This window comes from Alternaria triticimaculans (assembly GCF_023758025.1).
Source record: "Alternaria triticimaculans strain BMP 0046 chromosome Unknown scaffold_42, whole genome shotgun sequence".
In the NCBI taxonomy this organism is placed as follows: domain Eukaryota; kingdom Fungi; phylum Ascomycota; class Dothideomycetes; order Pleosporales; family Pleosporaceae; genus Alternaria; species Alternaria triticimaculans.
The window spans coordinates 1-138,742 of record NW_026055999.1 but is presented as its reverse complement, the minus strand read 5'-3'; the positions used below and the strand labels follow the sequence as shown (position 1 = coordinate 138,742).

The 138,742-nt window shown below is 44.6% G+C and overlaps 30 protein-coding genes and 1 non-coding gene across 31 annotated transcripts; 20 read left to right on the top strand and 11 right to left on the bottom strand.

The window, feature by feature from the left end:
* Positions 1–36,739: 36,739 nt before the first annotated feature.
* On the top strand, positions 36,740–37,686 carry J4E78_010935 (uncharacterized protein; the record flags this gene model as incomplete). The annotated part of the gene is made up of 3 exons (XM_049371510.1): positions 36,740–37,097; positions 37,152–37,308; positions 37,362–37,686. 3 exons carry the CDS (start codon positions 36,740–36,742, stop codon positions 37,684–37,686), a joined length of 840 nt encoding a protein of 279 aa, XP_049216803.1.
* A 629-nt stretch (positions 37,687–38,315) lies between these two features.
* J4E78_010934 (uncharacterized protein) lies at positions 38,316–40,499 on the top strand (the record flags this gene model as incomplete). Its single annotated transcript, XM_049371509.1, has 2 exons — positions 38,316–38,368; positions 38,417–40,499. 2 exons carry the CDS (start codon positions 38,316–38,318, stop codon positions 40,497–40,499), a joined length of 2,136 nt encoding a protein of 711 aa, XP_049216802.1.
* Positions 40,500–42,657: 2,158 nt separating this feature from the next.
* On the bottom strand, positions 42,658–44,114 carry J4E78_010933 (uncharacterized protein; the record flags this gene model as incomplete). The annotated part of the gene is made up of 2 exons (XM_049371508.1): positions 42,658–42,783; positions 42,978–44,114. 2 exons carry the CDS (start codon positions 44,112–44,114, stop codon positions 42,658–42,660), a joined length of 1,263 nt encoding a protein of 420 aa, XP_049216801.1.
* Positions 44,115–44,527: 413 nt separating this feature from the next.
* Positions 44,528–46,263, top strand: J4E78_010932 (uncharacterized protein; the record flags this gene model as incomplete). The annotated part of the gene is made up of 3 exons (XM_049371507.1): positions 44,528–44,961; positions 45,014–45,322; positions 45,369–46,263. 3 exons carry the CDS (start codon positions 44,528–44,530, stop codon positions 46,261–46,263), a joined length of 1,638 nt encoding a protein of 545 aa, XP_049216800.1.
* Positions 46,264–47,166: 903 nt separating this feature from the next.
* Positions 47,167–49,740, top strand: J4E78_010931 (uncharacterized protein; the record flags this gene model as incomplete). The annotated part of the gene is made up of 1 exon (XM_049371506.1): positions 47,167–49,740. One exon carries the CDS (start codon positions 47,167–47,169, stop codon positions 49,738–49,740), a length of 2,574 nt encoding a protein of 857 aa, XP_049216799.1.
* Positions 49,741–49,782: 42 nt separating this feature from the next.
* Positions 49,783–53,938, bottom strand: J4E78_010930 (uncharacterized protein; the record flags this gene model as incomplete). The annotated part of the gene is made up of 6 exons (XM_049371505.1): positions 49,783–49,888; positions 50,105–50,421; positions 50,470–51,075; positions 51,124–51,234; positions 51,288–51,635; positions 51,965–53,938. The coding sequence occupies 6 exons, from the start codon at positions 53,936–53,938 to the stop codon at positions 49,783–49,785; spliced, it is 3,462 nt and encodes a 1,153-aa protein (XP_049216798.1).
* A 442-nt stretch (positions 53,939–54,380) lies between these two features.
* On the top strand, positions 54,381–55,008 carry J4E78_010929 (uncharacterized protein; the record flags this gene model as incomplete). Its single annotated transcript, XM_049371504.1, has 2 exons — positions 54,381–54,437; positions 54,487–55,008. 2 exons carry the CDS (start codon positions 54,381–54,383, stop codon positions 55,006–55,008), a joined length of 579 nt encoding a protein of 192 aa, XP_049216797.1.
* A 1,655-nt stretch (positions 55,009–56,663) lies between these two features.
* Positions 56,664–57,158, top strand: J4E78_010928 (uncharacterized protein; the record flags this gene model as incomplete). Its single annotated transcript, XM_049371503.1, has 1 exon — positions 56,664–57,158. One exon carries the CDS (start codon positions 56,664–56,666, stop codon positions 57,156–57,158), a length of 495 nt encoding a protein of 164 aa, XP_049216796.1.
* A 1,522-nt stretch (positions 57,159–58,680) lies between these two features.
* Positions 58,681–60,577, top strand: J4E78_010927 (uncharacterized protein; the record flags this gene model as incomplete). The annotated part of the gene is made up of 2 exons (XM_049371502.1): positions 58,681–58,973; positions 59,023–60,577. 2 exons carry the CDS (start codon positions 58,681–58,683, stop codon positions 60,575–60,577), a joined length of 1,848 nt encoding a protein of 615 aa, XP_049216795.1.
* A 325-nt stretch (positions 60,578–60,902) lies between these two features.
* Positions 60,903–61,983, bottom strand: J4E78_010926 (uncharacterized protein; the record flags this gene model as incomplete). The annotated part of the gene is made up of 2 exons (XM_049371501.1): positions 60,903–61,414; positions 61,476–61,983. 2 exons carry the CDS (start codon positions 61,981–61,983, stop codon positions 60,903–60,905), a joined length of 1,020 nt encoding a protein of 339 aa, XP_049216794.1.
* A 2,093-nt stretch (positions 61,984–64,076) lies between these two features.
* J4E78_010925 (uncharacterized protein) lies at positions 64,077–66,036 on the top strand (the record flags this gene model as incomplete). The annotated part of the gene is made up of 2 exons (XM_049371500.1): positions 64,077–64,202; positions 64,255–66,036. The coding sequence occupies 2 exons, from the start codon at positions 64,077–64,079 to the stop codon at positions 66,034–66,036; spliced, it is 1,908 nt and encodes a 635-aa protein (XP_049216793.1).
* Positions 66,037–67,404: 1,368 nt separating this feature from the next.
* J4E78_010924 (uncharacterized protein) lies at positions 67,405–69,493 on the top strand (the record flags this gene model as incomplete). Its single annotated transcript, XM_049371499.1, has 4 exons — positions 67,405–67,410; positions 67,432–68,301; positions 68,352–68,609; positions 68,783–69,493. The coding sequence occupies 4 exons, from the start codon at positions 67,405–67,407 to the stop codon at positions 69,491–69,493; spliced, it is 1,845 nt and encodes a 614-aa protein (XP_049216792.1).
* A 778-nt stretch (positions 69,494–70,271) lies between these two features.
* J4E78_010923 (uncharacterized protein) lies at positions 70,272–71,222 on the top strand (the record flags this gene model as incomplete). Its single annotated transcript, XM_049371498.1, has 2 exons — positions 70,272–70,294; positions 70,346–71,222. 2 exons carry the CDS (start codon positions 70,272–70,274, stop codon positions 71,220–71,222), a joined length of 900 nt encoding a protein of 299 aa, XP_049216791.1.
* A 224-nt stretch (positions 71,223–71,446) lies between these two features.
* J4E78_010922 (uncharacterized protein) lies at positions 71,447–73,658 on the bottom strand (the record flags this gene model as incomplete). The annotated part of the gene is made up of 4 exons (XM_049371497.1): positions 71,447–72,785; positions 72,841–73,280; positions 73,333–73,516; positions 73,567–73,658. The coding sequence occupies 4 exons, from the start codon at positions 73,656–73,658 to the stop codon at positions 71,447–71,449; spliced, it is 2,055 nt and encodes a 684-aa protein (XP_049216790.1).
* A 1,974-nt stretch (positions 73,659–75,632) lies between these two features.
* Positions 75,633–77,424, top strand: J4E78_010921 (uncharacterized protein; the record flags this gene model as incomplete). The annotated part of the gene is made up of 4 exons (XM_049371496.1): positions 75,633–76,912; positions 76,963–76,999; positions 77,120–77,181; positions 77,244–77,424. The coding sequence occupies 4 exons, from the start codon at positions 75,633–75,635 to the stop codon at positions 77,422–77,424; spliced, it is 1,560 nt and encodes a 519-aa protein (XP_049216789.1).
* Positions 77,425–78,345: 921 nt separating this feature from the next.
* J4E78_010920 (uncharacterized protein) lies at positions 78,346–79,858 on the top strand (the record flags this gene model as incomplete). Its single annotated transcript, XM_049371495.1, has 4 exons — positions 78,346–78,715; positions 78,843–79,371; positions 79,503–79,618; positions 79,830–79,858. 4 exons carry the CDS (start codon positions 78,346–78,348, stop codon positions 79,856–79,858), a joined length of 1,044 nt encoding a protein of 347 aa, XP_049216788.1.
* A 2,587-nt stretch (positions 79,859–82,445) lies between these two features.
* On the bottom strand, positions 82,446–83,319 carry J4E78_010919 (uncharacterized protein; the record flags this gene model as incomplete). The annotated part of the gene is made up of 3 exons (XM_049371494.1): positions 82,446–82,562; positions 82,617–82,930; positions 82,992–83,319. 3 exons carry the CDS (start codon positions 83,317–83,319, stop codon positions 82,446–82,448), a joined length of 759 nt encoding a protein of 252 aa, XP_049216787.1.
* Positions 83,320–84,176: 857 nt separating this feature from the next.
* Positions 84,177–85,368, bottom strand: J4E78_010918 (uncharacterized protein; the record flags this gene model as incomplete). The annotated part of the gene is made up of 2 exons (XM_049371493.1): positions 84,177–84,768; positions 85,109–85,368. The coding sequence occupies 2 exons, from the start codon at positions 85,366–85,368 to the stop codon at positions 84,177–84,179; spliced, it is 852 nt and encodes a 283-aa protein (XP_049216786.1).
* Positions 85,369–86,775: 1,407 nt separating this feature from the next.
* Positions 86,776–88,373, top strand: J4E78_010917 (uncharacterized protein; the record flags this gene model as incomplete). The annotated part of the gene is made up of 3 exons (XM_049371492.1): positions 86,776–87,018; positions 87,070–87,687; positions 87,735–88,373. The coding sequence occupies 3 exons, from the start codon at positions 86,776–86,778 to the stop codon at positions 88,371–88,373; spliced, it is 1,500 nt and encodes a 499-aa protein (XP_049216785.1).
* Positions 88,374–90,416: 2,043 nt separating this feature from the next.
* J4E78_010916 (uncharacterized protein) lies at positions 90,417–92,438 on the top strand (the record flags this gene model as incomplete). Its single annotated transcript, XM_049371491.1, has 1 exon — positions 90,417–92,438. The coding sequence occupies one exon, from the start codon at positions 90,417–90,419 to the stop codon at positions 92,436–92,438; it is 2,022 nt and encodes a 673-aa protein (XP_049216784.1).
* Positions 92,439–93,465: 1,027 nt separating this feature from the next.
* J4E78_010915 (uncharacterized protein) lies at positions 93,466–94,993 on the top strand (the record flags this gene model as incomplete). The annotated part of the gene is made up of 5 exons (XM_049371490.1): positions 93,466–93,633; positions 93,730–93,859; positions 93,972–94,095; positions 94,160–94,617; positions 94,674–94,993. The coding sequence occupies 5 exons, from the start codon at positions 93,466–93,468 to the stop codon at positions 94,991–94,993; spliced, it is 1,200 nt and encodes a 399-aa protein (XP_049216783.1).
* A 113-nt stretch (positions 94,994–95,106) lies between these two features.
* On the bottom strand, positions 95,107–95,865 carry J4E78_010914 (uncharacterized protein; the record flags this gene model as incomplete). The annotated part of the gene is made up of 1 exon (XM_049371489.1): positions 95,107–95,865. One exon carries the CDS (start codon positions 95,863–95,865, stop codon positions 95,107–95,109), a length of 759 nt encoding a protein of 252 aa, XP_049216782.1.
* Positions 95,866–98,571: 2,706 nt separating this feature from the next.
* J4E78_010913 (uncharacterized protein) lies at positions 98,572–99,546 on the bottom strand (the record flags this gene model as incomplete). Its single annotated transcript, XM_049371488.1, has 6 exons — positions 98,572–98,670; positions 98,721–99,069; positions 99,117–99,193; positions 99,244–99,283; positions 99,336–99,474; positions 99,540–99,546. The coding sequence occupies 6 exons, from the start codon at positions 99,544–99,546 to the stop codon at positions 98,572–98,574; spliced, it is 711 nt and encodes a 236-aa protein (XP_049216781.1).
* A 380-nt stretch (positions 99,547–99,926) lies between these two features.
* CCT5 (T-complex protein 1 subunit epsilon) lies at positions 99,927–102,573 on the top strand (the record flags this gene model as incomplete). The annotated part of the gene is made up of 8 exons (XM_049371487.1): positions 99,927–99,930; positions 100,008–100,025; positions 100,087–100,135; positions 100,201–100,294; positions 100,348–101,508; positions 101,555–101,735; positions 102,086–102,174; positions 102,529–102,573. 8 exons carry the CDS (start codon positions 99,927–99,929, stop codon positions 102,571–102,573), a joined length of 1,641 nt encoding a protein of 546 aa, XP_049216780.1.
* Positions 102,574–110,950: 8,377 nt separating this feature from the next.
* On the top strand, positions 110,951–112,727 carry J4E78_010911 (uncharacterized protein; the record flags this gene model as incomplete). Its single annotated transcript, XM_049371486.1, has 2 exons — positions 110,951–111,050; positions 111,136–112,727. 2 exons carry the CDS (start codon positions 110,951–110,953, stop codon positions 112,725–112,727), a joined length of 1,692 nt encoding a protein of 563 aa, XP_049216779.1.
* A 7,634-nt stretch (positions 112,728–120,361) lies between these two features.
* Positions 120,362–120,466, top strand: J4E78_010910. The gene has a single exon. It is a non-coding gene; the product is annotated as a tRNA-Lys (tRNA).
* A 2,003-nt stretch (positions 120,467–122,469) lies between these two features.
* Positions 122,470–126,518, bottom strand: J4E78_010909 (uncharacterized protein; the record flags this gene model as incomplete). Its single annotated transcript, XM_049371485.1, has 7 exons — positions 122,470–123,400; positions 123,447–123,548; positions 123,857–124,750; positions 124,801–124,854; positions 125,332–126,321; positions 126,372–126,461; positions 126,508–126,518. The coding sequence occupies 7 exons, from the start codon at positions 126,516–126,518 to the stop codon at positions 122,470–122,472; spliced, it is 3,072 nt and encodes a 1,023-aa protein (XP_049216778.1).
* Positions 126,519–126,951: 433 nt separating this feature from the next.
* On the bottom strand, positions 126,952–127,908 carry J4E78_010908 (uncharacterized protein; the record flags this gene model as incomplete). Its single annotated transcript, XM_049371484.1, has 2 exons — positions 126,952–127,510; positions 127,724–127,908. 2 exons carry the CDS (start codon positions 127,906–127,908, stop codon positions 126,952–126,954), a joined length of 744 nt encoding a protein of 247 aa, XP_049216777.1.
* Positions 127,909–128,721: 813 nt separating this feature from the next.
* On the bottom strand, positions 128,722–129,999 carry J4E78_010907 (uncharacterized protein; the record flags this gene model as incomplete). Its single annotated transcript, XM_049371483.1, has 1 exon — positions 128,722–129,999. The coding sequence occupies one exon, from the start codon at positions 129,997–129,999 to the stop codon at positions 128,722–128,724; it is 1,278 nt and encodes a 425-aa protein (XP_049216776.1).
* Positions 130,000–132,446: 2,447 nt separating this feature from the next.
* Positions 132,447–135,150, top strand: J4E78_010906 (uncharacterized protein; the record flags this gene model as incomplete). Its single annotated transcript, XM_049371482.1, has 4 exons — positions 132,447–132,885; positions 132,938–133,550; positions 133,598–134,832; positions 134,885–135,150. The coding sequence occupies 4 exons, from the start codon at positions 132,447–132,449 to the stop codon at positions 135,148–135,150; spliced, it is 2,553 nt and encodes an 850-aa protein (XP_049216775.1).
* A 1,104-nt stretch (positions 135,151–136,254) lies between these two features.
* On the top strand, positions 136,255–137,867 carry J4E78_010905 (uncharacterized protein; the record flags this gene model as incomplete). Its single annotated transcript, XM_049371481.1, has 4 exons — positions 136,255–136,353; positions 136,404–136,529; positions 136,577–136,669; positions 136,719–137,867. The coding sequence occupies 4 exons, from the start codon at positions 136,255–136,257 to the stop codon at positions 137,865–137,867; spliced, it is 1,467 nt and encodes a 488-aa protein (XP_049216774.1).
* Positions 137,868–138,742: the final 875 nt, after the last annotated feature.

Sequence of the window (138,742 nt, the reverse complement as noted above, 5' to 3'; positions counted from 1 at the left end):
TTATTATAAAATAATAATAAGTACTTTTCTTTTTATTATTAATTATAATAGAGGCTAATTAACTACTAAATAAAGATTATAAATCTTTAAATAGCTTAAAGCTAAAAAGGTACTATTATAATAATAGGTAAAAAGTATAAGTTAAACTATATAGTTCTAAAATAGATATTTTATTAATTCTAAAGAATAACTCTTTTAGAATAAATAAAAATCTTTTTCTTTTTAATATATTAATTACTTAGAATAAGTAATAATATAAATAAAATATGTTCTAACAAAGCTATAAGCGCCTAGCTAGGCTTATAACCTGTAAAGAATAGAGAGGTAATAATAACTATTCTCTAATAATAGAATATAGCTTTGTTAGAACAAAGTAGTTAAATACTATAATAAATAGTATAACTAATAAAGATTTGTAATAAATTAATTACAGAGTAGATAGTAAGTAAAAGGTAATAATATTATTGCTAGGTAAAGAATAACTATAGAGAATTGCTATTTCTTTTATAAAAAATAGCTACTAGAATAATTACGTAAATATCTGCCTATTTCTGCCTAGAGATAAGAATTTATAATTAAATCTACTTAATTTCTATTAATTTCTAGATTTATAATTTAAGTCTGCTAAATTCTTCTTATTTTCTAAATTTATAATTTAGACTAGCACTAATTATATTAGTCTATGCGTTATATTACATAGACTAATAATTAGTTTATTACTAGATTTTTTAGCAATTACAGAAAGAGAGATAAGAAGATAAGAGTTATTAAATTACGTAATAACTCTAATATTAACTAAGCTAAGATAAATAGAGGTGTTTTAGAATCTTCTAGTGTAGTAGATTAAAACTAGCTACTAAAATCTTAATTACGTAAGCAATTAGATTTACTAGGAATTTTTCTAATTTGTTAAGAAATAATAATAAGTGCAATCTTAACAAAGCTTAATAATAATAAAAAGATAATAATAACTAAGTTATTATAATCTTTACAGTTAGTACTTTACTAGAAAGTAAAGATTTTTAAGCTTTTAGAGATTAAAGAGCTTTTTATAATTACTAGCTTTTTTACTATAATTAAGAAGTTTAACTTTAAGTAGATTTACTAGTAGTAATTTTATTAATTATTTACTATAGCTTTTAGAAAAAATATATTAAGCTTTAGTAATCTTAGTAAAGTATTTAGTATTATTTTCTAAAAAATATTAATAACTTCTAAAAAGAGTAAAGCTAATATAATCTTTAATACTATTATAGATTAACTCTCTACTTCTACTAACTTAAGTAAGAAGTAGTTAGACTTACTACTAGAATTCTACTCTTATAAGCTTAATATAAAATATAAGTAGAAGCTAATTTTATACTTCTAACTTTAGATAGTAATTACTAGATCTAAGCTACTAAATATTTTACGTACTAAGCTCTATACTTAAAATAAGTAAAAAATCTAAAAGCGCTATTATAAAGAGAAGTAAAGTAGCTTATATTAAAAGATTAAGTAGTTTTACTAGAATATAAGTACTCTAGCTTCTAAGTACTTTAGTAATATAGTTCTTATAATTATTTATTTAAAAAAGCTAATTACTAAGTTTAGATTTTCTATTTCTAGTATAAGCTTTAAGCTTTATATACTTTTAGCTAGTATAATTCTTAATAGTAAAGTTATAGTCTACTTAGTTAATAATTAAGTTTTAATTAAGCTTAATTTCTTTATTAAAACTAATAAAGAAATAGTAGAGGCTAGTAGCTAGATTCTTTTAGTAATTAGTATTAGTAGCTATATACTTTATTTTATTCTTAGTACTTCTAAAAGACCTAAAAAAGCTAATCTTATACTTACTAGTATTAAGATTATCTCTAGATTCTATACTAATATTATTTTAGAAAAGCTTTTTAAAAATAGTAGTATATAGTATATAAGCTATAATTATATAATTAGAAAAAATACGCTAGAGGTATTTATTATTCTTATAACTCTTAAGTATAAATTTAATTTTTTTTTTATTAAATATAATACTTCTATCTATTCTTTTAACTCTATTATTATAAATACTACTATATTACTTAATTATAAGTTTTATAGTTTTATACTAGTAACACTAATCTTTAGTACTAAAGATTAGGCTATCTAAGTAATTAAGCTCTTAAAGCTCTTATTAAAGCTATCTAGAATATATAAATTACTAGTATAAGATATAGTAAGTATAATAATTATACTACTACTTATATATTTTTTAAGAATTTCTTATTAGCTTTATAAGCTATTACTATAACCTTTTTTTAAAGTATTATAAAACTTTCTTTAACTTCTCTATAAGCTATATACTTAATAAATAAGCTTTTATTATTAAGAAGATTATTTAGATAAGCTATATAATTATAACTTAAAGAACAAAGTACTAAGAAAAGAGTTATAAGCGCAATTATAGTAGCTATAAATAGAATAGAAAGCGTAGAAGTAGTAAGTACAATTTAGGTAGCTAGAATAAAGTAAAGATTCTAAGTTAATTTAAGTTATATATATTATTAGACCGTAGTAGCTAAAGAGCTAAAAACAGAAAAAAAAGCTTAAAGAAGAAAAGCTAAGAGAGTAGTTTAGTTATAAAAGAGTAGTAGTAAAAAAGTATATAGTATATTTATAAAAACTTTATTTTAAGAAAAGTATTTTTTATAAAATGTTCTCTAAGAATATTTAAAAATATTAAATAAGTTTAAATAAGTTTAAATAAAATATTACTTTTTTCTATTCTAGAACTAGTTATAACTAGTAAGTATTCTATAGTATATAAATATATATATAGTAGCTAATAATAGAAAGTATTAAAAGTATACCTAAATAGAATTATAAATAAAGTAAACTTTAAGTCTCTAAGCGTAGAGATAGTAGTACATAAAAAGGTAGCTAATATTAGTAAGAAAAATAAAAAGAATAAAGCTTTATTACTAGAGCTAGTACTAAAGCTTAAGTTATTTATATATCTCTTTAAGAATATAAAAGATTAAGTAGATATATAAAGTATATATAGCTATATAGCGTAAGCTTTTAGAAGATAAATAATTTAAATAGTATAAAAAAGACGTTTATAGTAAAGTAAAGTAAGCTACTAAAGTTATTAGTTTATAAAGTAAGTAATAAAAAAGCTCTAAAAGCTTATAGAACTAAGTTTATTATAGTAAAGTATTAATATAGAGTAGAGTAACAAAATATAGTTAGTAACTCTATATAGTAATCTTGTTATAAGTATATTTTTTAAATACTTTATACTTACTATATATAACTATAGAATTTAATAAACCTTTCTTTCTAACATTTACTATAAATATAGTACTTTAATAATAATAATAATATACTTATAAAGAGTAATAGTAATAATAGCGTTTCTAGTAGACTTAAAAGTAAACTTAGAGATAGTAATAAATAAGCTATAGAGCTATTAGGCTATAGAATTATTAAAATATTCTTAATTTTAGAATTTAACGTAGAAATAAGCTTTCTAAAGTATAGATACTAATAGTAATAATAGAAAGAGTAGAAAGTAAAGTAGAAGTTAGAGCATAGTATAATATAGTCTTTCTCTTAGCTATAGAGCTAAATAAGTAGAAGTACTACGTAAGTAAACTCTAGGTCTAGAGTAATATTAAATTATAGTATTATACTACTATAAAATACAATATAATATTTACGTAAGTAAACTATAGTATAAAGAATAATAGCTTAGAGAGAATTATAAAATACTTTATATATAGAGAATACTTCTCTTTTTCTTTTTTTTTTCTTTATCTAATAACTTTCTATCTTAAAGAATCTTTTTTATCTTTAAGCACTCTATATACTAAAGTACTACTCTAACTAAACTTAATACTAATACTAATATTCTTTTAAAGATATCTCTTTCTATAATAAATAATATTATAATTAGTACTTTTAATAACTTCTTAAAGAAGCGTCTTATTATTAAGTATATAATAGCTTTTACTATACTAATTATAGTAGTAAGTAACTATAAGAATAGTTAAAGTACTATTTTAAGTAAGACTCTTTTTCTTATTAAAAGTATAATAACGTTTACTATTAGAAATATATAAAAGAACTTAAATACTAAGTTTAACCTAAAAGTATAGAGTATACTAGAAATACTTAATACTACTTTTAGAGTATTAGTTATTCTCTTTATACTAAGTAAGCTATTTTTAAAGTAAAGACTAGACCTTTTATATACTAAATAAAAATTTATAAATATATAGTATATATAGCTCTAGTAGATAAAGACTAAGTTTTTTAAAGTACTACTAGTAGCTCTAATAGTAGAAGAATATAACTTTATTAAAGCTATATTATATAGCGTATATAATAAGTAGAAAGTAAAGATTTTTTATTATCTTTATTAGGTATATAATTATTAAGCTAAGGTATAAATAGTACGTCTTAAAAAAAACTATATTAAGTAGGTATAGTATACTATTATAAATAACCTAAGTATTATTATAAAGTTTAGACTATAGCTATAAGAGCTTAGAAGTTATTACTATAGATAGAGAATAAGTAAGTAAGTAGGTAGATAAGAGTAAATATAAATAGTAAGTAGTAGTTATATAATATAGCTAATATAGCTAGCTTATAAGTAATTATATATAAAATATAAGTTACTAGTATTTATATAAGTATTATATAGGTATTATATAGATATCTTAGGTTAGTTTAGAGACTTTATACTAGTAGTAGACTTACTTAGTTTCTTTTTAGTATTATATAATTATATAAAGCTAGTACTAGTACTAGTTAATAGTTTAAATAGCTATTAGTAATATATAATAAATATAAAGTAGTTAGCCTATTATAATTACGTACGTAGTAACTATTATATTAGTAGTAATAGTAGTAGTAGTAGTAGTAGTAGTAGTATAGGTATAAGTATTATAAGTTATAAATCTAGGCTTATATTAGAGATTTTTTAAGTTTACTTTTAGAGTCTAATATAGTAATATATTATTATGTAATTACATAATTACGTAATTACTTAATTTAAATAAGTACACTATAGGCTCTATCTCTTAGGTCTAGAAAGAAGAACTAAGTTTATAAAAGCGCTAAAAGTAAAAAATAGCTTAGTATTATACTAAAGTATCTAAGCGCTTATAAAGCGCGTAGTATAATATATTAGTTAAGTTTTATATTAGTATAGATATTTATATAGTAGAGTAGTAGGTAGTAATAGTAATAGTATTATAATATTACTAGTAATACTATTTCTATAAGAGTACTATATATTAGTTAGATATACTAGTTAGGTTAAGAAGCGCGCGTATAGTAGAGGTTAACTTATACTAAATATAAAGCTATATTTAGTATATTAGTATATATATATATATATATATATATATAATATAATATAATATAATATAATATATATAGTATAGAGTAATTATATAGTATATAAGGTAGAGCGTAAAGTAGGTATATAGTAGATAGATATAAGTATAAGTATAGATATATTATAAAGATACTAGCTAGATAGCTATTTAAGATAGTAGGCGCCTAAAGCGCTATATAGTACTAGTAGGCTTAAGAGCTATATTAAGTAGATATATATAGATAAGTTCTCTAACTTAGACTAGAGAGTCTAGGTTAAGAGCCTATATATATATATATATATATATATATATATAAGTTACTTAACTTTATAAGAAAAGTTTTTATAAGTTTTATAGCTATAGTTAAGTACTACTATTAGTAAAAGGTTATAAAAATCTATTAAAATAATAATACTACTATACTATCTTAGAGAGAGTACTAAAGATATAAAAAATAAACTAAAAAGAAAAGAATTATAATTATAATACTTTTACTATATACTTATAAGTCTAATAGCTTAGTAGAGAAAGCTAGCTAAAAGCTTATTACTAAGTTAATTAACATGTATATAAGTGCTAATTCTCTAGCTAAACTCTAGCTAGTAGTTATAAATATAGTAGCTTAACTTTATAAAATAAGTTTATTATAGCTTTATAGCTACTAATTCTTTTATTAGATATTATATAGGTAGTTTAGAAAGTACTTCTAATATTATTAGCTATCTAAGATTTAATACTAAGCTACTAATTTTTACTTAAAAAAAGTAAAATCTATACTTATAGCTATTATATATATTTACTTAATAGTAATTATATAGCTAAAAAGTACTATTAAAACTTTAAAGTTAAGCTTTATAGCTATATAAAATATCTTATTAGCTATTAAGCTTTTAATATATATTATATATAAGTACTAGTAATTAATTAGAAAATTATAACTTATAACATAACTTTTAATAATTAGAAGTTCTATTAAGGTAAGCGTAATAAGAAGCTATCTAGAGATTAAGTATTTAGGTAAGTTAGAATACTTAATAATAGTAAGCTAATTAATTTTATAAAAAAAATTAATATTTTATTTATTAATTAAATAGTACATATAGTAGAGCTATTAACTACTATATAAAATCTTAGAGATAATATAAACTATAATTAAAGTAATAAAGTTAGTTTATTTATTAAACTTAATTAAAGCTCTATAGATTTAATAGAAATAAAGTATAAAGCTAGTATTTTATTAAAAATCTTTAATAATTAATAGCTTTTTACTAAGCTTACTACTCTAGAATCTATATCTTAGCTAGAGCTTTTAGAGATAGATAATTAAAGTAATTATAAAGTTTGTAATAGTTAAGAAGTAGTATATATAGTTAAGAAAGCTAATTTATTAAAGTGTAAAGGTAAAAAGCCTTTTATATATAAATTAAAAGATTAAACTTTATTTATTAAGTTTACTATAATAGACTTTAGTTCTATAAAAATAAATAAAAGATCTACTTAACTAAAGTAAGCACTAAAAAAACTAAGAAGTAGACTATCTAGATTAGTAGCTTTCTTCTAATAATTAATATAGCTATAAAATTAGCTAATAGCTAAATTTTCTAAAGTACGCTATAGTAGAAAAGTTATAAGTAAAAAGTCTAAGCGTACTTTTTCTATAAATATCTACTAACTATTAAAATACTCTAAGAGTAGAGGTAAATAGTCTATATAGTCTAGTAATTAACTAGAAAGTAATAGTATAAGTAGCGTAAATATAGTAATTATAGACTTAGTTAATAAGTAAGCCTAGATTAACTTTTATAAGACTTATCTCTTTAGTTTTTTAAAGACTAGAATAATAAAGCTAGCTATAAACTTTATTATTATAATTACTACGCTTAGTAAGTATAAGCTAAAAGCTACTTACTAATACTATAATAATTTCTAGTAGCTATCTAAGTTCTAAAAATAACTTATCTAGTATTTAATATATATACTCTTTAAAGATACTTTTAAAACAAAGATTAATTAGCTAACTAAAAAGAGAATTTATATAGAAATTTATAAATTATAAGTCTAAAATTAGCTACTTTTATTAAAATAAGTATAAACTTATAAAGATAATTAAAATAGCTATCTTCTTAAATATAAAGCTTAAATTATAGTTTATAGTAATTTCTAGAAAAAAAACTTAATTAACCCTACTTATATTGTAACTCTTACTATAAAGTTCTTCTATACTATAATAGTAATTACTACCTAAGATAATCTAGAGATTAAATAGTTTAATATTATAAAAGTATTTCTTAATATAAAAATTATAGTAGAGAACTTAGTAATCTATAAAATACTAAATAGCTTTAGAAAGCTAAAATTATATATATAGCTTAACTAAGCGCTATATAGATTATAAAACCTTTTACTATTATAGTATAAGAAGTTCTTAGAAATACTAAAATATTTTAGTATAATAGCTTTTTAAAAAGAGCTATACCTTTTCTTTAATTAAGAATATAAGATTCTTTATCTTTTCTATATTAATAATATTTTATTACTCTATTATAAGAATATAGAGTAATAAGTAATAGCTATATAAGCTAAGATCTTTAATAAGTATAAGATCTAAAATTTAAAAAATATAAAGTAGTTTTTTTATATTTATATAATTAAAAACTAATATTTAAGAACTATTATACTTATTTATAATATATATATATCTAGAATACTTAAAAAGGTTAAGCTTAGAAATAATTTTTTTCTCTAATATTTTTACTATTAGAAAAGCTAATTAAGAATATAGAAGAAGTAACTAAGTCTAAATGTAATAGATACTAGAAGATAGTTAGCTTTATACTTTATATAGTAATTATACTTTAAATAAATATAGTATATATTATCTTAAAGCTCTTATACTTTTTTATAGATCTAAGTAATAAGTATAAAAAAGCTAAAATATAAGTAATTATATATTCTTACTATACTTACTATAATGTAATTTAGTATATAAACTATAATAAGCCTAATCTAATAATTACTAGAGATATATTTTTTACTAATAATCTAAAGACTTACTAATTAATTTATTAATATAGTACTATACTATATAGAAGTATAATCTTTTAGAAAGCTACTAAAAGAAGTATAGTTATTACTTTTACTATAGAAGTAGAGCTACTTACTTTTAAGTATACTTCTAAAAAGGCTATAGCACTTAGATACCTTTTTAAAAAGCTAGTACTTAATTTTAGAAAACTTTAAATAGTTTAGTATAATAATTAGTAGACTATTAAGCTAGTTATTAGAAAAAAATAAGTATATTACTACTTAGCTTAGATATATTAATATCTAAAATATATAGCTATAATAAAAATATACTAAAGAATTATTTTAAGTTAAGTATTTAGATACTATAATTATACTTATAGATAAATTAACTAAATTACTTATTTAGTAATAGTTTTAAAAGCTTAAATAGCTACTTAACTTATAAGATTTATAATATATAATATTTAAAAAGTAAATAAAGTAAAGAAATCTTTATTTACACTACTACTATAAAAGTTAATTATATCTAAGCTAGATTTTAGTTACTCTAAATAGCGCTTAGTTATAAAGAAGTAATTACTAATAATTAATATAAGTATAAAATAGCTAAATTACTAAACTATATCTCTAGATAAATCTATATAGCTACTAACTTACTAACTACTATAGTTATAATCTTTCTAATTTACCTTTTATAAGCGTATCGCTATTATTATTAAGATACTATATCTATAGTAAACGTTATAGAGAGAGTTTATTAATACCTACTACTATATTGTAGTAAGTGTAAGGTGTTTAGAAAATATACCTATATTAAGATTACTATATAGAGTTACTAGACTATATTTTATTACTCTACTTTGTATTAATATTCTACTATAATAATCTTTCTAATTATAACTTTTATAATTATACTTATTAAACTTATTTTTATTAGCTTAGCTATTTTTACAGTTCTTAACCTAAGCTTATAAATAAGTAGTTTTAGTAGTATAAGCTTATATATAAATCTTTAGCGCTAAATACTTAGACTTAGTTTATATTAGCTTCTTTTTATACTTAGTCTTAGCTAGCTAATACTATATATAGTAGTAGAATCTACTACTTATAATACTAGATATTAAGAAATTAAACTAGTAATTATAAAGCTAAAAATTATAATACTAAGTTTAGAAATTTTACTATTAAGACTAAAAGTCTTACTACTAAAAGTAATAATATTTATACTAATTACGCTACTAATTCTAAAGCTACTAATTTTTAGAATATAAAGTCTAAAAGTATAATACTAGTAGCTACTACTACTAGAATAAACTTTAATAATAATATTTTTAGTATTATAATAATAAATTAAAGTCTATAAGTAGATAACTTTAAGTAGAAATTATAAGTAGAAGTATCTAACTACTATCTATATTTATTTCTTATATTCTCTTACTTAATATTATAGACTTACTATAAGTGCTATATTAATTAGAGTTATTAGAATTTATAAGTAAAGTAGTTTTTAAGCTTTTCTTACTTAAGAACTTAGAAGTTCTATTTAATAGTTTAGATAAAGTTTTAAAACTACTTTTAGCTTTTTTTTTACTTTTTATAAGTATAAAGATTTTAATAAAGCTTCTTATAATATTTATAAGCTTTTTTTATACTTTAGTACTATTATTAAGTTAGTAAAGAATTAAAAAAAGATAAAAAAAAATTATAAACTTACTTTAGAACTATAGTAATCTACTATATCTTTATAGCGCTTTTATAAATTTTTATTCTATAAATAGTACTTATAAAAGTTATAGAAAAAGTAATTAACTTTATATAAACGCTTAAAGTAATTAGCTTCTAGAATATTATAAAAAGATTTTAATAAATATAATACTTATACTAAGAATATTAAAAAGTATTATAGTTAAGTATTACTCTAACTTACTTTTATAAATACTTAGTATATAATAAATACTATTAATTTTAAAAAATTATAAGCTTAAAAGTCTTACTCTTAAATTTCTTATTAAAGTAACTATAATAATAATTATAACTTTTACTTAGAGAATCTTACTACTCTTAATGTTATATATCTTACTTCTTAATATTATTAAATTACTAAAAGCTAGACTTTTAAGTCTAGAAAGTATTATTATTTATAAAAATACTACTCTAAAGATTATACTTAATAAATTTTTAGATATTTTTATTATTAAAGTTATTAAACTAAGAGTACTTATAACTTAAGTAGATACTATTAATATATAACTCTAAGTACTTATAATACGTAACTTAATCTTTATAAAAGTTATTATTAAAGTTATTAGTTATTATAAAGCTTTAAGTTAGTTAGGTATTAGAAGCCTAACTACTTTATTAGAAGCTACTAGTAAATAAATTATTAGCTACTAATATTCTAGAAGAAGATAGTAGATATTAATTAGTAGTATTAAGAAGTTATAAGTATAGTAGAGCTACACTAGCTTTCTATAAAGTATTAATAAGTAAATTACTATTACGCTAAGCGCTATTACGCTAAGTACTAGCTTATATATTATAATTACTACTACTAGAGATATTATAGTTAAATTATAAGATACTATTATAGTAAAAGCTAAAGCGCTAATACTTATAGCTATTATTTAAGTTAATAGTTAGATTATTAAACTAAATTATAATAGTCAGCTATTAATTTAAGTATAAAAGTAAAAACTTACTATAGTAATAAAAAAGATAAAAAAGTAAGTAGAGTAGAAAATTAAGTATAAAGCTTAAGAAAGCTAAAGCTTAAGAGTTAAGAATTTTAAGTAGATAGATTAATTAAATAAGTAGCTTATTATTTTAAAAGCTTAAATATCTTAATAAAATAAAGATATAAATAACTATAGTAAAGAAGAGAAAAATAGAAAAACTTATTATTATTACTAAAGTTTTTAATTTTAGTTTAAGTATATATCTATATAAGTAGCTAGCGTAGTCTATTAAGCTATTAATTATACTATAAATCTTATCTAGAAGAAATTAGAATTCTAGATCTTACTATTAGAATTATCTCTTACTAGTTAAATACCTAAATTCTTATAGCTATTAGCTTAATTCTTAGCTATTATAAAGTAATTTCTAATCTAATAGAGTTAATTTCTAGACTATTAAGCTATATTTAAATTTATATAAGCTTACTACTATTAGTATTAAGTATAATTAAAAGCTTATTTAAGCTATAACTTACTACTATACTTAAAGTTCTTAAGCCTAGACTTTACTAAAGTATACTAATTATAGTAAATTTAAAAGAATTAGTCTTAGTAAAGTAGTTTAATACTTTTACTACTCTAGAGAGTATATTAAAGTTAAAGAGTAGTTATAATTATATAATCTTAGATATATAATTACTTAGCTCTTAAGTATATAGCTAGAGATTTTATTCTAACTTTCTTTAGTAGTATATTAATTATAATATACTTAAATATCTCTAATTATTAATTATCTTTAGCTCTAATAAGAAGTAAATAGACTAAAGCTTAGAGCTCTAGTACTACTACTTCTAAATTAGTTAAAGCTTCTAAAGCTTTTAGACTAGCTAAAAAGCTATTTTAATACTAATTTCTAAAAGAATTATAATATAATTATATATATACTTATTAGCTTATAACTAATAGAGTAATATATTTTAAAGGTTTATAGTTAGAATATATATACTAAAATCTTAGAAGAAGCGCGCTTCTTCTATTCTTTAAATTTTTATAACTTTTAGAACTCTAAAAATATATTAAAAACGCTAATAGAAACCTAAAGCTAATACTAAAAGCTATACTATCTAAATAACTCTTTTAGAAGTTTCTAAGGTAATTATAAGTTAATCTAAAGCTAATCTTATTACTAGTTATATAACGCTTACTAATACTTAACTAAGTTATTCTATTATTAAGTTACTTTAATTATTTATCTTTAAATTATATTACTATTACTATATAAGTTCTTTTAAGAATATTATAAGAATTAGTATTCTAGTAAACTTTATAACTTTTTATATTATTTATACTTTTAAAGTGTACTTTACTAATAATGTAGTTTTTACTAACACTATAAAAAGCTACTATATTATATATATTTCTTATAAGTACTTAGAGTAAGTAGATTTTACTAGTATTTTTTACTAAAACTTTATATTTAAGTATATTATTAATAAAATAGAATAGTTCTTTTATAAGCTAAGTCTTAATACTATAGATTACTTAGTAGCTAAAGATTTATATATTACTAGAATTTTATAAAAGCTTATCTTAAATATACTAATAATAAAGAACTTTCTTTAAAGTATAGATACTATCTATATTTACTTTACTATATATATAATTAAAATAAAAGTAAAGCTATATTTAAGTTAAGTAATAAAAAGTTATACTTACTAGTAGTAAACTATTTTAGAAGAGATTTTTAGAAAAAGTAATAAAAAAAAAGTATTTATAAGTTATCTTTAGTACGTAGATACTATTACATAGATAGTAGTAGTATTAGTGCTCTACTAAAGCTAGTAAAAGTATAAAGAATAGTTTATATATTATAATCTATAGCTTATATACTACTATTCTTTAATTTTAAAAATACTTTTATTACTATTAGCTCTTATATATATACAAGAATAACTATTAAGAGAATATATCTATTATTATAAAGTAAAAGACTAATCTCTAGCTACTATAGCTAGAGTATATATATACTATAATATACTTTCTAGATTAGCTAGTAGTACTAGTCTAATCTACTTAGAGAGTATATATTTATCTTTAGTAATACTAAGTTTTTTTTTAAACTTTATACTATAATAGAAAATCTAATAGTAATAAGTAGATTAAAATTTTTACAAGTACTATATATATAAAAGTAAAATAAGTTAATATAGAATTATATAAATATAAACCTCTACTAGATAATCTAGATAAAGCTATTACTTATAAGAGATTTTTCTAAGTTTCTATACTAGTAAAGCTTATACTTATATAAGCTAGCGTACTCTAAAAAGATTTAAAAAGATCTAGAGTAGTCTATAGCTAAGTAGTTATAATAAAGTCTTTTTTCTCTCTAGAAGTATATTCTATATAAGATAGAGAATTAAAAAAATTTAGAAAATTATATAAGTGCTAAGCTTAAGCTAAAATATAGCCTATATATTAATATTAGAGAATTTCTTTTTAGGCTATCTATCTAGACTTCTTACTTCTACTTATTATTTAGTAAGTATTTCTAAAATCTCTATATATTAGAATTAGTCTAAACTACTCTAGATTAGAGTAGATCTAAGCTAGCCTAGCGTAGCTTAGCTTTACCTTTTTTTTTCTTTTACTAATAAATATAGAAGCTTATTAACTAACACTATTAACTATAATCTAGTATAATCTTATACTATCTATTTTTATCTTCTACTACTTAGAGTATTTTAGTAATAACTAGCTATTTTTAATTTTAATCTAGTTTTATCTATACTAATCTAGTTATAATACAAACGCTTAGAGCCTAGTAACTAAAAGATATAACTACTAAGGCTAAATATAACCTAAATAGTTATATATATTATAGTAATATCTTATATACTACTATTAAAGATAACTAGTAGACTAATTTAGTACTTTACTACTATCTACTAGATAAGAACTATAAAATATAGGTTAGTACTTCTTTTTAAAGCTATCTAGACTATTTTATACTAACTTAAACTTTATAAAGTAAAACTACTAAAATAGTATTTTATACTATTAGTAAGAAAAAAGCTCTAACTCTTCTTTACTATATTAATTATAATTTATTTAGCTAAAATTCTTTTTAGGTATATAATACTATTTTAGTATAATTTAAGCTAATTTAGACTAATCTAGCTACTTAAGTATACTATTTCTAGTATTATTATAATATAAGCTAAGATCTATAAAATATACTTTTAAGTGCTTTTAAATACTTAAGTTTATAATATCTTAAATACTTCTAATATAGATAAGTTATCTTTAAAGTAGAATATTATAGCTTAGACTATTACTTTTACTATATAAGTAATCTAAAGTTATTTATACTAATTTATACTAATTTAAGTAGAAATTCTATCTAATATATTAATAATAAAAATATACTTCTATACTCTAGTAAGTATATCTAGTTTAATACTAAGATTCTTAAAGTTACTTAAAAAGCTATATTTTATAGTAATACTAATAAAGCTTCTAAAACTTCTAGTAAGCGCGTAAGTATACTCTTCTCTATTCTAATCTAAACTTATCTAATCTAGTTTAGAAAAAGAAAAATATAAATTTTTTTAAGAAAAAAGTTTAGCTTCTAGAGGCTAAGATTAAAAATTTTATTAACTTACTATTCTTAATTAAGAGTAAGCTATTTAAAGCTACTTAAGATAGCTTTAAAGCTAATTACTCTACTTTACTCTAAGTTAATTTAGTATAGTTTAAGTCTATTTAAAGCTATTTCTAAATTAATTTAGATAGTTTTATTTTAGTTAGTATTTTCTAGTTATAGAGTTTTACGTCTAAGATACTCTAGTATAGATTAGTTTAGGTTAGGCTCTCTAGAGTTCTTTTTAGTTCTAATTTATCTATTATTATTCTTTATATAGTAGTAGAGTACTATCTAATTCTAATAAATCTAGATTAGTATAGATTAGCTTTAGCTCTAGAAATATAATTATTAATTTCTTTATACTTATAATTAAGATTTTAAGTAATTTTAAAGTCTATTATACTTAGAAAATTTATTAATTTATTTAATCTAATATATTCTTTAGTCTACTCTATTAAAATATTAGACTAAGCTAATCTAGATCTATTTAGCTTTTTCTAAATCTACTTTAGTATAATTATCTCTAGTTAGAGTATTCTTAAAACTTTTTAAATACTTTTATAGTACTAAAAGAAATTATTTTTAAAAGTAGCTACTAATTATTAAAGTCTAAGTAACTTATTTATTTAACTAAATATATCTAAGAATCTTTTACTATTTACTTTTTAAGTATTTTATTTACTTTATATACATTATTATCTACTTATAAAGTAATATAATAGAGTAAATCTTAGTTCTTCTAGACTAGACTAGTATTAGAAGTATCTTCTAGTAAGCTAATATAAAAAACTAGATAGATTCTACTATCTTCTAGAAAGTCTAGTTAGTAAACTTACTTACTAATCTATTCTATTACTTTAAGTAGGCTCTAGTACTTATAGTCTAGTTTCTTTTTAGGCTTAGTTATATAGATATTATATATATTTAGTATAACTTAATTACTAATCTTAAACTTCTTAAATATATAGCTTTTATTATATACTTTTTATTAGTACTCTTAGACTTTTACTAAGTTCTATTATACTATTTTATATACTTTCTTATATAGTTTCTAGTTCTAAAGTATATACTTAGATAGTCTAGTTAGATCTAAGCTAGTTAACTCTAGTATAAATAAAATTCTATAGCTATACACTAGCTTAAATAGAGTAATACTAGTTAAGTTATATTTAGAGTTATTATACGTAAACTTAGTATTAGCTAGTAAAGTTATTTAGTTATTTTACTTATAGTTTATATAAACTCTAAGGTATTACTCTAGAGCTTAATTTATATACTCTATCTAGCTATTAGTTTAAAAGTAAAAAGCTATTAATAGTAGTTATCTAGTCTTTAAATATTAAGTAAAAGTACTTTAGTATACTAATATAAATAGTACTTCTTTATTAGTAACTACTAACTTTAGTAAACTATAAAAGTATATAACTTTCTAATAAAAGGTTTTAGCTAGTTCTAGTATATCTAGATTACTTCTAGATAGTATAAGATATACTATTTTAGAAAAGTAGTATATAACTATAAGTATACTATTATACTTTTACCTTTCTAAAGTACTTAAAGATAACTTAGTAATAAAGTTTATTTTAATATTTTTCTAAATATTAGCTAGTATAAGTAGTAACTATAGTTTTCTATATCTAGTATATCTAGTAGATTTTATTCTTACATAAGTTATATAGAACTAGTATTAGTTCTTAACTATTTATTAGACCTTTAGCTACTAAAATTCTCTTAATATAAAATTTAAAGTTTAATTAAATCTAAAGTAATTTACTAAAAAGTTATTATAGTAAGCTTATAAAACTTTAATATAAGCTACTTCTAAAGTATAAAGTTTTCTTTTATAAAAAAGTATATTATCTAGTTCTATACTTTATTAGTTTATCTACTATAGTTAAGTATTATCTAGTATTAATAGTACTTCTCTAGTAAAGTCTATATACTTATTACTAAGTATATCTTCTCTAATAGAATTACGTATAAAGTATAGTAGTTTAGTTTAGTTAGTAAATAATATTAGTTAATCTAGAGTAATAGCTCTAGTTATATCTATAACTACTTTAATTTAAAGTTTTCTTATTATTTCTAGAGTAACTACGTATTCTTTAGAGCTATTTATATTAGTTAACTATAGCTTATACTAAAGCTTTACTAGTAACTTTTTATTACTATTAGCTAAACTTATTATATCTTTACTTAACTTATAATCTAGACGTTTAGATAGTTTATTAGTAAAGTTAGTTTATCTAAAGTAGTAGACTATAGTAAAGTAGAAAATAGCTAGCTATTTTACTTATCTAGTCTACTTATATATTTATACTTTAGTAGATATAAATTTTTATAGATTATAGTAGTTTATATAAAAAGTAATATTATAGACTATACTTTTAAAGTAATACTTTTAGTATTTAATAGTCTTTACTACTATAAGAAGTTCTCTATTATATATATTATAATTATACTTAGTAGAAGTTATCTTATATAAATAGTACGTAATTAGATACTATAAATTCTTACTATTAGATTCTAGCTTAAACTAGTTTAGAATTCTAGAAATTATAAAGCTTAAAGTATTAGTTTTTACTTTATAAAGTAGACTAAAGTTAAAATAGACTAGTATAGAGCTTATAGTAAATCTTTCTTTAAAAATCTTAAAAGCTTTAATAGTATTAGATTCTAGCTTAATTAGGCGTAATTTCTTTTATTATTATTAGTAGCTACTTTTACTTACCTTAGATAGTCTTTAAATAATTTAGTAAAAAAAAGTAGCTATTTTAAAAAACTTTTCTATAAAGCGCTAGTAGTAGTTAGTAAAGCTTAGAAAAATCTAAATATTTTTAACTAAGATAAGTATAGACTAGAATTAAATAGTATTAATATAGTTAGTTTTTATCTCTACTTTTTATAAAGTAACTATAAAACTTAAGTAGTCTACTCTTTAAGTATAGAAGTTATACTTAAAGAGTTTAGTATATAGTCTATACTAGATAGGTTTAAATAATACTTCTTAGATCTAGCTAATATATTTCTTTTTATTTTAGAAGTAGATAAGAATATTATTAAGATATATAATATAGTAGATATTTAGTAAGTCTAATAAAATTAAGTTAATATAATTCTAGAATACTATAGAAGTATTAGTAAAACTAAATAGTATTATAGTATATTTAAAATAGCTATACTTAGTATAGAAAACTATCTTTTACTTATTATCTTTTTTAATATAGATATAATAGTAAGTATTCTATAAGTCTAGTTTAGTGTAAATTAATATAGATCTAAGTTAATTAAAAAACTTTTCTATAAGTAGTAGTAAGTAGTAGTTTTTTATAGTAATTATATTAAGACTATAGTAGTTTATATATAACTAGAGAGAGCTATTCTTTTTTTTTATAAATAGAATTAGTACTTTTATTTTAGAAGTAGAGTATCTAATTTATTCTTTAGCTAGATTCTTATTAATATATTTATATAGTATCTTAGCTTCTATTACTAATAAGCTATAAAGTAGTTTATAAAGTAGATTCTTACTTTTTTTTAGATTAATTACTATTTTATATAGTTTATATTTAGCTAGAATAGTAGTATTTTTTTAGAAAAGGCTTTTACCTAAAAGCTATAGTACTAATAAAGTAGAGTACTATTATTTAGATCTACTTAGTCTACTACTAGTAGAAAGCTATTATTATTTTTATTAAAAACTATAGCTATAAATTATTTTAAAGTCTCTAAAGTAATTTTATAGTATCTAGTCTACTTTATAAATCTTATAGATTTTAAAATAAAGTTTAAAGTAAATTACTATTACTCTAGCTATAGTATACTTAGAATTATATTAAATCTCTTAAAGTCTCTTAGATAGAACTTTTTTTACTTTTCTTAAATAGTATTATAGCTATTAGTTATAGTATACTTTATATCTACTTAGTCTAATATAGCTAGTTCTTAGCTATTAAATATTAGGTTCTAGCTCTAAAAGGCCTAGGCTAACTTAGCATTAGCTATAAATACCTTAGAATTACTATTATAGCTTAGTAGCGATTTGTCTCTAGTCTTTTTAGAATAATATACCTAATAATAGTCTAATATTATATATCTAGTATTTAACTAACTCTATTATTTAATATTTAAATTACTTTACTCTATAATACTTTTATGTACGCTATTTAGACATAATAAGCTCTAAAATAGATCTCTTTAGTATAATATAACGTAGTAGTAAGTAAGCTACACTATTCTTGCGCGTAATAGATAATAACTAGAAGAAATTAGCTTCTATATCTCTAGAGGTAGTAATACTACTTACTAAAAAACTTATAAACTTATTAGAAGCCTTTTTAGGCGTTACTAACTTAGCTTTAATTATTAAAGATAGTAATGCGCTATTAAAGCTTATTTTAAAGCTAACTAGGCTTTTATAAGCTACTACTACTAAAGGCAAAGATAAATAAGCTATCTTAATCTATAAACTTAAGAAGTTATATAAGTAGAAATAATTAGAGCGTACTTATTAAGATATAGTCTATCTTAAAGAATTAAAGTGTAAAATACTTATAAGTAACTACTTAGCTCTTAAAAAGAATATTACTTACTATATTTTAGCTCTAAAAGGTAAGCTCTAGTTAAACTTAGAAGCTCTACGCTCTAAGAACTTAAAGATATTTACTATACGTAACTACTTATAGTATAACTACTAGGTACGTAATTATAAGGCTATTTTTAGAAAAGTACTCTCTACTTTTTCTATAAGTACCTAGAAAGTAGACTTTACTATAAGGTTTCTAGATAAAACTACTTACTCTACTTAGAATATCTACTTCTAGAACTATATAAAACTTAAGGCGTCTTAGATACTTACTTAGAAGAAACTTAAGATAGTTATACTTAATACGCTTAGTTCTAAGTTATTATAATACTTTATAGCTTATAATAGACTTAAATAGACTAAATAAAAGCTAAATTAGAATTTTAACTCTTTTTTAGCCTATCTTAATACGCTTTAGAGTAAACTAAGTAACTACGCTAAAAAGTAGCGCTATATAAACTTTATAAGTACTTTTCTTTCTAATATTTAAAAAGAACTCTTACTTTAAGACTTAGAAGACTATAATATAGTTTCTAAGCTTAATACCTTAGCTTACTACTATTAGAGTAAAATAAAGCGTACTACTACGCTTTCTAAGTATCTAGCTTATAAAAATAGATTTTATAGCTATTAGATTTAGAACTCTTTTTTAGAGCTTTCTTAGACCTAGAAAAAAGCTAAGAAGGCTAGTTTAGTAAAATCTAACTTATAACTAGCTAAATTAGACTAAAATAGTTTAAAAAATTCTAATATAACTTATTAAGAGTATAATAAGACTAGATACTTTTAAAAAAACTATCTAAAGTCTAAGAAGAACTCTAAGAGCCTATCTAGTTAGAAATTAGAAAAAGATAGTAGGTAGAGAAGCTAGAGTTCTTCTTAGCTACCTATATTACTCTAGACTTAGTATTCTAGAACTTAGAACTTTTTTATAACACGCTTTACTTTAAGCTAGTAAAGCTACTAATAGTAAAGGTATTACTTAGCTAATTAGAGTTTATTAAAGCTCTAGTAAATAAAGATTTTTAGTTAAACTTTATTTTAGCGTTACTTACTATAGAGTAAAGCTTACTAGTTTACTTTCTACTTAAGCTATTAGTAGATAAGATAAATAGTAAAGAATTAAAGATTTATAGCACTACTATAGTAACTATAAAGATAGTAAATTCTTATAAAAAATAAAAGACCTAGAACGTTCTATATATTATTATAGAAGTCTATAAGTATTAGATATACTTAGGTCTACTCTAGATAAACACGTATTATCTAAAAATTAGCTACTTTATATAAAGGCTACTCTTTTAGAGTACTAAGTTTAAGAAAAGAACTATTTATAAAAAGATTACGCTAGAAGAAGCTAAGAAGTTTAAGAAGACTATACGTAATTCTATAGTAAATGTATATAGCTATCTTATTACCTTAACACTCTAGTCTAGCCTAGAAAAGGCTAAAGAAAGTAGTTTACCTTTATAATATACTAAGTTTATATACCTTAGGTTAGAAGATAACTTAAGAGTTCTTACTAACTATAGTTTATAAGACTTAGCTATTAACTTACTACTTAGAACTATAGCGCTCTACTAGCTATTATATAACCTTTTTAAGATAAAGTTAAAGCTTTTATATAAGTATTTAAATAAATACTTAGCGTAAAAGTAGATTAGGTATAGTAAGTCTTTAGTAAAAGCGTTTATACTCTTTACTAAGAAGAAAAATAGTAGTATATATCTATACGTTAACTATAGAAGCTTTAATAAAGTTACTATTAAAAATTAGCACTTTTTACTACTTATTATAGAGTCTCTAGAAAGATTAGCTAGCGCTAAATTCTATACTAAACTTAATATAAAAGAGGCTTACTATAGAGTATATATTAAGAAGAGTAATAAGTAGAAAACTACTTTCTATATAAGATATAGTAGTTTTAAGTATACTATAATACCTTTTAGCCTTATAAACGCTCTTACGTAGTTTTAGACTTATATCTATTAAGTTCTTATAGAATTAATTAATATAACTTATATTATATACTTAAATAATATTTTTATTTTTTCTAATACTAAAGAGAAGTATAAAGGCTATATTAAAGAAGTCTTACGTAGATTATATAATATAAAGCTATTTTTAAAGCTTCTAAAGTGTAAGTAGTATATCTAGTATACTAAGTACCTTAAATACGTAGTTTTCTCTAAAAGAATATAAATTAATAAGAATAGAATTAAGATAATCTAAGAATAGCCTAAACTACGTATAGTGCGTAAGATTTAAGTATTTATTAGCTTTATAAACTACTATAAGTAGTTTATTACTAGATTCTTCTAACTTACTCTACTATTAACTAAACTAATCTAAAAGAAGCTAAAAGTAGCTAAAAGTAGCTGCGCCTAGTAAAGAGAGAAAAGTTAGGTCTTTAACCTTAATAAGAAAGCTAAAGAAGCCTTTTAAAAGCTAAAAGACTCTTTTCTAAGTATTTCTATCTTAACTTACTTTAAGTAAAATAAAAAGACTAAAGCTAAGGTAAACACTTTAGATAGCGTAATTATAGATATATTAAGCTAATATGTACTAAATAGAGCTAGAGAGTACTAATAGTATTTAGTTAACTTTTTTTTACGTAAGCTTATTATAGCAAAGTATAATTATAATATATATAACTAGAAGCTACTTATAATAGTTAAGAGCCTAAAGTATTAGCACTAATATCTAGAGAGTGTATACTTTAACCTCTAGACTAACTATTAAAACCTAAAATAGTTTATAAAAACTAAGACTCTTAACTATTAATAGGTTAAGTCTTATATTATACTATCTAGGTTTAATTTTAATATCTACTATAAGGCAGAGTTTACTAACTTTATAAATAGGCTTTTTTACTACTCTAACTATATAGTAGAAGCTTAGAAACTTATCTAGAAGTATAATAAAGCTTTTATCTAGCTTATAAGAGATCTTATAACTAATAGTAATAGAACCTCTCTTTTAGTAGCTATAGTATAAATACGCTCTACTAAGCGCACTAAGAAATAATAAGATTTTACTAAAGGTTTAGAGAGCTTTAACTAAGCTAGTAGATATACTATACTAGAGCTCTAGACTCTAGAAGAGCGTAATAAGATAGATTACGCCTTCTTAGATACTTTAGATAAGTCTAAGTCTAAAGTTAACTAGTTTAGTCTAGATAGAGCTAAAATACGCTATTACGTAGTAAGAACGCTAGTAACTACTAAAGAGAAGTTATAAGCTCTTTAAGAATATTATAATAACTCTTTAGTAAGTTACTTTAGAGTAAGGTATACTTTAGAGAAGCTATAAAAGTACTACTTTTAAAAAAGTATATATAAGAATATAAAGTAATACTATAAGAATTACCTTATATATAGAAAGTCTACTTTTATAAGGCATAGGCCTTATAGTCTACTATAGCTTCTTTTAATACTTAACTACTCTTAGAAGAAGGTAATAATAGACTTTATTATAGAACTACTACTTAGTATAGTTTCTAGAATAAAGTATAACGCTATACTAGTTATTATAGATAGATTAACTAAAATAGCTTATTACGTACTAGTATAGGCTAATTAGAATAGTACTAATCTAGTATAGGCCTAGATACGTAAAGTTATCTAGCTTTATAGCGTACTAAAGCGTATTATCTTAAATTAAGGCCTTTTAATAAACTCTAAGTATTAGAATTCTTTTCTTTACTACTTTAATGCTAAAAGAGTTTTTACTTCTACTTTTTATTCTTAGACTAATAACTAGACTAAAAAATAGAACTAGACTTTAAAGTAGTATCTTTACTACTATTACTCTTTAGAATAAAATAATTAAGTACGCTAGATATTTATTAAGAAGTTTACATATAATAATAGTATCTACTCTACTACTAGAATTACTTTTTTCTAGGCCTACTATAGAAGGTACTTTTATAGAGTAGATTAGCCTAATTTAGCTTTTAGTAAAAGAGAAAGCTTTATAAAAGCTAGTCTTACTAAATAAGTAATTAAATTATAGTAGAAGTACTATAGAAAGATTAAGGTAGTAAATACTTACTAGAAAGAGTACGCTAATAAGCACTACGCGCTAATACTCTTTAAGGTAGAAGACTAAGTTTTAGTTTCTAACTAATATATTAGAAGTACTTACCTAAAGAAAAAGCTAAATTAAAAGTTTTTTAGATCTAGAAAGATTATAGACTAGATTAGCCTCTTAGCCTTCTAAGTTAACTTTCTAGAACTTAATAGTGTTTATTTAGTATTTTATACGTTACTATTAGAGCTTTTTAACCTAAAAGGTACTATTCTATACTTTAAGGCGCCTAAATAAAATACTTTAAGAGAATTTAGTAATAATATATATAAAGTAGAATGTATTATTAAAAAACAGCGTAATAAAAATAACTAATAAAAGTACCTAATTAAATAGGTTAAGTACCTAAAGAAAGAAAACTTATAGAAACTAAGTTTAAATATCTTAGCTAATACACTATAGAAGTTTTAAAATAAGAAAGGTATTTAGTAGTATAGAAAGTTTTTAAAAGTATAGCCTATAAAGTAACACTATAGATAGCCTTATAAAAAAAGAGAATAAGTTATATTAAGCTATAATAGACTATTCTAGTATAAACTAAAGTATATCTTTACTTTTTTTCTCTATATAGAGTTTTTTAGAGTATTTTATAGTATCTTAGGCTAGAATAGCTTATAACTATCTAACTCTAACTTACTTTCTAGCGTAAGAATTAATAGTTTTTTAGACTTTATAATTAGTTTTAAAGAATTTAAATATTATACTTTAGATAAATTTATATAAATAAATAACTTTAATTATAGATATAAACCTTTTTACATTTATAAGAATAGATCTACTTATAGATATTAATCTAGACTAAACTAAGCTATAATAGTCTATATAAAGCTAAAAGAAGCTAGTTTTAGTTAATATCTCTTAACTCTAGTTAATTCTACGTAAACTCTATTAAACTCTATCTAAATATGCTAGAAGAGCTTATACTACTCTAGAATAGACTAAAATAGGCTATAAGAGACTATTAGAGATTATCTAAGAGTAACTTAGAGAACACTAGCTCTAAGACACTTAATCTTATTTTTCTTACCTTTAATCTACTTCTTAAGCTAGCTCTTCTTAGTAGTAGTTTTATTACTTTTTAGCTAGAAAGTAAGCTCTACTTAAAGTTTTTAAATAGTATTTTATAGATTTTTAACTATAGAAATAATAGCCTACTTAGTAGGCTTTAAAGTAGAATACTATAAAAAGAGTTAGTATAAGCTAAAATAAACTATAAAAGACTAAAAGAGAGTAAATAGAAGTAAAGTAGCTACTAGTAACTTATAAAAGGCTAATTAAAGCTATAAAGGCCTAGAAAAGAGTATTTTAGAACTTACTAATTACTTAAATAGTAATCTAGTGTTAAGCGCACTAGTAACCTTATTAGCTTTTTTTTTAGATACGTAGAGAGTACTATTAGTAAAGCTAGTAACTATAGCTTTAGCTTTAGTCTTATTATTAAAATACGCGCTAAATTTAGTAGTAGTATAGCTATAGAGTGCGCTAAAATAAAATTATAAGTACTTCTAATTAGAGAAGTAGTTACTACTAAAGTTAGTTAAAAGAGTTTAGAATAAACTATTATAAGCTAATCTAGCTCTTTTAAGTTCTATAAAAACTCTACTAACTCTAGAGAGAATAGAAAAGCTTATAAGATGCTAGATTAGGCTAAAATAAGCTAAAATAGATTAAAACTTACTTAATAATATTATTACAGACGCTTTTATACTCTTTTACTAAGTCTATCTTTAAGTAGCGTAAGTTACTACGCTTAAAGTTCTCTATAGCTAGTAGAGTAGGTATTAAAGTATTATTAGAGGCTTAAGAATATAGAATAATAGGCCTCTTACTAATAAGCTTCTAGTTAGATAATAATTAGTAAATAATTTTAAATATAGCTTTTAAGTTAATAAGATTCTCTAAAGGCTATATTAGTTAGTATTAGCGCAAAAGAGCCTAAAATAAGCTAAAATAAACTAAAACTATCTATTCTAGAGCTATTTACTATATATTAGCCTTATAAAGGCTAATAGAAGGTAATAGTAGCTAGAAGAGAGTAAAATAGGTACTTATAGTAAAGTACTACTTATTTATAGCCTAATACTAGCTATATAAAATAGTTTAAGTAATAGTATCTTTAAATAGTGCGCTAGTAACTTTTTTAATTATACTAGTAAAGATAACACGCTCTTTCTTAGTCTTAAAAACTAGAAAAGTATAGCTATAGTAGTTAAATATATAAGGCTTATTAAGCTTCTATAACTATAAGTAACTAGTATATAGCGCGTAACTAATTTTAAGAAGCCTAAGTATATAGAAGTAGCTTATAGTAATCTAATTATTACTAACTATAGTTAAGTTAAGATAAAAGAAGCTATTAAGGCTTAAAATAAAGTAATATAGAGTATAAAAAGTAGATATAAATAAAAAGAGAGTAAATTAGTGTAAAGTGCGTATTAATAGTTTTAGTTAGAATACTAAAGGCTAGTTAGTAGTAATTTAGTATAATTTATGCTAAAAACTTCTAATTTAGGCTAAACTACTTTATTATACTCTAAAATAGGCTATAATAGGTTGCTTTAGACTTTCTTAGAATTCTAGAAATAATAAGTAAAAAAAGCTAATACTTACTATTATAAAGTAATTAAAGAGTAAAGAATAGAAAAAAGAAATCTAACTAGCTAGAAATACCTAGAGCGTATAGGCCTACGCTAGCTCTACTAGTGTAGGTAGTAGCCTTACGCGCGCGTTTATGTATAATTTTTTAGAACTACTACTTTTTATAATAAATTTCTACTTTTTTATAGATATAATATACTTATACTAGCTTAGAATAGGCTATTATAGGCTAAAATAGCCTATTATAGGCTATAGTTGCCTTATCTAGCCTATTAAATAACCTTAGAAGTAGATTAAAAGTAATCTACTCTAAAAGAGAGAATAATATTAGGTTCTAGCTTTAAAGAGCCTAGGCTAACTTAGTATTAGCTATAAATACCTTAGAATTACTATTATAGCTTAGTAGCAATTTATCTCTAGTCTTTTTAGAATAATACACCTAATAATAGTCTAATATTATATATCTAGTATTTAACTAACTCTATTATTTAACATTAAAACTATAAAACTAAGGTATACTATTTTAGTATAATATATATCTAGCTTTATTAGCTATAGCTTAACTAATAAAGTTAGCTTTAGCGCTACTATTAAAAAGTACTTAAATATAAATAAGTTTAAATTTAGCTAAAATAGTACTTTTTATAGTAATTAGAAATAGGCTTACTATTTTTAGTTTAGTCTTACACTTACTACTTATAGTAATAATAAAACTTTTAAAGTATATAATAAGTTTCTTAAACTATAAAGTTAAGTAGTTTAAGAGTATACTTTTTTTTTCTAAGTACTAGTAGAGTTAAAATACTTTCTTTTATAGTACTTTTTATAGTAGTAGTTATAGTATTTAACTTAACTAATATTATTTATACTTATTTAGGCTACTAGAGTAGTTATAAATTTTCTCTTAAGTAGTGTATATAGTCTTACCTCTTAGCTAAGTAGACTATACTAGTTAGTATTATACTATATCTACTTAAAGAGTAACTAGTTCTTTCTAGTATTATTTATACTTATCTAGACTTATCTAATCTAAAGTATAGACTTTAGAGCTTTATACTACTAGTTAATTTAGTCTCTAGTACTATAAAGCTATACTACTTCTACTTAATATAATTTAGTTATTTATATATCTTTAAATTAAAAGTAGAGTAGAAGTTATATATATAATTTTTATTAGTATTATTAAGAGTAGCTTAAATATTAAGCTTTTTCTATTATATCTTAAAGTAGTTAAGAAGCTTAGTAGAAGTATAATAATACTATTTTATATTTTTAATTCTTTTTTTAGCTATCTACTTATATTTAAAAAGAAAGCTAAAAACCTTTAGTATAGCTAACTTTAAAGTAGCTTAAGTTAGAACTAGTACTTCTAAATTAGCTATAATAGCTTTAGCTATTTTTTTTTAATAGTTAAGTTAGTAGTTTTTAAGCTATCTAACTATAAAGTTAACTTATATAGTTAAGTTAGTTATAGAGAAAATTAAGCTAGAAATAATAGATTTAGATAATTAGAATTATAATTACTACTCTTATAAAATTAAATAAGAGTAGTATAATATATATAGGTAAGCGCGTAAAATACTAGTATAAAAGAGAGAAAGTACGTAATTAATCTAATAGGTACTTAAATATCTATTATAATATACTTTTTAAGTAAGCTATATTATAAGTAGATTATCTATTTTTAGCTATACGCTACTTACGTAAGTATTATATAATTAAGTAAAGCTATATATATCTAAGCGTACGTAATAATAATAAAGCTAGTACTTTTAATATTTTTAGTCTTAATAATTACTAAAATACTAACTATAAGTACTTTCTAAAAGCTTTTATTTTATTCTAAAGCGCCTACTAGTTACTATATAAAGCTTTAGTAGCTTATAAAATTATTTTTAAAGTACTTTAGATACTTATAGTACTAGTTACTACTTTTAGTAAGTAGTTTAACTATAAGCTAATAGCTTATTAGTTTATAAGCTATCTAATCTATTAGTAGGCGCTTACTATAGCTTATTTATATAGATTTTTTAGCTAATAAGTAGTAAAAATAAGTTTAATAGTATCTAGTAGCTTTAGCTACTAGCTAAGCTACCTATATTTACTATAATACTACTACTACTACTACTACTACTACTACTAAAAAGGCTTCTACTTCTTAGAATAAAAAGAAGTAAGCCTTAGGCGTAGTAGTATATAAAGAATAAAAAGAGAAAAAAAAGTAGCTTAGACTTTTTATTAGTACTTTCTCTTTATTATATTTACTAAAAGTAATACTTTATATTAAATATATCTAAAGCGCACTTACTAGTTATAGTAAAGAACTTTACTTTAACTAAGTAAGTAAAAAAAATATCTAGTATAAAAAGTACTTTTATAAATATTACTATAACTTTATATAAGTTTTTAAGCTTTTAGACTACTATTTATATATACTTACTAATTATAAGCTAGTCTTTATAGAGCTAATAGCTCTTAAGTTTATTTATTTTCTTAAGTTTAGAAGTAGACTTAAGTAGAATAAACTATATACTACTATTAAGTATCTTCTAAATAAAAAGAGAATTTATAAAATTAGTACTCTACTAATATAAGTTAAGTAGTATAGAGTAGCTTATAGTTATATAAAGACTAAGACTAAAGTAGATAATATAGCTTTAATAGCCTTTAGTAAAGTTAAAAGCTCTAGGTAAGTATCTTTACTATTTATACTTTCTAGTTTTAGCTAGTAAGGCTAAGTAGTTAGAGCTTATAGTAGCTTACTAAAAGCTTTTTTACGCTAGCTATATAAAGAGATAGTAAGTATTTAAAAAGAAAGTAAGATTTCTTTATTTAGTTATAGAGCGTCTAAAGTAGAGTCTAGTACTACTTTATAAATATATAATTAAACTTACTAACTTTTTTTATACTTATTACTTATTTATAAGCTTTAATTAGTATTTTTATAAGCTATCTATTTTAGATTTAGCTATTTTTTAAAAGCTTTAAACTTCTACTTAGATAAGTACTTAGTAAAACTATTTACTAATATATTAATAGTAGGCTTATAAAGTACTTTAAAAGAGCTTTTACTATACTTCTAGTAAAGCTATATATTCTAAATATTAATATAGTAGAGCTTAGTAGAGATTTTTTTATTACTCTTTACTATAAGCTTAATAGTCTATTAATTATTATAAAAGATTTACTAAGTACTAGTAATAAGTAGCTAAAGCTTAGTAAATAAGCGCTTTAAGGCTATAGTCTTTTTAGTAATAGTCTTAAGAGTAAAAAGCTCTATTTTAGTAGTTAAGATTATAATAGTTAACTAGTAAGTAGTCTACTATATAATTAGGCCTTTAAAAAGCGTTATAATAAATTTATAAAAAGAGTAGTACGTCTTAGTATTATCTATAAAGCTTATATCTTTATAAATCTAAAGCTTTTTATCTAACTTTATTTTTTTACTATATATAATACTTTTATATTATAAGTAGTATAAGTATATAATAAGGTACTCTACTACTTTAAAGTAAGCTAGAGAAAAATTAGTTAGAAACTAAGAAAGCTAGAAAACTATATATATAATATTAGAGCGTATTATAATAGTAAAGTATAATACTAAGCTAATATACTTTAAATAAGCTTTAATATTCTACTTAGAAGTATTCTCTTAGTACTTTAGAAGCTTACTAGCTAGTAAAGATATTTTTAAAAAGTGTTTACTTTTCTTAAAACTAAACTTTTTAGCTACTTTATTAAGATAAGTATTATAAAGTAGTAAAATAGTACTTATATAGTAGTTATATACTATATATATCTTTAAGAACTAGTTTACTACTTTTTTATTATTAATTTTATAAGTTTTCTTAATTTTATAAAGTAGCTTAGTTATCTCTATATTATATAACTTAGTAAATATAAGTAGAATATTATTAATATAGAAGAGTATAAAAATATAATAAGTAGTATTATAGTATAAATAAAGCTTTTCTTTACTAGCTTATAAGCTAAGCTTTAAAAGAGTATTTAAGAAGTTAGTATACTAGAGAAAAAAGCTCTTATATATACTATAAAAAGCTTTTTTAAGCTTAGTGTAGTAGCTTTTTCTCTAAAAGCTATCTAAAAGCTTATAGTATATAGGCCTATTACTACTAACTTTAGTATTTTAGAAAGCTACTATAATATTAAGCTACTAGATCTTTATATTAAACTTAGTAGTAATAGCTATTACTAAATAGAAGAATTATATAGTAAGGATTATAGTATAAATTAAGTAGAGTATATTCTTAGCTTATATATCTTTATATACTATAAAGTATATCTTATACTTTATAAAAAAACTATTCTTATCTACTTTATACGCAAAGACCTACTTAAGTAGTAAAAGATATCTTTTATTACTTATATACTCTACTTTCTTTTAGATATTAGCTATAAGTAGCGTATTAATCTTCTAATATACTACTACCTTAAACTTATTTTTATAAAAATAGTTATAGAAGTACTTTTAAAGCGTTAAAAGCACTAGAAGATTATTTTAATAAACTTAGTCTTTATTAAGCTTATTTATAATTATAGTAGTAATAATATAATATAGTATTACGTACGCGTAGTTTAATAACTAATTAGAAGTACTATATTAGGTCTCTAAGTTATTAAGCTACTTAGAGTTAAATAGTAAAGTATAAATATCTATACTTCTAAGATTATTATAATAATTATAATTACTTAGATAATACTTACTTTTATATATAGAAGGTCTATAAACCTTCTTTACATACTTATACTTAATAAGTAGATTTTATTAAGTAGATAAAAAGCTACTAGATACTTTTTCTTTCTAAAAGATATTTATTACTATAAGTAATAGAAGTCTATTACTTTAGAAGTTATCTCTCTATACACTTAATAAGCTTATTAATCTAGTTACTATAAACTAGTACTTACTAGAATTAATATATCTATTACTAAGCTACTTAGTAATACTTATTATATTAGAAGACTCTAGTATAGCCTCTAGTAATAGTAGTTTTATAGCGCGTTTAGTAAGCCTTATATATACTCTCTATATTTTTCTAGCTTAGAAATCTACTTATATAAAACTTAGCTTTTTTAAATAAGCTTCTAATAAGCTATTAAGTAGCTTATTTATTTAGTTAAATAGTAGCTTATAATTATCTATATTACTTTACTAAAAAAGTAATAGAAGCTTATTATAAGCTTTTACTATATTCTTCTACTTATTCTTATAAAGAATATTAACTATAATATAAGTATTCTTCTTAGAAAGCTTCTATTCTCTACTATTATAAAAGAGCTACTTATTAAATATTATATTACGCGTAGTAAATACTTCTCTTAGTAATAGAATTTATATATAGTATATATTAAAAGCTTAATAGTTTACTAAAGAACTAATATATTCTCTAAGTAGTATTTTAAAGCTCTTTAGCTTATGTTTAGCTACTCTATTCTTATTTAAGAGATAGACGTAATATCTATAAATATATATACTATTCTAATTAGATTATAAATTAGTAAAAGCTCTTTTTATAAGCTTAAGCTAATACTATTTAAAGTATTCTATAAACTACTACTTTAATTTTTTATTAGAAGAGCGTAGAGTATAAGTATATAAAAAGCTTATATTATAAAGCTAAGTAGTAGTAAGTACTACCTTTATCTAGAGGTACTTAAGTAGATTAGCTTTCTTTTTTATCTTAATTTATTTAGTAATAATTTTTTATCTAGCTCTTTTAGCTACTTTATTAAGCTTATAGATATATAAAAAAGTAAGCTCTAGTATAATACTATACTCTTTTATCTATACTTTATAGCGTAAGTTACTATACTATAAATTAGTTAAAGAGTTATTATTTAAGCTAATTCTTATAATAAGTAAGTAATAATAAATTTAGATAAGTACTTAAAACTTCTTAAAAGCTTTTATTATCTTTTTTATCTTCTTAGAAAAGAGTAAATAAAAGTAAAGTTTACTACTATACTTATTCTTAATAAGTAGAATTTACTCTTTTTTTAAGTACTTTTTAGATATATTAAAAAAGTTTTATATAATTCTCTAAAAGAGTTAGAGAGCTTACTTCTTTAGCTAATAAAAGATAACTTACTTTATATAAGTTAGAGTATAGAACTTATACTATATATATATAAGCTCTTTAATTCTTACTCTCTAAGTATTATATATAAGTATTTTAAGCACTTTAGAGCCTAAGTACTTAGTATAAGTATACTAAAGGTTTTTTAAATTACTATATAGCTAAAGAATAAAGCTAGATTTAGTTCTAAATATTATATTTATAATAAAAGTATTATAAATAGTAATTAGCTTATATTTTATAAATATAAAGTTTAGCTTATACTATAAAGTAGCTACTATAGTACTTCTTACTAGTAACTTAGTATAAAGAGTATTATTAAAACCTAGATACTAGATTCTAAATTAGTTAAAGTAAGCTTCTAAGACTATATTAATATAGAAGTACTCTATAACTATAATACTAGTAAGTATAAAATTAACGCGTTTACTACTTATAAGCTTAATAAAGCTTTTTAAAATATATATACTATAACTAAGAATAAAAAAAGCTTATATACTTATCTTAACTATCTTAAAGCTTCTAGCTAGTTTAAAGTCTAATAATAGAAAGAAGTAGTTAACTAAGTATATAGCTACTTTATTATTAAAAATAGTACTAGCTAAAAAAAAAAAAGTATTATAGTCTATAGTAGAGTAAACATCTAGTATTAGTTAGAGTATATCTAAGTTAAGAAGTATAGTAACTACGCTTATAAAGTACTTATTATTATTATATAAGCTACTTAAAAAGCTTAGAATAAAGTATCTTTTACTAATAAGCTTTATATATACTTTTTTAAAGTACTTTATACTTAAGTATTTAATAATTATATTTTTATTCTTTTATAAGAGCTATTAGAAGCACTTCTACTTAGCTCTAATAGTAGTAAGTATATTATAGTACTTTTTAATAAGCTAGTAGTAGATCTAAAATCTTAGAGTAGCGTAAGAGTAAATAGTAAACTTAGCTTAGTTTAGTAACTTAGACTTAGCGCTAGCTTTATTAGTAAGTAAAGCTTTTTTAATAAAAGTAAAAATTCTATATAATTTAGAGTAAACTACTTAATACTATATAAGCGCTAAAAAGAAAATTCTAAGCTAAGAAAGTATAAAGATTTTTATACTAAGCGCCTAAGTAGTAATTATATTATACTTTATCTAAATTACTTAGTCTATAGCTATTCTAAGTATTAGTATATTAAGAAAGTTATAAGTAGTAAGTATACTATTTACTTTAGAAAGCTTATAAGCCTTTATATATATATAGAGCGTATTCTACTTATAGTACTACTACTCTAAATTAGTCTTTACTAGTCTAGCTTTATTTAAGTAAGTATAGTAGTTTTTTTTAATTTACTTCTTAGTTATATTATTATAAAACTATAGTTATATTTTAAGAAACTTTATAATTATATAAAAAGACTAGTTATAGCTCTTAGCTAGCTTAATCTATACTAGAAATAGTAGAAGTAGATTAATAGTTATATTAACTTACCTCTTAAGCTTTCTAAGTCTACTTTAGATACTTACTAGAAGAGTAAATTTAAGCTTCTATACTACTAGTTTTTTATTCTAAAGTACTTTTTTATTATACTTACTAGTTTTCTCTTTTAAATAGATAGAATAATTAGAAGCTTTAAAAAAGCTATTTTTAGAAAAAAGTATTACTAAGTTAATTTTCTTTTATACTTTTAAAGAGTATATATTAAACTTAAGTTATATAAACTACTTAGACTAAGTAGAGTATTTCTTAAGAATTATACTACTTATTAGAATAAGTATTAAGCTTACTAAGAAGCTATAGTTACTTATAGCTACTTATAGAGAAAGTAGTAAGTAGCGTATATATTACTAATATACTTAGAGTTATTAAGAAAAAGTACTACTATAGATATAAATAGTTAATATATAAGTACTATAGTAAGTATATATAGTTAATGCGTAGAAAGCTAGTAATAGCTAGTTATCTTACTTATTATAAGAAGAAAGTTTAAATAAAGATTAGAGAAGTAACTAAATATATTATTTATAGCATTATTATTATATAAAAAGAATAATATCTATACTTTAAAGCGCTAAGCTTATAACTATAGAGAAAATTAAGCTAGAAATAATAGATTTAGGTAATTAGAATTATAATTACTACTCTTATAAAATTAGATAAAAGTAGTATAATATATATAAGTAAGCGCGTAAAATACTAGTATAAAAAAAAGAAAGTATATAATTAACCTAATAGGTACTTAAATACCTATTATAATATTAGTTAAAGTAGAGTTATTTTTAAAGAAGTATTTATAAGCTTTAGCCTAGCTATTAAGTTATACTTTATTTTTACTTTTAAAATATATTAAAGAGTTAGATTTTAGAAGTAGAATTTTAAAAAGTCTAGTCTAGTATAAAGTACTTTTAGTAAGCGTAGCTAAAGCTAGTATTAGTATAAATAGTAATAAAGCTTAAAGATTACTACTAGTAAGTATAGCTTTAAAAGCTTTATATTAAATATATAAAGTAGTAATCTTTATATACTATTTAGCTTCTAATAAAAGCTATCTTTTCTATTTAAGTTCTTACTAAAAAGTTAATAGTATTAGTTTATTAATAAGTATTTCTTTTTTAACTAGTAGTATTTCTATAGTAGATATTAAAGCTTATAGTTTCTTTTTAGTAGTAGTTAGAGCTAATAGAGTATTAGCTAGTCTAAGCTAAGTCTAAAAAGCTATATTTTCTACTATACTACGTAATTATAATAAAACTATATTTATAGTATTACTAATAATTATAAATAGAGATGTATATTATAAAAGTAAAATAGATTAATATAGAATTATATAAATATAAACCTTTACTAAATAATCTAGATAAAGCTATTACTTATAAGAGGTTTCTTTAGATTTCTATACTAGTAGAGCTTATACTTACGTAGGCTAGCGTAGTTTAGAAAGGTTTAGAGAAATCTAGAATAGTCTATAGCTAAGTAGTTATAATAATATATATCTAGACTTAAATCTTTCTTCTTTTTACTATTTTACTTAAGATTACTTATCTAAGTAAGTAATCTAAGAAATTTAGCTTAGGTAATTAAAGTAGCTAAAGAGCTTATAACTATTATAGAGTAAAGAACTAATCTCTAGCTACTATAGCTAGAGTATATATATACTATAATATCTATAGCTAATATAATTAATAAACTTATTAATTCTTACTACTATATTATTATAAATATAAAGTTTTAAAATAATTTATAAATATTAAATTACTATATTAAGTTACTAAACTATTTTTTTTCTTTCTCTAAAATAATATTCTACTATTATAACTCTTACTATCTTTTAGTACTTTAGTTTTAGATTAAAGAATCTTATTAATATAATAAATTAATTTTCTTTTAGACTAAATTATAATACTCTAAGTTATAAAAAATAGTAAAAAATATATATTACTAAGACTTTAAAATAGCTTGTATTTAATATACTTCTAGTAGTAACTTTTTTTTTAAGATAATATAATATTCTTCTATATACTACTACTTATTATTCTAGATTAAAACTAAAACTATATCTAAGTAAGATAATAAAAAATAGAATTAGTAGTAGAATATTTTTAAATAAATATTTTTAGAAAAGTTATTAAGTATTAAAATATATATACTAGTGTCTAAAAGTTATTTTTAGTAAGAAGATACTATATAAGAAACTAAAGTAGTATCTAAGTTTTACTAAAGCTAAAAATAAATAACTATAAAATTAATACTAAATTATAGTTTATAGTTAGAAAATATATTAAGTAAATCTATTAGTAATATTTTTATTACTATATAATATAATTTCTAACTTTTTTTTAGTTATAGTATAAACTTAAAAGCTATTTAAGTAACTATATAGTTAGCTTATACTATAAACTAGTAATACTTTAAATACTATTAGTAATATTTATAAAGCTAATATTAAAATACTTTTAGTAGCTCTAAAAAAGACTAGCTTAAAGTTCTTAATAAGTATATAATATTTTAATTATATTTTTACTATAAAGATAACTTTATACTCTATTTAAAATACTAAAGATTCTAACTTTATATTAAACTTTTATTTCTTTAAAATTTCTAGAGTTATATATAGCTAAAACATAGAGATATAAATATAAAGAGAAATATAATAGTCTACTTAGAAAAATAAGAAGCTGCATGCAACAACGCGGCCTTCAACTACCTCGGTGACACAGCGTTAAGCATGATGTCATGCGCGGTCCGTTACCTCTTCTCTGCCTAGCGCCCCGTTGCCGAGTCCGCGGAACGTAATGCTTCGCACCACTTGACAAGGCTTGGTCTGCCGCTCTGCCTACCGTCCACCAACCAGCGCGACCCAGGCTTTCGGATTGCGACGGAGATAGCCCTTCGACCCGTGTTCTGCTCAGCCGTTGCAGCAGGTGTGGAGACATATGCGGAGAAATCTGGGGATACGCTGCCTGAGACGGGCGACATGCCTCGGTTTGTTCGAGACATGACGACGACAGGGTGTGAGATCTGAGCCGTGTGCCGTCTCCTGTCAATCAGAGCCATCTCTGTGTCGCGATATAGCTATCATGCCGCGGCCCAGGAAGATCTTATCTCCTATTTGCTCTCACAGCCAACTTCCATCTCGTCCTGCGTCCGCAACCTAACGACATCTACACAAAGAGCCACCTTCCATCATGTCAGAGACGGCAAAGATAGATCACGAGATGACTGAGCATAACGGCGTGAACATCGCAAGCAATGGCGCACCATTGAGTCGCCAGGTCACTGTCGCTCTCTCGCCCGAGCAGTATGAGCGTCTCTTCTTCCAGCCATCCGCACCGCGTCGTGGAGATCTTGCAAAGCGGTTCGCCAATCCAACACTGCTTGGGCTCATTGGATTCTTGGTCCCATACACTTCAACTATCCTCATTTTGTGCGGGTTCCAAGGAGCCGTCGCTCCGCAGAGCTTGGTAGGCATCAGCGCCGACTACTACTTTTTTGGAGCGTTAGCCATGAATCTCGCTGGCATCGCCGAGTTCATTCTTGGTAACAGTACGGTTTGCCTTTGTCTATAGGTGCCCTTCTGTTGGTACTGACTTCTTGCAGCGTTTCCATTCGCGGTGTTCATCATCTATGGTAGCCATTGGGGCAGTTTGGCGTACCAGCAAGACCCCATACACCAGACAACCTCCGCCTTCGGTGAGCTCGGAGGCGCGGAAGGCGCAGCCTACAATGCGTCTCAAGGCTTCCATAACGTCTCTATGTGAGTAATGTCGGCTCTTGCATATTGAAATGCAGTGTCTGATGAGTGTGCAGGGTCCTCGCCAGCTTCGTCTTCTTGATCGGTACCCTTCGCGTCAACCTCTTCTTCACGTTCACGTTCTTCGGGCTTGTCATGCTGTTCGGGTTCATCGCTGCCGCAGACTTCTCCATTGCTTCCGCTACGACTGAAGCCGATCTTGAACATATCAACACGTTGTTGCGATGCGCAGGAGGATTCGGGTTTCTAGGCTTGATCTCCGGCTGGTACCTCGCTATTCTTACCGCTTGCGAAGCCGTGGGAATCCCATGCCCGCTGCCCGTCTTCGATTTGAGCACCAAGGTTTTCCCGGACAAGTCCAAGAACAGCCAAGCTAGTTAAAGCAATGGCTAAATGACTTACAGCCGTTCTGTATGGGACGCGGGAAGGAGCCACTCTGCTAGCTAGCTACCCGTGGACGCGTCGCGTTTTTTTACGTACCGCGAAATGACCAGTCGCTTAAACTTTACCGAGGTACTACCGCTGCTGCAAACCCATGCGAAGTGATGTGATGTGACATGTGCCTTATGTTCCGTTGAGCCCGGTGGCTGAATGTCGTTTATTATCGCGGGTCGATCGAGAGACAGCATCATGCAGATCCGGGGCTCGTGTACGCGGGCACGCGGGGTAGCACGGTCAACCCTCACTATGGCTTCACGGGAGAGTAGAATAGCGCGTCTTTGAGTTCCTGTCCGGATCAATTCGCATCCTTGGCTGCATGGTGGTCTTGGGATGACATGAGTCGTGGAAGTCATAAAGAGTCGGCTGCCTCTACGTGACAGGTAAGGGCAGTCTAGTAGCGGTAGTGTACACATCGCACCCGTTTAGTCATGATGCATTCCGCCTCATCTCTTCTCCTTCTTGGCGCCACTTTGTTATCGACCACCTACGCGATCGGTCCTGATTGTGTCAATGGTCCATTGAAAGACAACAAGATCTGCGATGTCAATGCCGCGCCCACGGAACGGGCAATGGCCCTCGTTGCGGCTATGGAAAACGAAGAGAAGCTCGACAACTTGATGAGGTAGGCATCCATCGCAATTTTCTCATTCCAGTCAACTGACTCTTGCAGTAAATCGAGGGGTGTAGCGCGACTGGGCCTTCCTGCCTACAACTGGTGGGGTGAGGCATTGCACGGTGTAGCAGGAGCCCCGGGAATCAACTTCACCGAACCATTCACGAACGCCACCTCTTTCCCCATGCCATTGCTCATGTCAGCTGCTTTTGACGACGATCTCATCTTCAAGATCGCCAACATCATCGGGAATGAGGCGCGTGCCTTTGGCAACGGGGGTGTGGCCCCTGTGGATTACTGGACTCCCGACATCAACCCATTCCGCGATCCTCGCTGGGGTCGGGGCTCGGAGACGCCAGGCGAAGACATTCTGCGCATCAAGGGCTACACAAAGAGTCTGCTCGCTGGACTAGAGGGCGATCAAGCTCAGAGGAAGATCATCGCGACATGCAAGCACTACGTTGGCTACGACATGGAGGCTTGGGGCGGCGTCGATCGCCACAACTTTGACGCCAAAATCACAATGCAGGATCTTGCGGAGTACTACATGCCGCCTTTCCAGCAATGCGCGCGAGACTCCAAAGTCGGCTCGTTCATGTGCTCGTACAACGCTGTCAACGGGGTCCCTACATGCGCCGATACGTACGTTCTACAAACCATCTTGCGCGACCACTGGAACTGGACAGAAAGCAACAACTACATCACTAGTGACTGCGAGGCCGTTGCTGATATTTCCGAGAACCACAACTACACGGATACACTCGCCGAAGGTACAGCAGTCGCCTTCATCGCCGGCATGGACAACAGCTGCGAGTACGAAGGGTCTTCCGATATCCCTGGAGCTTGGAGTCAAGGACTTTTGAACGTCACCGTTATCGACAGGGCGCTCACGCGACAGTACGAGGGCCTCGTTCGTGCTGGCTACTTTGACGGTGCTGGAGCCGTGTACGCAGACCTAGGTATCGATGATGTGAACACGCCGGAAGCACAGCAGCTTTCTCTCCAGGTCGCATCAGAGGGTCTCGTCATGCTGAAGAATGACCACACGCTCCCTCTAGCTCTCTCCAATGGATCCAATGTCGCTATGATCGGGTTCTGGGCCAACGACTCGTCGAAGTTGTCCGGTATCTACAGCGGCCCTGCTCCCTACCTGCGCACTCCCGTGTGGGCCGGTGAACAGCTCGGATTGAACATGTCCATTGCCACTGGCCCTGTTTTGCAGAACTCCAGTGCCCGCGATAACTGGACAACGAACGCGCTCAATGCGGCAGAAGGATCTGACTACATCATCTACTTTGGTGGTCTAGACACTTCAGCAGCGGCAGAAGGTTTCGACCGTACCGACATCAGCTGGCCTAGCGCGCAAGTCGAACTCATCACCAAGCTTGCTAAGCTTGGGAAGCCGCTTGTGGTTGTTGTATTAGGCGACATGGTCGACAACTCTCCCCTACTGTCGATGGAAGGCGTCAACTCCGTCATCTGGGCTAACTGGCCTGGTCAAGATGGTGGATTGGCCGTCATGGATGTCATCACTGGCGCGCATGCAGTTGCTGGTCGTCTACCAATCACGCAATACCCCGCAAGCTATACCAACCTCTCGATGCTGAACATGAATCTGCGCCCCGGTGCCGTTAGTCCAGGTCGCACCTATCGCTGGTACAACCAGTCGGTACAGCCTTTCGGCTTTGGCTTGCACTACACCACCTTCGCTACGAACTTCAGCAGCAGCGAAGGACTCACCTACGACATCCAAGATATCATGAGCGATTGTTCGCAGATGTATCCTGATCTGTGCGACGTTGCGCCAGTGGAGATTGGTGTGACGAACAAGGGTAATGTGACTTCCGATTTCGTCGCTCTAGCTTTCATCAAGGGCGAGGCTGGACCAAAGCCATACCCGCTCAAGACACTCGTCTCATACGCGCGATTAAGGGACATTGCTGGTAGCCAGACGAAGATGGCATCACTTTCTCTCACGCTTGGAACGCTTGCGCGGGTCGACCAAATGGGCAACACGGTCGTGTATCCGGGAGAGTACACGCTGCTTCTTGACGAGCCTACGCAGGCGGAGCTGAAGCTCACGATAACGGGTGAAGAGACCGTACTGGATAAGTGGCCTCAGCCGCCAGCATCTTCGTAGATGATCAGACTGATACCGCTATTGCGTCAGATGAATACCAAACACTTTGCAGCCCTCCGTATTGCCGCTTTCTTCTGTCTGTGATGTTTCTGATTCTGATTCACAGCGATCGAAGATCCTGTGCTTAAGATCTGTCCCCGATTGCGTTCATGCAGTAAGTGCGTAGCCGGAGAAGACGTTGCCTTAGGCTTAAGTTATTCCCTGGGTAATAAGTATAGAGTTGTTTACTAGGCACAAAGTACTTTTTACCTAAGCACAAAGTACTTTTTACCTAAGTAAAAAGTGTAAGAGTTTATACTTAGGTATAAAGGTTTTTCTCTAAGTAGTATACACACTAACGTTATAGTATTTTCTTAGGTAAAAACGTTATTATCTAAGCAGAAAGGTTTATGCCTAAGAATAAGAGTTTATACCTAAAGAAAAGAGTTTTTACTAAGGTAGAAGAGTTAATACCTAGGTAAGAAGTAGTTTTTACTTAGATCAAAACGATTGTACTGAGGCAGAAACTGCGACTGGGACGGCACTGGTCGTCTACTGCGCCGCTCATGCTTAGCAAACGGCGCGTGCGGTATGTGCCTCTTGAGTGCATGCAGTCACATAATTTGGTGGCGTAGCTTTCGTGACGCAGAACTATGCAAGGTCTCGCTGATGTTGTAATACCGTCCTCTCAAACACCTTTCTAATATCGCGATCCAAAATCGACGTCTCAGGGGCTTCGCAATACCAAACCATGATGCAGACACCCACACCACTTCAAGTGCCCATTAACAAGCCTCTCGTGGACACTCTAGACTACGAAGGAGACTTCAAAGTCGACAACAACGTTCTTCTCAAGTTTCCAAAGGGTACAAAGGTCATCTCTGCGCACCGCTTTAGTGTATCATCCTGGACTATCACCGCGCGGCTACAACTCCTATTGCCCGACGGTACCAATAAACGCTACTTTCTCAAGTCGGCCGCAGAGGCTCATGGTTATACCTTGATAAAAGGCGAATTTAACGCGATGTCTAAGCTGTACAAGTAGGCGCCGTATCTCGTGCCTAAGCCGCACTCGTAGGGACAATACCAAGATAAGAAACTAGAAGTATACTTCTTCCTTTTACAATACATTAACATAAGCGACAAAATGCCTAATCCCAATTAGCTGTGTAAGAAGCTGGCCCGTCTTCATCGCGAAAGCACTTTACCTACTAGTCAATACAGATTCTATGTAACGACATGCCAGGGTCGCGCGACGCAGTAGGTAGCATAGGAGAAGAACTAGACAGTATTCTTCACCAAACTCTTGCAACATGTCATCGATGTCGACTTCGAGTTGAACGGAGCTTAGGATGAGCTCGAGAAGGCCGAGAAGCGGCTTATTCACTTTGTGATTCCGAGACTGCTTGGAGCCCTAACAACGGAAGGTCGTAATATCAAGCCAAGCCTAATCCACGGTGATCTGTGGGAAGGCAACATCGGTACAGCCATTGATGGCAGTGATGTCCTTCTTTTCGACTCTGCTGCGTTCTACGCCCATAGTGAGCTCGAAGTGGCGGATTGGAGACCTTACTACAACAAGATCAGCAACAAGGTATACTTGAAAACCTATTTGAGGTACCAAGAGCCTAGCGAGCCGAAAGAGGAGTGGAACGATCGGAATCGTCTCTACAGTATCTACTGGAATGTCATCTACTCGGTCAACCACGTTGCCCAGGGTAAAGCAATTCGCCAAGTGTGAGTCGAGCAGGAAGTGACAAGGCATAGCTAACACACTAAAAGCGCCTACAACGATATGCTCTTTCTCATCGACAGATATGCGCCTTTTCCAGAAGGGGAGAGACCTTCGACACTACATAAGGCTGAGATGGCTTTGCTGTCATCTGAGCGGGATCATACTGTGTAGGGCGAACCGCTTGGGGTAAGTGCTTTGGATGCTAGCATATAGACATTGTATTATGATCTTCTCTCATACAAAATCATTTGGAAGCTTATCAGTGATGCTTCAGTTTCAGCCTTGGTCTCCATGGTTGCAATCGATCCAGAGACCAGTGATCACTTCTGATTTACGCGACTGTTCCGTATTTGTCTCCAATACATGCCCTTCCATTGTAGCAGGGCGACGCACCAGGCCGACAGTATGCCACTCCACAGGCCTAGAGCCGTAAAGTACCATCCTCTACCAGCTGCGTTCCGCAATGGTTCTAAGACCGCAACTCCTGTCGCGGCCATGGCGCAGCGTGTGATGCTCGTAGCAGCTGCGGCGGTGCTTGGACTTTGAGGGAAAGAATCCACTAGCAAGGTGCTGAACGTCGTGTAGCCGTAGCAACCCCAGAAACCTTGCAAGAACTGTAGGATCAATGGTATAGCCGGGTGAGCGTGATATTGGACAGTCCATCCATAGCCGATCATGGTCGCTGTCGATATCATTAGCATGGCGTAGCTGTATCTTGTCCTTGCACGCTCGATTGGAAACTTCAGGAGGTCATCACCAGATACCTTGTCGATGGTCCAGTCGATGCTGCGAGCAACGGCACAGTAGTTGTAGTCCATCATCTTTCCGGTAAAGTAGGCCCCGGCAATGGTGCCAATGCCACGTGGAAGGTACGATAAGCCAATGTAAAGCTCATTCCAAAGGTATATATCTTTGTAGATGTCTGGACCCGCTGCAACGAAGCAGTAGCCCACTGTGTAGAACGATCCGTGAACCCATAAGGTGAGGAACGTGTCCCTATAGAAGATGATGCGAAAGCAGGCGAGCAAGTTAGACAGTCCGTACTTCCGCTTAGTCGTCTGGCATGGAGCTGCCGCTGGAGACACTGGAGTCAAACCTCCTTCATTCAGTCTCTTTGCTGCTTTTACCTTGATCCGTCCTCGTAAAAGGCCTACCCAGCTGTATTGCCACCACTTGTATCCAGACTTGTCACTGCAATTGCCGACCATGTTGCGAGCTGTCTCGGGGAGGAGCGCGCCCACGCCGACGAGCAAGACTCCGCCGACAATGAACAGGGCCCAGAATACCCAATTGATGTTTCCACTTGTGTGTGCCACGACGCCTCCTACGACTGGACCTACACAAGTGCCCAGATTCATGGCCATGCTGATTGGGCCTAGCATCTGTCCTCGTTCGCTAGGCACGCAGACGTCTGCAACGACACCGAAACTAATGGCGTACGCTGCACTGGCCCCGAGACTCTGTATCGCACGCAGAACTAAGAGGACTGTATAGTTGCGCTTGTTGAGAGCTAGTCCCAAGTTGCCGATGACGTACAGGGCCAGAGTGGCCAGGAAGTAGGGTCGCCGGCCATGAACATCAGACAGTGGTCCGAATATGACGGGTGAAATGGCTTGGAAGATGATGTAGAGGGTTATTGTGAGATTGATAGCCTGCGCTGTGGTACTGAACTGTGTGCGCAGCAGAGGAAGAAGTGGGAAGTAGATGGTCGCGGTCAAGGGTGACGTGATAGCTGCCAACCCAAGAACCGGCCGTAGTCGCCGCCGCTGCGACTGCGTGAAGGATGTGTATTCGAGCGGGCTTGGTGCAGGCGCGTCGTCGCACCTGGACTCTTCAGCATCTTTACCCAGTTCCGCATCGCCGAGTCGCGTTGGGGGTGAGGCAGTAATCTCTCCGGACATGACGCCGAGCTAGTGCTTGGGCGAGGCTGGTCGCGCGAAGTCTGGCGGGGTAAGGCTTCCGACTGGCGCCTTCCGGCTCGCGGCCATCGCTCGTCACGCGTCCGCCGGCAAACCTCCACCTTCTCCTCACCCCAACCCCAGAATACAAACACACTATCCCTGTACGCGCATCTCGTACAGCTGTCGATCACTCCCTTGAGCTGGTGCGCTATGTCAAACGGTGCAGGCCAAGACGTGCAACATGATGCATCGCGACCAATTCCTCCGTCGCCCGCCCCCGTAGCCAGGAAACGCTGCCTGCTGTGAGGTCATCCAGTATGCAGCACAGCGACCACCGGATATTATGAGCTCGTGATGGGCGATTGAAAACGAGTGCGCAGACTGACAGTTCTCACCATCAAGCTCGCATCGCAATGGCTACCACAATCTTGCTCTCGGCATGCCTTGCCCTACAAGCAGCAGCCAAAACAGTCAGATCACCCACACCTCCTATGGGATGGAATTCGTACAACACCTGGAACTGCTTGCCTTCTGAGGAGAAGATTCACGAGAGCGCCCACGGCCTCATCGACCTTGGTCTTAGCAACGCTGGCTACAATTTCGTTACAGTCGACTGCGGCTGGAACGCCCATGATCGAGACGAAGAGGGGAGACTTCAATGGAACGAGACCCTGTTCCCATCTGGTGGCAAGGCGCTTGGAGATTATCTTCATGACCTGGGTCTGGACTTTGGTCTTTATTCTGGCGCTGGGTACCTACAGTGTGGATCCGAATCTCTGCCTGCGAGTCTGGGGTACGAACAACTAGATGCTGAGAGTTTCGCTCAGTGGGGAGGAGATAGCCTTAAGTATGATCACAAGCCTCCTCGATACGCTTTCGCCCTTGCTAATGATACGCAGATACGACAACTGCTACTCTACTTCCAACACAACGATGGTCGACTCCAGCTCCGCAGAAGCTCAATCGCCAGCACGTTTCCAACACATGGCGGCCGAACTAGACGCGGTAGACCGCGACATACACTACTACGTCTGCCAGTGGGGAATTGGCACTGACGTCGGTGACTGGGCTGCTGAGGTTGGCAACACCTGGCGAATCAGCAACGACATCTACAATGGCTGGCGCAGCATCTGGCGGATCACCAATCAGGTCGTCCCATACTTCAGGCATACCACTGCTGGTGCATTTGCAGACATGGACATGCTGACGTAAGTAGAATGAGCTGTATCTGGAGTCGTCAACTGACAAGTCTAGCGTGGGCCTGAATGCCCTTTCTGAAGAGGAAGAGCGCTTCCACTTTGGCATGTGGGCTATCAACAAGTCCCCTCTCATTATCGGCGCCGCCCTCGATCCCGAACGTATTAGTCAGAGCTCGTTAGACATCCTCTCGAACAAGGAAGTCATTGCCATCAATCAAGACCCACTTGCTCAGCAAGCCATGTTGGTCCGTCGCGATACTGAGAACGAGTGGGATATCTGGATGGGAAAACTCTCGGGATCTATGCAGGTGTTCGGAGTCGCGAATTGGAAGAACGACTCCCAAGCCGTGGACTTTGATTTGGCAACACTGGGCATAGCTTCGGCTGATGTGCGCGATGTCTGGGCTGCGAAGGATCTTGGTACCCTTTCTGGTGTCCAGACGGCTGACTTGGCCGGACATGAGCTGCGACTATGGGTTCTATCCAACATCGTCGCAGCCGCCCCTCTCACCTCCGGCTCGTACCATTCCGTTGCTAATGCGTCGCTTTCCGGACCAGCACACAACTTCTCCTGCGCGTCCGGCGCATGCCTTCCCACTGGCTCGAAGATTGAGTACATCGGCCGCGCCAGCAGCGTCATGTTTGCCAACGTCAGCTCTCAGTCCACTGGCAAGAAGCTCATGGGTATCGACTTCATCAACTACCACTATGCATTCACCACTGCGTGGGAATGGGGCGACAACACACGTAACATGACCATCGCAGTCAATGGTGCTGAGGCGAAGCGATGGGCCTTCCCTCTCTCTGGTGGCGATTGGGAGGAGAGTCTCCGACTTCAGATCGAACTTGACGGCTTTGTGGAAGGTACAGAGAACATGATAGAGTTCCGAGGGTACGGAGATAGTTTTGGGCCGGATCTTGTAGGCTTTGAGATTCTGAACAGCGCTTAGAGTTTCCGCTTGGGTAAATACCTTTTGCTTTGGTACAATCTATACGATTTTTACCTAGGTATAATCTACAGGCTTTTTACTTAGGTATAAACTATAACATCTACTTAGGTATAAAATATGCTTTGTACTTAGGTATAAATTACATGCTTTTTACTTAGGTATAAACTATGCTTTGTACTTAGGTATAAACTACATGCTTTTTACTTAGGTATAAACTATGCTTCGTACTTAGGTACAAGCTATGCTTTCTGCTTAGGTATAAACTATGCTTTCTACTTAACTAAAAACTGCGCGTTTTACCTAGGTATAAACTATTTAGGTGTGCTTTTTACTTAGGTATATACTATGCTCTCTTCCTAGGTATAAAGTGTGCTTTTTACCTATAGATTAACTACACTTTTTACCCAGCTCTGTAGTTTTTACCCAAGTCTGACGTTTTTACCCAACTCTGTAGTTCTTACCCAACTCTGTCGTTTTTACCCAACCCTTTACTTCTTACCTATCTCTGTTGTTTTTACCCAACCCTGTACTTTAAACCTAACTTCGTACTTTTTACCCAACTCTGTACTTTCCACCTAACGCTGCGAGTTTGCGGAAGAGGTGGATGCGAGAAAATGTGACGCAGGCGCATCGTCGCGGCCGGATACATCGGCCTCTGATGTACATCCGTAAGTATGGCCGTGCCTACGCTTGTGTTGAACGAAGGAAGCTCCGTAGTTGTTGATCAGCGTTCCACCCAAGCATCTTGAGGGGCAGGTACCCCGCATGTGTTTACCCGCGGGTGAACAACCACCGAACGTCCATCATTTAGCTGTCACATCGGTCAGGCTCATCGTTAGTCTACAACTAACGGACGACATGACGCCTGTTCCATACACCTCATCGCCGCTAACCACGGGTTGGATGTTCAAGCAGGGCGACCGTTCCTCGACTAACGAATACCTACCGGCCTGCGATGCACCAACTGAAGTCTATCGCGACTTACTCAAACACGACAAGATCCCAGACCCCTTTCATGACCTCAATGAGCTAGCAGTGCGTTGGGTTGGCGATGAGACATGGACATATCGCACGACCTTTGCTGCGCCTTCCGATTATGGGAAGGCGAACGCGGCGACCACCCTTCGATTCGAAGGTCTCGACACCTTTGCTTCCGTCTTTTTGAATGACGAGATGATTTTAGAGTCTGACAACATGTTCATCGAGCATCAGATCGACGTATCGGGCAAGCTTCAGGCTGAGGAAAACGTGCTGGAAATCGTGTTCGAGTCAGCGCGCACGAAGGGTCTCGAATTGGTGGAACAGCATCCAGAACATCGCTTTATCGTACACCAAACAGAGATCTCGCGAGGGCCTGTTCGAAAAGCGCAGTACCATTGGGGCTGGGATTGGGGTCCTATCCTCATGACATGTGGACCTTGGAAGCCAGTATCGATTGAGACGTGGGAATGCCGCCTATCAGCCCTGAATGTGCAGTATGAACTGTCACAGGACCTCAAATCTGCGAAGTTGAAGATGAGTGTCGAATGGGAGGGCAATACCACGGGTATATTGTTCATGGTCTCAAAGGACGGAGAAGACATTGACGGTATACGCACCACCATCGGTGTACGCAAGAGTCCCCTGGAGAGTACTATAACCATGGATGATATCGACCTCTGGTGGCCGCGACGCTATGGACAACAAAGTCTTTACACCATTAGAGCAGAAGCCATTGTGCAGGGTGTCCCGAATCCCATCCACCTCATATCTCAGCAGTTTGGCTTCCGCCGCACTGAGCTTATCAAAGAGCCAGACTCACACGGCACTTCTTTCTACTTCCGCATCAACGATGTCGACATCTTTTGCGGAGGCTCGTGTTGGATACCCGCTAACTCGTTTCTCACACGGCTCAAACCCAAGGACTACCGCGAGTGGGTGAAACTCGCAGCCGACGGCAATCAAACCATGCTGAGGATCTGGGGAGGCGGTATGTACGAAGCGGATGCGCTATACGATGCCGCGGATGAATTTGGCGTGTTGATATGGCAAGACTTCATGTTCGCATGTGCCAACTACCCAACCTACCCCGAGTACTTGCAAAGTGTGGAGATCGAAGCAAGGCAAAATGTTAGACGGCTGAGAAACCACCCTAGCCTAGTAGTGTGGGCGGGGAACAACGAGGACTACCAGATCGTCGAACGATACAAACTACAGTACAACCCTGACGACAAGGATCCGGAATCCTGGCTCAAGATCGACTTCCCAGCCCGCTACATCTACGAGCATCTTCTGCCAAAGGTACTTGCAGAAGAATGTCCAAACATACCCTACCATCCCAGCTCGCCTTTTGGTGATGGCAAGTCGACGGTCCTAGGAGTGGATCCTACAATTGGCGATGTCCACCAGTGGAACATGTGGCACGGTATCATGGAGCCTTACCAACGACTGCCAGATATGGGTGGCCGCTTCGTATCCGAGTTTGGCATGGAAGCATATCCCCATGTTTCCACTCTTGAGATGTGCATCAACGATCAGCACGACCTCCACCCTGGCTCAATGGCCATGGACTTCCGCAACAAAGCCATCGGCCATGAGCGACGTCTCATCAGCTACGTGTCTGAGAACTTCCGGGTGCAGTACCTGCTGAAAGGTTATACGCATCTAACCCAGGTCATGCAAGCAGATGCGATGTCCTGGGCTTACAAGTCCTGGCGCCGCCAATGGGGGTTAGCCGGTGATCGCAAATGTGGTGGTGCGTTGGTGTGGCAGCTGAACGACTGTTGGCCGACGATGTCATGGGCTGTGGTGGACTACTACAAGGTACCTAAGCCAGCGTACTATGCTATCAAGTGCGCCATGCAGCCCATCGCCATTGGTGTACAGCGCAAGTACAACAGTTGGACTCTGCGGCCGGCTGATCGACTGTGGCAGCGCGACACTGGGCATATCGATATGCACAAGCTGTGGCAGGACGTCGAATACGACCTCTGGGTCTCTAACAGTACACTGAAAGAGATGGAAGTCGATGTTTCGATCCGCTACATCTCGATTGCGACAGGAAATGACATCAGCACTGGAGAGCGCAACAAAATACGAATTGCGGCGAATGGGACTACCGAGATACTTACTGGCCAAGTCGTCAAAGTCAATGACCCGCAAGAGCCAGGCGGACCTTTTCGTACATCGAGGGCCGACCCTTTCGTCATTCATGCGTCGTTATACATGGACGGTCGGTATCTCGCTAGCGACGTGTCCTGGCCAGAGCCCATCAAGTATCTCACTTTTGACAACCCAGGCGTTCACGTGCGCTACTCGGAAGACAAGAAGACAGTGTTTGTCTCTTCTGCTAAGCCAGTCAAGGGCTTTGTGTTCGAGGAGGAAAGCGAACACCGTCTGAGTGACAATGGGTTTGACTTGGTACCGGGGGAGACGAAGGAGGTGGAAGTGGAGGGTCTGCCGGCGACGACGCTGAAATGGAGATATATTGAGATGTGAAAGCTAGTGTCTGCTCCTTTGTACTTCAGTTCATCTAGTACTTCATGACATATCCCAAAAGCTGTCTTCAGAATCGCTGTCCTCATCCGCAGAATCGACTGGCCTCTCGCTGACTTTCCAGAATGCTGTTGGTCCGGCAGGGCCATGACTAAAGTTTGGTATATGAAATTAGCATGCATCTCACGTCAGCTCAGATAGTGATGCCACTTACGCATCAAAGTCTTTGTCAAACCACGTTCCTACAACACCACGTGGGCAGCGTAGCCCTCCAACTTGAATGCCATCACTGCGCCATCGCTCCTCACCGCTGTCGCAAAGTCAGTAATACTCTGCCCAATACATCAGCACAGTTCTTTCTACTTACCCTTGGAATACCGAGATAGTCTGCCAGCGCACCTCTCCTTCCGGTGTCAGGCTAACAGTACCGCGAATGCCAGAGTTGGCGTTCGGATCCCAATGCGCATCCACGGATTTGGATTTGCCTCTGAAATGCACAATGGGTAGCTTTGAGTTGTCAAAAGGCCCCGGTGCTGTGACTTCTGTGATGCGCAAGTCCATGATGATGTGTCTAATGGCTTCGTCGGTGTTCAGTGCGTCCCTCGGCTCGTCGGAAGGAACTTTCATCGCCTCGGTGCTGAAGTTGTAGTGGTACAAGTCGTTGTAATCGAGGAAACATACGATCTAAATGTCGTTAGAGAGAGTTTGAGTGCCCGAGCGAACCAAACCTACACGTGACCAGATACCTTCCACTCCATATGGATCTTTCATGGTGAGAGAAATGTCCGGTTGCTGTACTAACGCCGCATAGTTTCGTCCGGTGCCCATATGATGTTCGTCTTCTGGGATCACACCATCAAGTGGAGCAAACCATGGTGGTCGCAGCTTGTTCGATACGGTATGAGTGCAGTAGCAGGAGTTATAGCCGATGACAATCATGATGCTTTCGATCATCTCCCAATCCACTCGCATGGTGCCATCGTCACGGAAAGGTCCCCACTCGTTGTTATCGGTGTAGTTCCGTAAATCGTATACACGCGATCTGGCATACGGGTTTGTTGAGAGATCTCTTCTTCCAGCGTTGGATGGCGGGAAGCCGAATAGACTGTGCAATTTTGCGCTTAGCTGTCGGCTTTCTTCATCGCCAGCTGGCCTCTGCTTTCCTGTACCGGCACGGTCGAACAGGGAAGATCGGCACATGAAGGCATCGTGATTCTGTGCGATACGCTGGAACTGGTCGGTCACTAATCGCTTGTTGTGAGTCACGCCATCTTCATCTAGTGACATCGTGGCGATAAGCTCGTCGACGCACGTTGCGACGAATGTGAACTCTTCTCTCTGCTACTGCTTAGCAACGTTGCCTATAGATCAAAACTTAAAACATACCTTGAGGTCATTGTTGGCAGAATCGAGGATCTTTTGACATCTCACCACCCTCTGCAACGCTCCAGTCCATTCTGGCTCAGGACCGGCCGGTCTTCGGCGTCGAGGGTCGTCCTGCCACATTATTAGACTCCATGATACATGGGCGAGCAAAGGATGTCTCATACGAAGTGCTTCAAGTACAGGGTTTTGTAAAGCCGCTTGTTCTCCTTGATGAATTGGTTGAAGCCCTTGGACGTTTGCGCACATGCCGCGAGATCATGGGGGTCAATCTCTTCCAGAATCCCGATCAGTACATCATAACACAGATCCAGTAGTTCTATCATGGCTGATTTCGAAGGGTTTGAACGCTCAAAGCAGTTGGTAGCGAAGGTGGAAAGCGGAGACAAATCAAGGGTCCAAGTGGTGACGATGTGGGGTCCGGAGATAACGCCTATCACCGTGTGGTTCGCAGCGGGCTGGCGCCACTCTAATAATCCCTCGGTCTCTGAGGATCGCGCGTTACTTGGTGCTTGCTGGAATTCTTGTGTAACATGAGAATGTCTGTGTAACAAAAGGAGACGCCACTGTCTGGAGCGACAGGCTGGACACCTGCAAACGTCACAACGGGCGCTAGCGCACCTTTTTAGTCAGCAGGTAGCCGGAACGCCGAAATCCATCAGTTTCTGCCGACTCTCCAACTGATATTACGCATCATGCAATTTGTCAGGACGCAGCTAAAGTTGCACAAGAGAGGTCACAACATCACCCGAGAGGAAGACATGTTGAACATGAAAGCAATGCAATTGGGGTATCTAGGTCAAGCAAACTACCACTCTAATCGATCATCACACGTCAACCGTACATCCCACCTATCGTCTCCCTTCCAAACTTCACCGCCCTTGTTGTTCTTCGCGACTATCCGCCTAAGATTGCTGATCATACCACCGGGTCCCGAAGCGAACACCTCGGTGCCTCCTCGTACAGTGCCAGCAACGAACTCTGACACTATAGTATCTAGGTCAGGCCTGGCTTGGATGTGGTTGAGGCCCAAGTCCGACTTTGCGACACCATGAACTGAGAGGGCAGAGGATGCGTCGGCAGATGAAGAGTCAGAGGCGGAGTTGATCTCCTTGGAGCAGTCGTTGGGCGCGGCCTTTTCTGAGACAGTGAGATCGAGGTTGGCTTCCTCGGCGGCGCGGGTGACGTAGATGTGAATACCGGTTCGTAGATTCCGGCACTTGCGCTTGAGGGTAGCGAGTTCCGGACCGACCCAGTCGATGTCGCTTCTCCGGCGTATGCTCCAGATGAGCGTCATGTGGCGGTCGGGCGACTGTGGGCTTGAAGCGAGGTCAAGGAGTACGGGGAGGACGTAAGCGATACCGGTGCCGCCAGCGATGCAGAGGATGTTTGAGTTGGCAGCGAGACCACGCATAGTACGCTCGCCGTATGGCCCGGTCATGACGACAGAGAGGCGGGCGTCAGCCATTAGGCTCTCGTGCGATTCTTGGTGGCTTGACATGTTCGCGATGCGCTTCATGGACAGGTCGGCAATCTTCTTCGTCTCTCCGCCCCTTGCGCGGAAAATGTACGAGTGGCGCTGGGAGTCAGCACCATAAACCGGACGGCTGATTGGTGTAAATGGGTGGGACTGCCAGATGGAGCTGTCCGGGAATGTGAGGTAGAAGTGCTGACCGACTGCCCAGGCATCTTGAGGGTGGTCGAAATCCAGACGCACGACATCGCCATTGACATCGTCCTTGAAAAGTGCAATGTTCGCAGAAGCAGCACGGAAGCCCATGTGTCCAGAGGGCAGGAAGTTGTAGTGAAGCAGAGCTGATCTAGCAAGTCGGATAGCGCGGTCGATGAACCAGACCAGGAGTCCGGGGAGGAGGAAGACCTTGAGCTGCGCCCAGTGTCCCCAGCAAGCTCCAATGTACACCATTGCGAGGACGTAGTGGGCCTTGCGGAAGAATTCGTAGCCGGTGAGACGAATGCCCCAGGGAGTCGAGAGCAGCACAAGAAGAGTCAGGAGAAGCATTGCGACTACTCCCCAGATCATGTACTCTTGTACGATCCATTCCGCGGCGACGGTTGGCTGGGGCTGATAGAGACGGATCTCGATGACGCACCAGCCGATGGTGTGAAGAGCTGACTGGGCGAAGATGATGTATCCCAACCAGCGATGGAGGAAGTTGAAGCTCTGGTATGGCAGGCCAGTGACGAGCGACAGGATGGACTCGCGTGTCGAGAGCATAACGGAGAGAGGCGTGAGGGCGTATGCGATGACACCGATACGGTCGGACCATGGTCCGAGACTGGTGCGTGTGTTGTAGACGCCGGGGAGCTTCTTGACGGGCGTAACCCACTTCTTGTAGACAATGCCGATGAATGAGAAGACGGTCAGGTAACCGGTCAAGACGATTAGGGTCAAGACCTGGGTGCGGGTCACCCGTCCGAAGATTGGTCGCGCGGCATCAGGAAGAAGATATCGTCGTGCGTATGATGGAATCGCCCGTTGGAGTCTTTCGAATGCGCTGCGTCTCTGCGGTACTCCTTCTCCTACTTCTTTTGGTAGTTGCACGCCGGACGGTTGCGAGCGTGCAAAGTGTCGGCCAACAGCCCACACCAGCAGGATGGCGCCAATGGTGGCCCAAATGATGCCGCTGTAGTACATGCCAAGGTCATGACTGCGATAGACAACGTCGAGGTACTCGCAGGAGCCGGGGTCGCTGGTGCAGGGGACGAGGCGATCTGCGTAGCCCCAATGCGGCTCGACAGCGCTCGCCTCGGAGTAGTTCTGGATGTGCGCACGCGCGACGAGCATGTCAGCGGCCATGGTCAAGGCAAGAATTGAAGATGCGATGCGTGCTGCATGTTTCGGGGTGGAGTGCGCCGCATATGTATATGACCTATCGCCGGCCGAGCATTGCACACCGGAGACGTGGTGAGCATGTTTCGCAAAAACGCGGGCCAAGGCTTCGAGAAGTGGGCGGCGACGCTTAGGCGGGTCTTTGGGCGGTTCCCGCTCTCTTGGGGCGATGGAAGCGGCTAGTGCGAGTGTGTTTGAGCAAGTTCCCCCATAATTCGCGGCGCGATTGCCGGCTTGCTTGCTCGGGCCAGACTGTCGTGAGACGGCATCTCGTTCCTACATATCATGGCGTCGCATCTGCAGTCGCAGGGTCTGGTCCGACGTCTGCTATATCATTTTGACAGTCCTCTTCCACGGTTCGCAATAACTGTCCAACCAAAATCCACATCCTAAGAACACCATCGCCATCATGCACGGAATGACAGGAATGGCGGGCATGGAGCCCAACAGCACTTGCGTGACAGAGGTCTGTAGTCCATTGTAATTGATATGATATCATGACTGACATTTTCTAGATGCTGTGGAATTGGCGTGTGGAAGACGCCTGCTTCCTCTCCGAATCATGGCACGTGACCAACAACGGCATGATGGCCGCAAGCTGTATCGGCGCCGCTCTCTTAGTCGTCTGCCTCGAATTCCTGCGACGAGTCAGTCACGAATACGATGCTTTACTTCTCCGCCAGTTCCAACGCCAACTCAACGCACAACGGGCTGCCCTTGCGGCTGCGACACCCACTAACTGCTGCGACGGCCCCACCTCGACTCTCGGTCTCCAACACGCTACCTTCCGCGCCACGGCTCTTCAACAACTTATTCGCGCTTCGATCCACGGCTTGACTCTTGGTCTTGCGTACATCATCATGTTGCTGGTCATGCACTTCAATGGATACATCTTCATCTCCATCATACTGGGCGCTGTGTTGGGCAAGTTCCTGTGCGACTGGATGGTGGTCAGAATACCGTACGGTCAGGTTGACGAGAAGGATACAAGACGCTCCTCTATCGAAGCGGCAGGACCGACTGGTTGCTGTGCGTAGAGGGGAGCATGAGCTGGTTGCGGCGAACTTTGACGATTAGATACCCTATGATTGCGACATTGCGAATGAATTCTTCTTACTTCTAAACCTTTTTCTTCCAAGAGCGTGAGCATTTTCTTCGAACTGAAGATTTGATGTTACATGTCCCAACTGCTCGTCGGAATTCGCTAGGGCACGTACATCGCTCTTGCCGCGGAGATGTGTAGAGCGCACCTGCCAGTGCAACAGCTGCAGGGCGACCATGTATAACAGATCCGACCAATCGGAGATCCTCCGTATAGATGATCCACGTGTGTGATTTCGTGGGATGGAGCGCCCGCATTTCCGGATGACAGCCATGGTGGCAATCAAGTACAAGGCCTTCTCGGCCCTACTATTGATACCGCAATAAACTACTTCCGCAGGTCTCGACCAGTGATCCTTTCCCTGAGCACTTTATGCGTCCCGCCCGCTGAGACCGTGTCACAGGGAAGGGTGGGGTTTAGCGGCCCAACTGTGCCCAGATACTCCAGAGTAGTGTGGGTAGAACAAAAGCGTTCTTTTGCGCAAGTTGTGGCTACAGGCCAAGTATCGATTGAGGGCTTGGTTCGGAGATAGTGTCAAGAAAGCGAACGCCCGGTGGCGAGTGACAAGCTGTCACTTTACAGGTGAGGTCTTTCTTGGATGAAGAAGTTTCGCGCACACTATGCTTAAGTGTCGAGGTCGTTCGCGAATCTCAACCGTCGATGGTGGCGAAGTCTTAAACAATCTAACTAGGTAGTGACGAGCCAACGAGCCGTTAGGCTGCTGAGACACGTATCGTCTTATAGCAATCTCTGAGGATGCCGCACAAAGAACAGCTTTGTGGAGTGAAGTGATGGTGAGACGCATGTACTGTGCGCGGCCCTGAGCCCATCAAGGTAATCGCTCGAATTTCAGAGTTGTCTACCACCACATTTACAGAGAAACGAATCAACTTGTAGGCTACCTTATGATGAAACAGATAACATTTGACTCTTGACGTGATGTAAAATTCTACGTTATTTACGTTATCTTTCTCTGTGGGTAGGTGTTTACTCTGCACATGGAAGGCGTGCTACAGCCGTACACGTCTGCCAACAACGGATCGTACTGCATTCTCAGCCTAAAAGTGTTCTGTTGAATTATGTTACAGCCGCTTTGAATCGTACGCAAGATTCGCTTTCCTTTATCATACGAACGTGTAGCCCGGACTGATCCTCTCCCTATCGTCATCTGAAGCTGAAGCTCTTAGGCGCGCTCTTGGTCGTATCGATGATTGGTAAACGAAGACTCCCTCGGTGAATGAGGAGGTGAGCGCGCGGCCCTCTCTCTCACCTCGCAACTCACCCTCTGCCTTGGCGCTGCCTCATAGCAGCAGGATGTCTCAACTGTTCTTCCGCTTCTTCTGAACCTCCCGCGATCGACATAATCCATCAGTGTCCCCAAAAGGATATGACGACTGGAGTCGAGGCTCCCGCGATGCAGGAGGATCGCGCTCACAGCGAGAGATTCGCAAGAAGGTAAGCTTTCGCCCGAGGAACGAAAGAAGCTCATAGCGACCGCTAACCTGTTCTAGTATGCGCGATGGAAGAATCTGTACTATCGGACACGGATGCTTCCATAAAGACATATCATGGTCAATTCACAAAACGTTGATGGAAACAGAGTGCGAGAGCATTCAGTGGGATGAAGGGCTGCTCTATGATTACTATGTCGGTCCTGAACATGGCTCCGAGGTATTCGACTTGTTCGTTCAGTGGTTGTACACTCAGGATTATCGCGAGGAACAAGGCCTGGTACAAGGCTTTGGTTTCCAGAGCTTGCAAATCGTTACTCTTCCACACCACGGCCTGGAACCTGAAGACCTACTGGATTGGGGCATCAAGGCAGCCATCGCATGCTGGGAACTAGGCGCCAGCTTACGCGCAAAGAATTTCCAGAACTACGCCATAAAGCGTCTGCTCGAAGCCTTCGGCCGACCGCTCTCCCAGCCACTGGCGTCAACGTTATTCACACACACGGTCTCCTTTCGCAAGGAGCACTTGTCGGACGCGATCTCGAAGCCACAGCAAATGATCCAAGATATTATCGTTCGCAATTGGGGTGACGACAGGATCATTGACCACAGTCCGAGTCAAGATTGGTCATAGACCATCGGCAATTGTCACGACTTCCGCGATGCTTTCTTTGAAGGAACGAGACAGACGCTGACCAAGAGGCGTGAGAAGGGGCTGAGTTTAGCAGACTACCTTATCCACTAGGGTGCAAGATGTGACGATCCAGGTGGAGGAAGGAATCGCGGAACGTTGGCGGAACGTAGGGCGCACTCGATCAGATTGGATAGACTTGGTGAGAGCTAGCTCTCGAGTAGTTCCTACGAACTCAGGGAACTCAGTACAAGCTTGATAAGAGCCTCTGGTGTAGGAAGTCAGAACCCAAGTGTATCTACGTATCAAATCCGGCATTAGATTCAGAAAGCGTGCGCAACAGAGGGGTGTACGCGAAGCATGCTGCATTGTGTGCAGGTCGACGTAGACATGTACGCAACCGATCGCAGCTGGCAGGTACGCGACGCGCACATGTCCGATTGTCGGCCGCTGACATGACTCGTGCGCATCGAAGTTGCAGTCGTACCTGCCCACAACTGACCTCGCCATTCCCATCCTCCACCTGCTTCCCGGCATCATACGGAAAGCATCACGTTCGGTTTCCAGGCTGGTGGATGGGTGGATCTGCGCTCAAGAAAGCCTGTCCTGCTGTCGGGACCCGAGGATGAAGGATTAGCCGCCGTTAGCACGTCTTTCGCACGAGCACCCCAACCGTCAACCCCACCTACGCCAACCTGCCAGACCCTTGATTCCGTTCACAGCAGTAGCGACGATGGGATGCGATTGGACGCAGGCGACCGTAGGAACGATATGCCTGCGCAGAAAAGCTTCTCGAACCCCATTTGTTCCGTTTGTACCTTTCCTCCCGCTCCTTCTATCCACTTCGATTCTATCCTATCTATAAGGCCGCCACCACGGTACGAGCAACAGAGCAAATTCTGCAGAAACCCCGAGCCAGCTCCACCGCATGCCCGGCGGCTATCGAGTATTGGGAGCACCATCGGCAGGTCCGTAGTCGCAGACTAAGTAGCATCATCTCCCTCGGTATCCCCGCTTTACGAAGGCATGACGGAGCAGAGGGCAAGCAGTGGAGTGGTACAGGCAGGCGTCGTGGCTTGCGGGTTTTGATCAGATAATGATTAGATCGAAAATTTTCATCTGATAACCCACGCGTCACGCCACCGCTCGCTCCTATTGGCCCGAGATGCCGGCTGATTATCGAGATAAGATTTCGAAGCTGTCTGGGCCGTGCTTGGGAAGGCTTAATTCCGGGGAACCAACTGCTTTCAGGAAAGTCAAGCTTCGGTGCATGATGCTAGCTAGGGGCGAGCGCGTGATGTTCACGACTATTTCCTTGTTCATGGTGGACGTGAACGGAATTCCCCACCCAGCGACGAGGAGCCGGTAACCGGGCGCGTCTCGGAAAGGTCCTGCGGTGGAACTGCGTGGATCTGCGTTTTCGGTATATGAACCTGAGGCGCGCGCGGTACCTTGTCTTATCAATCTCTTCGTCTCGTCTTCATCACAGCCTCTCTTTTGGTGTGCTTTCATACCTATCGCCAAGATGGGTTTCACTTTCAAGGGATTGACTACCAGCGCATTGGTCTCTGGCAACAGTAAAAATGCTGATGCCAATGAGAAAGATATTGCCGACGTGCCTGCGTCCTACCAGGGCCACACCAGTATGGATGCTGCTCGTCCTGACGAGAAGGTCGGCAGCCCGAGGGAGTCGGCCAGGAGTCGAGAATCGGATGAGGAACTGAACAAAGTCGACACAACCGCGGAGGCAGGTGTTCAGAATGTGCAAGCTGCATCGCTCCTGTGGAAGAAGCGTGACCTGATCCTCGCGTACATTGCGTAAGTCAACATCTCCCCACTGCTCCCAGAACTACACTGACGACAACAGCATGTGGTTCATCCAGTTCTTCACTGCCTACGCATCCAGCACCTCGAGCACCCTCGCGCCCTACGTCACCAGTGACTTCCAGCTGCACTCCTTGACCGCCCTGACCAGCGTCATCTCCTCCATCGTCGGCGGTATCTGGAAGCTCCCGTATGCTAAGATCCTCAACATCTGGGGCCGACCTTTCGGTCTCGGCCTGGGTGTGGCCATCTACGTCCTCGGCCTCATCTTAATGGCGAGCTGCAACAACGTCAAGGCCTACTGCGCGGCACAGACCTTCTTCTACGTTGGCTCTAACAGCATCGACTTCTTCATCACGGTCTTCATCGCCGATACTTCCAAGTTGAGGAACCGGGCCCTGTTCATCGGGTATGCGTCATCCCCATGGCTCATCACCACCTGGATCTACGGATACGGTATCAACAGCATCACTGCTCCTGGTGGCATCGGCTGGCGATGGACGTTCGGTATCTTTGCCATCATCGCGCCTATCGTCACCTCACCTCTCATGCTTCTGTTCATCATCTACGAGGGCAAGGCAAAGAAAGAGGGTCTCATCACGCCCCGCCCCAGCCGCGGTAACTTCGCTCAAACGCTCAAGTACTACCTCCGCGAATTCGATGCCGTTGGCCTCCTACTCCTCGCCGCTGGACTCTCCCTCTTCCTCCTCGCCTTCAACATCTACTCCTACCAAGCCAAGCAATGGGCCTCCCCCCTAATCATCTGCTTCCTCGTATTCGGCGCCCTCCTCGTCGTCGCATTCGGACTGTGGGAGAAGTACGGCGCACCCGTCACCTTCATCCCATGGCCGCTGCTCAAGAACCGAACTGTCATCTTCACCTACACCATGGCCGGTTCTTTGTACATCGGCTGGTACTGCTGGGACTCGTACTTCTACTCGCTTCTTGTGGTGCTGTTCGACCAGAGCCCTGTACACGCTACTTGGATCGCCAACATCTACACCATGGGCAGCTGCTTCTGCTCCATCGTTTACGGACTTGTGCTGCGATACTACGGAAAGCTCAAGATCTACTCTCTGTTCTTGGGTGTACCTCTTACTATGCTCGGTGTTGGTCTTATGATCAAGTTCCGCCAGCCCGACGAGAACATTGGTTATATCGTCATGTGCATGATCTTCATTGCCTTTGGTGGTGGTATCTTGGTCATCTCTGAGCAGACCACCTTGATGGCCGTGTCCAAGCAGCAAGACTTCCCTGCGCTCCTTGCCGTCGAGTCCATGATCATCTCCATCGGAAGCGCTATCGGCTCTACGGTTGCGGGCGCTATCTGGACCGGTGTTTTCCCTGCTCGTCTTATGGCGAACCTGCCTGAGAGCGCCATGGACAACTTCGCCTCCATCTACGGTGACTTCAATGTTCAGGACAGCTACCCTGTCGGCAGCCCGACTCGCGATGCCATCAACCTCAGCTACGGTCAGACACAGAGGTACATGCTTATCTCGGCTGTCTGCGTCTACTGCATCACGCTCTTCAGTGTTGGCTTCTGGCAGAATGTCGATGTCAGGACCATGAAGCAGAGGACTATTGGTCTTTTGTAGATGAGATGTTGTTTTTAAGAAAGTTCCGCATTGCATTGGTGGCGTCTTGTTATCTTGACGGTTGTTGTTGCATTTACTGGCCAAAGGCTTGAGAACGCAAGTACCTCTTGCATGTCATGATGATTATTGCTTCATAGTAATGAAAGAGTAATGTTCAAATTCCATCCGAGACTTGTGATGAACGCCATGTACGCCGTGTGTATATGCTTGTTGTATGCTTCCTCAACTCCTCAGTTCGTCTGCTGAATATCTAAACAATAATGCTTGTGACACAAGCTCCAAGAATGGAATGTAGGGTATGACGCTAAAAGATCACGCAAACGATCTACAAAAAGAAAGCCACACCCAAAGCCAACCCAGACATATAGCCAAGGGTAGCAGTCAGCGAGCTGGCAGCACCCGTAGCGCTAGCCGCTGCAACCTTCGTCGCATCGTCAGTTGTCGTTGCAACAGGTGAAGGGGTAGCGGATCCGGATGGGGTGGCGGCAGGCTTCGCGGGCACACTTGTCGAAGAGGGAGACTGGCTGATTACGGGCTTGCTGGGTTTCGCACTCACATCACCACCTGATTTGGCCATGCCGGACACCCACTTGATGACCTCTTCGTTGTGCATGAAGAAATAGTTCAGGTGCTCGTTTGTGTCTGGGGGCGAGGATCCAACGGCGCAGATTGGGTCACCGTAGTGGCAGTAATCGAGGAGGACGTCAGCGTAGGCGTTTAGTCCTTTGAGGTGTTCGGGGCTGCGCGCACTGGTTCCGTCGTAGTCTACGCCGCGGCCGACGGTGAAGTTCTGGTCACGGGAACGGACGACCGCGCCAAAGGTTACTGCTGCGACGACTAGAGCGAGAAAGTTAGTAAACCGGTGTAGAATGTGACTTCTTTACACGTGCGTACGTACCATTGGAACCAATTGAAGCATCCAGAGCTGGGTTCATGTCCTGCTCACATGCAAAGACTGGACCTCCTCCTCCGCCGAGCATGTCCTGTGCCACGGATGCACCCTGCGAGAAACCCAATACAATCAACTTGCTGTCTGGGCACTTTTCGCTGTACGCCTTCATCTGTTCCTGTCCGTTCTTGGCACCCTTGCTTGCTGATTCACACCACGCGGTTGCTCCCCATGCTGAGCTCTTTGCAGGATACTCGACATCCTCGTAACCACACTCTGATGACCCTCCAATTGCCGCGCAGATCTTCGAGGTAAGGTTACCTAGGCGGCCAGGGTAGGGTTCGTCGGAGCCTCGTGCGACAAAAACGTGGAAAGGTTTGCAGTCGTCCGCGTGGTAGGCGAGAATTTCCGTCGAGTTGCAGTATATGCCTGGCGAAGGCGCGTCGCAGCGTTCTTGAGCGAGCACGAGGCTGGCGCCGACGGTGATGGCGAGGAAGGGAAGTTGCGAGACCCTCATATTAGCGTAATTACAAAGTTCGGTATAACGAGTGACTAATGTAGGTAGCCGCGAAAAGAAAGGCAAACTGAGCGTCCTGTCCCCAAAAACGCGTGATTAGTAGTAAGCAGTGAAAACCCCGAAAGCAGCTTCGACAAAGGCAGGGCAGGCGGGAGATATACACGACACCAAGCGGGCACCTGGGGCAGCCCTGAGAAACCTGATACTACGAGGATCAAGAAGTCCCAGGCGATCGGCGCCCATGATGTGAGGGCACGGTCCCCACAGATGGCATGCATGGGCTACAGCCTGCTTTGGCATGTTTGCCTTGGGGCCATCAATGCTATTCGACAGAAAGACTGCGTTTCGACAGAAAACGTCGATTCCGCCCCGTCGGCTAGCCGCTTGCGGCAAGATCCCACGCGCCAACTCGGATTTCGGCATCCGGCCAAGCCGCCCTGTGCCACAGAAGCCACATCAAGCCGCCTGTCTGCAGGAACAAATCTCGCCCAAATCCTTGGGGCTTGCGCGTCCCGTCATCGAGGCGTCAAAAGGGGGGATTGTTATCGGGGGTTCTGTGGGTGTTGGGTTGGATTACTATTCAAAGCGCGTCGCGATGTACCTAGGTATGTAAGCAGCGCTATCCTGTCAGCCTCAGATGACTGGCTTTCTTCAGTCAGTGAACGCCACACTTGACGTGCAACACCGAGTACGAAGGACTGGACGTGCGATCGATCCGTACCGCAATACGATGCAAACGCCGGACGCCTGACGGCCCATGGAGTAGGGTTCGGTCGAGACTTCTGGTGCCTGAGTCGTGGGCACTATTTTCATTTTGGGGTCCCCACCTGCATTGGTCTGGCTTCTTCTGCATCCTTCATGGCTGCATCTTCACCTCAGTGTGTTGTTTTAGAGGCCCCTGGGCGTCTCGAACAGCTTGAGTGCCGCGGCTTCCATATCCGTTGACTTGAAGACGCGCGGCAGGTGAGCAAGGGGTCGTCGTCTGGAATCTCTCTTCCCTCTGCCTCCGTCCTTCTGGTGTTGAGATATACCATATTCACCTCGTCTTTCGAGGCTGTTGAGGGGGATGCAATGAGATGGAGGTAAGAGGGCAGTACGCGTTGTAGAAACGTGGCGGAAAGTCAATGGCGGCTTCCGCTTCGACACAAACGGCAAGTGCAGTTCCCGACGTCCTTGCCTCGACGTTTGCTGTATCGAACAACTCAGCCCTATCCTTTTCTACAACCATCCTCAACTTAACCCAAGGTTTTTAATGTCTTCCACTCCTTTTCAAGTGCCCACACCTCTCTTCATCCCCTTCACCATCCCATCTTCGCATATTGGCCTTTGCTTCGTTCCTACATGACCCTCACTCGGCATGCTCTCATGTTCATTTCTATTTTCTACCGTAGGGTGCGTAGTCGTTGAATCCAGGCGTCTCAGGGTCGACATGTCACTGCACCTCCATGAGTGTGGTGTAAAATGCCCTTGTGGAGACGACCTCGGTGTCACTCCACACTGTCTCGAACACCAACTCAGCATGCACTGTCTACCAACACTCCTACTCACTCCGATTTCACGATGGCGGGGCATTGTAGTCCGCCCAATCTTTCTTTGCCAGTAGGACTGTCACAAGGTGGCAATCCCGCCACAGTGAATGCTCGCGTGCAATAACGTCAATTGCGAATCACAAGACCCGTTCCCCAGCCTTCTTAACCCTCTCCTCCTCCATTTTTCCTGCCTGCCTGACGTGAATGGTCCTTCTCGCCGCGGTGACTGGCGTTTCGCAGATGTATTCACCAATCATTTCGTCATAACTCCCCCATTCACTAGTATTCACTTCCGTCAACGACGCCAAGAACCCTACATCGGTTAAGCGCGATTTCATTAGCGTATACCGACCTGGCTGCCTTCCAATACTCTAACCAAAGTTTCTCTCCTCGGTATCAACTCTCTTCAGTACGAACTGCCTCTGCTGTACATTGACTTCACATTTTGATCGACATCTCCACGATCTAGACAGCGTAGCAGTCACCCAATCGTCTAACAGCTTTTTCCCAATCACTTCCACCTACACTTCACTCAGCTCATCTACCCCCACCAACTTCGCCGCCATGGCTTCCATCCGCGAGACCATCCGGAACGGCGCAAGCTACCTGGTAGGCGTCATTAGAGAAAAGGCGCAGATCCAGTACGAAGAGGTATACCTGAAGCTCGAAACCCATGCTCGCGTATTCAAGGTTTGTATATCCCATCGGATGGCGTCCAGACTACGACTAACCATGGACATAGCTTCCTTTCCTAAGGGCAACCCCCTATATCGTTGCAGAAGGACTCAACAACGTCCGCGACGGCTCCACGCGTACAAAACTCCTGCCGCGGGTCAAGGTCAGAAAACCTGCTGTTAAGACTAAACACAACCCGACTGACACCCCGAAGAAGCAGCAGACCTACCACACCGTCGCCACAGGTCGCATTGCGAAGCCCAAGCGAGAACCCCATCCCCGTGAACTAGATCCTAAATGGTACGACATGGCCATGAAGCAGAAGTCCGCAGAAGAGTACCGCGAGCGCGAAATGCGTCTCCGAGAGAACGAGCGAAGGGAGTTGGCGGAGCGCAAGCGACGTCAACAACAAAAGCGTCATGTTCCGTACAAGCGGACCTCAATGGAACGCACAACCGGTATCAAGGACAAGCGTCCCCGGTGGACGTCGCAGCCAGCACTCCCGCCGCCAAAAGCTTTCAGCAACTTACAACATCCCGCCGAGTTCTACGAGAACCAGACCTCCGAGGAGCGTAGGGCGTATGTGCGTGAGAAGCTGACCAACGTTCTCGGTGAGGAAAAGATGAAAGAGCCCATCCTTCCTTCCGGTCACAACCCCATGGAGCCTGTGATCGCCGAGCACAACCAGCGCATGGCCACGATCAGCCTTCTCAGCCAGTTCGAGGCTCACAAGGTGGACGTACAGCGCCAGCACGACGAGCAGATTCGCCTGGCTCGCGAAGAAGAGGTCACTCGACTCAAAACACAGATTCTCCTTGGTCACTACAAGGACGTCTACAAGGGCCGCATCAACGTGCTAGCATGGCATACCGGCCACATGCTCGAAGGCATCGACCGACTGGAACATCTGCTCCAAACCGGAGAACAGTGGGAGGTGGCCAGGGTCGTGCAAGTCCTAATTCACCAAGTCTTTGAACCCGTCAAGCGTGTGCTTGAAGAGTTTGACGCTGATATCCCCCTGGATCCGGATGGCGCCCAGAAGCTCAAGGAAGCCTGGCCCATGGCTCGTCTACAGGCGCTCTATGACTTCCTTCTGGGCAGGTCCAACAATCTGGATCTACAGACTATGCGCATGGCTCAGTGTATTGAGGAGATCCTTCGACGTCTTAACAACCCGACGATATTCGTTGATCCTCTTGCGCCCAAGCCGCAGCCGTTCGGCGACCTCTATCAGAGCTCCAGCTCTACAAACGCCAACACAATGGCAAACACTACATCTCAGACCGCCTCTTCCCTCCCTGGCGCAGTCCCACCCCCCGCAGGAGGATGGTCCTTCCGTGGCCGCGCCTCCACCTCCGGCCTCGACCCCGACGCCCCCCAATCCTCCATTCCCAACAACACCACCACCACCACCTCCGCACCACCCGGAAGCGGCCTATCCAAGCTCTACGCCGCAACCGCCTCAAACGCCGCCTCCAAAGCCACCAACCCCCAAATCCCATCCATCACCATCGAGCCCGGCGACAGCGCCGCCCGCACCTCGGTCCTCCAGTACATCAGCACCGACAACATGGTCCTCCAAGCCGAAATGGACGACATGTTCCGGCACGCCGAGCCCAAGAACAGTCACCGCCGCGCTGTCACCGAGTGCATCAAGGGCCTTGTTGATGCTGCGGGTGGTGAGGATAAGGTGCTGGGGACGATGGATGCGTCGTATTATCGCGCGCAGATTGAGGAGTGTGTGAGGAAGATTGATGGGCTGGCGAAGAGGTATAAGGAGGTTAAGGAGACGAAGGCGCTTAGGAAGCTTTGTGGGCTGGCGTTGAAGGTTTGGGTGGTGCATGGGTGAATGGGGATTTGAAGAGAGGCCATTGAGGCTCAAGACCGTAAGATGGAGACCACCCGCTCAACCGTCAAGGAGCACAAGGATCTCATCAGGTTTGGATGGTGGGAGCGAGAGATGAAGAAAATAGTCTCTTCGCTGGACGCCTTTCCTGAGCTTGACTCTGATCTCTATTGCTATCATGAGACACCCGGAACGATGGCGAGAAGGGCCAGAAGTGCTCTTCCTCACGAATCCATGACTTCACGACACTATGGCTTACGGAGCCACGACTACCACATCTTCTTTTCTCTCACGCGGGTATCGGAGATATCCAGTCATGCATTTTCAGCGCGCAAGCGAGTTTTGCCTTTCTTGTCTTTTTGATGGTTCTTTTTCTCGATCACATTGTTTTCAATCCTTCGAGACCTACCGCGGTCCAGAGGTTGACAATTCATACGTCAACTACGGCTACGAGCGACGCAGAGGACGACGCCACTGTCAGTTGTGAGGTTGCAAAGCCATGAGGACATCTCAGCTCGCTGCCATTCCAGATTCCATAGCAATAATAGTCAATATCACTCAAGTTCAGATGATTCCTCAATCGCGAGCTGGTATCGAAGGTAGTCTGGGTACCGAGATATTTGACTGGAAGAAAGTGAACTTTGACCAATGCTGATTGGTTTTGTGAGCATGGAGGTAGACATGCGCAATAGAAACAGGCCTCAGGATGGTGCGATCACATGTCAGAAGCTGGGCGCGTCCCTACCGGACCTTTCACTTCGAAATGGCATTCTGCGAAACTTCCAATTGAGCAAGATTACTTCGTGTAGCTTGCAACTCATTGCTTCGATACAAATCTCTTTGACGACGTCTGTGATGGATGGAGGAATGAAAGTCATGCGGTTGGCTGCACCGAGACGGAAGCTGGAGACGCGCTAAAGGCCCGGATCCCGGTCGCGTTCCGAAGTAGCTTGAGGGAGCGCCATCCTTCTTCCAACAACTCCATCGCGCCATGAACAGCCACCCTTCGCCTATGGAGCACATGGACGTCGAGAGGAGGTCGTCGTCGCCCAAGCGCAAAAAGGTCCGCCAAAAGTACGCGCCCAAAGCATGTAAGTCGCGACACTCGCTCTAGTTTGGCTTCTTTGGAGCTTCCTATGCGGCATTCCGATGGTTCCGTAGTGGTTCGACGCAGCTCGCGCGACAGGACGACGAGGTTATGCCATCAGCCGGCTGACAGATTGTGCAGGTGTATCATGCAGGCGATCCAAGCTCAAGGTATGTACGCTCTTTTGTACATTGGCTGTCTCGGCCACTTCCCTCGCGACTGCATCGCGACTTCCTCATGCGACAGCGTCGCTTCCGCATCTACGAACTATCCCAGCAACAACCATGAGAGTCAACAACTGACGTCAACAGTGTTCCGGCGAAAACCCATGCCAACGGTGCATGGACAACGGCAAGCGATGCTTCTTCTCTGAAGACCAGACGGCCGCCGAAGCCCTGCAGAACCTCAGTCGACCCACGCCCGCCCTCCACACACAAGCCTCGACCACCAGCGGCAACGGCAACGGCCATAACATACCACGAAGGAGCTTAATGCCGTCGGAGAACGGTACCGAGCGGAGGGCGAGCGATGCCAGCACACGCGGCATGACCATGGAAGCGCGCATGGCCCGAATTGAGGCCATGATGGAAGCCCTCATGCGCGACCGAGGCCTGACCATGACGCCAATGGGCAGTGTCGAGCGCGAAGAGAATGGCAGTGATGCCTTTAGGGGTGAAGTCGCGTTATCTGTCCCGCCGCTGGATCCCATCAACCCAGCTCTCGCCTTCATGGGGCAGCCTTCGCTCTTTTCAGAGAATTCCCTAGAGCCAGCCAACCCCGTCGACCCAGGCGCTGGCTCCCCCATCAACGGCGAGCCATCGCATCTCGTACAAGTCGGCAACAGGAAGCTACCCTTTCCTAGTCCCGCCGATTACCAACAGTACCTAGCCTCCTTCTTCACCGACATTCACCTGTCTCATCCGTGCATAGATGAACCCGAGTTCCGCAACCGCAGCCAACACATGCTAGCAAGCACCACCATACCATCAGAAGATAGCGAGTTTCTCGCGCTGAACTACACCATCTTCGCATGCTGCGACGTACTCCTCAATGTCGCACCCATCGACACTGGCAAGCCTAAGGGCTGGCGCTGGCTTGAAATGGCTGACGAGCTCGTCGACAAGAGGTCGCTACTAAGCGGTTGCGGCGATTTGACGCTGCTACAGTGTGTCTTTTTCCAAGTACGTGTCCAAAGGCTCCAAAATAGATGCGCATAGACTAATAGTTGTAGGCTATCTACTACCAATACGCAGACATGCCCGGCCCAGCTTACAACACCATCGGCGCCGCTGCAACACTCGCTTTCCAGTCCTCCTTACATCAGCAATCCACGTGGACAAACATCACGACGGTTCAAGCATATGAGCGCATCTGCACCTTCTGGAATATATTCGTCCAAGACCGATTTATCTCATTGACGTGTGGAAGACCATACAGGATCCACGAAACCGACATTCAAGTCGAAGCACCTGTAGACCTCTCACAAAGGGTAAGTAAAGTACACGACTCCTATCCTTCCTCCCGCTGAACAGGTCTGGAGACTACATCAAGATGAACATGCAAAGTGGGTGTCTTGACGTCGATGTCGCCTCCAGGGTGTTCAGTTTCTTCCTAGATCAACGTGTCCTCCTCCTCCTGCTACCTCACGCTCACGTTCTATAGGCAAACCTCTACAAAGCCGAGGATAATGATGACCCCAGGCCTTTCATCGATCACTACATCCACTATGTCATACTCTGGGCGCGTTATGCCAGCAATGCTGTCGACGGTCGCAGTCTGGATAGCACAACCCAGGATATCATTGATCGGCAGATCTCCCACTACCTCGATCACGACTTACCATTACTGGGGATGCCATCATACGCCCTGCGGGATGATGAGGGAGATGTACCACTGACGATGTTCATCAAACAGAAGAAGACAGACTTCGTTCTTTGGGGGCTACGTTCCGTCATAATCTCCCTGCAATACGACGACAATCACGCTGAACACCTCAGCCAACTTGCCGGCTTCAGCCTCACCAATTCGACATTCTTTACACGGGAAGTTCGTCAGCCATTCAGCCTCCGGCATCGCATGATAACGTCCTTGTCGAATGCACTTCTGGTATTTTGCTCTCTTCTCGTCCGCAACTCTGCTGGAAGGGTACATCCCCACACCGAGGCCCACATCGAGGCCTTCCACCGCGCTAAGGGCATGCTACATGACTTGGCCGTTATTCAGCCATATGCGAAACGCGTCTTGTCTGAATTTGAGGGCATTGTGCGTGTGGTGGAGGATTGCCTGGATGGGAAAGATGCTCCAAAGAATGTCGCGGAGCTGTTTCCTTACCAGTCTTCGAGCGCTGAAATCCGTGGCGTATTGTGGCTGTAGTGCACAAGAATTAAGGGGGGGAAGTGGCGTTCTTATGGTTTCGAATGTATTTTACTCTGTGTACCAACGGCCTGCATAGATACCCATTGCCCTTGTACGGGCTAGGAGACGGCGTTTAGGGTTAATTTACTTTCTTCATCTTGCCTGTCGCTCATATCTCATTGACATTAGCTGCATACATCATCTTTATCGATTGGTGACCGGAAAGCAAAGATTACAGTCGCTGCATATGAGGGTAATATGCTCTGACAACACGCCCGTCAAAAGACAACGAGCAGCTCTTAGGTGTACTGTAGAAGAGACATCTGAGGAATATCAAGGCGCGATAGTCTCCCAAGAACATAAAAGCCATGGCGTGCAGTGTTCATCTTCTGCTCCCACGTGCAAATTGATGAGCTTCTTCAACGCGTTGACGACTAGGACTAGGGGCATCCTGTATTGAAGTCGAGAGAAGAAGCACTGGATCGGTGGCGCAGGAAGGAATTTGAGCGGCTGCTCAAAGGGATGACGACTGGGGATGTCTGTGAGAAGTTTCTTTGGGAAAGATACATGCAAGGCTCATGAATGTTACAAGCAGAGATGCTAGCTTGTTGTGGAACGTTTTCAGTGCGCCTACCCGGTCTATCACGTGCCAGTGCTGTTGCCTGGAGAGATCGAAACAATAACAAACGAGAGCTAGTGTCACGCTTTCCATTTTCTCAGTCGTACTGAGACTCTCCCACTTACGTACATTGCGACACCTTTGGAACCTTTGCGGTGCAGCCCGTCAAGCTTAACCATGGATAGGGATTTCGTCCACCGGTAAGTGAACATAATCGCGCCTGCCAGGCATCCTACTGACTGATTGAATAGCTCTTTGCGAAAAGTGGCACTGACGCGCCACGTTTCCACTCTACTCAAACGCCGCAATAGCCCCAACGAAGATACCCGCACCAGACAACTGGAATCATGGCGAATCGGTAAAGCAGCACAGAAGCTCGACGACGAACTCAACAAGTACATAGCAACCCACGCAAAGCCAGAATGCATGACACTGTCCGAGATGATGCAGAGCAAACTACCACGGGAACTACGAGATATGGTGTACGCTTATCTACTCCCGCGGGAGACTTACAGCCTGTGGCATTTCGCCCACGATCGTCAGTGGCTTCAGTTCCTCCGAAAGTCCAGTTGCGATCATGTCTTCATGGGAGGATACCTTTTATCCGACACCATGAAGGAAATCGGCGAATTGTGGTACGAGCGATCTACCTTCGTCGTTCTCGGCTTTCTCTTAGGGCGTGGTAGTGACCCCAAGCTTGCTTCCGAAGCCTTGGACTTCCTCGAAGACGACGGTTGGGGCCTGGACATCAATGTGTACCAGCACGTCAAGCATATCTATATCCGCCTCGACTACACGGGGAACGTGCATGATAAAGTTGACCAACTCAAGGCTAACCTCCGGAAACTGACGTCACTGGGAGCAAATGTGCGGGTGGTTCTACAACTCCAATGTACATACTCGCCCACCAAGACGCTGGGAAGGCAGCAAGTAGTAGAGCTTGTGAAGAAGCTTCGCATCGTGTTTCCTGTCCTGGAGGAGCTCGTGAAAGGAGGAAAGAGAGTTATGGTCAACGTGAAAGGCTATAATGTGTTCGACGTCAAGGTTGAAAAGCTGAACGCTCAGAGTTGGATCAGTCAGTTGACCAAAGTGCTCTCAGACAAAGATTTGCCTGTTCTACAGTTATAAGCTGAACAGAAGAGATCGCGTCACATATGAGCGGAGGTCTACCAGTCTACATTGGTACCAAGCTCGCTAGGGTTATTGCATTGTACTATATACGAGCACACAAAAGTATTGCAGTAGCTGTCTTGCAAATACAAAACAATCCAATTCACAGCATCCAATACCACTGTCCTCATCACATGTATACTATCCCGACGATGTGAAGTACACATCCAGGCCCCGTCATTCTACAACTTCGCCTCCCTTTTCAGGATCGGATCAACCCACTTCTTCCACCCCTGCTGTACCCCAGCATTCTGCCACGCCTTCTGATTGATAGGCAACTGCTCAACCCACCGCATAATGTTCTCGTATACATTGCCGTCGTACATACCCAGCGCACTGCAGAGACTAGCATCGGAGAAGTCCCACGCATCCGTCAGGGCTACTGCTTCGGGCAGTAGCTGATCGAGCAAGCCGTTGACAAGATGCCGGATAGTGTCGAGCTGTCCCGAAGTGAAGTAAGGAGAACGATCGTCAGCTGTCTCGATGAAAGATACTGCGTCGACGGCACGTGGGTTTATGATCGTTGATAGGGCGTAGAGGGAGCGCATACGGTTTAAGACGATGCGGAGGTAGTTGCACGTAGAGTCAGACAGGCTTGAGATGAAGTCGGTGAATGACTTCAGGATGAAGTACTCGATGTGGGCCCGCGATGCGGAGATGAGCAGCATCATGTGCTCGTTCCACGCATCTGCTGGCAACTTGCTTGATGCGCGGATTGCCGAATGCGCCTTTACCACCATACGATGTGCACGGTCGCGATAGATAGCGAGTTGTACTTTGGGGTCGAGAAACTGCGTTGCGGATGCGCAGCATGGAAGGTTGGGGTCTTCGACATCGGTCAGGTATTGTACGTGGGGCTCGATTGGCTCGCCATCTTGTAGGCGGTCGAGTTGCTTGAGGAGATGTCGCCCGAGTTGCTGCCACAGAACGTAGTTCTCTCCCTCGAACGTCGCGCCGCCGACCAAGGCACCGACGATGTCTGGCAGGCCTGAGATAGACATGTAGCCATGACCGCCACACAGCTTACGTGCGTCTTCAGCGCCATCAGCGGCCTCAGAAGTGACATACGCCTTCATCCCAGCAGTCAATGCGTGAACAGCCGGCAGAAGAGAATGATCGTTCTTGCTCTGCATCTCCCGTAGTTTGTTGTACTGTTCGTCGCAGACGCGAGATCCGAAGAACATGGCGTACGTCTTGGCAATCAAGCTCAGAAGACGGAAGTGCTGATGCTTGTAGTGCAAGATGCTTCCTTCGGTGGCGAAGGCGTCAGCAGGGCCGAGGCCTTGTTGTCGTACAACAGAGTATCGTGTCGCAATCGTCAAAGCTTGGGCTAGCTGAACGGTAAAGACACTGGGCATCCTGCCGCGGACGAGCAGCATGACAGAGTACGAGAGCTTAGCGCGGAGGGGGTCTTTGGTGAATGTGCCATCGGATGTGAGCTGGCTATGTGCCATGAGCATCTGCGATCGAGAGATGCGAACGTTGTCGAAGGAGGCGAAGCCATTGTCTGCTTCGTTATAGCTGGGTCTTGGTGAGTGACTGAACTCACGACGTCTTCTGCGATCTCCTGACTTACCCAAGCTTCAAGCCAACGTCGCCCATCTTCACACCTGGCATTGGGGTGCCGTCTTCGATTGATCGGAGTTGTACGAGAAATATATGTGGGCCATGGTCCTGGTCACCAACAATGAGTCTCGCCATGACTGTGCCATGTGTGGTCGAGAAGCCTAGCCCCGCAGGCCAGAACTTTGTCGATGAGATTGTTGGAGAGTGAACGACGAATTCATCGCGATCGGGATCGAAGGTGGCCGTCGTTTCGATACCTCGCACGAATGAACCATGACCAAGTTCGGTTTGTGCGTATGTACCAAGTATCTTTCCGGATCGCGCAAGCGGAAGCCACTTTGCCTTTTGTTCCTCAGTACCGTTGTGCTCCATGCCGGGCTCGAAGAGGATAGCTTTGTGGCCGAAGGGGCCGTTGGAAGTCAGTTTGTCAGTTGTAGAAGATTCTCCTGACTACCTCAACATACCTGGCGTTCATGAGGTTGTATCGCGGCGTGATCCACACAAAGTGCTCATGGTCGTGCTTGAGCATGTCATCGAGACACGCCTTTCCCATCTCAAGACCCTGTTCGAATAGATCCTCGCGTGAGGTCTCTGAGTAGCATCGAGGGAGCTTTGCATTGTCGTCAGTGCCGATTGCTTTCTCAACTCTATTAAAGGCGGCGCGTCGCTCCTTGACAACGTTCTCACTGCAGATGGATTAGCACCGATGTTACATAGGCTCACAGATTGTACTTACCTTCCCCAGAGTATGCACGTCAGCTGAAACGTGTCGAAAGAGGCGGAGTCTCTTGCTTTCTGCAACAGCGCGCTCTGGGCATTTGCTACCATATTGACCATTGTTACTCCAAAGGTATAAACAACAAAACGTGAAGATGAGAGGCGAAGACTAGGGTTGAGGGTGACCGACGAATATGACCATTTAGACGTGTTGAGCAAGCCGAGATGTAGCAGACTATTGCCGGGTGAACTGGGCTTCCCCCATCGATGATGGTGTGCCTCTCATAGTCTCTCTGGGCAGCCACGCAACCCGCGCTTGCCATCCTCCAAGCCATATGTCGCCGTATTCTTACCCAGTATGAACCATATCTGCATTTATGCGGCGTAGGAGTCCAGATCAAAAATTGCGATTGGCCAGATCGTCAAGATGTCCTCACGGAGATATGCATACATGGTCCTTCCGTTCGCCATATGCGAGTTGAGAATCTCCATCTAGAGTTTAGCTGATACGGCTCCTTCACTGTATTGGGCGATCCCTTGATCTCGTGTTTCATAGCTCTTACTCGTACAGGTGGGACTGAACACATTCCAGCAGTACGAGCCCATAGCCCTGGCTATGGTGTTCGTTCGACATCCGTCTAAATGTATTTGATGCTACTCCATATCGCGCGCTTTCCTAGAGGTTGCATGTGGGCCAGTCAATGATATCGAACTCTGGAACCGAAGGACGCGGGCCGTGTTTGCTTTGCAAGGGCGGCCCTTGATGGCGCCGCCACGTGGGGAAAGTCCTCATCTTCCGATGGCATATCGAATTGCGTTCGTTCGATGTTTGATCCTTCCTCGGAAGGGGCGTGAACTGCGATGCTATTCGATGAGATTTCTTCGATCAGATAGAAAGGACGTGGAGCGCGTGAGAAGGAGCAATAGATAGTCTGCTCCTCTGGCATGCAGGTGCTTGGCTTTGACCTAATTCGTGATGCGCATTGGTACAGACGGGTCTGAAGCCTATCCTTGGTTGGAATGAGGCGGCGTAATGCCTACAGCTGAGGTAGCAGCAATTCTATAGGGGGTGCACTCCATTGCGCTACTAGCACCGCGCCCGCCATTGCGAAAGCTGAGTAATGTCTTGGTGATCTACGCCGGAATTTCGAGTGATGTTGTTGCGGCTTCTTTGCTGATTAGCCATGTCGAATGCAGGCGTGCGGAGACTGACGGATGTTTAGATGCTGAGATCGTGGTGTTCTGCGGTGAGATGACGGCGGGCAGAAGCAGGCCAGGCCAGTTCGGGTTAGCACGCCATGCAACTTGCCGAGGCGACACGTGCAGAACCTGTGAAGCAACTGCCGCGCATTTCCATGCGTGCATGCCAACTCTGGCCATCCCTTGCTCTGCAACAACGATAGTCATCGCGCTGCTTTCCGGTTTTGTCTGCAGTATGCCTGACCCCTGGGATCAGGATGAAAATTCGCGCTGGCCCTCCCGAAAATCGTCGGCGACACAAGCGAGCCTCGTTGAACTTCTCGTATGCGGCCTGCATGTAATCAGCTCTACATCACCGACTAGAACTGGTCTGGTTCACAAGTACTACGCCAAGCATGTCTGTAAGCAATGACTACTAATAAGAAGCATTCTCAAGACTTTAGCATCCTTACTCATCAATCGTATGCGGGTCGCACCGTTTCCATCTTTTCTCCGGCATTTACCCTGCCCATGCTCGGATTTCGGACTTAATGATTATTGGTTCTAGGCGCGTTGTACCATTCCAGGATGTGTGGCAGCTCTTCAACGTTCATCATGATGACGCAGTGGTGTATCTTTTCCTAACGCTTTTGCGGAGCTTGCGGCATTTTCATTCGTGGATACAGGTAGACCACGTGCTGGCACGACGATGTACAGGGGTTGCCTGCAGTACACGTTATGGCAGATCAGTATAGCCCATGATTAAGTATCAGTCACCTTGAGGTCATGACATAACGCACATGGGCTGGCGCGTCCACTCCACAATGCGACAGTCGCGCGCATTTGTAAGGGGATGCATCCCGAGCCTCATGCTAGATCAGACTTCTCCAACTCCACACTCCAACCATGGCGCCTGCTGAACCCAACGCAAAGCCTTTCGAGCTCTTGACAGCCGAAGAGCCGAATTTCCCAGAAGAGCGAGAAGGATGGAAAGGATACATCGAGTGGGAGCGATACCCAGAAAAGAAGAAGCAGGCGGCGGAAATCCTGGCGAAATATGACTTCCCCGTACCTCCCGAATTCCAGCTGAAACCGCTCCCCGATACCAACCCGGTGCTTGAGGGTGTACGATGGAAACACTACCACTACGCGATGGGCAAGACGCTAAAGGATATGCCGGCCGACTCTTGGGAACACGTCAAGAAAGAGAAGAGCGAGGACATGGTCCATGTACTGCAATTCCCATACAACGGAGAGCCGGAGCGGAAGCGCCTGGTCGAAACGGAGATCACCAACAACAAAGACCACTTTGTGAGAAATCACGGTGGCATACCTGAGATCGACCCGGAGAAGTACTTCTTCGAAGTCGAGGGTCTCGTCGACAAGCCGAAGAAGATCACGTTGAAGGAGCTACAGGATGAGAGCATCTTCCCGCGTATGGAGACCTGTGTCACCCTGCAGTGCAGTGGTACGCGCCGTATTGAGCAGATCCACGACTACCCTGGAGACGGAGACGAACTCATCAACGCGCCGTGGGGAGAAGGCGCCATCGGTACGGCCCGTTACGTTGGCGTCAGTCTCAAGAAGGTGCTCAAGTACTGCGGACTGAAGCCGGAAGGAAAGCACGTCGAGTTCTTTGGCGCCGACACCTACTTCAAGAAGGGTCACGTATACAATTACGCTGTATCAGTACCAACTCGCAAGGTCAAGATCAACGAGGTCATGCTGGCGTGGGAGATGAACGGAGAGCCACTACCAGCAATCCATGGCTTCCCGCTCCGTACCGTCGTAATGGGCTACATCGGCGCCAGAAGCTGCAAATGGCTCACTCGCATCAACGTTATCGACCAGCCGTCTCTGGCTCCCGTTCAGATGAAGGAGTATCTCTACTATACTCCGCAGAATGGCAAGCAAAACGTCACATACAGCAACGGATTCAGTATCCAGACGATGCCTGTTGCGAGTGCCATCATGACGCCTGTCGACAAAGACGTCATTGTACACGATGGGAAGATCCGCATGACTGGCTGGGCGTATAGTGGAAGTGGCTGGCCGGAACGAGTTGAAGTCAGCAACGATGGTGGCGGTGTTTGGTACGAGGTGCCATACGAGAACTTGAGCAAGAAATACTACCATGCCTGGCGCACGTGGTGGGTCGATATTCCAGTCGATGCTGAGGGATGGCTGTAAGTCTATTGTCGTCGGTAATTCTGCGGCAAATGCTAACGTTGCTCAGTGAGTTCTGCGTGCGTTGCTGGGATGACGCTTTGAATGTAAGCAAACTTCGCCTCCCGTTGCAAAGGCCCCACACATCTTACATCGTGCTTGTCTCGATGTGGCGTGGCAAAGTCTTGCTGTGACTACCAGACGACATGTGCTGACTTTATTCGCAGACGCAACCTACCTTCGTGCGAAGTGCATGGAACTGGGATCTCCACGTAACATCCTCATGCCAGTAAGTATCTCTCGTCTGATTGATCTCGCATGTTCGATAGCGGAAGGCTAACGTTGTGGTAGCCGCGTCAAACTGTACAGCGTCAATCGCACCAAGCCCGCCACGGCGAAGCGTCTCAAGCAACTCGAAGACCACGGCGCTTCGATACACCCCATCACCAGACCCTTGCCATTTGACCTGGAGACCGAGGAGGAATATCTTGAGGAAATGAAGAAGCGTGGAGGTCGCGATCCGGAGGAGTAGATTGCTAGAAGAGAGTTGCTTGGCCAAAGTGGCTACGCGTGTCGGGCTCGAGCAAGCCTGACTTTACTGGATAGTAGGATCGTTTTAATAGCCGGTGTATATGATAATGCAATGAGTTATACCTCTTCCCCGAAGAGCAGCCGTGATTAGTGAGGTACCCGGCGGGTAGAGGTGGACGCAGGCGGCAGCATTTCGCCACGTCGTATCGCTAGACTACTGGAGCTTTCCCGGTCTCGGACTGCATGCAGTAAAATGTGTATGAGGCACAGTAGTTCCGGGGATTAAGTCTAGTCGGTGATGGACTGCGGCGCAGTTAAGACATTGCCCCACTACGGGCGGGGACGGGACCACGAAGCATTTGAAGCGGCTCCCTTGTCGTGTCACAGTCGACGACAATGCCCATTGTTGCTGTTGGTTTTGTTTTAGTCTTGCATCGCAATCTGTTGATGCGTTTTGACGAAGATCTGGAGTTCGCAAGACTGTAACAACAAAACATTCGCAGTCTGCCTCGCCACGCGCGTGCAGCGCAGGGCATTCGGCCCCTGCATCGCATCGCAGGACATCTGCATGAACTATCGGATCGCGCGAAGAAGAGGCAGGAGCGGGCAGATGGATCAGTTCTCAGTGGACTATGTGGAGTACATACGAGGATAGTCTCTGCGCACGTCAGCCGGGCGACATCCGCAAGCGCCTGGGGCCAGGCATCTTGCTTCTCACGAGGTCGTTATTGGATATGTTTGGGGGGTATATGGGCTTTCGGTTCTTCCGCCGGTAGTATGCTGGATCGAGGGTGTGCGATGGAGCAAGTCGAGCTTGATATCCTGGGTCGCTATAAGTATGCGAAAGCGTTGCGATAAGTCCTAAATTATCTCCATCAATCTCATCTTCCAGGCATTACTATCCCTCTTTCTGTCTTTCAAGATGCGGTTCTTTATCCGTGCTCTTTCTCTTGCTGCAGCTGCCGCATCGTTCCTTGCTCATGCGGCACCTCTTCCAACTCGCTCAACAGAGGATTCGATCGCGGGACGTTACATCGTTCAGCTCAAGCCGGACGTGAACGTTGCAACATTTACCGCTCATCGTGAGAAGGTCCGCAGTATAGTAGCTCGCCATCTCGGACGACGAGACGACGTCGACCTGAACGCAGGGATCGATCAGGAGTACAACTTCGGAGACTTCAAGGGCTATGCCGGGGCCTTCGATCCAGCCGTTGTTGCCGAATTGGAGGCGATGGATGACGTATTCCTCGTCGAGAAAGACTTCTTAATGTATCCTACGGCTCTCGTAACTCGTACGTATAACCACTCAAAGCTGTCATCGACGTTGGGTGTTCCGTTTTACATGCTTTCAACTTGATGTATTCTGCAGACCTGTTCGTTTTTCTCTAATATGAGTTGCGTGTCGCTAACTCTGAGTAGAGACCAACGCACCATGGGGCCTTGCAAGTGTATCCTCCAGGACCAGAGGGGCTACCAGTTATATATACGATGATACAGCTGGCAAGAATACCTACTCATATGTACTAGACAGTGGAATCCGAACGACCCATGACGAGTTCGAAGGCCGTGCTTCCTGGGGCTACAACGCAGCCAACACCAATAATGCCGATGTCACCGGCCATGGCACCCATGTAGCTGGTGTAATTGGTTCAAAAACCTACGGCGTCGCCAAAAAGACAAACCTCATTGCGGTCAAAGTAATAGGCGATGACAACGTCGCAGCTGGCTCCAGTGTGCTGGCCGGCTTGAACTGGGTAACAAACGATATCGTCACCAAGAGCCGCCTGGGTTCAGCCGTGGTGAACTTATCGCTCGGTGGACCAGCCTCCTCATCCATGGATAACGCTGTCAACGCATTGGCGAACCGAGGTATATTGCCTGTCGTCGCTGCAGGAAACGAAAACCAGCCGGCCGCAAATGTCTCGCCAGCTCGTGCTGCCAATGCACTGTGCGTAGGGAGCGTTCAATCGAATGATGCTCGATCTTCCACATCGAATTATGGGTCGGCCGTAGACATCTGGGCTCCAGGTGGTGATATCATATCTACTTGGCATACCTCAAATACGGCAACGATGACAGCGAGTGGTACCTCGGCGTCTGCACCTTTCGTGGCTGGTCTGGTGTCGTATCTGCGCGGTCTCGAAGGGCAATCGATCGGTCCGGCCGCGAGGGCAAGAGTTTTGTCATTGGCTACTGTAAGTGACTCTGTACCGACTGCATGTGAGACGTACACTGACATCGCAAACCTAAACTTAGCCAAATCGCCTTACAGATGTAGCAGGCGCACCAAACCTATTGGCTTACAATGGAAGAGCTTGAAGGCGATGGTCGCAATCGGCTCGTATTTCGTTGTTATATAGCAACACAGCCTCTATTCAGCTTGATCCATCTTTGACGTTATATCAGCGATGAAGGCTGTGTTCAATGGTGCCTAAGACGTGATACGACGGTCGGTGCGATGTGTATCCTGATCCACAGGTGTTGCGACACGCGTTACCCAGGTACTAACGGAACTTTGGAAGTGCTTGAGGTGTCTCAAACATGAGGAGTTAATCGCCAAGATCCATGGAAACAAAACAAGTATCTGCTCGGAGTAGTTGAAGTCGTAGTCGCGTCCGACGACGAAAAGTGTTTGCGGCTGACAGTGTTCTCACGGAAGGGACAAGCCATCCGGAATAGGCTAAGACTGAATTAGTCATCCGGTGAGTGGGGCCCATTAGGGTTCGCGATTTCGATGACGTAGGACACCCTCCTGTTCACCCCAACCTCACCACAGATACCACTAGCAGGCCATCTACACCTCTCCAAAATGCCGTTAATGCGCTCCGGAGTCCGAATTACAACTCTGGATATGATGAGGCGCTGGCAGTTTCATGCGTACCATGACTTCACTTGATCATCATTAACAAATCTTACAATGGCATCTTCCAACGCAGTTGCTTCACCAACGGCAGGCACCTTGATCTCTACGAAGCTGAGGTACCTGCTTTCCAGTAGCAACGCGACCTTAGCAGTCTGTTATAAATCTTCATTGCGACGGAAGCAACACCAAATTCTCAAGATGCATGGGCGGGTAAGAAAAAACCGTCTGAAGATGACAACGGTATACAGGAACCTACGAATATGACTTCACTTGCTGGAAGTGGCAGTCGCGTCTCATGCTTATCACCATTGCTCAGATAGATCCATTCGACAATCACTACCCAAGAGCTTCAAAGCAACTGCGACCCTACCGCCAACTCGGGACCTGTGGCACGCGATGTGTACACATTCGAGACCACATTCACGGCGATCGGCCCGCCATCAACCCTATCGTTACCCCTGGCCTACGGCCTATCGCAATGGTCAAAATTTTGCTTCCGAGTTGCGGATTAAGAGGGCTGGTCAAATCTTTGCTCTCACCTCAGGTCACGACAAGCGATCACGCCGAAACTTCGGCTCCACGATACGTCTGCGCGCGCAAGAAACACCAAAGTGGAAGAAAGGGACGAACATGCGTTTACCGAGTCAGCGGCGAGCGTACAGGCAACGGCGGACGCAAAGTCAGGCTATACACGAATGTGGAAGGTGTCGATCTCGACGACGACGAGCGGCGGAGTTTCGCTGGCATTCAGCGCACTATGCGCTACACCAAGAGCCGTAGCCCGAGACAGGAGACGCATCGATCTCCACCGATAGCAGATGCCGCGGGGAAAAGGCGACCGAAGGCTAAGAAGCTGGCTGTCAAGGCTCACGATGCAGGCTCTGATAGTCGTGCTGAAGGCAATAGGATTTTGCCCTCACGAGCCAGACTCTTGAGTGCAAGCTCGGACGAAGTGTGGGATGTGCCCAGACATCTCAGATTTGGGGACAATGGGAAGCATATATTCTGCAAGTCGCATAATGGCTCACGCAGCAGGACACGCGATGTCAATCCCCGTGAAGGCTCACGAATCCACAGACAAAAAGAAGCAGGCCGCTTTGGTGAGCCGACTTCGCAAGCCGAAGAACGCGTGCGAAGACGCCGAGACCATCATTGCTCAGGCGCGCTGCCGATCCCAGAGCATCGATCAAACAGACCATCCCTAGATTCAGCACCGATACTTCCTTCAAGAGAATTTCGAACAGCCGCAGCGAACAATACCATCAAGCTTGTCATCAATCCAGAAGAATATACATCCAAATTTGAAGAACATAAGTCACCGGACGGAGAGCAGAACGCATTTGGGGTATCAGAGGCGCCTGGAAGCCCTTTCAGGCAACCCGGACTGACGCCACAGGAGTCGTCCGACTTAGTCTTCGGGGCAAGCTCTCAAGTCGAAACGCGGAGACGGCTGCGAGCGGGTCGGGCAGACGATCATATTACGCCAGACGTGCATGAGTCCGCATCCCAGCTCGTACTCGATCCTTCGCTAGGCAAAATCTAGTAAAACGCGAACGCATACAGCCTGTCTCGAAACCCACCTGCATTAGACCTTGGACACACTGTGCTCATCCATGGTGAACATGACGTTCTTACAAGATCGCGAGCACCGGCTCTCATCAGTCCTTCAAGAACAGTGTTGTCAACACACGGCGCCACGCGGGCAACAATGCCACGGTTTCTTCCAGAACAATCCCTACAACCAGTCACTTCAGGTATACCTGACTTAGTCCATTCTCAAGCCGGTCCACCATTCGATCAGTACCTATCAACTGCCACACCGGGTACCCCACCATATACGCCCGGAAAGGCGACATGATTCGGAAATGATACAGCAGCGTGGTATGGCATATGAAGGTCAGCCCAGCCGTCAATCTAAGTGTCTGACAGGAACTCTGAATGGAAAACAACAATTGGGGTATTATTAAACGCCGTTTACCGAAGGCAAGATATTAGCCAATCCAATTAATCCACGTCCTCGATCAAGTCATCAAATCCGCTGTTCGTTACGGGTACTGCCTCATTTCCTCCGTCCAACAGATCACTTCCGCTATGTTGGCTGATATCGTCGTCCAAATCCTGATATTCCTACTTAGCATCAGTTTCGGTGTCGACAGCGTTCACGTCTCCTGTGCGACCAGGGTTACGATGATCTTCGCCCCCATGACGGCCGGGGAGTCCGCGTCCTCGATGTCGGGATAGATGTTATTTACCAGAAATTGTCCGACCTGCCATGACTACGACTTTGTTAGCTATCAACACTCCCATTTGACTGGAGACACGCGACGTACCAGAAGCCCGCCCTCCACATAATGTCTCCACCTCTCTGAAGACCCCAGATATACCAAGATCTCCCATGGCAGTTCCTCGCTATCGAACTCCCAAAACGTCATGTACTGGTACACTGACGCATTGTCCACTTGTTTGTACTCCTCGTCCTGGATGAGCGAAGCGTGCTCGAGCTTGAAGATGCGTGTGCGGAGTAGGCCAGGACTTTCGAGCATACCGGGCGTAAACTCTTCTCCGAACCACTTTACGAATTCGTCGTGAACCTCCGGGGCGGGCTGCCAAAGAACTACGACCCACATCTGGACATCGCGGGGATCTGACGCAGGGTGTTAGCCTCCATGGTGCATCCTTGTATCGAGATCTTGAGGACGACATACCTCCGCGCCACTCTTCCCCAAACCAGTTCTTATGCTCTGTGTAGAACCGTGTGTCTACCTTCGCCTCATTCGGAAGTTTGTCCAGCGCAGGGCATATCCGCGCATCCAGGTCTTGCGCGCTTGGTTGTTTTGGTAGGTCGTAAATGGTCATGAACCTGCCATCAATCCCAGGTACTTCCTGGAATGGGCTGTCTTCCACTTGCTCTGCATGTCTGGCGGTGGACCTGATCTTCACCAGGGCGTCGGGTATATGCGTGGTTTCGTACCAGTGATAGGCATCGTTAGCATCCTCGCCTAACTCCGCCCAGGCACAAGCAATTCTTGACATGATTTCTTTTTGCGAGAGTTGGTAATTCGGTTCCGCGGACGTGGTCAAGAAGGATGAATACAGAAAGGTAGGTGAAATTTGACAGAGCAAGAGAGCAAGGTAACACAGCGGTCAGCATAAGGAGTACGCGCAAACAGAGCACACCTGGACTGTGCCACGAAAGTTTTGCCCTGCATCCCTGAACCATGTGCTCTTCAGCAAGGGTTACTCCGTCGGGGCAAGTAAAGCTGTAAGAATTTCCCCAATCAGTATGGTGTCGTGGCGGCCCGTATCCGCCTGACTGCGGCCATGAGGGTGTGTCCGCAGTACCGCCGGGGAAGTTCGCATTGCCGAAAGCTAATTTCGCGACTACTGCCAATAGTCACGATCAGTGTAGTTCGCGAGCTGATCTCAATCAATGCGAGGCAGACTACAACTTTAAAATGATGATGCGCTGGTATCAGTCGGAGGCAGAGGTAGGTCGAGTCATGTGAATCACCGATGCGCCGGGAGACGGACATGGGTGATACGCAGGAAGACCGAACGGGTGATCACACGGCCGGAAGGAGAAGCGCGCAGACAGGAATCAGGTAAGTTAGCCAGCTGATTAGCATGTATTGGCTCGCTAAAAGTAGATAATGCTTTCGATTTGAGCTCTGCAGGATCGCTTAGACAGCATGAACGCCACGTAGTAAACAAGACATGGCAAGACTGCGCCGTAACCCGAAACCTCCTCGTGCGCGTTTCCCACGTGGCGCCCCAGACAGTGCAACATGACGCAAGAGTTCGCAGCTAATACATGATATCCCCCTCTCGCAGCGGAACCGTCTTCCCTCCCAATCAGGCCTGTCTTGAGCCCATTACCTCCATCATTTCTTTCACAACAAGACACCGTTCCCAATATCGATGTGCATCTTCTTCTCATGCACATCCCTCTTGTCCCTTCGCGGAAAACCATGAATCGCCCGTTCGCAGCCCAGGGCGCGGCATAGGAATCGACGGTCGTCCAGATGGGATCCTCGGTAGTGGCGTCGGAGGTCGGGCATGCGTGAGTACTTCTTGTCGCAGCCGGTATGGGTGCAGATGTACACTCTCTTGATCTCGACTCGAAACGGGATGTCGCCAACGTGAATAGTAGGAGTTATGCTCTTCCGGAACTCCGGGTGGCTTACATCACGACCTACCGTAGTGTGCCTGGACCCGGAGTATGTGGCCTTGCGAATCAGATCCGGGTACTCTGGCATAGCCGGCTCCACGTTCCAATTCTCTTCCATTTCCTGGCCATATTGAACATTCGGGATGAGCGCGTATCCGTCAGGCGCATCTCTCTTCGACTCTAAGCCGCCGAAGGGTTTGCTGATTGGTCTCGGTCCGTTGTTGGCGTCCGCAATGGCATCGCCGAGCCATACAGCAGAGTCTTCAAGGGTATCTTCTCCCCAGGCGACAGTTTGATGCGACCGGAAATGTGACCTGTAAAACCTAGATAGGGGCATGATCGTGACTTCGGTGGCTCACAGGCAAGAGTACGGTGGGGGGTGGGCATGCCAGACGCGAGATGCCTCGAGCGTAGGCGGGGTTCGCAACGAGACGGATAAAAACAAAGGAGATAAGAAGGCAAGTTATTCACCTAGGTATGCACATGTCAGTGAAGATGTCACAGTACTAAAAGTGTTACATGAAGAAGCCCTCAAGGCAGGGAACATAAGAAAGAGGGCAAGGGCATTTCAAGGCCGAAATAGTCAGAGAGACATGCCCCCATCCATATCTGTCAGTCTGTAATAGAAGATAATCGTGGCTCGGAACGACATACGATGCAGAGTTCTCATCGTTTTCCAGATTCATTAGGCAGTCGTTAAGCAAACTGGTAGTCGTTGCGATGTGTCCTGATATCGCTCCATGATCTACCGTCTCGTCACACGGTTCCGAAGACGCTGTAAGCCAGTATTCGTCGAACACCTCAGGTCGCATGTCTGAGTGAGACTCGGTTTCGAATTGATCAGTGGTATGTAAGCTGGGCGTCAAGACATCTCGATCGAACAGAAACTCGTCGATGTATGGGTGCGATGACATGTTGGGATGATGATTGTCGAGCGTGCTGAAGAAAGAGGAATAAGGGAACAACGAACTGGATAACGCAATCTTAAAGATGGGTAGCGGAATATATACTGTCTGAAGTGGTGATACAACAGCTGCGCTGCCCCTTCATGCACGCGCCCCTTCGGGTGAGGGGCGCCACGCCACGTACAGCGTTAGCTCACAAGCCACCTACTTCCGCAGCCAACCTATCATACTCAGTCGGCATTGCACAGATGTATGAGACTTTTGGGGGGAACAACCGACTGCAACAAGTGTTTCTTTTGCGCTGCACGGCTCGTGCTATGCGGTTAACTAAGTCGCAGTGGCCTGGTGCAGGTGTGGTTTGGGATGTCGCAACCACAAAGTGGGGCTGCGCAGTTTGCCTCATCGGAAGGCAGGCGCACCTAGCACCATTTCCCTCGTCCTGATCTCATTCACTCGAGACCACCCCATCAACGCCCGCTGACCTGTGGCCTCACGCCACGCTTGAGCTCTATCAAGAAAGCGCGATTTACGACATATCAGGACGCGTGTCTATGGGACATTCTCAGGGACCCCCAGCAGCCCTGGAGGCCTGCTCTATGCGCAGATTTTCTCGACCTGTGCCGTATACTTCGCTCTCCGCGGCGACACTTGAGCCACGACTCGCCCCAGGTACACCAAGGGGCGCGTCTTTCAGATCCCTACGGAGTAAGGACCGTGTCAGCAACTTCTTTACCGCGGAACAACTCACCTACGATGCGTCGTCGTGAACTCATCTAGTATATTCGGTCGCGCTTCGATGCTCAAAGTATATGTTTGTTCCTTGATCCGAGTAGGTCAGACTCTGTTATTTTATAGGCATCTTCGACCCTTCCATGTCACTTCGTTGTCCTGGTCCAGCATGTGTACGCGCTTGCTTCTAACGCGCGTCTCGACCTAGCGCGCCTTATTATCCGATGCGCAACCTCCAACATCGGTAGGCAATACCTTCTATATTCGTTCTGTTCTATCAATTTGTTTTTCGGCCGAACTTGGCAGTTCAATGAATCTTCCGAAAATGTCGCAGTAAGCGTCACGCGTGGCTACCAATCAGTTCACCACGGTACCTGCCCAGAACGAGTGATGGCTTTCACGATTGCCCTATCGAACTGACCCTTTGCGTTCGACTCACGCCTGACCCATTGTATCGGTAACAAGGATGCTAGTGAACTACATTTCCTTTGTTCCACAATGTTGGAATTGGTGGAGAAGCGGGAAAGACCAAGGGCGCTCCTTAAACTAACAACGGCGACAAGTTGGTGAGGCGCGCAATTCACGCATTTTCACGGCGATTTACCAGTATCTGAAGTCCTATAAGATCAAAGTCTACAGTATGGAATTCCGTACCTCATCTGTTGTTCATCGGATCGAATCACAACAATGTTGCGCAACACTCTTTCAACAGCGACCGCCCTAGCGGCCTGTGTGGCTACCGCTCAGGCTTCTTTGAACATGTCGGATACATCTTTCAAGCTTTTCAAGTCTTCGTTAAGTCAGCTTGCGGAAGTTTACTTGCCAGGCTCAGAAGAATTTGCCAATGCCACTGTACGATGGGGCGCCGGGCAAACTCCGCACTACGATATGATCGTGAAGGTTGCGACGGAAGAAGATGTTCAAGAGACTGTCAGTAAAATCCTACCATGGTAAACCTTTCTTTAGCTAACCTTAAGCCAGATCCTCTATGCAAATGCCAACGATAAGCCTTTCCACGCCATCTCGGGCGCTCATGCGACGACAACATACCTAAACAACATCACAAACGCCGTTGGAATCTTCATGCGGGGTATGAACGACATCTTCATCGTCGACGATGGCGACACTGCTTTGATACAGGGCGGTATCCTTAACGGCGACGTCATTGACTTCCTAGGGCTCCATGACAAGCAAACAATGACAACGGCTTGTGCCTGCGTCGGCTACGTCTCCCCTATCCTCGGAGGAGGCCATGGCTGGAACCAAGGACGTTACGGCCTAGCATCCGATCAGCTCGTTTCCGCGCGTATGGTCCTAGCCAACGGTACCGCCATCACCGTCAACGAGAGCAGTCCAGACCTGTTCTGGGCGATACGTGGCGCTGGTCACAACTTTGGTCTGGTAACCCAGGCTGAGATCAAGATCTATGACAAGGAGCCAGTTGTCGATGGATGGGCTGTCAGCGGCTACTTCTTCACGCACGACAAGATGGAAGACGTTGTAGCAGTCGCGAACACCTGGATGACGGCTGCTAACAGGTCTGTGAGCTTGGAACACTACATCGTCTTCTCGTTTGATCCCGAGGTGGACCCAGTGAACGTGAGTATATATCCCTTCTAGTACTGCCCAATCACTAACATCACCAGCCCATCGTCATCATCTGGGTCATCTACCAAGGTGCCGATACCGTCCCAGCCCAATACACCGACCCCTTCGTCGCGATGTCCCCCATCAACAACGAATCAGGCATAACCGACCTCGGCGGCGTCAGCAGATTCACCGGCGCCGACAGCGACGGCCCCTCCTGCACCAAAGGCTACACGCGCTCCCTCGTCCCCGTCTCAGCAGACACATATGACGCCCCATCCCTCCGCGAAGTCATAGACATCATGACCACCTTCCCAGCCGAATTCCGCAACTCCGCCGTCCTCCTCGAAAGTTACTCCACCAACCGCGTCGGCGAAATCCCCAGCGACAGCACCGCATACCCCGATCGCGATGGCCAGCTCCTATTTTCCCCATTCATGACCTACGACAAGAACGCTAGTCTTGATGCGCTCGCGTGGAACTACGCGGGTCAGATTCGCGATACGATGATTAACGGGACGAATAAGCCGTATGAGTCTTACATCAACTATGCGAGGGGTGACGAGACGACAGAGCAGTTGTATGGGTATGAGCCGTGGAGGTTGGAGAAGCTGAGGAAGCTGAAGAAGGAGTATGATCCTTTTGGCAAGTTCAACTTCTTTGCTCCGATTTTGGGTGAGGATGGGCAGCCATTGTAGGTTTGAGCTGTGTGGCTGGGGGGATATTTAGCTACGTAGGCTGCCTTCGCTCTCTGTATACAATAATGCATTCATTCGCTTCGCGACTTGCGTTTGTGTCTCGCTTCGAACTGCTTTGTGATGCGTATGCGAGTAGCCGCGCGTAGTCAACCTGCGATCCGCGCTTATTCACATGCTTACTGAGGGCTCAACCCGCCACATCCGCACACTGCAATCTTTCCACACCAATCGCTTGAATGATAGAAGATGACTATGCAGCCTCCCCTTGCGCAAGCGATGTACACATCGCATTTTAGTGTATGCTACGTACCGATAACGGCTGACTTAGACGCCCATGGTGGCTGATACATCTACGACGTGGAACACTAAGGGACACTGGTGGATATATAGACCTGTAGTTTGATGCCTGACAGTATGATGATCCTTTGAGCTCATTCACCAAGCCGTGACGATGTTCAGCCGCCCGTTCGAGTTTACCTCATATGCTGAAGACGACCTGGTCCCACTCGTTGACCCTTTTTTCACATTCAAGACGTACGCGAAAGAGATCAACCCATTCGACGTTTTAACAGGAGCGGTTGCCAATGGTGGAGAGGCGCTCTTCGACGAAGCCATTTCTCCATCTAGCATGTGGTCGGCATCAAGTCGCCCAAGCAGCAGCCCGTCCGCGGCATCAGAGACGACGCAGTTAAATGCAAACAGATCAGCTCGTCGTCCGCTCGCCAAGGCACATACGTTCCCCAAATACAAGGGGGAATCGCGATCGAAAGTCCAGGGCCAAGTAGAAGCGAAACAGACAATACTTGACCTTGTGCCCATCGGAGAAGCGCAGACCTTCAGACTAGAGGGCTCTTTCATATACGCCACAAAGACGCGAAACATCCCGCGATACCAATTGCAACGAGACTTCGACCGCGACGGATTGGTATCAAAGTTGCGTATCCGCGCGGTCCTTCCACACGAGACGCGGTCATGTTCAGTACCAACCACACATACGGCACGCGACCAAGCGATCCCCTACAGTAACAAGGAAACGCTATATAGCATAGATGAATTCGAGATGCGCGGCAAGAAAGCTGGGACACTTCCCGGAAGCATCCAGATGACCTCTGGGGAGTCACTTTGGGGCGGCCAGTGGACGCGTATCTGGCATGTTACTAAATGTAAAGCTCAACATCATGTGTGCGATTACAGAGGTGTATGTGAGCCTGAGAAACATCTTTTGTATTGCGTCAAGAAGGGTGTGTGGGAGGATGCTGAGGGGGTGGCTGTTGCGAGGGAAGAGATTGGGAATGATGCCGCGGATACATGTCTTTCGGGTATGAAAACGAAAGTCGAAGTGAATGGGAAGGACCATTTGTTGGAGATGACGGATGAAATTGAGAAGGACGGGAAGAAACGCGACTTGGTGGTGGCGTGCTGGGTGATGAAGTTGTGGATGGCGGAGGAACTCCGGTGGGAGGGAAATTGAACGCGGGAGAGAGACGCCGAAGAGAATACGAGGCGTCCAGTTTCAGGCCGAAGAATGATTGCAGATCTTTAGGAGTTACCTTGCCTGCTCGGTGAAACATTGCGATCGCCTCGCATGCTTGCAGTAATCTTGATGGGAAGAAATCAAAATGTGTCACGTGAGTAGGTATTGTGAGCTACGCGCGCCCGCACCACGTGTTGACAGCTGTCAGAAGCCCCTGCATAATGCAGTAGTGTAGTAGATACGATTGAAGTCTCTAGTTGTTCTTCCAAAAGCAAGCATCTGCGTCAGCATCGAAGACCGAAAAATGGAGTTGGGCAGGTCAAGCGTCGTGATAGCGCGTCTTCCGGCGCGCCTGCTAGACCGAGCGCCACAGCCAAGGGGTGAGAGCCACCGCCTCATCCATCCATCATTCCCGGGATCATCGCTCAGAGGGGCATTCGCGACTTTGGCGATTGCAACCACAATGACTTGATTATTTTCACTCAAAGACTTTGTCTAATTCAATGCCCTAAAATACCCTCAATTAAACCTCAACTTCCAAGTTTGGCGGTCGAAGCCCTATCGCCGCGATGCCGCTCATCACCCCCTCACGGCTCGCCATCATCATCGTCTCCTTTTCGCTCTTGACTTTCTTCTGGACTTTCGGCCTGCCGCAACAAACGCCCCAGCCGACGATACCCGTTATCGACCACTACGACCACAAGAATGTGCATACCGAGCCGATAATACCGCCGCCCGTCATCGAGACTCCGCACGCGACATCCACGCCGATAGCACACGGAGATCATCCGAAGGAGACAGATGATCACAGATGGGACGATAAGGGAGCGCAAGGTGGAAAGGGAAAGACAACACCGTCCGCGCCTACTAAGACAGGCGTCGCGGAGTATGAGGAAGATGGCGGAAGATGGGAGGATAAAGAAAAGTTGAAGGGTGGTGATAAGCCGAAGAGCGTGTTGGGCTCAAGCGCAATGGCGGCGCCTACAACACTAGCCACCGAGGCGATACCTGCATCGAAGACTCCGATTGCGGCCAAGCCAGACGTTGCGCCTACGAAGCCCGCCGAAGCCGCCGTCTCTACACACGCAGTCGAGAAGTTCTGCAGCGACGCCGATGGAGCGAAAGACGTCATGGTCGTCCTCAAGACATCGAAAGCCGAGATCGAAAAGCTCAACAGCCACCTCAGCAATCTGCTAGCCTGCGTTCCCACCTTTGCCATCTTCAGCGACCATGCCGGCGAGTTCCAAGGGCACAAAGTACACGATGCGCTCGATTCGATAAGCGGCGAGACCAAGTTCAAACACAAAGAATTTCAGGAATACCAGCTCATGCATGCTGATGCAGAGCACAAGCCAGACATGAAGAAGCTGGAGGAGCTGGAAAAGTGGAAGTTCTTGCCCATGGTGTACAAGGCGTACCACATGAACCCCAGTGCCAAGTTCTTTGTCTTCATCGAAGCCGACACGAGTCTGAGCTGGACGAACCTGTTACAATGGCTGAACAGGCTGGACTACCGGATACCGTACTACAGCGGAGCTCCTTACTACATTGCGGGCACACAGGTCGCGCAACGCGGAGCAGGCATCATGATGTCTCAGGGCGCACTACGACGGTACTCCAAATCTTACGATGAGCTCTACACAACCAAGTGGGAACCGGACAACGGCGAGCAATGCTGCGGCGACTTGATGCTAGCGAAGGCGCTTGGCGACGCACATGTGGAATTCTACGCTTCGTGGCCACTTCTCCAGAGTGAGCAGCCAAGTACACTTGATTATACTAGGAAGCATTGGTGTGCTCCTGCCGTGTCCTGGAATCACCTTGGCGGCGACCAACTCACGAGGCAGTGGGATATTGAGAAGAAGTGGACCACCGCTAATGGCTGGAAGAAGCCATATTTGTACCGCGACGCCTATCATGATTCAGTGGAACCGCACATCGAAACGCAAAAGGTGGGCTGGGACAATCTCAGCCAGGATACCAAAATTGTTGCACCAGAAGGACGTCGGCAAAAGCTCAAAGACGACGCTGCGAAGAAAGAGGAGGAGAAGGAGGAGCAAGACGCCGAGAAGAAAGAGAAGGAGAAGGAGGAGCAAGACACCGCCCAGAAAGAGGAAACCCCGAAGGAAGAAGACAAGACCCAGCAAGACGACAAGAAAGAGCCCGCAAAACTCAAACTCGACACCGCCCCACCCCCCGACAACCGCGTCTTCCAAGAAGCCGGCGCCCTCCCCACCTCAAACAGCATCTCCAAACGCGAAGACAAGAAAGACCCCAAGAAAGACGACAAGAAAGGCAAGGACATGAAAGAAGACAAGAAAGAACCGCCAAACTGGGATAAGCTCGCAGAGAAACACCCTGATGCAGCGGACAGCTCCGAGCGCTGCCAGGCCGTTTGCTCAGAAGTAGAAGACTGTCTGCAATGGCGGTATACGGCCAAGGGGGAGGGGGAGTGCCATCTCAGCAAGGTGATTCGCTTGGGTGGGAAGGTGGGGGATGAGGAGTGGACGAGTGGGTGGGAGGTTGAGAGGATTAATGGTATTAAGAAGGAGTGGGCGTGTAAAGAGGTTAAGTGGAGGTTTTATCAGTGAGGGGGATGAGATGGGTTGGATGGGTTGATTCAGGAAAAGAATGGCGTTTTTGGGGTTTGTTTCTGGGAAGTGGGATTGAGATGAGAGCTTTTGTATAGTTTTGAGCTACTCTCTGTTGAAAGCTCCGAAGCTTTGGAGGACGCGAAGTGGTTGTATATACCCTTTTTTGTTAATGTATATGGTTATGGCATGATGTCTTTGAGCTCGAGGAGTTGAGTGAAGGTGGTACCGCACACATAAGGTGGGTCTAACTTTTCACAACCACGGCTGTGTTCTGTCGCTACCACGTCACCCATGGGTAGCTGCCAAACATTTCGTTCGCCATATATATGTCGCCGCGTATGATATTCACTTTTCGCTTTTCTCTATCACGAACGACGTCAAACAGCGTTACTTTCACTCTTCAACAACTACGACTTATCTGTTTATCAACCCACGTTGCATGACTGCTTCTCATTCCTGTCCACAGTCCGACGTCCTCCCCAAAAAAAGGTACAAATAGTTTCTAAAGATACGGAAAGTTCTACTGACAACTTGTTTCTTCTAGAAGTAATCAACAATGCTACTAGCTCGACTCTTCGGTCATTCCCAGATGCGAGCCCCCTACGGACGGTTTCCGCCTCCCAGAGGCTCAATAATCTTTGGATTGGCATGTTGCTGGGGGCAATGGAAGATGGACAGGGCACGGTTGGAGAGAAGGAAAGGAAAGACCACGAGCCTAGTGGGCGGGGTGTAGACGATGCACACGTGGAATTGTCAATCCAGATCAGCGAGCCCACCATCAAATCCTCTTCAAGTCATCAAGATCACCATACAAACGTCATCAGCCTCCCAAGTATACCCCTGGCGCATATGAGCAAAATCATGCACCCCACCGTTCCTGCCTTCCCGCGCTTGACCTGGAATGGCAGGCGCGATACGCCTTCTTGGCTACTGTCATTACCCCGGTTATCTTGATGTCGTCGCCTCAATAGTTACAATCAACACTACTCACGGATTGTATCTCGTGCACTCACCTCCGCATACCATGGAGTCCAACGCCCTCTCTCAACTCAAAACCCTGCTATCCGCCGCCCCAACCCTCCGCGCTCAACTCAGCAACACCGAGCGCCTCCAACTCAGCGGCTTAGCCGAAGCACTTCGGAATGAGCTGGAAAGACCAGATGAAGCTGTCTTCCGGGTGACGTTTAATGAGGTGCGTCTCCTGGGTTGTGGTGGTCTTTCCGGGTTTGCGGGGTTGTGGCTACTGCATCTGGTCGATTAGCGCTAACCACGGACGGAATGCATTCAGCCTGGACATTATCTCGCTATTCGACTCGCTTTGCAATGGGAAGTTTTCGAGGCGCTGGGTGATGTTGGAGAGAAGGGGGTGTCGTGTGAGCAGATTGCTGAGGGCGCGGGGGCGGATGCAAGATTGGTTGGTATGTATACTTCATCGCGAACTTTCGAAGGTCCTCAAATTCGGCACTTAGGGCTATTCGAAAGCTGTGGATATATCTGTCCGATAAGGTGGCACTAACCGAGAACGTACAGCGCGCTTCCTATGCCATCTAGCAGCAAACGGGACAATCCGTGAAGTCGATGTCGATACCTACGCAAGCGCTCGGCTCTCAGCTTCTTTGAGGCAGAAGTCTTTCAAAGATGCTATACACTTCATGTAAGCCTCAGGTCCTACCCAACCATGTATACAAGACCCTCTGTTCATACCACGTTCGCAACAGGTTCGACGACTTCTACAACGTAGGCTGGCGCGTCCCCTCGTTTCTCGACTCAATCTCCCACCGCAACCCATCAGATATCAACAACGGCCCATTCCAGCACGCCCATGGCTTCTCTAACAAGTCGCTGTACACGTATTTCGACGAAGACGCAGCTATGGGAGAGCGCTTCGGCGGCATGATTCAAATGTACAACGCTGGCAAACCTTTCTTTTGGGAGGATGGGTACTACCCGTTCAGAGAGCGGTTAGTGGAAGGTGGACCTGTGTCTGACGAGGAGGTGCTACTTGTTGACATCGGAGGCGGTGATGCGGGCGATCTGGGTCTGTTGAGGAAAGCGCTTGGAGATGATGTCAAAGGTCGACTTGTGCTGCAAGAGTTGAAGCATATTGTTGATAGGAGCGAGCAAGATGGGTTTGAAGCGCATGTGGGGGGTTGGAATGAGGTTCAGCCGATCAAAGGTACGATTTTCGTCGTATCACAATCCTGAGTATACGCCACTAACAGTTCTGAATAGGTGCAAGAGCATATATGCTTCAACATGTTCTCCATGACTTCAGTAGCGAGGACGCATGTCGCCGTATCCTGAGCAACATCGTCCTCGCTATGAAGCCCGGGTACTCCAAGCTTCTCATCAAAGAGCTAGTCATACCCGATCGAAACGCACCATGGGCGTTTACGGCCATGGACGTCAACGTCATGCAATCGCTTTCTGGTCAAGAGCGAACAGAGTCGCAGTTTCGCGAACTTCTGGAGTCGGTGGGACTGAAGATCGAGGGTATTTGGGGTCATGAGAACGCGTTGGATGTGGTTATTGAAGCCTCTCTGCCCAACTAAACCGAAAAAAAAGACCATTCCTCGAAACCGCTGAAAAGTTCATATACCCCAAATGCTCGCGAGAATATCAATCGCTTTTGCTGTCATCTTCATCCCAGACACGAACCATGTTGTTACTCTTTTCGCACTACTTTCAGGGTTGACTCCCGCGGGCCCTTGCGCACAGGTACGAAATAGTCTTTCGCCACCAAGACCTTTTCACGACGCTGTTCGAGCGACAGTAATGAGCCTTCAAGGAACTTTGTCCGGAATCCGTCGCATGATCCGAGTACTGAGGCCCATGATTCCAAATCCTCCTGATCAACAACAGCCGCGTCACCCCAATTACGAATGATAGTAACGTCTATCGCGCGCTCCAGATGTCCCTTGCACCCCCATCTCCTTTTTGAGTCCTGAACTCTCATGAGGAGACGCTGGATGGGGTTGCTGCGGTCCAATTTACTGACGCATTCATACAAGGCTGGTGTGAGTATTGGTCTTTCGGACGGGCGTGAGAAAGCGGCGAAGAGGCGTTTCATAGCGTAGTTTTGGAACGCGGGTACATTCAGCTGTTGACCTAAGGACCAAGCCAGCATCGCGGCCTTGACTGTCCACTCCATGGTGTCTTTTCCGTGAGACTCGCACATGTCCAAGAACGGAATCGTGGTGGAACGGTCAAGGTTCTTGACTGGACCATTCAACTCGGTGTATTTTCCAGTGTAAAGCCATTGTACGAACAAACCAAGCACCTCGGGACAGTTGATTCCGGAAATTACTAGTTCTAGTGCGGTTCCAGATTTGGGCGGGCGGTAACAGGCGGTGTGGTGGTTACCGTAGACAGAGTTCAGCAGATCAAAGGGCACGTAGATGGAACCGAGGCTGGCGTGATTCATTCTTAGGCATATCTTGATAGATCCATTATCTTGTTGTGCGCTGTCAAAAACGGTCAGTGGTGTGGTCTTTGGGGAAGAACGATGTCACTCACGAAGCGACCAATTGCTTTCCTTGCGAACAAGTATCAAGCGAAGGCGGTTCAGTTCCTGTAGCCGACATCTCGGCATGGGTTCTCTTGGGTGGCATGCTGTTGTCTGACTCTGATGTTGATTCGATCGTAGAGGTAAGGTAAGGTGGTGTGTAAGAAGTGGGATAAGAATGAGGTCCTTTAAGTATATAGGCACCCACAGGCTTCTGTCTCTCACCTGCCTGTCGAGCGGTGGCTTCCTGGACAGTGAGATAGCTCAATCTTACCTTGCCACGGGAATATCACCATGCGTACCATGATTGATGGCACTCACCTCGCAGATGGGGTAACCTCACCACAGAGATCATTTCATTGCGTCTTCGGTACTCAGGCAATGCCCGGTTCCGTTGATGGCCACGTTCTCTAAATGCGACACCGACTGACTTGAGCTTCAGGTATGAACTTGACCGGAGAAATCGATTGCGAAGGAGCGAAAGGAATCTACGCTGACAGCAGCGAGAGTTGATGGTCATCATGCGGAAAGCGCATTGTCGGATTCACGAACGACCGCCCAAGCGCCGGGTCTGCAACCGTTGCGCGAACTTCAGATTGAACCGGTAGTACGTTGTGGTGTGCGCATTTCTGGCCGCGGTCATGGTACAGTTCAGCATGAACCAGAACCATGAGCCATGAGGATGGTGATGTAGTCGCAAGGCCTGACCGTCAGATCGCTCTCCCGCCTCGAACGCGCCAAGACCCAGAACACCTGACCGCGCGCCTTCCCATCCATCACCCCATCACCAACACATCCCTCAATCTCTATACCCTGAATCGAATCCAAAAAACAAGCTTCCCTCAACAAACGCATCACCACGTACTCCATTAAATCAACTCCGTCAACCATTGTTTCGAGACCAGCCTCACCGCCAGTAACGCCGGCATCCCAGCCACGCCAGCCCCTCCGGCCATGGACGCGACCCAACCACCCACGCGGCGCACGCACCCCGCCACGTCTGTACAAAAGTGCCTGCATGCCACCTGCAGAATGGACTACGACTTGGCTTGCAGATTTCCTCGCTGATATTATTAACTCAATTCCCCTCTCACACACTATCTCACTTTTCGAGTTCCTTCGTACTACCATTTTACCTATCGCTATCCTTGGTCATTCGATTGCTTCCGGGATACCATCACTTGACTACTGAGTGTTGCTTGGACGATAGCGAGCTTGGACACCACCACGACCGCGTTATACAAAACCATTGATTGTTTGCGCTGAGATTACAGTGCGCATACAATTATTACTCATTCTGCGAAGGACGATTTACTGACTTTACTACAGAACTTATCGCATCGCATTACTACACAACACCAACTACCACCACCACCACCTCCACCTCAACCACTCCGACCAACGAGACCCCCTCGTTCCCCCCACCCACAACCGCAACCATGCAGCGCAACATCGTCATCTTCCTCATCATCCTCATCCTCTTCATCCTGATTGCCGCCATCGCATACCTCATCTACTACCTGCAGACGCGCATGGCTGTCGGCGGCACCGCGTCGTCTGTTTCGGATATGACTGAGAATGTGTAAACGACCACGCACTACACAAACGCAACGCAACGCAACGCAATGATTATACAACAAAAACAGTTCGGAAGGAAGAGACCGACATTTTACGACGACATGATTACATTACAACACAAGACAACATATCACCGAAGATAAGGACGATGTGGTTCGCATTTACACCGGCGTTATAGGCAGTTGCATGGCTATGCGACTTGCGCCTTGGAGTTTATTGTATGCGAGAACGAAGATAATGCGATTGAAGAAGCCATATTAGAATGGCATGGGCCGAATTGGGATACCCGCAACGTTATTACGGAGCTTATTGTTATGTTTGTATATACAATTGCGCATGGAGAGGGATGGAATGGAATGAATCACATACTCAAAGTTACTTTCAACTATGTCTCTTGATTGTCTCGTCTGTGAACTATGTCGACTTGATTTGACTTGAGCCTCTGGTCACAACTTGGGAGAGAGAATTTAGTACAGGAAAAGCGCATGCCAACCACAATGGTGCGTGGACATGGACTTGCAAGGCACGCGATCATGTTCACTGGGCGTTGTAGGTCATATTCTAGGCGTATGTATAAACGTTGTAAATTTTGAACGATGCCAGATACACAATGCGAAACTGGAACCGCTTGAACGAAGCCTTGATACTCCAGTATTCCCTTTCCGTACCTATCCAAAGAAGTTCTTATAATACATTCGGTGCCTATACGCCATACCCAGCAGACACATGTGTACCCTTGTGCAGCTGATCAGGGTCCTCCCCAGCCCCCAAGCGCATCAGAGGATTGGAAGATGAAAACTGCTCCGTGGGTATCAACCGGGACACGGTTGGTGGTTTGCGCAAAGGTGGAGGAGGTGTGATGGGAGATACGGTCGGCGACTGGAGGAACGATAGAAGAGGTGTGATGGGTGACCATGTCGGGGAACCGAAGTTTTTGGGTAGCATCTTCGCGTATGGCATCGCGGGGGCGAAGTCGAATCGAACTTCACCGGAAGGGAATATCTTGATCGGCAATTTCGGTTTCGGGTACTACTCGACTTAAGCGGATTAGTCGTCGTTCATCACTGTGTCGTTGGTGTCGTCACCGTTTAGAGGCTCGTCCACGTTCTCGGTGAAGACTAGGTGGCTTTCGTAGTATTCGAGCATCTGCGCTATGTTAACACTATCTAGGATTTCAAGAGAACATTTGAACGCACCTTTTGTGGACACTTTTGGTAGACGTGCTTGAGAGGGTGCTGTGTCTTTTGCTTATTCGTCCACACCAAGTATGCAAACTTCTCCAGTTGGCCCGTCTTGGGGTCCTTCGTTTGCTCCACCGTGTCGATGTGGTCGACGTCGTGTTCCCATGAGCCTGGTGGTGGGCTCCATTCTACCACTTTCTTCTCTGGCTTGTCTGCCTTGGCGCGCTTCGTGGAGGATGACGGGGTGCCAGACTCGGATTTGATGCCGGCGGTCGATGGTCGTCCCTTCCGCTTCTGGCCCTTGGGTTCTGGTCGGCCTCCGATCTTCTTAAAGTACTCGTTCAGCACATCAATGGCTCCCTCCCTGCGACTGTCAGTCTCAACCTAGTACAGAGCAATGCCGCAACGAACATGTTCTCCTCTGCCTCCCATGTCCGGTCCTTGGGGTCGTCGTAGCCTTCCCATTTCACGTCGAATTGGAGGACGCCCTGGTGTTGTCAGTGTTTGCGCGTGGGAAAGAGGTGGTGTTTGCGCGCACCTTTGTGAATCTGTGACCGTGAATCGCCTCAACGACGTATCTGTCGCATTGTCAGCACGATGCGATCCATGTACATATGGATTTGCGCGTACTCGTCCTCTCCCACCTCACTGTCATCCTCGTCCTCTTCGTCGTCTATGGGATCCTCCTGCACCGGCTGCTTTCCCTTTCCCTTTCTTGGCTGCGCGGGGACGTCTTCGGCGTCCGAGGACCCGTGATCGCTAAGAGCGGCTGCGCGAGTTAGCAGCTGGATATTACGCGTATGGTGATTGTTTGGGTGGGCGGGCGCGACTCACGAGGCATGTCGAAACGCGGTCGCTAGAAATGGAGAATGGATATGACGGAGACGTCAATCTTCGTGGAGCTTGAGGCGATTCGGATAAGCGCGATTGGAAGGCCGCGATGCGCTGGGGATGGGTGTGGTGGCAGCTCGGGGCAGCAAGCGTCAGGGCAGTTCGGAGAGTTGGAGCTGGCGGAAGGCGCGTTCGCGACTCGCGGCCGTGCGCCCTGATGCCAAGCCCTTCTGGGGAAATTTCAAGACCGACATGGCAGCTGTTTGGCTATACCCCACCACCCCTCACTACCAAACATACCCGGGATTCCCTCCTAGTGTGTGTCTGTAGTCTGATACTTCTTCGGAGTCGTGCATTTGTTACTTCGGCGGTCATTTTCACACCGCAAAGATGCGTAAGTGCGGGCAGCAACAGCTCCGAACTCCATACCCTGAGTAGTGAGATACATATGCTAACATTATATAATTACAGAGGTCGACCTTTCCAACGGTATGCGTCCGAATGTGCTACGAATCGCCCGCGAATCAACGACTGACAAGGTGGGGTATAGCGCAGGTGATGAAGGATGAATCGGGCAGGCCATTCATCATTGTCAGAGAGTACGTGGAATGATATGGAAAGGGCTCAAGGCTCAGTAAGAGGCAGCAGCTAATGTCTGGGGCAGTCAAGGCAAGAAGCAGAGGCAACACGGCAACGATGCGGTCAAGTCCCACATCCTCGCGGCCAAGACGGTCGCGAACATCGTCAAGAGCTCTCTGGTACGCAGCACCGCTCTAGTGGAAGGAAGTAGGACATGAACTTATGAAACTAGGGACCCCGAGGACTGGACAAGATCCTGATTTCACCCGACGGAGACATCACAGTCACAAACGACGGCGCCACCATTCTCTCCCAGATGGAAATCTCCAACCACGTCGCGAAGCTACTAGTCGAACTATCCAAATCACAAGACGACGAGATCGGTGACGGAACAACTGGTGTCGTAGTCTTGGCGGGCGCGCTTCTCGAGCAGGCAGCAGACCTTATCGACAAGGGCATCCACCCCATCAGGATAGCAGACGGGTACGACCAGGCTTGCGAGGTTGCCGTGGCCAAGCTCGACGAGGTCAGCGACGAGATCAACTTCTCCAAGGAAAACACCGAAGAGCTGTTCAAGGTCGCAAAGACAAGTTTGGGCAGCAAGATCGTTTCCAAGGCGCACGACCAGTTCGCCAAAATCGCCGTAGATGCTGTGCTTTCGGTCGCAGATCTCGAGCGGAAAGACGTCGATTTCGAGCTCATCAAGGTTGACGGCAAGGTCGGTGGATCGCTCGAAGACACATTACTTGTCAAGGGTGTCATAATAGACAAGGACTTTTCGCATCCCCAGATGCCGTCGGAGGTCAAGGACGCCAAACTCGCCATCCTCACATGCGCGTTCGAGCCACCGAAGCCCAAGACCAAGCACAAGTTGGACATTACCACCGTAGAGGAGTTCAAGAAGCTACAAAACTACGAGTCAAACAAGTTCACCGAGATGATTGAGCAGATCAAGAACACCGGCGCCAACGTAGTAATATGTCAGTGGGGTTTCGACGACGAGGCCAACCATCTTCTCCTCACAAACAAGCTCCCCGCTGTACGGTGGGTAGGAGGCCCAGAAATCGAGCTGATCGCCATCGCAACCAACGGACGCATCGTTCCCCGTTTCGAGGACCTCAGCGCAGAGAAGCTCGGAAAGGCTGGCATCGTCCGGGAACTGACCTTCGGAACCACTCGCGACAAGATGCTGGTCATTGAGGAGTGTGCGAACACAAGGGCTGTCACTGCCTTCATTCGCGGTAGCAACAAGATGATCATCGACGAGGCCAAGCGGTCACTACACGATGCCCTCTGTGTCGTCCGAAACTTGGTGCGCGACAACCGTATTGTATACGGTGGAGGAGCTGCAGAAATAGCATGCTCGCTCGCAGTTGAGGATGCCGCGGTCAAGGTAAGCGTTACGGAGCTCCCCAATGACAACAACTAACACTTCGCAGAGCCCTGGCCTTGAGCAATACGCGATGCGCGCCTTCGCCGATGCCCTTGACGCCGTCCCCATGGCGCTGGCTGAGAACTCCGGTCTTAGCCCCATCGAAACCCTCGCCAACATCAAGTCCCGACAAGCCAAGGAGGGAAACACCAGGTTAGGTGTTGACTGCATGCAGACGGGAAGCAACGGTAAGTGCACATCGCTCTTCGTTATCCAACCATCTCCCCACGGCTGTCTCTATGATTACCGGCTGCCTCACCGCTATCAAGCATAGCTGCAGTACGGACTATCTCCGGGAGACCCGAGACCCGTGATGCATTCAAGTTCCCGCATTCAGTTCCCGCATCCAACGCCCCCGTGGGGTACGGTGCATTACCCCACGCCACGCCACTTGCTGCGCTGGCATGAACGCAACTACAAGTGGAGATGAGCAGGAGTCATCTGAGACCTTTGCTTTGCTGTCATTGTTATGCACAACGTCATGGGCCTCATTGGTGGCTGAATTACCGAAGATTGTGCTAACGTGGCGTTATCACAGATATGAAGGAGCACTTCGTGATCGATCCCTTGATCTCGAAGCGGCAACAACTGTTGCTCGCTACACAGCTGTGCCGTATGGTACTCAAGGTACGTATCGTAACTTTCCCGCCCTTGTTCCGTAACGAATTGTCGTTTGTCGCACCGCACACCCTTGGTGTGACTCCCTTTCCCGCTATCCCTTCCGCTTCCCTCCCGTCTGTGCAACCTCGCTTTGCTCACTTTCCCTCCCTTGCGTCCGTCTTCTGGATCGATTGCAAGGCCGGGGAAGCGGGGAAGCCGAAGATAAAGCATCGCACGGGTGGTGCGCTTTATGCAGGTTGCATTGTTCTCGTTACACGCGAACAAACACTACCCTTCCCTTTTTTTCGCTTTGTGTTACCGTTTATCCTCACCGCTGGATCACTGCCTTGTTGCCAAACAACTACTGACACCAACGCACAGGTCAACAACGTCATCATTGCTGGAAACGACGACCAGGACTTCTAGACGCTGATCATGTCACCCACGCCGTACCTATCACACCGATTGATCTGTGCACTTGTGTTTGTGACTGTGCCTGTGCCTGGTCGTGGGCGCGTCGAGAGCGAGGCGCAAGGGCATGTTGGATGGGCAACATCTAGAAGCCATGTCTAAGGCGTTAATACCCATAGACTATTCAAAGTAAAATCAATACAAGCATCTTGGTGCTATCGAGCGGGCTCTTACATGGCATTCAGAGTGGTGAACCGTACTATGTTTGGTGTGGACGCCGCACTCTGATACTGTTGTCTTTACGTATCTGGGGTTTCGAGTCGCCTAGGCTTGCGTATCATGGTTGCATCACGGTGTCACTCCGCGGCATGAGGCCCAATCCTTTGATCCTGCGATCGTCGTTCTTGACACTCGAGTCCGGGTTCCCCGTAAGCGAATCGAATCCTTTTTTACATGATGCGAACGCATGCCGCTTATGTGCATAGCATAGCATACTCGATCGCGTGTTGATCAGATCGGGAAACTCGATTCCTGACTTCTATCCTCATTCCCAGATGCTGTCGCATGGACATTTCTCATTACGAGACATCTGGTATCCAAAACGCAGGGGGTTTGTGTAGTCTTGACGCGAGAATCGTTTGGTATGCGAGATGAGTCGTTCACTGGATAATTAATTGAATGGTGCACTATTCTTCTTCGCATCGGCGCGTATTATCGTTGTTTCTTTAACAGGTAATGGACGTAGGGATAGGAAAGAGATAATATCAGATGTATGGCAACGCTACCGCTAGCTTTTGGTAGACAATTAAGGTATACATACGAGCTTTGTGAAAACCAACTGGACTGTTACAAATGCGTTTTGTTATGTTTACTTCCGTCAGGAAATATCTTGCCACATACACGTTGCAATGGCATTAAAACAGATTTAAATGGTACTGCTCCTTATATCGGACTTCAGAAAACTCTCCTCGCTCACTTGACTGATAGAACTATGGTAAGAACACTCGTGACTAGACCAGGAAGATGTCGCCGAGAACACATGCTACATTTCTAGACAACCGCCAACTCCACAACAAGTCACTTCCTATATCCACACCTCCCATCACACATACCTCGCTTACACTAATGCCAGTACCAAACCATCTGAATCATACATGTTGTACTTTGCCACCATCGACTCTCGCTTCGAAATCTAGCGACCGGGTAAACCCTCCTCTCCCACGTTACACACGCTCCTTCGCTGCAGGATTCCTACGTCCGCATCCCCGTCCATACACCTCGTCTCGCAGAAGCGCTGCACGTCAGTAGCGCAAACACGCTTAGAACACACTTAGATGAAGGAATCCGTTCCTTGCGGATATGTCCGTCCTGCATACAACAACACGAGGGAAAGGAACAAGGGAAAGGAATACGCTAGCCGGTTCGGTGCATATGTCGCTGCAGGGCGTTTATGCGTATAGTGCTGGGTGTTGAGTGCTGGTGTTGTTGAGGTGGAGGTGGGCTGTGAGAGGTCGGGATGTGGACATGATTTGGGGAGGTGGAGGGATGTATTGGAGGGATGTATTGACGGGTGGAGGGGAGTGACGAGTATTGTTAGGACGGGTGGTAGGCGGGCAGAGAGTGTGGGATGGAAGGTAGCGGGCAGAGGGTAGCCGGTGGGAGATGGTGCTATTACGGTAGTTGCGACGAGTTGTCGTTTCGATCGCTGTGTGAAACTAACACTCGCATCCTATGGTGAGTACTGCAGTCGCATGTTTAATTCGTGGGCAACGGCAAACTCATCCGCATCAGCCTTCGCATACAAATCTAGACTTGCAATCACCATACCAATCCTTCGAAACGAATCGCCCATTCCAACAATTACCATATGGAAGTCGGCACTCCATTCGCTCTGATCCCTCTTATCGAAAGAGATCCGTATCTTGTCTATATCAAACAAAACTTATACATGCGCGTAACTATACCGCAGCATTTTCTAAATGCAGCTAAGCGATCGCCGCGGAATTCAGGCACGCGCCCAATCTTACTATCAGCATGGTTTGGCCATTCGCCTTACCCATACCCATACACGAAGGATCGAGTATGAGGCGAAGCGGAAGCGCGTGACGAAGATATCCTGGGCGCAGGGCGGGATCTCATGCTAAACTGATAAATGTGCATGAACGTAACGATAGCTATTATAACGGCATGTTGATATACTCTGCGCGTAGATGTGGAGACAAACGTGGCATGCAGAGGGCCGAAAATACTCGACGACGGCACGGGACAAGAGCGGCAATGAGGAGGATCATGTGAGAGTCTTGGAGACGTGTTCGGACGCATGGAGCCTCAGTTGTGACAGGTGACACTATTCTCCTTGACTGCGCCCGAGGCGTCAGCCCGGATTAAGGCTGTGGCGAGATCAGATCTGGGGCTGATATGCGGGGGTGGAGATGGGGTCTCCAAGTTACCAGTTTCGCAAGACAAGCATGACATGGACGCTGATGACGCTATCAGGGTAGTTGTGTTGTACAGCGCAGAGGTCAAGTCATCTGTCACAGTAAGCAAGAGCCCCGAGCGTGATAAACGCAGGGCAAGTAATATCGCCCTCTCGCCCCGAGCCTTCCCTCCCTCACCGTTGGCTCTACAGCCGTCTGCCGTCTGATGTCAGCATCATGTTCCGCCCGAAGTTCGTGTTCCGAAACTCGTCGCGAGATATGGGACCGCGGAAATAGCTTCGCATGTGATGTGACGGCGGATCAACATAGCATAAAGTACAGCCAGATATAATACCCCGATACGAAGGAAGCGCGTAAGCACCGGTGAAAGCGCATGCAGAACCGAACCACGCGACGACGTCTGTCTGGGGTAACTGCGCCAGGCATGCGGACGCGGAGGCTACGGAACAGATCCGAAACGGAAGGTATCGACCGGGCATGCGTTCGCTGATGCCGAGAGTCCTGTATAACTACGCCTCGGTTGTCTGTCAGTGGAGGAGAGGTTCTGCCTATTCTTCCAGAATGTGGAATTAGACGTTGCGTTTGATTAAGGTTGGTGTGCTACAGCAGGTAGACTGCGTGATCGAAATCGCGCTTTTGGTGCGACATCCTGCCGGCCACGTATGGGGCTATGGAGGAACCTGCAAAAGATGGGAGCCGAATTTCTCGCTTGCGTCTATTACCGACTTTGGGAGTGAGTGGTGGTGGCTGGAAATGACATAGGATGCTGGGGGCTTGATAGGCTGGATATTTGTGCTTTATCCATGAACCATGCGAACCGCAACCACGGGATGAAGAGCCATGTCGCTCGGGCCGTGGTAAACCATGGAGGTGTAAGGCTGCCGAAAGTCTTGGTAAGACTCGGGCCGTGTGATAAAGTACCTTGGTATACATGTGGTTGTGTGATGAGTTGTCGGGCGTAACGCGTGGGGTCTGCTGAGATGATACGGCAGTTGTGTTATTAGTCTTGAGCTCGTTAGTGATATCTTTGAGTGTTGCACAATCATAGTCTTGTGCGGACTGGCATTGCGATCTTCGTAAGCTATGCGCGGCACTTGAATATCAGAGTCCAAATTCAGCTCCGTTTTCTGGCGGTGAAGAGGTATACGAGCATCCTGCCACAGCATTACAGCACCCCTAGGTAGACTTGTACGACCATGGAGTGAGACCTTGGAATCAGGGTTGGTATCTGGGGTCAGCGCCTCGGTCCCGACAGCACGGTAATACGCTCTCGCTGGCTGAGTGTAATGAATTCAATATGGGAGCGGGTACATCAGCGCAGGCTGACCACCACTCGAGTTGGCACCGTAAGCGCGTTCGGGTAGGACGAGATAGATGAAGACGCGCAGATGACAGTCAGCACGCAGTGTTACCGAACCAGACTTGGAACTAGGAACCATAAGCCCGGGACGGGTGAAAGAGCCTCGCCAACCGCCTCTTTCTGCAACAGCCTGTAACTACCATGTTCGAGGCGTTATATTGGAAACTTTCAAGACGTTTTGTAAGCCGCTTTCAAAGAGAAGGCCAGTCATACAGGCGTCTGGAAGGGTTGCCAGAGATGGCAAGGTGCCGAGTAATGGAACTGTAACCCGTCTTCAGTTCCACGAGGTCTCCAGACTTTGCTCACGGCTCGACCGATAAGCTAACCAAGGTAGGTGCCGGAAAGAGGGCCCATGCAAGGCGCAGCCTGAATGCAGAAGGTGGAACAAGATGGCCGTTAGCGAAGGAATCTGCCACAATCCTACGGGAAAACATCATCAAACCCACCCCTCTCCATTCGCCCGTTACAAAAAATATTGCTAAGATATCAGACGTGCAGTTGCTTTTGCAAACTTTTACCCCCATCTTTGGGTTTCAGGTACGGTCTCATGAGCAATGAGCCGGCCCGTTTGTCGCTGCAGAATCCTGCGGGAGCAGGGCGTTGTACTCGGATAAGCGATGATAAGCTGCACACGTGGGAGCAGTATACACCACACGGCGTTCGCCAAGCAGGGGGCGTGTCCATGTGAACTCGATGCCGGCTGGGGTAATGAGCCTGGAAGACTGTAGTTGGCCTCTTGGGACCTTTGCTCCGAAGTGCGGGATACTAGGTCGACATTGCACCGAAGGCCAACAGATGAATGACTTTGCTTGTGACATTCGGCGGAAAGACCGGCGCCTTGATCCGCTTGATGTCGCGTTGCCATCGGTGACCGGCGAGACGTCCGGATGTCATTTGGTTGGTTATCAGTGCGGAGGTGGACGATGCGACGAGCTCGTGCGTGCACGCGTGGGATGCCTGCGCGTCGGGCCCCACCGCCAGGCACTGGGGAACGTGTCGCTGCTTTGGGCAGCCACAGCACCTCGTTCAGGCAATCGACGATACTGAATGCGCGCCAGAATGGAGACCCGACTCACTGGAAATGAGGAATAATTTCTCCCTTGCTATTTGTTGGGCGCAACGTCCGCTTCCGGGGAACGCACAGGACTACTGCGATTCGTGCAAAATCCCTCATGTCGATTCGTGCAAGACGGCGGAGACCAGCATCAAGTTCCCCCCGTACGCTAGAGATGTGATAGAAGCGCTGTAGCGACAGGAAAGGCAAATCTTCCTATGCTCTGCGATGGTGATGTTTCAGTGGCATTGCGCGGCATTGCACTGACCATCAAAGCCTCGGTTAACTATCGCGACAAGCAGCACATGTGAGGGTGAGCACGTTGTTGCGGATGATTGGACAGTGAGCGCTGAGAACGGCCGGCGCCGCCACAGAAAGGGATTCTGCGATGCGCGAGCCGGGAAAGCACCAAGAAGGAGAAGGAGCTGCGCGACCCAGAGCATGATCACAACGTGACACGGAGAGGTGAGTGTAATGCTATCACGACCAACCGATGTAACAGCCGGTGGTTGCAAGCCAGGCAATTGGTGCACCTTGGTAGCAGCCACGCGACGCCCGCGGGGAGCGGCTGGACGCCCCGGATCCGATACGGTTAGCTCGAACATGGTTTCCAGGCTGTCGGGCTCTTTGCATTCTCCAGTGTCCGGTAGAGTGGCACTGTCAAGCCGCCATCGTGGGTGCAGTATGTATTATCCTGTAGCTAGTGTGGGTTGTATGCGAGATCGATGTGTGCGGCTTGATAGCGCAGCTCATATTCGCAGTGCAGAAGAGTCGTTCGTAAAAGGAAAACACAAAATGTACCGAGATCGTTTGCCGTCGAGCATGTGACGAGTAATCATACAGCGATCGACTCCCCGGCACTTGTCATAACCACGGATGACAGGCTGATGGCTACTCCCGACGCAGATACGAGCTCTCATCTCAGCTGGACGCTGACGAACTCGATCGCTTCGATTTTGTCCCGAAGAGAGAGCGACGGCAGTGAGTGAGTAGAGACGTCGAAGTTGGGCAGTGCGCTGCCTCGACAGAATGTCGTTCGTATTACGACGTGTGCGCATACCGATCACGTAGGTGCCACCGTCGCCATATGGCCGTGCATGCTCGTTGTAGAGCGAAAAGCAACGGCAGACCCGATACCACAATCACTTGGCAAGCGTCACAGCTTGCTATGTCGTGATCTGGGGTACAGTCATCGTCCTGCTGATGATCAAAGCAACCCGATTTAGGTCATGATACAACATATACGCAGTCTCGGAACGATGAAAGGTGGTTACGACTAATGCGAACATGAAATGCACCTTTGGCGTATCGTGCAGTCGTACCAGGTTTGATGGCGGTTCATTCCGTCGCGATAAGCCGATAGAGGTGGAGAGCTTGTGGAAGTTGACGGTTGTATGATGATCGTGAGAAAAAGCATACGACAACCACGACGGGGCCACGGTCCGGGGAACTAAAGTTCAGCTCCATGTCATGTCACGAGCGAACGACAGACTTTGGGGTGAACATGGCCCCGTCTTTCCCCACGCTGGCGTTTGTTCTTTGTACCAAAGAAATCGCTGTGCATAATGTGCGATCGATTGCATCGTGAGCCGGGTGGCTTCAGGAGCGACGACCGGTTGGATAAGCAGAGCGACAGGCACTCGACAGTCTAGTGCCACGTAGAGGTAGCTGCCGGTGTACAGCTCATGAAACAAGCATCACGCCGCATTCAGCGATAATGTGCGGTCGCACCTGATGCTTTTGCGGCTTTGTGATTCGACAGGCGCCCCAGATGACCTCGAGAAATTGCCGTGTACTGGACTGACGTAGCATAACAGCCAAGTTGGAAGTTACTGGAGGACGAGTGGGCGCACAGTGCACCATGGCAGGGTACCTGTCGCTACCCCAAAGTCTGGAGCGGAATATCTGGGGTAGCTGGCATGTCTCAGAGGCGTCGAGGACAGCACTTTAACCAGGTGGCCACCGGGCTTGTACCTCGTGGCCTGGCACCCTTGCGAATAACCAACGCATCTAGGAACCTAGCGAACAATGGCTTGCCGATTCACAGTGGCAGGTCAGCGTTGGTGGTAGGCGGTAAAATTCGCAATCGCAGAGACAAAGGCGGAGTTGACCACACCGAAAGCAGCCCTGTCACCAGAGCGTGCGAAGGCTGCTCTTGACCGCCACGGAAGAATTGAGGATCCCGTGTTGCCGACCCCAGTGCGGGGGATTTGCGCAGACGATGCAGACGGTGCAAACGACAGAGTGTCGGATGCGGACCTGAAAACAGGGCTGTCGCGACATTCAAGAGTACCTGTCTCGTCGAGTGTGCCAAGTTGCCTGTGAGGCTGTCTAGTTGGTGTGGATGGGCATGAGGATTGACTCAGGGTCCAAGAGGCACAGCCAAGGGCGCAGCCATTTGGGCAAGGGAAGCACATGGGCTTCAAAGGCTAGACTCGTGCAGGGGGGAATGTCGGAAGAGGCGAGTTAGGGAAAAGAAGCGCCGCGCGGAAGTTTTCAGCTGCTTCCGCGAGCGCTAACGGGATGCGACAAGCAGCATCACATGGCGTGCATAGGTTTTCGAAACCGCTGAGTTAGCGGTATTGTATTACGGCGGCGTAACTTTCTCCCAAGGTTCGCCGGGCAGGTGACTTGTGGTGCAACGGGTCCGCCAGCGACAGCAGACAGTGCTACCAGTCAGCCAGGCAAGCCGACCATGGGCGCCGTAGGAGCAGAGGGTGCCGTGGTCAGCATGGCCCCGATGGGCTCGACGCAGCAGCGCGAGGGATGGGCATGAGTCTTGAGGGAGGCGGTAGAGACAGCGAGTCAGGCAGTGTTCTGGAAGTACCAGCGTGCACGGCCTGTGTTGTTCACATCATGTGCCTCCCCACGCCCAGGCCGTCACCACGCGGGCGGCGACGCAGAGGTGGCATTCGCTGGCGCAGGTGGCGGCGGCCCTGAATGCGTTGTTTTGGAAGAGTGAATGCGGCCATGTCTCTGGGGGGGATGACGATGGGGACGAGGGCCACGAGCGTCGCAGAAACTGACTGAGAGGATCCATGGTAGACTCTGGACTCCGGGCAAAAGAGCGGTAGCCCGAGAAAGGCCGCAAGGGCATGGATCAAGGCTCTGATGGCAATCTGCCGGGGGAAGGAGCGCGTTGCAGGGGTCTCCTGTTAGTGTGGGTGCCCATCGCGCCTTCCATGTCGGCCCAGGTCGTAGGTCGTCGCTGCCCCCCTGCACCTTCTTAGTGGACCTTGCACGCACACCAGTACTTGGGCTTATACATACAAGATCCACTCCCACTTGCATGCCCTCTCTACATACCTCGCCCACAGCATTACACGCCTGCTCCCATTCACCCACTACGCTCTCTTGGACCTCCCCACATATACACCCATTCACTCACCACCGTCTATCCATGTATCTGTCAGCGCTGTAGCATCGCCGGCAACTCCCTCTGCTCGGCAACTCCATTGACGCAACCGGAACCTCATCGTCACTGACGCCAGCGGAACCACCGTTAACGATACTCCCCCCAACCCCAACACAACGCCTACGATGCCTCTCCGCGCCGAACGGCCCATAGTGCGTGTCGAGCACAGCTCCATGCGCACCATCGAAACCCGCAGCACCGAGAACCTGTTCGGCCTCTGGTCTGGTGAGTGACATGCATGCCGATAGACACATGATACATGGCCATGATAGCATGTGAAGCGCACAACAGCGACTAACTCACCCTCCAGTATTTGCACGATGCTCGCCTGCCATGGAAGACGGCAAACGCTACGAGAACATGGCCTGGCGGTTGTGGTCCCGCGAGACCTTCTGCTGCCAGCCAGACCCCGTGGCTGCTCCCCAGTGGACCTTCCAGCGCCAGTTGTCGGCTAGCGCCGCGGACATGCCCGCGCTGTCTACCAGCGTCGCCTCCGACGACTCCAATGTGGAAAGCGCCATCATCACCACTTCCCGCTCTGATCTCTCGGCCGACCGCCCCGACCTGCGCCGCCACGACTCTGCCACCAGCCAGGCCCGCGGCAAGCACATGACGCCCATCGGTCTCGAGAAGGTCGTGAACTCGATCCAAGAGAAGAAGTTCATTGAGCCGCTCTCACCTCTGCCCGCACAGCTGGCCCCGCCTGTACCCGAGCAGAAGCCCGCCCAACACAACACCTCGCCCCCCACTACCGCCCGCCCCATCCCCGAAGCCTCGACTTCCACTGTAGCCACCACGGTGAACAGCGACATCATGAGCCCCGCCGTCAGCTCCGAAGCGAGCACCTCGACCGACGTGAGCGAGCACAGCGTCGTTCGCGGCTTTGAGCCCGGCCACATCTCCACCTCGGTACGGTCCACCACCAACCTGAACCCCACCCCCATCCTCAAGAAGACCTCCAGCTTTGTCACCAAGCCGCTGCCTGCCAAGGCCGACTTGAGCAAGAAGAAGCAGCCCATGTTCACTCTCGGTGGCTCCTCGGAAGAGGAGAACGGCAGCTCCTTCGAGGCCTACTCTCTCCAGCGCAGCTCCCTCTCACAGCAGCTGCGCAACGCCGCTCCCATGCGCAAGACGACCTCCTTCAAGAACGAGGTCAGCACCCGCACCTTCCACGACGTCTCCGAGAGCAGCGAGGCGGCCATTGAGACCGACAGCGAGGACGACGTCGACGAGAGCGCCATCGAGGACGAGGACTCCGACGAAGACGAGTGGGAAGACGACGACAACGAGGAGAGCGGTCCCCCCAGCGTTGCTGAGCACCGTCCCCTGTTCTCGCGCGTCGACTCAAAGCCCAACCTCACCTCCCGCCGTTCCTTACTCACCACCGCGCTCCACCAAGGTGACCGCGCATCAGCACTACAGAACGAAGCATCGCGATCATCGCCTGCTATCCGACGCTCCCGCACCAACGCACCCAACGGTCCATCGACCGGCAACTCCCCGCACGAGGACAAGGGTCTGATGATGCGCGAGCCGGCTTCCCGCCCAAAGCCCATCATCATGACCACCTCCAACGTGCACCCTCCCGCCATGTCCCCAAAGACTTGCCGCAGAAACATGCTTACTTCAGAATTAACTGGCTCGCTTCGTCAGAACCTGCTGTGGGAGAGGCAGCAAAAGAATGCCACCACCAACGCAGTAGCAAAGCGCGCACAAAGCGCAGTCAACCTACCAGCCCTCCGCCGGGCCATGACCACCGGCGATGTCAAGGGCCTCAACACCAACGAGCAACAAGCTCAAATTAGATCTACTACTTTCCGGGACGACAACAAGCCCGACAGCTCCTACAACCAGTTCTTCGACGGCGGCGACGCCCAAGAGTACCACCGCTCTGGATGGTAGCACTTCATCATCATTTCTTCACATTTGCACTTCTAGCGGCATCTATGGTTTGGCATTGGACCAAGGCGTTTTGTTTCTTCACTTTAGCGCTCTGCAGGCGATGATGGGTTATGATCCTCCCAAAATCTTCTGATACCACCAGGGCATCAATTACGCCCAATGAGGCTACGAATTTCTTTCCTGCAGTTATCGGACAATGGGTGCTTCTTGGTCTGAAGACGGGTTACGGCTCACGCCTATTTGGTCTGTACTATCACCTGCACTGTACTTGTATCGGACTCTTTGCCCGACCCATTATACCCCGGCATGGGACGGCTCCACGGAGCTGTTGAACCACAGCAACACCTAGCTTGGAAATAGCAGGTGTTTGCCTAGATACCTAATGATAAAAAGCGGATTCTTCACTATCTCACACTCCTACATGATGCCTACAGTGACTGTGGCGGCAAGGCCATGCACTAGGCCGATGTACCTCGAAGCCTCATTGACTCTTTAGCTGTCACCTGTTCCGGGGTTCGAGGTCCCAACAAGACGCATGTTCGATTGTAAAGAGCCACTTGTTTGGCAGGTTCCTTTACCGCTCTTCTGAACCACTCGAAGCTAGCTGCCTAAGAAGCGCTTATGCACGCTTTGCTGTAGGCTTCATGCAGTGCCGGATCGCACCACCACCACACTGATTCCCCCCGTTACATCTGCCGCGCCTAGAGGGCACGCTGTCTGTGTCACGATGGCGATCAGCCTGGTCATTGTTTATTGATGATATGGCGAAACTTGGATCTGCAATAGCCGCGACATTGCTCGTCGCTCGTCACAGCCCAAAGTCAAATTGGACTGAGCCGCGCCGCCCTTGCTTCGGCCCGGCTTCCTGTTCACCGTCACGAACTCTGTGTGCCTGACATGTTGCTGCGCCGCTGCTCATCACAGGAGATCACCAAGGGCATGCGGTACTCGAGGGCGCTGCCCCGTGAGGGCCTACCCTTGCGCCATATAGGCCAGGGCGCAGGCAACGTGCATCGTGCGTGCATCGTGGCGAGCACACCCACCCTCCGTCGTGCGTCGTGGGATCGCGGGCGAGACTCGACGGCTGCAGACGCCGCTCAGCCTTATGACTCGAGCTGCGAACTCAACACCAACAGCTGCCCCCGCGCAACGCAATCTCGACGCTCGCGGTTTCAGCAGCGCAGAGCACGAGTCGGGCGGCGAGGCTTTTCGCAGACACTGACACTGACAATAGTGAGCGCCGCCACTACGTCATGCTAGCTGAAAGTTACCGCACTTCCCCGCGCGCCGTTTTGCTCCTGCTCCAGGCGTCGTCACCCTCGCCCCTCGCTGCTCAATATGCGTTGCATCAGCATCACTCAACCACCATGCAAGCCTTGCCAGATGACTCCGGGAAGCGGCCTCGCCAATCGTCCCTCGGTCGTCGCTCAGCAATCATCACCACCGGACTGCGCGGGCTCAATCAGCGCAGCGCAACGCGGCCCCGGTCGCTCCAGCAGCTTGCATTGTTGACGCTCACTATTACCACTGATTTCAAAGTCCTCTGATCATCCGGATGCTAAAAACAACATTCATCCCTGAAAACGGCGGAAGGCGACGCTCTATCAGGCACCCGCAGCGCTACCCCGCGACCAAGTCGGTCTGGAGGTCGATGCGTTGGCATGTTAGCGCCTGCGAGTGGTCATCTGAAGCCAGCCTTGACGAGTCAACTTGGAGATGCTTCAGCCTCATGTACGAGGAACTCCGCCACGCCAAAGGGCTCCCTGGCAATATCTGGCTCAACCGCTTACATCCCTCGTCCTGTGACTGTGACTATCGCTTCCGTTGGCGGCTTCGGTTCAGTATCACTCCAGGCCTCCTGTCTCCGCAGTCTCATTTGCTGCCCCCGTGGGGGTCCCGTCACATGAACACCTATCGTCACACTTTGGTGACGTCCCTTCTCGCCAATGCCGCTGCGTGCAGATCTGATGTCTGCGTCTGCCTACGCGTCGAACGGATCTCAGGATGCTGGTGTCGCTGAGGCGAAGCAGAGACAATCAATTGCCACTGTGCAGGACGCCATTCTCCGCTGATCAGGTCGGCGAGAGCGCCGTCAAAATGTCGTGCTTGAGGTCGTGGCCGCGGAAGTCTTTCCCATTGCCTGATGTAGAGTCCCACACGCAGCGCCATCGTTCCGTCAATACTTCCCGCATTACACATACTTTAATCACAATACTCGGCTTGCGCACCTAGTTTACGAGAGGATTCGGTCATACCAATGGCTTATTTGCCTTGAATGCAGCCATTGGCACTGCCCATAGTCCAACAGGGCACATGGGAGTAGCAACACCAGAATCAAGGCACTACGACTTCTCTGTCGTTGTAGTGACATTCTCTTTGCTTCCTGTCGATTCTCGTCCCTAGTCTTCAGCCGTACCCCGACCCTCTGCCTACACATCATCCTAGCGGTACACCAACATGCTTCATCCGGTGGTATTCTTTACATCAGGCACGCGGTGCAAACGGCACCCCACAATCTACTTTTTATCAGTTCAACCGTCATATCACTAACTCGAAATAGTAGGAGCAGACATAGGAACACTTGCGCTTTGACTGTTTACAGATGCATCACCTGTCTCCAACACGTTTGAACGCCAGCCATCCCCGCTCAAACCTCAAGTCTTGCCAGCGCATCGCCTAAGCGCGCTCATACCGTCTGTTGACCTTCACGATAGTTGGCTCCTAGTCGGTAAGATCTTCGGCAGTGGCTCTGACTCCGGGACATTGCCCTAGCCTAGCGTCAATTACCCCAGGCTTTGCTGGCATGTTTCAGTCAACACCATCGCGATATGAAAGGGCCGTTTGAAGACAATCAGGATATTCACATTCACGAATGATCGCGATCTCTCGATCGTGTCTGCGATTAACGGGCGCATCAGGTTGATCACGATCAGTCTCCTGATGCCAGGGCAGGCTTGCAAAGATCGAGATCAGGCATGCACCATCTTTTTTCCGAAGTCTCGGTAGATGGACACCTGCTCCACTCCATAGAGACGCCACGGTAGTATGCAGCCCTAAATCACCCACATGTCCATCGCATTCACAGATGTACGTCATTGCTCATCAGCCTCTTTTGTCGCCCTGGCTTCTCTAACGTTATGAATGCAAACGACAACAGCGATCTTTCGGTTTTCGCCGTGCTGATGCATGCTCTAGCCTCCAGCTATTGACACAGCAAGCCGAGGCATTTGCATGATTGCGCTATCGAAGCTCAACCGACTTGGAGTCCAAGAGGCGGGGGAGCCATTGCGCTGGACAAGCGGAACAACCCCCGGCCACTCTTCGACAACACCGAGGCTTCTGAAGATACGAGCACATGGACACCGTGCTGCTCCTAGCACTGCCCGTGAAGATGGACGGTCCTCATGCCGCGCAGAGACCTGTTGCGACAAGCTTCGATGCACGCAGCCATGACGATATCGAGAGCACCCCGGACATTTGCTAAAGAAGGTAAGTCGCGATGGCCAACCACCACGAAAAGCAAGACGGTCATACGCAACGGTTATCACGAACCAAACAATAACACGGCGATCTTGAGACTTGAGGCAAGCATGATGCAAACCGTTTCTCAGGAACGGCACCCATTGAACCGGTGCTGTGCGTTAAATCTACGATTCGATCGAGCGGCGAGTGAAGACCATGGTACGCTACCGGTAGAACCAAACCTTGGAGACTATCCCCAGACCCCAGATTTACGTAGTATCGGATGGCGCTCCCGGAAACAGCATAACGCTGCCCAGTATTTGTTACATCTCATTTCTTTTGTCTGCTGTTTCATTACACGTCCCTGCAGGGCTCGAAGTCTGCCAGAAGGTTCGGGAGTTCGTCGTGGTCAGCTGTCTCCTGATCTTGCAGCGGGCACGTCTTCCCCGCCGTCGTCGCAGGCATGCGCTTGCTGCTTCAGCTCTTCCCACGCGACGCATCCTTGCGTAGCGTGCGCCTCAGCAATAAGCTGCGTGCGGCACCGCTTTGCTCACCCATCAGCTTACAGACATTATCAAGAATCTGGTGACTCACTATGCTGCGGAGCAAGGACGAGCCTACTACCAGAAGTCAGCACACTATCGACAGAGGCCGTCTCGGGTATCTTCGGATCCTCAGACGTTCGGCGCAATACAGCTCGGATGAAGCACTTTCCAGAACTCATTTTGCGCATCATGCCTTACTGCCTTACCTCATGATCTCCCTGGTCTGCAGACCCGGCCCCGCACGTGTCAAAACAACGAAGATGGACCGAAGTACCCTGAAAATCAGACAGTAACAGTCGGCGAGAACACCGCTCCATGGCGCGATTGTCCACCAATCCGCGTTCTTGCTATCTCGTGCCGATTATATCGCGGAACGTTGCTTAGCTTCCCCACGAACGCCGCTTACCCCGCAAGGACTCAAGTCGAGCGGTTAGCTAAACAGAACAGGCAATTCCCGCCCAAGCACTGATTCACGACTGACAAACAGAGTTTGGAGCGAAGGTTTTGAGATGTCAGGTGTGCTGTTGAAACTGTGGAACTGGTGGTTACACTTCCCCAGACTGGCAACCCCGGACGTCGCAGGTTGCTCAAATCCATACTTGTCAAGGGTACCACTCCACACGCCCCATAATCTCGTCCCTCGACGCGAAGACCCTTTTCGCATCAGTTGCTTCCATGGTTATTCGCTGCATCAAAGATGCTGTCATCAATGCGCCTCACTTGCCAGAAGCCGCGAGATCCTGGTCACGAATCTGTTACAATCTGGAGACAATGGGTCGCAACACATCATGGGGTAGAAAGCATATCTCTTTTCTGGGGTGAACCTGCTCGAGCTTCGTCATGGAGTTTGGGATCCATGACGTACACACCGGATCCAATGCAGGTACCAAGGCCCAAGACGTCGATCATGAAGTTACTGGATTGGGTAAACCGGGTCAAGCCTCTCCCCAGGCAGGCTAAATGCAGAACAGTGGTAAATTACAACGCGAAAGATATGTCTTTGTCAGCCTCAGGGTTCTTCAGCTCCCCAACACAAGACATGTTGCGGCAGAATTGTTGGCTTGCTTCTACAGAGCTGCTCATACGTCACACAAGAAATCCAACAAGATCGCGCTGACGAAATAGCGATGGTAGTTTGCTGATTGGCATGGCTAGGCCTCACCACCAATATCGATGTTTCTCTCAACAAGACCTCTGGTGCCCGCAAGTGGTGTGGAGTCGTTATCGCCAGCGCCAACAGCCCCTCCGCTCCACCGGATCGATTGGCTACGAGCGGATCTCAGCCCTTTTCGCCTTTTGCCATCGTCACACACAAGCGAAGATTTTCTAGAAGCCCCAGAGAATATTACATCGTTTGCGTCTAGAGCTATTTGGCATCGCCGCACAACAAGCTTTTTTATACTTCCGGTGGCCATTAGAGACGAGTCTTCCGTATTCGGCACTCGCGAGGCTGGCGACGCGTTGACGCGCATGCTTGCAGGGTGTTGAATGTATCGATTGAGCTGATTCATGCGTCATTGTGTTCGCATTGGGCATGGAGTATGCACAAATCACACAATCGTATCCATTTCCTCATGAACAGCGTCACTCATGCGCAGCTGTCGACGCTGCAGCACATTCATGTCGGTAAATCCGACGGACGCTGACTTGCGAACGCATGCATGCATGAACCGAGTTTCACGTGCCAAACCTGCGCGGGCGCGCATGTGTGCGTGCTTGCCGAGCTCCACCGACACGCAAGCAACGCAAGTTCACGAGCGCAGCCAGGGTTATTGTTTCAACGGAATCAAAATGGCAGGTACGTACCTGCATTGCTACCCAAAGCACTGTTACATCGGACGTGATATCTGCACGAGTCTGAATGAAGAGGAGTTTTTTCTTTTCTTTAGTTGGTTTTGCAAGTCACATTGTCATGATCCTTCCCCATCAAAGTAAAGCTCGCATGCAAACTCTCGGTTTCTACTCGCTCTACAAGGATCAATATCTCCACCTGGGGGGCGTAAATCCTCGCATAGTTCCCGTTGTCTTTTGCTGTCACATGTCTGGCTGTACTCCGCAATTGAGGGTTGCAGATGCGCGGACGAGAACAATTCTCAATCTCACCCGTACATTTCCGATGAAAAGGTCCACTGTAAAGCGCACAACAAGTAGTTCCCGCGAGTCCAGAACTTCTCGGTTATTTCTGTACATGTGGATATGGCATGGAGTTGAAATGCCATGTTCCATGTCCGCAGCTGACAGCGTCTTGACCCACAACGGTGAATGCTCGGCTCGAGCCTCTCGAGTATCTGAGCCACAGCCATTTTTCACCGCCACGCAAGCGGTGGTTTGGGGGGCAACGTTACACCGGTATCAACTTACTCGCAACGAGTCTAGTTTATCTTTCCTTCGTTTAGACTGCGATGGATGCTAGTGGGCTACTCCTTCCGGCATGGTAAGACAACGATAGTCTATCCTCGGAGGCTCGGCTCGGTTTCTTCAGTCCCAAGCGAAGTAAAACCCATAGCCCTACAAACCACCGATGTCAGCTAACCTCCGATGCTCTGCCTCCGGCTTACGCCTGCTCTACGCTTAGACAACGTGTTCGGCGTATCGAAAAACAACGGCAACTACGCAAGTTCACGGCCTATCCCAATCCTCCCGAGAATAATCGCGCGGTGAATCGCATGTGCGTGTACTCACACACCTTCTAGACTCTGCATTAGCGCCGCTTCGAGAAGAAGCATCACCCTCGCATAACGCAGACTCGCATACAGTACAACCACCAACACGACCTCCGCGCCGCTAGTTCACCGGCCGGGAATATGGAAGCTTGTAACCTAAGCCTCATCGCGAACCACCGTTGCCATCGCTGTCTCACGTCGACTCCGAAGTGGCTGGACTGTGGATACAGTAAAGTCTTTGTTTCGGGGTCTTGTGCGATGGACACGCTATCGAACGATAGCTGGTGTAGGAACTCTGCACGTGCCGACTCCGAACGAATGATAGGTAAGACGATGGGAATTGACACTACTGGATATTGGATATGGAGGCGGCTGGTATCGGGGGTCGGAGGAAGGTGTTGAGGCTCTGCGGGTACGTGCATGGCCTCCGATGTGGGTCCTGTCGGTGTCGAGGATTGAGCATTCAAGTGTGTTCGCTTGGGTGGTGTGTAGGGTTTGGGTGTAGTGCTGACGGCCAGCTGTGAACTGTTGAGGTATTGTATTTTTTTTGACAGTGAGCATGTGCGTTTTCGTTACACGCAGGGGTAAGACAGCGATAGCGAAGGTGGCATGTGTTGTGATGGATTGTGTATCTGTGCCTGAGGCTAGGTGTGGATGGTGTGGAAGTGGGGTATAGGTATTACTACTTCTGCGTTCTATTCGCGCGCCTTGCTCATTCGTAGCATTGCTATGTGTACATGCCATATGGTTCGCATATTAACATAGTAGTCGCTCTCTGCTGGCATACCTTCCTCAAGTGTAGCCGTATATCGGCCGAAAGAGAAAAAACTTCAACCTACCTTTACCACGCCCAACTTGAACACCTCACACCTCATGCTACAAGCCTCCTGCCCCCGTAGTGCTTCAATCCAGCCTACACAACAGTCGATCAGTATACCTTAATTTTCCCGAAGCCAATATATCAGCCCGGCTAGCTCAATCGGTAGAGCGTGAGACTCTTAGCTTTCACGTCCTAACTAGACTCGATTGGTTCATCTCAAGGTTGTGGGTTCGACCCCCACGTCGGGCTTGAGGTCTTTGCACATGTGTCTTGCATGTGTAAAGAACTTTTTTGGCGGTTGAGTGTGATGGTGTTGTGATTTTGATGTTTTTTTGGGCTTGGGTGAATGCCAAGAACGCGAAGCGAGAGAAAGATGTCAAGAAGTAGCGGGGAAATGATAAGAATAGTAGAGCATGTATGGCTGCTGAATGAAGGGAGTAGGAGAAGGAAGCGGATGGATATGATGGTTGCTGGGTCTGGTTCATAATGTGGCGTGCATGGCACTGTCTACTTCGTGCACTGACTACGAGCACCGACAAGTATAGAAAGACCATTTAATAATGCGCGCTTCCATAACTTTGCTCCCACAGTGTAGTATCTAGAGAATATCAACAGAACGAATCTCGCGTCACTAGATCGGGCGATGAGGTGGTGATGCTTGTTAGAAGCGACAACATCCATCAGATGGCGCTATGTTATGTCCCCTTGTATTGGGATTCGTCAAAGGTTTTATACTGTGTTCGTACGTGATTCAAGTTCTCTGCGCGTATTCTCTTCTTACTTGCAACTCAAAAACCTTCCTTCCGTCGGAATGCATGTAGCAAACACAATCCCCTTGGAACTTTTCGCGAGACCATGTGTGAGCCGCCTACTTCGTCTTCTGATCGCACAACACGAAATGGGTGATATCTTGTAGCAATCCAAGTACTGCGCGAAGGAACATCCAGCGAACAAGCTCAGTTCAAGTTGAGGGTTTTTAGTGAGCACTCACGACAGAACAGTGTTGTGTAGAAGAATGGACATTCTTCTACTCTATCTACTATCTACACCAAAACCACAACTCCCTCCCTCCCTCCCTCCGACCCATCTACCACCCACATTCATATCAAAACCCCATCCCGCCCACCCCAAACTCCATCAAACCCATATCACAAGTCCCTCACTCCCAGCAAGGGACCAACAATCTGCCGCGAGAAGACACCTTCTCGCAGCTTGAGTGACTGCCGTAGCAGTAGCTCCGCCCGATGAAACGCCGACGCTCCCAAGTGTGTGGAATTGTCAGCCAAGACCCGTAGGCCTTGTCTCAGTCAAACCACGCAAACCGGCGTAGCACTGCCGTAGCAGCTTTTGCGTACGCCCCGAGTGTGCAATGGTATGAGCTGAAAGATTCAAAGAGCTTCTCCGTGGAGCGAAGCGACACCCATACCCCTTCAAGTACATGTCATCACGACTGGCTACCGTTCCCAAGTGTGTGGGACAGATCAGCCAAGATGCGTGAGTCTATGTCTTGTCAATCATCCAACCCTTGGTATCGTCGTCGCTTATCACTCCGAGTGTGCGAAGTAATGAGCATCCTCGCTTATTACTCCGAGTGTGCGAAATAATGAGCTGCAGTAACGGTAGAAGCTTCTCCTTGGAGCGAAGCGACATCCGGAAGAATGTGGTTGTAGGTGGCCAAAGAAAGTGTGTTCCTTGGACACCACACCGAAAAACCATGTGGTACAAAGCTTGTCCCTAAGGCCAAGCGACCGCCGAAACGGTATGACCTTGAACCACCTCACTCTCTCACGTCAGCGCGAGAGAGCGAGGAGTAAAACCGCAATGAAGTCGTCTATGCGAACAAGAGCGACGATTGCGGCTTTGAGTCCAAGGTAAGGAAAAAGAGAACAGGTGGGAGAGAGGGCGCGAGCGGGATTATATAGGCAGTGTGGGCGCGCGGCGGGGCGGTTGACCCGGCGCCGGGCTGAGTAATGGGTGGCGATGACGCGCGTTGGAAAGGTTTAGAAGGGCTTGGACGTTCTGTTTGCGGAAGGAGCGCGGATTTTGAGGCACTGGCGTGGTGGTGAAGGTGAGTGACCGGATAGCGCGGGGACGCGCCGACAACGACGCGCGCAGGGAAAGATCAAGTGAAGGGGATCACCAGGTTTTGTTCAATTTCAGGCAGGAGACGACAATAATAAAATACAGTACAAAGAAATGATATTTGGTAGGTGTAGCCGTCCGGCTGCCCTTTTGGGTGTTATGTACTTCGTCTAATCAGGCCTTATAGCCTCCAGCTTATCCTCCCATATTCGAGAAGTAAGCTCATCCCTTCGCATTTCGATCGGCCCCATACTGGAGAACATTACCGATACCCTACACTCCCTATCTAGTAGATCCTGAATCTTCGGAAACATCTCCTTCAGATCTGTTAACACAAATCGCCTATAGTTATCGTGATACGTAGGGAGTGACGAAAAGGCTGCGTCAAAATCGAATATGACACGCGTCAGCTTAGGCAGATCTTTGAGATTTTCCAGATCGCCGGTCTTGATGTTATGTGCCTTCTCTTCTCCCCTGTATATAGAGAGGATACTCTCCGTTGTCGTAATCCTGATGATTCTGATCTTGCGCACCCACTCTCGCGGTGGTACGCCGTAGCCGAACCGCGGATCGTTGAGAAAGTCAGGGACGAGACGACATTCGACGAAGGAGAACGTTGTATTGCGGTACCAAGCCTCGATAAGCTCGGAGTAGAAGGGCTTGCCGGAGTATTCACGATCCCAGAGGTGCTCGCAGGCAATGGTGGTGCGATTCGTGAACCCTGCGGGAAGAATGGGCTTGACACCGATTTCGGAACAAAAGAGGAAACTTGCCAGCACCTCCTTATCAATCCTCACGATTGACTCCCCGATGATGTATTGGTATATCATGTCGCGAAGCTCGCGGGGTAGTTTGTCGCCGACCATAGTGCAGATGGGGAGACACTGCGCCGCTGCATAGCGCCTCGTACGGTCGTCGATTTCCCTAGCAATATTGCGGGCTTCTTCCTGGAGTCTGAACATTTCTTGGTATCGACCGGTTTCGTGAGAAGGCTCTTTGACTGGACAACTGTTGCGTAGACAGAAGATATGATTCTCGGCGTTCAGTTCACCGACGCGCGCGTCTACAATCCGCTTGAGGACTTTCAGCTTCTTTAACTCGCTATTGGAGGTCAGTCGTTGCTCTTTCCTGACCAGGTGGTGCGTACATTTGAAGATACTCCCGGTCTTCTTCGGCAGTGACGGATACAATAGTTTCGCGAGCGACACTTGGTTTTTCATGCTTTGATGTAGCCGCCTGCTCGAATTTTCTGTCAGGCTTCGTCAGTTGCCGCTAGTAAAATTCGTATGATGAGACTTACACCTTCCCAGCAGGGAGTCGCGCATCGCTAAGAACTTGAGTTGGCTCCGCTTTTGGAAGGATGCTGTTGGGACTCGTTGACATAGTGCTATACTGTGAAGTTGAGTGCGAAATTGATGAATTGATAGCAAGTGCGGGTGGTGACGAAATAAAGCACTTGTACTACTTTGGAGTGTAAGCTATAACATCTAGGTAGGTACAATCCAGGCAACAAGCAAGTAATGAAAAGCCATAGCCGTAAGCGACACCCTGCGCTACTCAAGTGCGAATCGGCGCGTCGCCTCCTCGACCTTATCAGTCCAATCTTGTACAGTAATCTCTTCGCGCACTACCACAAACTTTATGTTGCACAAGCCTAACCTGGAACGGATTATGGGCCTGAACCCCAAGTGTGGCTGTCTCCAATTCTGCAATGTGGGAAACATGCATGCTGCATTCCCCATGTAATCTTCCACCGAATCACCCGCTTCTATACGCTCCTGGAGATTCTCTAGGACGATCGTGAAGGTAGCGGGCCAATTGAGACTGTATTTGAGCAACTGCACTTTTCGCGCCATTTCCGCCTGTTCAGCAGTGTCTCCAGTAATCCGTACGTTCATCTCGAAATTTTTGATGTGATCGCGCGGTCTCAGGTTGGTGCCCCAACAAAACCTTTCGACAGACTTGTCGATGAGGGCGGGATTCTTGACAAGGAAGGTACTGGATTCGTACCACGCCTTAACTAGCTCGAGCCTTGTTGGGTCGTCGATAGTAAAGTAGTTGGGCTTTAGTAGGCAGTCGTAAGGCCAACGCGTTCTCTTGTTCGGTTCCGTCGTGGAAGGAACGATGGTGCGGTTCTTGTGGTGCTCCTTACAAGTGTCCAACTGGACGCGTTGATCCTGCCAGATGAACCCATATACCATCTTACGAAGTTCTATGGGCAGGCGGCCTTCTATATCCCGAAGCAATTCACGGCAAGGTCTTGCCTCATGGTTCGAGATGAGACGGGTGACCTCGGGTTGCGTTCGGTCAATTTCATCCTGGGCCATTCCTCGAGCTGTGAAAATTGCATGGTCACTTTCGCTTGTTGAAAGCGAGTCCATGCTTTCGCTATCCAAGAGATCATTAAGAGCGCTGACAACCGGATAACAGACACGTAGTCGATCCGATGCGCTACCTGATATTAATGACTGCCTCTGAGATAACGCAAGGGTGCCACATACCGGTGAAGGTTCTCTTCGTATTCTTCTTGGGCCTCGTCGGTGTACACGGGAATTCTGCCCAAGATTGATGAACCTATTTGGGGTCTTTTTCCCAGTTAGCTGCTAAGGTCTGGAGGTCTATCACTGTTACTCACTGTTGTGCCATCTTATGCCACGCAGTATAGTTAATCCTAAAACTATGTGGCTATTTCTAGAACTTAAATTGTGAGCAGATGAAATGCTCGATGAACAAAAATGTTGGGGGGGAGTGCGAGTTTAAGTAACAACGGGGCGCATCCAAACACTTGCGTATTGGCGTCAGATATGACTGTGGTGTACCTTGGTAGTTGAGATGAGATTTCATTGAGAACCATGGTTGCGATACACTGAAGCCAACCTTGGAAGGCTTACATTCGACACGTGACGGCGTCCGATAGCCTATAGCCGCCCTCTGCATTGAGACGGGAATTCTGCGGTTGGACGCGAATTTACCTATGGGCGAGTCGTGCAACACGAGAGTTCCAACCATCGCAGCTAATCTAGTCAACATACGGGTCCGCGTACTGGTCCAAGTAGTCCGAATCATAATTACCATCCTCATCGAACATGCGATCATAGTCCGAATCATCCTCATCTGTGAAGTACTCACGCGACATGAGCGTTTTGCGTTCCTCAATAGCCGCGTGAATCTTCTCTGCCCACCCTTCCACAGTAGTCTCCTCCAGTTCCACCAGGAACGTCAGGTCGCACTCCATACGCACTATAACCTTGTATCCGGCAATTGTTAGGCGCCGCAGTACTGGGAATAGCCATCCCGCGAATCCCGCATATTCTTTCATTGTAGGAACATACGGGTCCATCAAGTCAGATCCCTCCGGGATCAGATCCCACAAACCGATGGCAATGGTAGCACTCTTTTCGAGTACGAAGAGAGACTCCAGTTGTTGCCTGTAGCTGGTTTGATTGATCGTAAGGTCGTGTTCAGGCATCGCTATTTCTACTTTTCGTACGAGGTCGAGTGGGTCCAAGCCAGCACTCCATTGAGACCGGGAGTGAAAGGTTTTGATGTTGTTGGCTTCTCCGATATAGAAGGTAGAGTTTTCGTACCACGCCTGGATCAGCTCTTGTCGTATGACAGGGTAGTCTTCGAAATAGCCAGTTGGTTTCAGTAGATAGCTGTAAGGGATAGACCTTTCCTTCAGCCAGTCTAGGGGACGATCGACGGGGCCGGAGTTTCCGCCTTCTTCTCTTACCAAGACACGTGAGTCTTGGAACATATATCCATAGACTATATCGCGGACTTCCCTGGGTATAGGGGCTTTCTGACGTTGCATCTCCTGGCACAGCCGATGATAGCGAGGAGCTTCGCGAACCATGATGCAACGATCAATTTCTTCCAAGGTCCGTTTGATGGCGCTTATAGCGCTACGTTTCGCTGCGTGAAACGCATCCATCTCTGACTTTGGTGTATAGTCTATTGCGCTGCCGTACATGCGATGGGAAGCCAAGATTCCTTTGTAGGTTTTCAGTCGTGATGCCGCTCTACGGGAAGTTAACAATGGTATTGTTCGTGGTGAAGACTTGCTACGTACTGTCGAAGGTAGACGCAAAACTCTGTCTCATAGTCATCGTCCATGAGATCTGGACGTCCTATAAGGTATGCGAGACCGGTGGGGTGTCTTCTGCTCGTTAGCTATCGAGACCTACCAAACCGTTGTAGTAACTCACTGGTGTGCCATATTGTCTGCGGCAATACAGGCAGTATGATATCTGTATTATCGTTAGGTCTGGAACCTGTTCGCAGCGTTGAACGCCAAGGGTCGATGCGAGAGTGCAGTTCTCGAAAGTGAGAAGAATCAGAGTTTAAATATTAGAACTCGGCATCCGAGATCGCCGAGATAGCCACAACAAGGATTTTGGAACGCCGTTTTCTTACTCGTCATTCGTACTCTTATCATGTATTTGTATACTTTGGTTGTTAAGATGAGATTTCATTGAGAACCATGGTTGCAATACACCAGAGTCGACGCTTACATTCGATACGTGCTGGCGTTCGATGGCCCATAGCACCAGCATGTGACGCATTTAATCAACAATTTTCCAGTTAGTGCCGTTTCTTTTTGAGCGAGTCGTGCAATACAAGAACTACGTTGCTCGCGGCTGTTCCAAATCTTATCCTTCTGATTCGTCCATATCATCCTCTTGTGACCCGTCTGACTCATCCTCGCGTGATTCATCCGAATCATCATCTTGCAGATCACCTGAAAAGTAGTGCTGTGAGCTATCCGAGATATACTTCTGTGACGCATCTTCCATCTTGTCCTGCATGTCGTCCCAGTCCGGATAATGTCCACTGTACTCTTCTTTCCAGAACTTTATGCGAGCCTCTTCAACAGCTGCTTCAAACTTCTTCGTCCACCCTTCCACAGTAGTTTCTTCAGGCTCAACTAGAAATTCCAGGCCCCTTTCAGAACGCACTGTCACCTTGTATCCCTTCCTTCTCAGTTCAACCAAGTCTGGGAAGAGGTAGGCTGCACTCTGCGCATACGCTCTCAATGGCAAAACTTTTGCGTCTCTGAAGTTTGGGTAGTAAATGAGGTCGTTTACGCAGATCGTGATTTTTGTATGCGCTTTGTCGAGGAGGAGCAGTGACTTGAATCGCTCCAGGTAGCCGGTGTGGTCGACAGTATCGGATTCAAGAAATATCACCAAGGTGACGTGGTGTAGTAAGCTGAGTGGCTGTAGTCCAGTACTCCACGGAAACTGAAGGAGAAAAGAATTCATGATGGAGGGATCCATAATCCCAAATTTTGTAGTTTCAAACCACCCTCTAGCCAAATTTTCCCTGATGACAGCGTCATCAACGAAGTAATCGGGCTCTAGAAGATAGCGGTAAGGGATGCGCCTTGTATTTCCCGATTCGAGGCAGGCATCAACGTAGCACTCGAACTTTTCGTCCTCCTCCGCCAATAGACGAGCAGCTGAGTCCTGGAAAATGAAGCCATATATCATATCGCGGAGCTCCTGCGGAAGGGGTTTCACTTTCTGCAATATCTGATTGCACGGGGCAGCTTCATGCTTTACGATCTGCTCGTCAACATCGGCTCTGAGTCGACGGATCGCGTTCATAATGCTGCAAGCAGCCGCGTGGTAGGCGGCCAATTCCTCCTTTTTCGCATAGTTTAGTACTGTCCGATTGTGCTTGTGGGTAAATCGATGGAGAGATCTCAACTGTTTCAGTAAGATCTGGAGCCGTCTTGATGCGCTACTCGATGTTAATATTGCCAGATCACAACGAAACGCTACCACTTACTCGGCGATACTGAGATAATAACCGCGCGTAGCAGGACCGACGTCGTCATAATCGGGAATCTCCGGCGTTCCTGATCGACGCCTTGTCGTTCGTTAGCTGTTGGGATCTATTGGACTGGGATGGTTGCTTACTGTAATGCCATCTTGCGCAACGTAGTATAGCTAATACGTCCTGCGATTTCCAGTACAGGAGATGTCTGCAAATTTAAGTTTGATGAACAGATATATCGGGCGAGACTGCGAGCTTAAGTAGTCAGAATGAGGCAGGCAAGCTCGTTCGCATAGTCGAGTTGGGGTTCCGGTATTACCATTCACGGCGTCACCTTGTACCCTTGATCTGACTTCATCACCTCCACCCCATGGTACTACGACGGCTCGCCACTTACAACTTCCGCGGCTTATGCGACTCAGATCTTGGAAGAAGCTCTCGGGCGAGGACTGTCGCAACTCCAAAGGCCACGACAAGACCTGCCGGACCCGGAATTTGATCATCGATGCTTGGCAATGCGAAAAGTAGTACTATGTAACTCAAATACTTTGGCGCAGATACATTCAAACCTGATTTCAATGTATTGAAAGCTGCAAAACTTACAAAGCAAGCTGCGTACCTAAATGGTCACCGCTAGTCCATCAATACTCCATCGCATCCTCAAACAAACCCCGCAACTGCTCCCTCTCCGCATCAATATTTTGCATCTCCAAACTAGGCGCCAACATCAACACTCTCGCTTGCGGAATGGTACCCTCAACCAGCTGATCCAAATGCTCCTTCCCGAACCCAAGCGCCTTCAACCCACGTGGCTGATCACCAAGCTTAACCAAGAACTCCGCGAGCGCCTCGCTGAGTACTTCTCCCGCGCTCTCTGCTTTGACGTTCGAGATGTCGACACCGAACGCTTCAGCCGCCGCCAAATGTCTCTCCGGATTCGATGCGCCGGTGAACTTGAAGACTGCAGGCGCGGTTACTGCAACACTGACACCGTGGGGGATGATAGTGTGATCGACGTCGTAGCCTGAGTGTTTGTATCCAGGGTTTTGGCCTGAGATGGGATACGACATGCCGTGGCAGAGATGCACACCTGCGTTACCGAAGCCTACACCAGCGAGGGTTGCGGCAAGCAGCATCTGCGACTGAGCCTCGTGGTCATCGGGATCCTTTACCGCGCGGGGTAGGTACTTGACTGTGTCTTTCAGGGCCTTGAGAGAGAAGATGTCGGAGATTGGGTTTGCGCCCTGGTAGGCTGGACGGTTGAGGGGGTTGGTCGGTCGCGGTGTGCGCTCGTAGTATGGGATTGCGGTCCACGATTCGAGAGAATGGCACAGTACGTCGAGACCTGAAGATGCGTGCACAGCAGAGGGCATAGTACGTGTGTTGAGCGGGTCGACTATACCCAAAGTGGGCTTCAGGTTGCGATGCGCGATACCAGTCTTCGCTCTCTTGGAGACCAGGTCGAAGATAGCAGTACCAGTCGTCTCAGAACCAGTTCCCGCAGTCGTTGGTACAGCGATGAGCGGGAAGAGCTTTGACGGAATGGGCATTCCTTTGCCCAAAGGCGCGTTGACGAAGTCCAGGAACTCTGCGTCGGGGAAGGTTGTGTACAAGTTCATCAGCTTGGCTGTGTCAATGACACTACCACCGCCAACAGCTAGGTACGCATCTGGTTTCCATGGCTTCGCGAAGTTGATGGCTTCCATTATGCTGTGGTCCTTTGGCTCTACTCTGACCTTGTCAAAGATCTCGTATGTTACACCTTCTCGCTCCAGACCTTCAATGACCTGCTTCATCGCTTCTAGTTTCCTCACGTTGGGGTCTGTGACGACCATGACGCGCTTACTGCCCATGTTCTTGAAGTCCATGCCAACTTCCTTTGTACATCCAGGCCCAAATCTTATGCTTGATGCCGCCATCTCGAATGCATATTCTTTCTGCTGCGAATGATCGAGGGGTGTTGCGAGATGCCGACGAGCTTGCTGGACGGTAGACGGCGATTGGTGGTAGTTGGGGTTCGAATGGCAGGGGCATGATGGAGGATGTGTGTATTGTACGGTTCGGAGGAGATTGAGGGCGCGAGCTGCGCGCGATGGCGCAATGCGGATTGCTGTTGATATCACCATCGTGAGCAACGGTCGTTGTTGTCGCGATGATCGGTCGTGTGGAGAAATGCGGGGAGGCGCGTGCCGAGTTCTATAGGTAGCACGTTGGTGGTGTTAGCAACACAGATATGGTTCCTGGTATTGTATGATGCTTTGAAGGGCCAATTCCTATATGTACAGCCTAATTTGTCAAAGGGCAGTGTGTGGGGATGAAGCCGTTCTCCAATGCCATGCTTCCCACATCCCAGCTCGACCTCGGATGACAGCTGAATTTAGCCGCATTCGGTATGCCGAGATGTGGGGTAAGCGGTTGCCGCCTCCAATTCACATCGGAGATACGTCCTATTCCCCAGTTTTTGCTTTAAAGAGCCTCCAACGCGTCTGCGGCGCTGATGCCGAGCGTTTGTGACGCAAACGAGCGGATATTCAAGGGTCGCATTGTTGGCCGGTCGACGTTGAACCTACCTAGGTAGTTTCGACGTGCTGGCGTCCCTACCTTCAATCCAACCACCGCGACCAACAACTACCACCAACATCGTGACATTATGCCGCCACGACCATCGTATGATAAGTGACGAACATCGTCGCATTGGCACGCCAGAGGACGAACCCTTACACACCTGTCAGCCTGGCGTGCCGTACGAAGCAGCAAATGAACATCGTGACACGCTCTTGTGTTAGCGCGCGCGTTCGAATCGTCGACTTTATACTGGCCTGAATGTATTTTCATGTTTCAGATTTGGAAGATCAGTTGTCCATTGGCTCGCTGGGCTTTGCAACTCGCCTTCCTCATGTGTTGGTACCAATCGATTGCATATGTCTTCAAGCAACATGAACCAACGATGCAGGCGGTCGGTGTTGCTATGCCGGCTTTTCAGTTGGTCTGCGGCAGGATCCGCATATTGTGGATCAGCTGCCAACAAGAGCCTCCTTCGAGTGCGTCCCTGAAGGAGGCGTGGAGGCTGCGTGTTGTTAACAACATACTACGTACGGCTTTGGATGCATTTCAGGCCTCTGGTGTGTCCGAATTGGCCTGATTCCTCGGGCCGCTCGGCACGTCACACTACCCTTCACAGTGCATACGCGCTCGACTAGTCGCCAGATGGCGTCTCGCGCCCCACCAATCCGAACGCACACATACGATTGAAGCATAAACTTGGTTCCCGTGCAGTGTTATCTGCAACCGAGATGTCTGCCGTGGGCGCAATTGTAGAGCCCTCAGAACGTGGGCATGCGATCGCACCTCTCTAAGCAGCATCTGGGAATACGGTACTTCTATGGTGTCAGGCGATTTCGCATGAAATCTCGCAGAGGCAGCTCTTTTAGGGCCAAATTCACCTAGGTAGTCGAATGCGGTATCACGCACAAAGATCCAGGATGTCACGGTCTTGCTGACCCTCTTCCACCGATAAGGCGGGTCTTAGCGCCTGGGCAGCGCGTGTCTTTGCACCCGTATGGACTGGGTTCGCGACTAGAGTTGTTCAAGACACATGCGCCGTGTATCACGGGTTGTTCATTACCCGATGCGCAGCTTCGGGAGCTGTAAGTCTTCAGGATTTCATCAGCCTTACTCAACATTGTGCAGATGGAGACCGAAGAGCGCCTGAGATACCTTCCATCCGCAGTACAGTCGCCGCAACCCCATGTTGGCAACCTCGACCATTCACGATTTGCAAGAACGAGCCCAACTATCACAGGGGTCAAGGCGGCACACGGCGACTTTTTATTGGATCAGAAACGCCCTCGATAGAACATGCCCCCGCTAGGTGTGGCCCATTCCTAGGTCCCTCGTGGCTATTGGTACGTTGCCGCGCTTGAAACTTCGTTCCCCAGCTTCTGCCCCCTCGGAACGGGTGTGAAGCCTGTGCGCTACAACAAGGGAACCGTATGCCATTCCCACAATTCTCGTTTATGTCGTTCGCCAATCATGATGGCGTTTTGCGCCGATTGAAACGACGCGGGTGAAAGCCTCTTGGGGCTCACTTCAATGTGACCGTGCCGCATTAGACGAGACGACAAGGTAGATATGGGCGCAGTCCCCAGCGGGGCATTACCGACCATAGGGACAACTCATGCCCACGGTCTGATCACGGGAGACTATTATGATCCTGCCTGTCCCCCTGCTTTTGCGCTTGTAGAGCCTTTCGTCTTCCTTTGTTGTCGTTCATCCTTTCGTTGCTCCCACGGCCTCATCTCTTACAGGCGCCAAATCCAGTCCTCGCGACACGTGCGCTGCCCCTCACGACGCCTCTTCACCAGCCATGAGCTTGCAGCTGCGCGTTGGCAGCTCGCAAGAACGACGACCTGCATACCGAGGCAAGACACGGCAACTGCTTCGTCTGAGCGACGTTCCAGATTCGCCTTCATCCTCTGCTGCGTTTTGCGAAGCTATCGACTCTGATGGACGTGCGTGTTGGGCCCCGCTCCCGTCGACCGCGGGCGACCCATGGTGCTACAAACATCATGATGAATGGGAATCGATGACAATGCGATGGGCCAAGATCCACAAAGAAGCGGAAAAGTTGATGGTCACCGGCCTGGATGCCGCGAAACAAAAGATCATGAAGTTGCGCCAGTCGGTCGATCTCAGGCGACTACTCCAGGATCGATTTTATCCCCGCGGCGGAGACATTCAAGACTACATAAGATGGATTCACAAGATGGAGAGCGATGTCAGGGCCCTCGCTGATGCGCTACTAAGTAAGTAGCGTTTACTGTACATGTGCGAAATCAAGCTAATTGGTGGCTGCAGTGTCAAACCTGAATCGCGGCCCGACTCCAGAGACACCAGGAATCCATACCACTTCTCCACACCCAGACAAGTTCAAGAATGGCAGCGAGAAGATCATGATTCTCCGATCACCATTAGATCCTCGCATACCAATAAACTCGCTCGACGGTCTGCCCGATGATGGCACCATCCTGGTACTAAAGCACTTCTACCTGGATCTTTGCGCCGACAGCATTCGCCGACTATACGCCATCGTTCCCGATCTTGACGATACAACCAATCGTCCCGTTTCGCCAGGTACAAAGGAGCAGACTGGCCCAGATACGGGTACAGACATCATTCGCGCATGGTTTCGTATCATGGTTCTGAACGATAGTGAAGCTGCAATCTTAGAGCACGCTACAAGGTCCAAAAGTATCAACGATTTTCTCATGGGCTGCCAAGCCAGCCAACTAGAGATGTACTGTGACTTCTTCGAGAAAGCCTGGCGTCCTCATGCTGTCCAGTATCTTCGTGTTGCCATATGCGCTCAGACACTCGCTGGTGGTGACATCAAGACGATCCAACTCCTGGGAGGCACGATACCGAGTACCACAGAAGGCCTCAAAATGACGAAGCCGTGCTGGGACATACTGTAAGCTAACACCACTGTTCGAAAGGATTTTGCTGACATCCTCCAAGCTACCGGTGGTTCCCGACACTGCTCACTCCATGGACACTCGCCAGCATTTGCTCCAACTTTGAGGACTACACGACGATCTGCAAGCTCCTCATGATGAAGCTGTACAACGAACACTGGTACGATCCAAAAAGCATACTGGGCGAATGCTCAACCGGTGTGTACATGGGCTTCATACCAACAAGCAAGGGTGACTTCACATCGAATACTGGTCTGAAGCAAGAAGACGGACTTTGGGTGCAGCGACAATCGCGCAACTATCTGTGTGGGCAAATGGCGATCGGTCATCCTCTAACCCAAGCCTTCTTAGATGAGCTCCGAAAGCGAACAGCGTCACTATACCTCGTTGTTTACGAGGGTACACACGCTGACGCTACCGTTCACCCTACGGAGCCCGACCTGTTCATTAGCCGTCATCGATCAGCTATAACACTGGACGAGCTGGACAATGTCGACTTCACGACGACACTCACTCTGGAGGAGATCAAGAACCAGCTACGCATGAGGAAGACATCGATGTACGACCCCATCGTGGTGGACTCGTGGCAATTCATCATCATCGACCGCGAAGTTGGTCTGCCTTTCCGACTGATAGACATCGTGCAGGACGCGTTACTCATGCTGGTCGGAGACCCATCACCAAGACAAATGGCCAAGCGTGTCATTCGCGAGATCATCCCCTCATCTGTGCAAGAGATATATCTCGAGGAGATTCAGATCGAATGCACGGCCGAATTGCGCTACCCTCCACCAGGCGAGATACAGCATGAAGGAAACAGGTGGAGATGCTTTGATCCTGACCCCACCATTCTCGCTGCGAAGCAAACGAAGACGACTTTGCAAACCGTTAACAGGGACGACAACCGCTTCATCCGCCGCTTTATTGAGGACATGGAACGCTATGGCATCGTCAGCCTTGCGCCTGAGTTCGAGGCGCCACAAACCTATCCCGTGATTGTTCAAGGTTCGGACGGAGCACCTGACATTTACTTCCCTTACGAAGACAATGCGACAAGAGCGGAAGGGGAACGCAGTCCATCACTACCCCTGCCGCCAAAGACGTGTCTTACCGAGTTCGCGCAGGCTTACAAGCAGAAACATCCGAACGCGATAATGGCGAAGGGCTCGATACAGACACACTACTGCGCATGGCCCATGCCGGCGATCAAGAGTCTAGGCAAGAGTGGTCTGAACTTTGCGACGTGGGAAGGTCATGTCTACCGCTGGAATGCTATGCGTAAGTCTCCCACTCCCTCCCTCTTCCCCACATTGACTAACACATGTCGCAGCATTCGACCGCCCCTCTTCAGCAAACGCCTGGCAATACTACATCCAGCACTTCCTCAACTCCAAATACCCCTTCGTCATGTTCTACCTGACCACCTTCGTTATCTGCGCCACAGATCAAGACGACGCAGACCGCAAGACAACGACGATACTAGAAGAGATGGAAGATAGAGGGTGGAGAGTCACTCTGCCGAGGCTGCATGAGTGGACTAGCGATATCGATGAGTTGAAGTTGGAGAAGCTGTATAATGGCATTCACCCGGCGTAATGCGTATAAGTTTACACGGCGATGATTTTCTTTCTTAGGGGTGATATCAGAGGGTTGGGTGGTGCACAGCTTCAAAGAAGGTGGGTTTACGGCTGATGAAACGATATGCGGGCATTGGGAAATGGGCGTGTTTACTTGGGATTCGGTCTTTAGCGTTTAGCGATGTTGCATACCCCTTTCGATAGCATTGCATGTCTGGCGAGTACAGGCTTTAGTAAGGTGTAGTTATGTATTGAACGAACGTAGTTCCATCATATGAGGTGTCTCCAGAATGACGAATCCAGAGGGCGCTTTCTTTTCTCCTACTCCCTTTGGTCAGACACTGGCAGCAGACATGCAGTCAAAAACATTAACGGCATGACAAATAAGCACCCCTCGTAGAGCCACACCAGACTCCGAGTTCCAGTTTGACTACCTATCTACAGGGGTATCGCAACCTTGGAAATTTCCTGCCTGACCCGGATCTCAGCCTAGCGCAATGTTGTGCTCGTTGAAAGTCCTCGGAGCCTCTGCCGCTCCTCGGTGCTAATGTGGGGGTACTATGGCGTCGGGCGGAGACCCTGACAACCCTCTCACACTCGGGCGCAATGGCATGAAGCCACGATACGTCAACGACCTTGAATGTAACCATGTGGTCAGGGTCTGTCCCGCGATCACCCCTAGGATCGTGGCGCAGCAGCGCTCCAAACCCATTTCCTGGCGTAGATCCCGCGTGGATCTAGACTAAAGCTGCGAGCGTTGACGTCACAGGGCCAGCCAAAACCCTCATGGCACCCTGCTTCTCCGGCATGTGTGAGTGTCGATCTAGATCGTGCCCACGGAGCTTGAATCAAACTTAAACCCCTCCCTGGACCCTGATTTTTACCCTGGAAAATAATCCTAACTACGGCTACTACTGAACCAGATATCTTTATTATAAAAGTCCCTCGTGCAGCATACGACACGGGCTCATTTCCGGAAGAACGCGAACCCCGCCTTCACCAACCAAATCTCGCTAGCCGCGTCGTTCAAGCTTCACAGCAACAACAACGTTACCTCCTACACGTGCGAAGACACGTTCCACGACTGCACCTTGTTTCTTCAGTATCACGACACACCTGCAATATGTCTGCGCCCACTTCTGCCACGAGTGAGATGCCCACGCGCAGCCTCACCAACCGATCTGCCGACGACGATGCCATTCCAGGCGAGGATACCTCAGAGGTGAGTAGTCCTGAGACCGATGAGAGGGAAAGCTTCTAACACGTCCCCAGGTCACGAAGCTCTTTGCGGAGCGATTGCAAGCTTGGAAGCACGCCGTCGCCTACCTCGAGGATTATGTCACAGCTACCGAGAAGACGAACCATGCACATGGCAAGGAGTATGAGCGCGTCTTGAAGGTCGGTCGACTCAATGCGATAGCTATACAGCTACTGACGTTGAACAGACGGTCAAGGATCCCCTGAAGGAGGGCCACCACTTCGATCAGTCGCTCGGTGGCATTGCGGGCATGTTCGAGAACATCAGGTCCAACACCCAGGTACGACTTCTTCCACATCAGATACCGAGTCCGAGACTAACCATGGCAGGGCATCTCCAACCAACACTACGAAACCGCAAAGCAGCTCAAGGGCGCCGTCCTCCCCATCTTCGACCGCCTGCACACCGAGATCAAGAACAAGAGCAAGGAGCTCACCAAGGGAGCCGGCAAGGGCAGCAAGGCTGTCGACAAGGCTCGCCTGCACACCCAGAAGCAAATTGAGCTCCTCGGCCAGCACACAGCAGTCTTCGACTCGCACAGCGGCAACATGAAGGCGACCGACGACCCCTACATCCTCCAGCGCGGCGTCAACCACCGCCTCCACAAGCAAGTCCAGGAGGAGAACAACAACCGCCAGGACTTGATCAGCGTGCAGAACTCGTTCGCCCAGTTCGAAGCCCACATCATCCAGACGATCCAGTCTGGCATGGGCCAGTTCCTGCAAGTCGTCAACACGCAAGCCGAGCACACCAAAGCCGCATACGGCGACATGGTCGGCACATCGCAGCGCATCCCGCAAGACTTCGAATGGAACGGCTTCATCCAGCGCAACAACACCGTGCTGATCGACCCGGCCGCTCCCGCCCGCACCCTCTCCGACATCAGCTTCCCCAACCAGAACCACCGCGCGACGCAGCCCCTCATCTCGGGCTCGCTCGAAAAGAAGGGCAAGATCATGCGCTCCTACGACACAAACTACTACGTCGTGACGCCCTCCAAGTTCCTGCACGAGTTCAAGACAGACGACGACTTTGCTAAGGACCCAGTCCCCGAACTGTCGCTCTATATCCCTGATTGTATGATCGGTGCGGTGAATGGACAGAAGTTTAATGTCAAGGGCAAGGATGTGTCAAAGGGCAAGATCGGCGGTGCGTTCTCCATGACACACGAATTTGCGTTCAAGGCACACACGCCACAGGCTGCGGAGCAGTGGTGGCAGGTCATTAGCGGCGCAGCGGGTAAGGTCACAAACGACGTTCCCACCAGTCCTGTTTCTGGCGACACTAGCCCCCAGAACATGTATCCGGAAGAGAAGACTCAGCCTGCTCCTATCCAAACTACGGGTCTGGAGGGTGCTGGTACTAACTCGACTGATCATGCTGTGAGCGGTGGTACTAGTGCGCCTGCGAGTGCGGTGCCGGGTAGTGCGACGACGGCACCGGGGAGTGCGGTTCCGGGCGAGCCGGGGAAATACTAGTGGAAAAGTCTCATGATCGCTACGTGTACGTCTGATGAGGATGTGGATGTTGGGTCGAAGGTGACGCTGTGGTAGGTGTGCGTTGATGTTGATGGAGAGGCGGTGAGGTGAGGTGAGACGAGGATTGTTGGATGTGGATGTGGATATATATACATACCCCTTTTTGCTTTGAATAGTACTAATACATGATAATGCTTTTGTAATCCCCGTCTACTGTGTTGTGTTGTGGTGTGATGTAGAGTGGCGTAGAGTGATCAATCGAACATCTGCCTTACATTCAAATTCACCCGTTTATTCGCCATCCATCCCCTCCACGCTTCATACTCCCCTTCTTCCTCTCCATCGTCTTGTCCCCCCTCTGCTGACGACGCGGGCCAGTCTTGAAGATACTCAGGACACGTCCCCGCCACTATCGCCGGAACCCCATGCCACGCGAACCTTGACTCCCCGCTCATATACACTGCACTGCCTGATCTCAGTCTTAGCGTTATGATCTTCTCCTCGCTCACCCCTTCTGACGTCTGTACAGTAGTGCCTAAGACAAAAATCGCATCACACCCCAAACTCACACTAACAAGCCCCGTACTACTCGTTTCAGCAACATCGCGATGCACACTCAGTGTATCGCCTGGAGAATACAGGTTCACGATCGCGGCTTCTGCTTTCGTCTGGGGGAAGAGGGCTTCCAGTAACGTCTTGATACCGGGAGGGAAGGGTGGGGGAGGGGTGGAGGGGTAGCGTTTCAAGGTCCAGTCGTATTGGCCGCCTAGGGTTGTCCAGCGCAACTTTTTGGTCAGGAGTTGGGAGATGGTGAGTGGTTTGTGGATGGAGGGGGAGAGGGGGGTAGCGAGGGGACTGGGGGTGGAGGGAGGGAG